This window comes from Pipistrellus hanaki (assembly GCF_964339955.1).
Source record: "Pipistrellus hanaki genome assembly, chromosome: 6".
Classification (NCBI taxonomy): domain Eukaryota; kingdom Metazoa; phylum Chordata; class Mammalia; order Chiroptera; family Vespertilionidae; genus Pipistrellus; species Pipistrellus hanaki.
The window spans coordinates 6,755,410-6,899,588 of NC_140508.1; the positions used below are offsets into that span (position 1 = coordinate 6,755,410).

The 144,179-nt window shown below is 49.9% G+C and overlaps 1 protein-coding gene across 1 annotated transcript; it reads right to left on the reverse strand.

The window, feature by feature from the left end:
- Positions 1-23,743: 23,743 nt before the first annotated feature.
- On the reverse strand, positions 23,744-80,022 carry ZNF831 (zinc finger protein 831; the record flags this gene model as incomplete). Its single annotated transcript, XM_084887245.1, has 5 exons — positions 23,744-28,807; positions 29,173-29,324; positions 64,235-64,386; positions 75,411-75,538; positions 76,513-80,022. The coding sequence occupies 5 exons, from the start codon at positions 80,020-80,022 to the stop codon at positions 27,932-27,934; spliced, it is 4,818 nt and encodes a 1,605-aa protein (XP_084743371.1). The 3' UTR covers positions 23,744-27,931.
- Positions 80,023-144,179: the final 64,157 nt, after the last annotated feature.

The window sequence follows — 144,179 nt, forward strand, 5'->3', positions numbered from 1 at the left end:
GACATCTGCTCTGAAGTAGCCCCGGGACTGATTTGCATACAAAATTGAAAACTTTGATGTGTCGTGGCTGCGTGAAGGAGACGTAGGGGCCTTGCAGGAGACAGTGGGGAGACAGCTCCAGAGACAGGCCATCTTAAAGCCATGAACTGAACACTGCTTGTTCCTCCAGGGCCTCTCTGGAGCAGCCGCTCCTCCCCCTTCCTCTCTCCCCCACCTCCAACAGCCATACTGATCAGGAGCACAAAAGAGCAGTGCTGTCCACCCTCCAAATGGTCACATACAAAACCTGGGAGGCGGGAGGAGAGTGGAAAAGACTCAGTGCCTTCTAGGATTTGAGCCTGGCACTTGGTACGGACATGGAAGTGTTTTGAAACATATGATGAAGTTCTGTCTGAGTAAAGGGAACCCTTCACACCCTTTCAGCAGCCAAAACTAGAGGGTGAGCAGCCCCCAGTTTCACTCCCAAAATTAGAAGGTCATGTCCCAAAGACCTCACCTCTCACCCAAAACCAGTTTTTCTCTCCTATTCCAACTCTCACCTCTACTTTAAACTCAATGCATGTTTTTCATGGAGAAGTGCTGGGTTGAAAATGTAGAAAACACAGGGGGAAAGCTTCATGACTGTGGGTGGTCTTGACTTCTTGGATAATGACATCAAAGTCATAGGCAACAAAAGAAAAAGGGCTATTAGGATTTCATCAAAATTAAAAACTTTGTGCCAAAACCAGTTTGGCTCAGTGGATAGAGCGTCGGCCTGCGGACTGAAGGGTCCCAGGTTCAATTCTGGTCAAGGGCATGTACCTTGGTTGCGGGCACATCCCCAGTAGGGGGTGTGCAAGAGGCAGCTGATCGATGATTCTCTCTCATTGATGTTTCTAACTCTCTAACCCTCTCTCTTCCTCTCTGTAAAAAATCAATAAAATATATATTTTTTTAATTAAAAATTTTGTGTGTCAAAGTACATGAACAAAAGAGTAAAAAGGCAACATGTAATGTGAGTAATACTTGCAAATTATACATCTGATAAGAGATTAATATTCAAATTATATACAGAATCCTAATCACAACAAAAAGACAAACACTCAGAGTGGCTAAGGACTTAAATAGACATTTCTCCAAAGAAAATATACAAATGATCAATAAGTCCATTAAAAAAATGCTCAACACTGATCATTAAGAAAGTACAAATCAAAATCATGAGATATCAAATCACACCCAGTAGGATGGCTACTAAACAAACAAACAAGCAAACAACAACAACAAAAAACAAAAACAGAAAATAAGAATTGAAAGCAGGGCCTTGAAGAGATATTTGCACACTCTCGTTCATAGCAGCACTACGCACAATACCATAGCCAATAGGTAGAAGCCACCCAACGAGCATGGATGAATGGATGGACGGATGGATGGATGGATGGATGGATGAATGGATGGATGGATAAGTAACATGGTCCATCCATACAGTACTCAGCCTCAAAAAGGAGAGAAATTCTGATACCTGCTACAACATGCATGAACCTGGAGGACACTGTGCTAGTGAAATCAGCCAGCCACAGAAGGACAAACCACTGCATGATTCCATTCATACGAAGTACTTAGAGCAGCTAAGTTCCTAGAGTAAAAAGTAAAATAGTGGCTGCCATGGGTTAGGGCAGAGGAATGGCAAAGTAGTATTTATGGGGACAGAGTTTCAGTTTTGAAAGATGAAAAAAGTTCCAGAGATGGATGGTGGTGATGGCCACACAGCAGTGAGAATGCACTTCACACCACTGAACTATAAACTTAAAAATGGTTACAATGGCCCTGACTGGTTTGGCTCAGTGGATAGAACATAGGGCTGTGGACTAAAAGGTCCCAGGTTCAATTCCGGTCAAGGATATGTACCTTGGTTGAGGGCACATCCCCAGTAGGAGGCGTGAAGGAGGCAGCTGATCAATGTTTCTCATCGATGTTTCTGACTCTCTGACCCTCTCCCTTCCTCTTTGTAAAAAATTAATAAAATATATTTTAAAAAACGGTTACAATAGTACAGTTTATGTTATTTTACCACAGTTTTAAAAAATAAATTAAAATAAAAAACACAGGAAAAATAAGTCCCTATCTCTCCCCCCCCTCCCCCCCCCCCCCCCCCCCACGCCACAGAAAAAGTAACTATGGCAATAGTGGCCAGTGAGCTGGCTTTTCAGAACACTTCAATCCCAGGTCCAACGGGAAGAGGAGGAAACAAGAGCCTTTGCAAAAGTCAGTGCGACAAGTCTCTCCTTCTGTTAGCTCCTCTCAGAGCAGAGCTGTCCTGCAGGGACCACTCTGGGTCCTTCTCCCACCCACTCCTGAAGCGGGGGCAGGGGGAGCCAAGCATGTGCCCCACAAGGGGCCCCTGATGTGTGGTCCTTGTCCTCCGGCCCCTGTAGTGCTGCCGCGTGATGCCCAGGACAGAGCGAGGCCCCTGGACTGTGCTCAGGAAGTGCTGGTTAGCTGCTGTTTTCCAAAACTGTTCTGGGGGGGGCAGAAGTAGGAGTTTTAAAGATAATAAAAGTTTCAAGTGGAAAAAAAAAAAAAAGTGGTCCCCCTCCCTTATTGAAAAAAAAATGTCAGGAGAAAGAAAAGGGAAGAAAGGTCATGTGGTAACCAAGGGGAGGGCGAGAACCCGGTATGGCTGTGGTGTCTCGGCTAGCCCAGCACTGGTAGCCAGCAAGGCTCTCTGGACCAGCAGAGGCGGCCCCAACTGTGCCATGTGGCTGCAGACAAACTCCTTCTCCCGACGGGACAGTGAAAACCTGGGTCATGTGGTTTCAGCAGAGGCGTGGAGGCTTGTCCCCTGGGGGACATGGTCTCTTCACCCCACCCCCGGCCTGCAGGAGGAGGACGGCTATGCCTGGTTGGGACTGAGGCCCCCAGATGGTCTCACCTCCTTCGTATTGACATCACCCGACTTGTAACCTTTAAGGTTGCCGGGCCTTTGTCCGTAGCCAAGCTCTCTTTGCCAAGTTCCTCTCTCCTAAGGGGAATTTTAATGAGAAATACCAATGGGTAGAGAAGCAAAGGCTCCCATTCTAGCTTGGGCTTTGTTTGGGAAAAGATCCGTTATTGAATGACATCTGGGGGAATATTTCACATTGAGTGATTCTTTTGATGTTCAGACAAATTAAAGGGTAAATTGTTCCATGGAGTTGTCAGAAATAGGAAACAAGATGATTTGCTATTTGCAGTGGGGTTTTTTTGTGTTTGCCTTAAATATTTATCCTGTGTAAGTCTCTTAGATTTCCCTGAAAAATCAGCTTTTAAATATATGTTTACACAGATCCACCCAGGCGGGACCACTAGATCACCCATCCATTTCGCCAAACCAGTTTAAAAACTTGGCATATAACTAGTCTTGCTGTTTTTGTGTCTTCCTGCACTGAATAATTCGATTTGTTTCAATTCAGCCTCTAATGTGTCACTGAGGAATACTCTCTCCCTGCCTGACATTGTCTCTTGACCACTGTCTTCTCGGAAGTCTGTGTGTTCAGAATGGGAAGGAGGTCGGGGCATCGCTGGAAATACGTCTCAAGGGATTAAAAAACACACAAAATCCCACAAATTCTGGGTGAAGCGGGGTAAAGGAAGTAAAAGCTAAATCGAGGAAGAGCCGTCTGCTCTGAGACTTGTGGGTCCGGTCTCGCCTAGGCCCCTTTCCACAGAGGCAGGAACTCGGACGCCGCTGCGGGAAAGTGGGCGGCATGGTGCAGACCATGGGATGTGGGCAGCCCTGCTCTTCACCTCTGAGGAGGGGGTGCCGATGTGGCGCCTCTGTTCTGTCTCTCACAAATAGAATTATGGGCGAGATTTCATGGTTCTATGTAGCCCGGGATGCCCGGGGAGGCCATGCTCGGTCTCATGAGAAAATACTTACGTAAGCTGAGAGGGAGGCCAGAGGTTGTCTAAATAAGCTTTGAGAACTCATAATTTTGAAGTAAGCCGAGACCAATTTTGTGGGGTAATGAATGTTCAGCACTGTCCAGACTCAACAGAGAAGATGGCTGTTTGCAAGAGAATATCTGCCCAACATCAAAGGCCAATTAAAAGGGAAGGTGCGGGAGGGCCAGCCTGCACGCCAGCCCCTCCGGCTGAGGCGCAGACACGGCCCCTGGCAGGGCCATCTCTGAGATTTCACACCTGCCAGCCGAAGGAAGGGAAGCATGTTCTAGTGACAGAATCCAATTAATTGTAGGCTTCGTTATAAACATTCAGCCACACAACTTGGGCAGAAAGTGAATTTGTCATCTCGAGAGGAATTCGACATTCTAAATAAATAAGTGCGATCAGGATGATAAGCAAACTCCTACCTACTACAAACCCTTTCCTCATGCAGAAAGAGAGGCAGGGACGGTGCAAATGTGAGCAAGACCGGAAGTGTTCAGCAAGAAATGGAATGACCAAAGCAGACCAGCAGGTGAGCGGTGACTGGCACACCCAGGGGGATGAAACCAGTTTGCTTCCCAGAAGCTCCTGGATGGTCAGGGGGCGGGACCAGCTCCAGGGTTGACCTCTGAAATGGTGCACCTCTTGCAAAGCCAGAGTGACACAAAAGCAAGGGCTGGGCTTCCGCCTGATCTTGTTCCGGGCGTTCTCGTCCGACCCACGTGTTTCTTTTCTTTTTTTTTCTTTCTTTCTTTTTTTTTTTTTTTTTTTTAATATTTTATCATTTTTTCAGAGAGGAAGGGAGAGGGATAGAGAGCTAGAAACATCGATGAGAGTAACATCGACCAGTTGCCTCTTGCACACCCCCTACAGGGGATGTGCCCGCAACCAAGGTACATGCCCTTGACCGAATCGAACCTGGGACCTTTCAGTCCTCAGACCGATGCTCTACCACTGAGCCAAACTGGTTTCGGCCCACATGCTTCTTTTCATAGGAGTTGGTCAACCCCTCCTTCCAAATGAGCTATTGCAGTTTTGCTTTGTCAGCGGTTCTCAGCCGGGTGATCTGCTCCCCAGGGGACACTTGGCATTTCTGGGGACATTTTTTAGTCACAGCTTTCGGGAGGGATGTTGGCTACATCATCCAGGGCCACCCTACAGCACACAAGGACAGCCCTGGAAAGGAGCGCAGATGTCACTGGGCCGAAGCGGGAATCCTGGTCCTCTGAGAGGGCATTGGAAGCGTCCGTGGCTCAGACAACACCCCTGAGCAGAGTGGTCCTTCTGCTCTGTGAGCGGAAACCAGAGAGGGCTCCTTCGAGGAGACAAAATCCAACTCTCACAAGTTCAGGTGGAACAGGGAACTCACTGGCTGCAGTAGCTACATCTACGGCTGGAACCTTGGAGGACCTCAGAATAGTTGGTGCCCTCACCCCAACGTTGTTTGGATGGAACAAATGTCCGAAGATGAAAATTCAGGCCCGCACCCCCTGCCCCGAGCTTCGTCCTCCTGGGGCATCGCCGATCCCCACAGAGCCCTGCTTGCCAAGGGAGGTGGGAGAAGAGGCTCCCTGGGCCCTCTGATTTCCCGTTGTCTCCTAGGCTCACTCAAGGGTGGTTGATAGTCTGTGACATGTGGCCTTGGCCCTGGAAAGCAGGGGTGGGAATAAATGCAACTTACACACAGCAACATTTGGAACTCCCGGAGCTGCGGCACATACACATGTGGTCCGAGGCCAGTGTGAGGTTTCGTGCGGGCTTGCCCATCAGCGCTGCTGGGAGGTGTCTGGGAAGCACTGGAGCCTGGGGAAATCCTCAGAGACTGGGCAGAGCACCGTGCAAATAATTGGATTTCCTTTGGTGTCCGTCTTTCTCCCGTGATCCTAAGTGTGCTGTGAGCTCTTTACTGATGAAAATATGATTAAAATGTTCCAATCATTGCAACGAACAAAAAACAGATCCCACACAGACCCATCACCGCGTCTACCTCAGCCAAAGAACTTCTTGGTAAATGCTCATTTGGGCTCAATTGGACAATTGCTGCCACAGAAGAACCCAAGGAAAGCGGCTCTGGACATCAGCAGATGCTGGCTGCTCAGGAAGGCCTGGGCTGGGGAAGGCCGGGGAAGAAAGCAGAGCTGGGGGGCTGTGTCTGAGCTGAGCGGGGCGCGAGGAGGCCTGAGCTTCCCGATCACTCACTCACCTTGCTGTGTCTCCGGGGAAAGACGGCCGTTTTAAATTCCTGTTTTCCTCATTCTGCGGGGCCGGCCAGGCAAAGCCTCCCACAGCCCCATCTTGTACATTCCGAGATGGAACTGCGGTGGGATTGCCATGCTGGTGAGAAAAGGTGACAGGAAGGACAGAGCTGCCCGTTTGGCCTTTTATTCAGAAGTCACACGTTCACATCGTGTTCCCCATTGTAAAGAGCCTTGAACATGTTTGGGCCGTTGGAGTCTCAGGAAATGATAAAGCTGGGACTCTTTCTGTCTTTGTACAATAGCTACGTGTACCCAAAGCTAATCAACTTAAGCTAAAGAGAACCTGGTGACAAAGGCCAACCGACCATTGCTGTCCCCACAGGACGCACAAGGAGACCAGCCCCGCAGCTGGAGGGTTCTCCGAGCCCCACAGGAAGCTGGTGGAGGAGCCTCTTCGGGGGTTCCTCCTGGCCACGCAGTTCCCTGAGGGGTCCTCCCGTCCACCCCACGTCCTGCTGAGCGGTCCCTCTGTGAGCCCCTGCTCCGCAGTCTCCCAGCTGCTCACCTGTGGCCAGGAATGGCTGTTGGCTCGAGTTCTGCTTTCCCGCACAGCCAGGAGGCCCGCAGCTGCCGTCCTAACTCAGAAGCCGCTGAACAAAGCCAAGTGCGGTAGGGGGAGGTGGCTGTCCACACCTGTGTCCGGAAGGGCGGGCATTAAGGCTACTTCTCTGTCTGAAATGGACACACACCTGACAAAGTGAGAATTCCTGTGACCACGGACTCCATGAGCCCATCTGTCCAATCGCCACAGACAGGGGGGCCAGGAGCTCATCCAAGCATCTCGTAAGCATGATGTCATTGAATTCTCAAAATGACCCGTGTGATCAAGGTCAATGACCACATGGACCCTCCACATGATGTGATGAGAAGGCAAAACCTCCCCAAACCCACCCCCAGCTGATCCTAAGGAAGACATCGGACAAATCCAATCGGAGGGACATGCGCATAGCACCTGACCAGTCCTTCTCCAAACCTGCAAGGTCATGAGGGCCAGGAGAAGTCTGAGGAACCCCTGGGCCCTGAGGAGCCCAAGGGACAGGACGGCCCAGTGCGAGGTGGTGTCAGGATGGGTCTGGGGCCTGAAAAGAGACTTGGGTTGAGAACTGTGGAATCAGAATAAACTGTGCCGTTCGCTTACCAGGAATGCACCGTGTTGGTGCGGAGCGAGAGTGGTGACCAACATGGCACAAAAAAGGGAGATGCTGCCTGCCGGCTGGCATGGCTCCGTGGTTGAGCATCAACCTGTGAACCAGAAAGAAAAGGAAGATGTGTAAAAGGTTCATAGAAACTTTCTGTCTATCTTTGCAACTTCTCTGTACATCAAAAACTACTTTAAAATAAAAATGTATTTAAATTTAAAAACTGGTTAAAAATGTAACCCTCTAAGGTAAACACTATTAATTGCCCCAATTTGATGGGTGAAGAGAGTTAAGAACCATGGTCTCCTAACCTGATTATCATTCTAGCAACTTCTCTGACCCTGCTCTATGGCTGCCATTGACTCCGCAGAAACCCTCTCAGGGCTCCAGAGAGTCAGATCCTGAGAGATCGCAAAGGGGTAGTTTCTCTGCTTGGAAGCAAAGCTGGGGAGAGACGACAGGGAGAGTCTACGGGTCATTTTGAGGGTTCCATGTGGGTGCTGGGAGCTCGCTCAGTAATTCCATTGCTTGAGCCCTCCCAGGGGGAGACATCGCAGGATTGATTGAGATGGATGCCTGGAGACCCCTCAGACCCCTAGGAGCCTTGGATGTCTGAGGAGGTTGAGAAATGGTTCCAATTCGGTGAGGCCTGGGTGGCAGGAAGCCCTCTGGAGTCACCTCTCACACCAACAACACACCAGACTCCCTCTCTCTAGGAGCCAAAGGCCACAGCTGCTTCCAATCAGGGGGGCCACCTTTCCGCTCCCAGCGTCTCAGCACCGAGCACTGCACTCTCGCACACCCACCCACCGCTGCTCTTCCAGAACAGCTCCTCCCCTGGTGCAAGGAACAAAGCACAGGCCTGGCAAGATGCAGGACTTATGTTCCCTTTTTCCTCTCCACACCAACCTGCTGCTTTTCTGGGTCCTCGGCCACCCCAGCATCCCCCACAGGGCTTTCTCCCACCGGACCCTTTCTCCCGTACTTAGAGCTGTCCCCACACGCCCCACCCCCTTCTATGGCCTTCGGGGTCATAAACCTCCAGGGCCGCACAAATGCTCAGCGCAGCCTGTGGTTCTGCTCCCTCCCTCCCATGCAGGTGGGCAATGCTGTGCCCCACGGGGCAGCTGGAGTCCCCAGGACCCTCCTGCCTTGTCCAGGCCTGGCTGAGTCCCAGTCCCGGGAATATTGGGCTCTGGGCAAGAGACTAAGAACCAAGAGCGTTTGACTGGAATTCTGTTACCAGCCAAGGAGAGTTCCACATCCTCTTGGTCAAAAAGAAAAGCCCCCTGGGAAATGCCTGGAGGCTCGAGTGGCTTCAGATCAGTACCTGCTGGGCAGGTCTGGCTCTGCCTCTTTTACTCTCAAGGGGCCCGTTGTTGGCCAGTTAATTGTGTAACCACATTACCTATGACACCACTTTCCCGTGAGGAGGTCATCATCAACTCTTCACACACAATCTTCTCAGTGCTTTCCTAGACTCGACTCCCAACCATTATTCTTCTTGCTTATGTTTACAAAAATGCAGGCATTGTCGCATACTTTCTTTTAGGACGAGGCCTCCCTTCCCATCCATGTGTCCACCCGCTCGCTCTTCTGGATGCTGCAGGAACCCATGAGGGCACTGCAGTCCATCTCCCATTGGCTGCTGATGGGTGTGTAGATTGCTCCCCTGTGTCATGGGGCTGGGTCGCAAAGGGTGCTCATCCCCAGGAAAATGTCAGCTGCCCGTGAGAAAACGTGTCCTTGTAGAACGAATGTCTGGAGGAGGACAGGTGACTGGAAAGAGAAAATGAGCCCTGGCCACACATGGCTAGACCTCAGGGGCTCACAACAGCTGCCTTTGACCGAGGCTCCCTGGGGCTGCCATCCCGAGGGAACCTTGTGGCTGGAAAACTGAGACGAGCTCACACTGAGAGCACCTCCAGTGTTGCTCTCAGACAGGCCTCTTCGCCTTTCTAACTCCAAAGGCATGGAGTCCTGGGACTCAGGAATTGTTACTACCCATCTTACAGATGAGAAAACCGAGTCTCAGGAAAAAAGGGGTTTTTCCCAAATCATCCTATATAATAAAAGCCTAATATGCTAATATCCAATTGTTGGATCCTTCAGCCAGTTACTATGATGCACACTGACCACCAGGGGGTAGACACGCTGACCAGTAGGCTGGGGTCCGAGCCGATCAAACTGGTAAGATGGGCTAGACACACCCTGGAGCCCTCCCATGGTTCCTCTCCAGCCACGATCATGCACCAGTGGGGTCCCCTGGCCTGGCCTGTGCCCTCTCACAATCCAGGACCCCTCAGGGGATGTTGGAGAGCCGGTTTTGGCCTAATCCCCACAGACCAGGCCGAGGAACCCCACTGGTGCATGAATCCGTGCACTGGGCCTCTAGTATACTATAAGACACAAAACCAGATATGTGCTTGGCTGCAGTCCTGACTGACCCTGGGGGTGCCATCCCCATCTCTCACTCCCAGTGGCTGCATGCTTGGAGCTGGGTACATGTCACTGCCTACCTGCCTCCTGGAATCTGTGAATGCCCTTTCCATAGCCATCGATCAGAAATCAGAGCACTTGGTGAGGGCATGGGCCTGAAGCCCTCTCCATCTGGTCTGAATTATTATGAAGTGGGGATTATGCTGGTATTTTTCATGCTACAGCCCAGAGGACAGTGATTATTTTCCTTTATTCGTTTATTTTCTTGTTCTGTCCGCTCCGGCTACTAAATCCCCCTGTATAACTTCCCAGATCGCCCTGAAATTGCACAGGATGAGGGGCTTTACTGCAGTCTGCGCCAGTCAGCTCCACCGGGTGGGTCTGGCGGCCTCACAGGCAGAAGGGCACGTACAAGGTCTTTGCCTTTTGGGCTGTTCTGTCCATAAACTTTTGTCTTCTGCAGGGGAAAAAATGCGTTTCCTCCACATCCCCCTCCACAATCCTCCATGAACAACTTCACAAACAGGAGTTGTGAGTCCAAACAGAAGAGTGTGTCCTCCAGGGCAGTGGCCGCCATGCCCCCGGTGCTCACGGGCAATGAGAGGCTTCATGGACCAACACGTACTGTTCTCTCACTCGTGCTTCCCTCCCTGGGCTCCCGCCAAAGACTTGTCTTGGAATTTCTGGGCTGCTGAGTGGCAGGCACGTTGTGAGCCTTATGGGAGTGATGGTGTGAGCTCACCACACTCACAGTGTCATCTGCGCATAGCCCAGAGGCAGGAGGTGGCGGGCTCTTGTGAGGGGTGAGGAGAGGAGGGTTCCACACCCAGAAACGATGCCCACATCCCCCAACAAATCCTTGTCCAGAGGGAGGCGCTAACTAATTTAGCAAAAGCATCAAGGACATAACATATATAGGAGGTTCACTTGGTAAACCTCCGCCCCCAACCCAGGGTTAAAACTTGACTTTCTGTCAACAAACTGAGAAATGCAGCAGATTTCCCGTGTACGGACTCTGGAGACAGTCCCAGCTGCATCACAGAGCTGAGCACCCTGGATCGGGCAGGTGTAAGCAGCCAGGGCCAGCACATGAGTGAGTTAGCAGTGATAGGTGCGAGGAACACCTAACAACACAATGGATCTTAACAACACAGGACTTCATGACAACATTGAGAAACAGGACAAGATACGTGAGGCCATTTATGTAAGTTGAAAATACATGCCCCAAATTTATCTATAGTGACAGAAGTCAGGAGAGTGGTTACTTTGGGGGAGAAGGTACAGTAATTGACTGAGAAGGGCTTGCTGGGCCCTGAAGGTCTTCTGATCTGGGTGGTGGCTATGAGTATAGATATAGGTGAGGTCCATTGAGCAATACACTTAAAATTTGTATGAAAATGTGTACATGGATATAATGCAACAAAACATATTTTCCAAAAGTACAAACAAAATGATTAATACATTAGTATGGGGCTTGGAGAGAGGGAGTGGATGGAGTAGGCTGACTGGCTGGCTGATGGATGAATGGATGATGGATGGAAGAATGAATAGGAAGATCAAGAGATAGTTAGGTGGATGAATGGATAAATTGAGAGATAAAGCTAGTAGGTGGGGAGGATAATGTGACAATTCTTGACCCCCACCATTGTAGAGACCATCTACTATTATGTTGCAGGCATCAGAAGCTGACTCGGCTAGCTTAAGCATGGAAGGAATTAATCAGAAGGGACATTTGTTATCTCACGGAACTTACAACAAAGTTGGGGAATTTGGCTCGGAAAGTAGGTCAGTGCTAAGGGAGCTGGGAAGGTCTTGCTTCAGGAATCATGATCTGGATCCTACAGCTGGCCCTGCTCTGGGAACACAGAACTCACTGCCAGGTCCAGAGTGGGCGCTGGTGGTCCCAAAGTCTCCACGTGTCTCCCTGAAGATTCAGAGCCCGAGGGGAGGGCGTGCGGTTGGCCAAGGGAGGACGCGTGCTTGAGCTGAGTCCCAGGGGTGAGGAGAAGGAACCGGCACCTGCACAGTTGGTTGGCTCCTGCAGTGATGGAGGACCACACCAAGGGGGTTTCCCCCCAAGGACAATGGGAGTCCTGATGCCCACAGACAGAGGTGGAGTGTGGGGTTCGGGCTGCGAGGCCAGCCCTTGCCAGCAGCCCAAATGCATTTTGGAAACATGAAGCTCCAGGCCAGCAGCAGCCAGGAGCAAAACTTCAGATGATGGAAAGAGCGGTGGTGGGTTCAGAGTGTGTGGTATAATCAGGGATTGTCAACTGTAGGGTGACCAACCTTTCCTGTTTCTCAGGACTGAGTGGAATCCTGGAGACTGGACTCCCAGGGCTGACCCTGGGGAAGTCCCAGGTGAAGAGGGACAAGCTGTTCAGCTGGCAAATGGCTCCATCCAGTTAAGGATGGGAGACCCCACCCAGGCTCAGGCTGGACCACTCCCCAAAGCGAGCTGGTACCTCTTGATTCTCAAAGGCAAGTTCTGTAAAAGTTTGAGTTTGGAAATGCAATAAAAAATGTTAAATATTGATGACTTTTCCCCAGCCACCTCTGACTGAAACTAGGGTGTTTATCCATGACCTGGGCATGGCGATACTAGGGTCAAGTCCCAGGCCAGCCACTGGTCCAAGCCAGGGCCGAAGCACCATGCATGCACCTCTGAGTCCAGCCTTCAGAGCGTATGTGAAGACCTTGTGCAAGTTGAAAGGCATTATGTAAATGTAAGTGAGATATCATTACCATCCTGGTTTGTGATGGTCCCTGTTGGTATAGATGATTTCTTATATGACAGAGATCTGCGCTTTTTCTGTGCTGAACTAATAATTTAGTTATGCTCATAAAACAACAACATTCAGTTGCCAGTGTCTCAAAAACAATCTCATTTCATCACACAAATTCCTCCCCCCCCCCCCTTGTTTATTGAATTTATTGTCCTGACACTGGTTAACAAAATCATGCAGGTTTCAGGCACATCATTCCACATCTTATCATGAATTTGAATGTGTCTGGGTTTTTTCTCTTCTTTTTTCCTTTTAACTGGCAAATGGAAGAGTTGAGTTGTAAAGTCCGTGGAGAATTTTAGGGTAAAAAAGAGTAAATTATCCATGAGTTAAAAGATATATATATATATTCCTCTGCTCTTGGAAGAACGCAGGCTGTCCCCTCGGCTGCAGGTCATTTGAATCAAGGACCCACCTTTTTGGTGAAAGTGTGAGACACCAGCTGGTGTGACTCTTTTCTTCCTGTCCCTTGTGTCCTGTTTCCTTCTTCTGCATGAAGGTGAAAACCAGCCCTGGGGGCTGGGAGCTTCTCTGATGGCCAGGAAATGTCCCGAGCTTTCCAGCATCAGACAGACAGACAGACTGACTCTCGAGAGCATCTTCCAATCCCTGGATCCCTGGAGAGGTTCCAGGATGATTTGGGTGATTAAAGAATGTTCAGATTCTTAGTGACTATTTCCAAACCCTCAAATCTCAATCCCATTGGGTTCTCCCCTGTCACACCTCCCTCCATCTACTTCTCTGCGCCAGGAAATGTCCCGAGCTTTCCAGCATCAGACAGACAGACAGACTGACTCTCGAGAGCATCTTCCAATCCCTGGATCCCTGGAGAGGTTCCAGGATGATTTGGGTGATTAAAGAATGTTCAGATTCTTAGTGACTATTTCCAAACCCTCAAATCTCAATCCCATTGGGTTCTCCCCTGTCACACCTCCCTCCATCTACTTCTCTGCACCAGGAAATGTCCCGAGCTTTCCAGCATCAGACAGACAGACAGACTGACTCTCGAGAGCATCTTCCAATCCCTGGATCCCTGGAGAGGTTCCAGGATGATTTGGGTGATTAAAGAATGTTCAGATTCTTAGTGACTATTTCCAAACCCTCAAATCTCAATCCCATTGGGTTCTCCCCTGTCACACCTCCCTCCATCTACTTCTCTGCACCAGGAAATGTCCCGAGCTTTCCAGCATCAGACAGACAGACAGACTGACTCTCGAGAGCATCTTCCAATCCCTGGATCCCTGGAGAGGTTCCAGGATGATTTGGGTGATTAAAGAATGTTCAGATTCTTAGTGACTATTTCCAAACCCTCAAATCTCAATCCCATTGGGTTCTCCCCTGTCACACCTCCCTCCATCTACTTCTCTGTGCTGATGAACTGGCCCTGGGAGGGCGGGAGAGGATGTCCTGGCCCTTCATGCTGTGCCAGCTGCTCCCATCCCCCACGAGCATTCTTTGGCAGGCGTAGCTCAGCTTTCTCCCAGGACAGGTCTTAGTGGGGAGAACACAGCCCTGGGCAGACTGCTGGGTTGCAGTGCCCGGTCTGCTGCTCTTTGTGTTGCCTCAGGCAAAATCCTTAACCTGTCTGGGCCTCACTGCCCTGACCTGGAAAGTAAAGTGACCAGACGTCCCGCTTTTGGCGGGACAGCCCCGATTTTTAACAATTTGTCTTAAGTCCTGATTTTTGGAAAGAATGCACGGCAGGCTAGGGAACGGCAGGAGAATGGGAAAGGAATATACGATTTTCGGCGGCCATGTGGCTATTTAGCCAGGATATGAGTTTTATATTATTTTTGTTAATTTTATAATGTTAAACTTTAATAATAACAAATAATTATTGAGAACTGATTATTGAGAACTGCTTATCACAGTTTGCAATGACAAAAACATTTTGTAACTGTCTCTCAGACAATACACATCTTACTGCATGCTAGTAAGCTAGTTAAACAAGTGATGTCATTACAAATCGGCTATTCAGATAATTTAGGTAAGTAATTTATTTATTTATTTTATAAATACATAAATTTTCTTGAATTTAGCAGACAGTACTCATATTATTTATATTTTATAGTGGCGGCAAAAAGTCTAGCACCAGCCTTGAAAGTGAGACTTACGACTTATGTTACAATTAAGTGTTGAGACTTTGAAAGCCATTTTATGTGTGAAATATAATTTAACAAACTCTTGTGAAAGATTTCATGATCTTTTAAACAACGGCAGCAATCTACTAAAAAAAATTCACTCAAATGAGAAATATGCCAAAGAATAAAATAATACTCTACATAATTTTTTATTTACTATATTTGTAAATTGTACTTATGTTGAAATTAAAAAATATATATGAAAATAATATTTTTGCATTCTATGAAAATGTTTGTTGCTCCATATAGACCAAATTTTTAATCAAGAAATTAAATGGTGTCCCGCTTTACCATTTGTTAAAATCTGGTCACCTTACTGTAAAGTGGGAATGAAAACAGCACCTGCCCTGAAGGGTTGTAGTGAAGACTGAATGACTTACCCTAGGGGTGTCGAACTCAATCAGAGAAGGGGCCAAAATCTAAAATCCAGCCTAAATCGCGGGCCGAATGGTTTACTGAACAGTCATAAACTGACAATGTCATAAACTGACAGCGGAGTGCAGTGATGACAGCGCGGTGCGGGCCACATTGCAAGGCCTGGCAGGCTGGATTTGGCCCGCGGGCCTTGTGTTTGACACATGTGATTACCCAGTGGAGCTGAGGTGGGGCTGGGACCTCCCCCAGCCTCTTTCAGGGGTTGACACTGTTTTCCCAAAGACAGGAAGATGCCGCTGGCTTTTCCCAACACCCAGCTCTTCTTAGGAGCATGCCCAGCGGCGTTCCCAAAGGCCACACAAAGGGGACAGAGCAACAGGCCTTAAAGAGGGGCCAGCGGAAAACAAGCCCTTCTTCTCACTAAACGCTTGGTCTGGAAAATATTGCTGCTTTTTGTAAAAAAAATATATGCAGTGGGTTTATTATTGCTATTTTTAAACGAATTACTAAGTATCGTGAAGTGTTTTCAGTGTTAGTTTCCATCACGGTAAGCATTGATCACTATTTTGTACTAGGGACTCAGCAACAAGAGCTCTCTATTATTTTTAGAGTAACAAGGTGTCCTGAGACCCGAGCTGCTGACCAATCGATGTGCGGCACTGCTGAATGCAGTAAACCTGAGAGGTGGCTCTTCCTAGCCCCACTGCACAGAAGGGGAAACTGAGGCACAGGCAAACTCAAAGCCAGACAGCCATTCAGAGCAGAGGCAGACACAAGCCCAGGTGTATCTGGATCCAAAGCCTGTTTGCTTAGCCAGACATTGAACTTCCTCTCACTTGATCCTTCATTCAGCTTACACAGGATCCCTTACACAACTGGTTTGGAGCCTGGGCTAAGGTACGCCTCCCCAGAACGGGACCAAGCCTGTTTTGACCTCTGAGTCTGGTGCCCTGAGAAGACCTAGTTCATATTAGCTACTCAATAGGCAAATCAGCAAGCCTATTTGTGTGTGTTCGGGGTGGGGGGTGGGGGAGGGGGCGTGACACGGGGGTTATCTCTTCTCCATGAAAACAAAGGATTTTCTTAATAAAGGAGACCTGCTTATAAATCAACCTCATCACAAAATCGTAGTCTTCCAGAAAACTCTGGAAGGCTGACAGAATCTTCCAAACTTGGATGCTAAAGCATTCATATTCAGAAAAGCTTTCCTGGGGGCCCCTCAGCTGCCCTCCACGTTAAGTGAGCTCCTGAGATCCGAGGCAAAACGGGGCTGACCGCACCCAGAGGCCTTTTCTATCGAGCGGATCTGAAACCTCTCCAGGCCGGGCTGTGCGGGCTGTGCCTCCCGCTGCCAAGGTGGTTGCCCTTAGGCTAGGGTCTTCCCTCCCTGCTGTGTCCCCAGGACTCCCTAGCTGCATGTTTGGTGGGGTGACGCGCCTCCACCTAAATGCGTCCACACAGAGGTGACAGTGCCCCATCACACCAATTCCCTCCGATAACCAGGTAGTCATTGGAAATTCCTACGGATGTAACTGCAAGTTCCATTTGCACCGGCCCCGATGGTGATGGAGGGTCTAGCTTCCCCACCCCCAGCTCCCAGGTTCAGGGGAGAAGTCAGTTAGGTTTCCACCTTCACGTCCCTTGCTGCTCCAATGCAGAGTATTTTACTCAATCTGTCAGTCACTCCCAACAGTCTGCTCATACAATCACATACAATCTGTGGTTTTCCCTCCGCCCTCCCTCAGGCTCCTTCTCCCCAGATGAAATAGTGATGAAATGTGCACAATGAGGCTCTGGTCCTTTGTTGGAGGCCGTCCTTGCATGTTCCCATGTCCACGCTTTCTCCTGGGAAAGAACTGCTACCTCCCAGCTCTCTGCTCATGTTGGTGGCAGACGTGTCCCACGGGAGGGGACCAAGCTTGACTCTCGTGGCCGCTTGTGACAGCTCAGGGAGTGGGCAATTATTTCTAATCTCCCTCCTTCCCCACCACTGGGAAGCACTGAGCTTTGGATCAGCGGCACAGGACACAGCGGGTACCAGGACAGTGGGGACGACAAGCCGTCTTCACCACCGTGGGCTTCAGGCCACCCGCCAGTCAGCCACCGCCATTTAAGACGTTAAATGTCCCCACTCCCAACCGCGGCCTTCGTTGGAGGCCAACACGCATCTTCTGTCCCGGCTCCCAGCCCACACATGTGTGAAGCCAGCACATGAGGAAGTGTTTTTTCTGATGTCACGTGTGGGCCATTTTTACAAATACCAAATAAAGACAACAGGTTTGCGCTGCCCGGAGTTGGTTTTATAATTGGATGGTCTCTGTGGAGGAGAGCTCAGCTACCAATGGAAAAGGTTAAGTTTCTCAAAACTCTGAGCTCCATAAGGGCTGAGATTTCAGAAGGAAGGAAAGCGCTGGGTTGGGGAGGTGTTCCAAGCGAATCCTGAGTGGTTGGGGCCTCCCGCCAAAAATCGGCTAGTTTTTCCAATGCTTCTCCACCATTCTCTTTGAGTGAAGAGAGAATGAAGGAGGGGGTTATCTGAATCTGAATCTAACCTTCTGGAATTTTCTCAGATCTCAATTCATCTCAACTCTGTTCTTACATAAGTCAAAAGGGAAACTTCTTATTCCCTGAGTCCCACAAGACACAACACTGACATCAGGCATCTGGAATCTTCTGGGTGTTACAGTGACTCTTTTCTTTCATCTTTTCTTCCAGATGAAAGGCGATTCGCGCTGTCCCTCCTTCATCAGAGGGTTTATGGACTGCACTTCTCCAAGCTTGTGGCTGACTGCCCCTTTAAGTATTGCATGGTATCATCGCTTCAATTATCCCATGTGGATGAGCACCTGTGAAAACAATGGTTACATTACTTGTGATGCTGAGACAAGACACTGCTCATGTCTGTATGGAATTTGTAGTAGCTCCGAACGGCTCCCCCCTGAGCCACATTGACCAAAGCTGTTTTAATCTTAGGCACTGCCCATTCTCCAGAACAGTACAAACCTTGCAGTCAGGGGTATGCATTTAAATTTTAAGCCAGTCCGGCTGGCGTAGCTCAGAGGTGGAGCATTGACCTATGAACCAGGAGATCACAGTTTGATTCCCAGTCAGGGCACATGCCCAGGTTGTGGGCTCGATCCCCAGTGTAGGGCATGCAGGAGGCAGCCAATTAATGATTCTCTCTCATCATTGATGTTTCTTATGTCTCTCCCTCTACCTCCCTCTATGAAATCAATAAATATATAAAATAATAAAAATGTTTTTAAGCCAGTTTCCAGTTTTCTGGGCCCAAGAGAACCTTCTTCTTGGATCTCCAAGCATGGTGTGGATTTCTTGGTCACGGTGTTTGGGATAAAAACGTTCTCCTTAACTCTGCCCACAAATCCTTCAGATCCGGCCATTGCCTGCTGCAAACAGTCCACACCTGGGGCCGCACCATAGTCCTTCCCTTTCCTTCAGTCCAAGCTCCATCCACTGGGAATCCCTCTTTCTCTCTGGTCCTAATTCACCATTTGGACTAAAGATTCCCTATTCTATTGGTTCCCCCAATTATATTCTTTTTTCTACCTTGCATGGTCCTTTTTCACCATTTATCCATTTGTAAGTAGATAATGTGTAATAGGTGGCAGATGACAGATGCTCAATAAATATTGGTTGGATGGAGGAAGGAGAAAAGAGGGAGAGAGGATGGATGTGCCCAGAGCAGAGAGAACCTTGTTGAGTGGATTCTGTGACGTGCTTCCCAGCTCCCCCTAGTGGAGGTTGTGCCCCAGTTGTTGGGAGTGCTGTTGGCAGGCAGGCTTTAACCACTGGTCTCTTCAGAAAGTGCCTCAGCTGCAGAGCTGCCTCCTCCAAGGTCAACCCCTACTCCAGTGTATCACCTGGGTTGGCCAAAGTTGTCATTGTCTGTATTAGGGCTCAACCTCTCCCTCTCCCTTTTCTGCTTCCCTATCCTCCGCACAGGTGTGAACCCCAAGCACCTTCCAAATAAACCTCTGGCCCACTGCCCTGCATTCCAGAGTCAGCTCCCAAAAAGCCAGCCAGAAAGTCTCATCGACCCAGGTCACCCAAGGTCCTCTGTTTGCAAATGGATGCTCCCACAAAGCGGAGGATGAACCAGCCCCTAAAACTCTGGTTCCCGGACGGGGGAGAGAGGGACACCAAGTGATATTCCCAGCTACACTTCTAAGTTTTGGCCAAAACATTAGAAGAAATGGCCTTTCTGGAACCACTGTTGGAATCAGCAATGAGACATCTAGAAGTTTATTTCTTATGATGGAAATTAGTTTTTAAAGTAGGAAAAGTCACAGAAAGTCTAGCCTGGTGCTTGGCAACAAACTCAATGCCCAATAAATGTTTGTTGAAATATAAAAGCTTCTGTTTTGTTTTGTTTTGTTTTCCTTGTTCTCTCTTTCTCCCCTTACGAATTTAAAACCAGAAAAGATAATAATACTAACATATTCAGCCCATGCGATTTCCTCCAAATCACTTGTTTTTTAACACAAAAGGGACAACTGCTTGTGATGTATTTTTCCATTACTTCCTTTGTGCAGGAGGTTTAAAATTAATGTATTCTCTGCCTGTATCAGGTTGTCTTATAATTGAAGATGTGAAGTGTTTATCTTCTAAAGGCTTTCTGGTGATGTCTTCTTTGCTGTTAACATCTTCTTTGTCTACGCTGTAATCCCTACCAAATTGCCCACGGAACAGAGCTCAAGTGCATAAATTATGAGACCACATAGATGCTGCTCACATCTATTTGAGTTTAAATGTCTTAGGAGAGAAGTTTTCTTTTTGCAAAACAAACACAATTAAATCTTGATTAACTAGAACATTGAGGGAATGGTATAGTCTAGATAATTTCATTTTCTGGGTAACTTTCAGGTAATCAGAAATCCATTGATTATTTCAAACCCTGATGCAGAAAATCCTTATACAACGTATTGTTCCCTTTTATACTCTTAGCAAGAATAGCAGAACATAATGGACAATTTCAGCAACAGAACATGGTCATGTCATGGCAAGAATGTTGGACATTAGGACTAAAACCCTGGTATTAGTCACAGCTGTGTCCCTGACTCAAGCCAGGGCAAAATCCTCTGGTTCTCAGATTCCCTTAAAAGAAAAAGAAAAAAAAAAAGAAAAATTAGGTACAAACCAACAAACTAGATCATCCAATGAAATCTGAAAGTTTTCTGGTGCCCAGCTCCTATGTTCACCATCATTTGTTCCATTTGGCTCTGGAGGTCAAAGGAATCAGTTTCTGACCTATAAATAAGTCTTGAATGTCTACTGGATATTTATACATCTGTGCACATAAACTTACCTTCTCGTGCCCATGTTCTTTCTTTTCAATGTGAATTAAAGAGTGAAAAAATGAGATTTGGAGTTCATTGAACCATAATCAATAGGTGGTCCATTATGTGAAGACTCTAGATTCTAGAGTCTAGAAGCATGCTCTCACATGAAAGTTCAGGTGTTACACTGTGCAGAGGAAATAGGCCTTGGATATGGAGCCTGGACCTACTTCTGGTCCTGCCATGGACAAGTCTTTCTCTCCACTCCACTCCCATCATCAGTCGGAGGACTGAGCTGTTCTAAGGTCTCTAATAAATGGTAACCTCATCTCCTTAGTCCAGAGTTTCTCCACCTCAGCACTGTTGGCATTGTGAACTGGATGTTTCTTTGGGGGCCATCCTGTGTGTTGTAGGATGTTGAGCAACATCTCTGGTCTCTACCTACAATAGCATCTTTCACCCAAGTTGTGAAATCAAGACTGTCTTCAGACCTTGGCAAAGGTCCCTGGGAGGTAACATTGTTCCTTTATGAGAACTGCTGCCTTGAAGGGTGACCTCAAGCTTTCCTGAGAAAAAGAATTCAGAATTGAAAGCATCAAGGTATCAAATATTGGATGGCTTCTCTCCAGGAAATTAGGTCTAAAATAATGCCCACCTAGGTTTCTTTGCTACTGTGGATCCAGGAGGCACTCATTCTCTACATGCTGAGGTGCTGGAAATCAGCAATGTTAGTGCAGTCGACACAGTCATCATGCTCAGGTGGAGGAAATTCTTATGGATGCTCACCAAAGCTACCAAGAGAATAAGAAAATCTATAAGCCGAGGGGTAGTGAGACATCACCCTGAAACGCTCTCTGCTCTGTGTGAAAGGAACCAGGTTGTTGGATGAAATGGAGGAGATGGATCTTAATACATAGGATGATTTCTCCTTCTCTACTGATGCCAGCTAAAGAAAAATGCTTGTTTTCATTCAATGTTTTGAATTACGGTATCGTTCTAATATGCCCTCAGCTTTCTTAGCTCTTAATACCATCTGATATTATATATATTCTTTATATATTTGTTGGCTTGGTTGGTCCATGAATTGACACTCCCTCCCCCCTAGTAAAAGCCCCATGAATCCTGTATGTCTTTTTTACTCCTATATCATCCTGTGTATGCTATATGCTTCTCTAGATGTCTTTGCTCATTTCTGATAATGAAGTAGACCTCTATGAGAACAGGAAGTGGGCCATACTCCTCATCTGAGAATCTCTCTTTCCTCTCCTTGACTCACAGTGGGCCATTTCCATTCACTTATTTAGCAAATGTGCAACTCATACCTTCTGTGAGCCAGGCACTGTTCCTGCTGCCAAGAATAAGATGAAGACACTTTGAGCCCTGCCTCCAAGAGATCTCTTTTGTGTCATATATGGCTGTCTCATATCCTAGATCAGTGACCCCATTCCACCCAAGTTCTTTTAACAAGAACTTTCTGAGTAGTTCTTTGATGAATGGTGTGTGTGTGTGTGTGTGTGTGTGTGTGTGCGTGTGTGCGTGTGTGTGTGTGTGTGTGTGTGTGTGCGTATGTGTGGAGGGGGAACAGTCCTTAGAGTAAACATGTCTGACTGGAACACTTCTATATAGAGAAAAAAAGCCTGCCTATTAGGCCTTCCATTTGTAATGAAGTAATGAGGCTCATTTCTACTGAATCAATTATACCCCATTTCACACAATGTACACACAGAAGACAACCAGATCTTCAGTATGGCCAGTGGCAGGGCTGGGCCACTCTTTTCCTGATACTGGACATACAAAACCACCAATTTCCTGTAGGAATCCATTCACTTATTCATTTATGCCAAAAAAAACAATCAACGTACTTCTGGACAAAAATTGTATGCCAGGATGCTCAATGATAAAGGGTGTTGAATTTGTCTCTGAAAGAAGCTGAAGGAAACTGAAAGCAGATGTTGTCACAGCTGGAAACAAAGATCTTGCCCCACAGAGAAAGTCCTTCTGTGTTCACAGTCCAAAGACCAAGAGGCTGTCACGACTAAGCAAAATGGACAGTCACTCTCTGTGGTTGTTAGTAAAGCCAAATCCATTTGCTGTGTATTCAAAAGTATGAAGCAGGTCTTTCAGTAGAATTAATGGCACTGCTTGTGATTGAGTGTGAATCCCTAATGATGCTTTCCTGTACATCATTTTGTTCTTACCAACTAGCCAACAAAACACCAAAACAAAAATGTAGATACTTATGCAACAAGACATTATATGATTAATCATTTGAGACCAAAACATGCAATAATCCTTTGATTTGAAATATTATTAACTCAACTGTGCTGTTTGGCTGAAGAAAGTTATCTGATAAACCTACAATTCTACTTGTAGAGTTACTAGTTCTATTGCTTCAGAGGGAAATGAGGAGAGAGCTGTGCTTAACAGAAATTAGACTAACTAGAGAAACTAACAAGGTATGTACCTTTCAAATTCACTCAATGTTTCCCAAGTGTGGGGATGTACAACTGGCAGTATAAAGACGATGTTTGGTACATGGATAAATGAGTCTTAATCATTTTATTTTACTTTAATGCATATCAGAAAATATACATAACTATTAAATTAAGACTTTATTATTGCCCTAAATAAATTAAGATTTTATTTAGCACAATAGTAGCTTCTTTAAGACAGTGATGATTTGAATTAAAGTATTAAGCAAATAATAGACCCAAAAGTGGACACATATGGAAAAAAAAAAAAAAAAAAAAAAAACACAGACATTAAAATGGTTCTCAAATGGCTGAAGTTTGGAAATAATGGATTAATTTATTACTATTAGAGTTTGATGAGTTGGCAAAAATGCTATTAGATCCATGAATTAGTATATCTGTTTCTTCCATGTTATCACCCCCACTTTTTCTCCCTATGTTGTGTCTCCATTGACTTCAAGAGGTATAGACAAAGAATAGTATTCTACTGCTATGTAAAATAAGTCTACTTATCCTTACAAAGACTGCAGGAGTTCTCTTCATAGGAGATATTGTTTTGAATTAGGATGTTTTTCTCTGTTAATGAATAATATTAAATATCAAGAGACATCAACTCTAAGGGGGTAAGTTTTGGAATAATGCACTGTGGATAGTGCCCTCATGTGGCTTCAAAGTTTAGCTACATTCCCAAGTTATGGAATCTAAAATATGGCAGACAATGACAAATAAGAAAAGGAAACAGCACAAGAAAGTGTGATTTTTTTGCCACTACCAAATCCTTTGGTTGAGTGGAATGGGTCACCAATATGGCAGACAGAATGGCAAGTTCTTGGGAATAATCAGACATCCAGTTCATACAAGATATTGTCTGTGGTGTGTTTGGTTAGGATGTTCACAAATCACACAAGACGTTTTCATTTTAGTTTTATTTTTATCAAAACAAAATAATTTAACCATATAAAGAAACAATCAGTAGAGTAGCAAGTTATGAACAGTTGAATGCACTCAAGATGTTGAGTCATCCTCTATGGCTCCAAGTGACAGAGACTATTTTCCCTGGTTCCTTCTCTCCCCAAGGTGAAGTGTTATACTAGAATGTTCCTTTACCTCTCCAGAATAGATCATGGATATTCCTACATAAGTACAAAGCATGGGTACAAAGAATGGTACAAACCTAGCACACAGGATTTGCTGGGACCTGATACCTAAACATAATGAGTCCTGAAATATCAGGATAAGCAATTGTGCTCAAGATGGAGAAATATAGTGTTTCAAAAGCCAAAGAGCTCCTTCACAAGAGCTATAGGAATCACAACTGATGTGAGCAAAAATACCCACACCCTCTTTGCTACAGTAGTAGGAATGTGATTGCTAGGGCCAGGCAGACCAGGGGAGATGAGCAGCCGCACATGTCATTGATTGTGACATTTTCCCTAACTACAAGAATCTGCTGCACCAGGCAAATTTTGTGTAAAATGCAAATTTCTATGCTGGGGGCTGAGGGGGAGGGGGAGAATGTGATCATTTTAAGTGAGGAATGTAAAGTCAAGAGGAAACTATGTGGTATGAGGCTGCAAATCCTGTGTCTTGCATATCCAAGACCTGGGGTCTTCATGTATTTTATTTCTGCAAGGTTGCTCCTCATCAGAGCATCATAGGAAAGAGTTTTGGAAGGAATGTTTACCTTGTCCTCAGATACTCACCATGCTGGGCAGGGTTATTTGGTTGTTTTTAAATATGTTTTTATTGATTTCAGAGAGGAATGGAGAGGGAGAGAAAGACAGAAACACAACCTGGGCATGTGTCCCAACTGGGAATCAAACCTGGTTCATGGGTTTGACATTCAACCACTGAGCCATGCCAGCCAGATTGAGCAGAGTTTTTATTCAAATTCAGAGGCACCCCTGCCCCATCTTTGTTTTTACCTCTTGGCAAATGAACCATAGGTTCTGCTTGATTGTGGACTAAAGGGATATTAGCTTATCCAGAATCTCAAAGATTCTATCTAACAGGACAGATGAGTTGTACTCCATCATGCCTTCCAACAGGAGGATTCAGGCTGTCCACCACAAACCACCTGACTATAAGAGTTCCTTAAGAGTATAGGTTGCCAAGAGTATAGGTTGCCAAACACATAAAATCTTTTTCTTCCACACCTCTAACAAGTGAGATCTGTCCATGTGTAGGTACAGTGGCAGCAATAAACCTGATGGTGAGTCTTGAACATCTTGGCTCATGGTACTTGTATACTTTGCCCCATGAAAATTGCAAAGGATTCTAAGTGTTTCTTGCCTTAGCTTGTGTCAGCATTCTTGGATTCCTTCTCTGTGGAAGAAGCTGAGGAACCAGTGGTTAAAACATTTACCTGAGGGTACAATAAAATTAATAGCACTCAGGAGAGTAGGGGCCTTGATCTTTAAAGTATGGTTGGCCCTGTTATGAAATAGATTCGTTTTTCTCTTAACCAGTACATAGCACTGGGTATAAAACTGTAGAAATGATAAATTGAGAATATTGAAATTTTATTTTCAGTAACCCAAACTGGGTTATAGGGTATTCATGTTATCCTTAAAGGTGTATTCCTAGAATTGAATTCTGCTTTAAATAAAAACAACCATAGGAAACTAAGATTTATAAAAATCAGACACTGTTGGTTGCTTTATAAAAGGATCCTTCACTAACAACAACAAAAAATCTTTACCTTAGGATGATTTTCAATAGCTAAGTCCTCTAGGGTCATTCAAAATACATTTTTAAGACATTGAAATATATCTTTGCAAAATTCATGTTGATAAAAGTAAGGTACACTTTACTTTATATCAGCCACCAGCAAAATGAGCAGCTGTGACAAAGGGTTTGTCAACCTGCTCGCCTTTATAAGAGAGACATAGGGAGTTTGAGGCTGGGATGCTGCAGCCAAAAGTGGTGGCTTGAAGAGGACAGAGCTCCCACCACCATGAGGTGCTGAGTTGGGTGCAGTCAACTAGCTAACAGCTTGGCAGCTCCCAGGAGCAGAGGATCTGGAAGGTTTTCTCACCCTGACCAGGCCTCCGGAGACAAGGTGACCAGTTCAGCCTGCAGACATGCTGTCCCCATTCACACAGTAGGGTTACGGTTTTGCTTTTCATTTCTGAATGGTGAACCAACGCTGATCAACTAGATGACTGTATCCCCAAATCTAGAACTCTGGGGCGGGGGTGGGGGGAGGGAGGGAACAGGAATAGGTGGGACATCTCTGAGCTCACATTCTCCATGGAATTGGCGGAAGGTGTTTTGGCTTTGGGCCCCCTCCCAAATATATTGGGTGAAAGACCCCTCCCCAGGGGGATCGCACCCACCCCACCAAGACCTCCTACGTGAAGACGAGGGCAGGCAGTGCGTGCATTTTCACAGGATCGGAACTCAGAGACACGTCAGCTCACCTTGTCCAACTCTCTCACTCTCGTTTGGAGAAACTTAGGCTCAGGGAGGGTATGTGCCTTCACCAAGATTTCCCAGGTGGTTAAGGGCAAAGTCAGGCCTTTGTCCTTCCTTCCTTGGCACTCAGGCCACTTTTCCAGACAGCATCGCTCATCAAGGTAGTGCAGGTAGCTCAAAGGGTAGCCATCACCACATCACTTTTGTTTGGTTCAGAAAGCACAGAAGGTAAATACCTAACCTTCTTTTCACCTCCCTCCTCATGTTTTTCTCGGATGGGCTTGACAACGCTTGAGTATTTATGAGCTCATATGAGATGACCTCGGACACGTGCTAATGTTTTCTATCAATCACCCTGAAATTGGAAAATTCACATGAAGTTCCTTGCAATGTGACCATCCTTAGTGACAGGCAAGGCCATGTTAAAGTATGCGGTAGGTGTGAGATGTCATCACACCATCTGAACTATGAGAGGGCATAGAACGTTCTTACATCAAAGTTAACACAAAAGAGCTGAGCTATAAATTTCAGATTGTACAAAATCTACCAAAAACAAGTATAAAATGTTACTGAGATGCAGCAGTGTAAGTCTCTCTAAGTTTTTTCTCTCCCATTTAAGGAGAAGAGGAAGCAGGAGTTCCGAGGCTGCGCGCTGCTATTTTGTTCTGCACTGGGGCACGTTGACTTGGAATATTGGGCAATTTTTTTCTGTGCTGTTCTGACTTGTACAATATAGAGGCTGATTTAATTTGACAGCAAAGTAACACTAAGCCCCCAAAATAAAATTACTGAGATGTACAACAGCATCAAAACTCCAATTAGTTTTGTATCCTTGAAGCCTCGGGAGGAAACGAAAAGGCTCCGTCACGATGAGCAGGCAGGGGCGAAGCGCAGAGATCACGAAATGTAACCCTCTGATTGAAAGGGCTCAGCGCACAATATGACACAGAGAACCGGAGGAAAATAAGTGGGTTTTCTCCCTCAAAATAATTAGTCAATACAACGTTCCTTTGCAAGAGTTGGAAAAACCAAGGTTTCAGAGGTCTCGACAGAAAAGGCACCAGGCACCAGACAGTACATGCTTGTGTCGCTGACTCATACATAAACATTAGCCATTGAGCGACATTGAAGAATAATCAGCATTTCACCGGATCACAAGTTTTAAAATATATTTACAACTTCCGAGGAAGAGGAGGAGAATTATTCTGACCAAACTTCAGTATTTTAATGAATCTGAATTTTGTCTCCAGAACGAACAGAAGTAATTTGGTGCCAAATTCATCCCCTAGTTAACAGCTCAGGTGCTTACCCTCAGTTACTAATAAGGACATTGTTGCCTTGACTCTGTGGGGTGTACTCGTTGATACTCATGGCTTTCGTGGTCAATGCCATTTTACGGAGGAGCAGTGAGGACTGAGGCAGAGAGTACCTGGGAGTCCAGCCACAGTCGCCGTGTGCCAAGCGGTCACAGCCACCTTTGGCTTTCCTGGCACCTGTGGATACCGGCGGGGCGTGCCCAGGGGGTCTGGGAAGGCTGAGGCTGAGTCAGGGGTTTGGAGTTGGTTGGGGATGACTTGGAAAGAACCCAAAATGGCTTTCCCAATCTTTAGGTGCTTCTAGACAAGGGTCCAGGAGCCGGCCAGCTCGACAGCATTCACAGGAAGCAGGGCCAGTGTCCGACCGCAGACGCCCTCTGCCCGGGCCTTCAGATCTCTATCACCAGCCGGTCTTCATCGTCGCTGCTGGTGTCGCTGAACTCCACGCGCGTCTGCTTCCTCATTCCTCCCAAACTCCTCTTCTTGATGGTTTTCAAAGAGGCTTCCTGGACGCCCATAGGCTGCCCTGGCGTCGAGGGAACCACATCAGCCTTCAGAGCCACTAATCCCGATTCCCGAATTTCCTCAGTGTCCTTTCCTCCCGGAGGGCGGGGGCCCAGCACTGTCCCGCTCTCTGACGCACGTCCCGGAGGGCACGTTCCTTCCTCCTGCCCCTCAGGGGGCAGGTGTGCCTCGGGCCTCCCTTCCTCTTGGTGTGAACTGGTTGGTGCTGGCCCTGAAGCTGGTGTGGCAGGATGAGCTTTTCCAGGTGGCCTCGATGGAACCAAACCTGAAAGTCTTGGCGCAGGGGAAGGCTTCCCTGGCCAGAGGGACAGAGACGTGCGGGGGGCGATAGATTTGCTGTCCAGGGAGCTCTGTGTCCGAGGCTCCCCTGCAGCTTGGCCATGGCCTTGTGGCTCTGCACTGGGAGCTCCCGGGGTGGTGTGACCTCCTTCGGACCCCAGAGAAGTACCAACGGCAGCCACAGAGGTAGCAGTGTCATGGCGGGGAGAGCTTCCTTTGGACTCAATGGATAAAGGCTCTTGAGCATCCAAGAAAGCGGGCAGTCTGGGACCTGCCGAGATCTGGTCCTGGGAAGACAGCAGCTGAGCCTCAAGCAGCCCCAGAGGGAGATCTTCGCCGTAGGAGGGAAGGCTGTGGTCACCCACGTGCATGCGGGAGTCGGGTGGTAGGACCAGTGCTGACCCCGCCACGGCGTTCTGAGGACAGCGGTCACCACACTCACCGGCAGAGGTTATAACATCCTGAACGGTGCAAAGGGAAGCAGATGGGGGAAAAGGTTAATTGGTACAAGAAACGTGTGGTCAGAAACATGGTCCTCAATGAAACAAGGGCTTGAGTCCTTAATGATTCTTTACTGAGCACGAACTTCAATATCATATCTTCAATTGGTTTCCATTAATAACTAATTGGGGCATTAAGTTGAGTCAAGTTCCCTGTTGACACAAAATCGCCTGACGAGACTGCCCCGTGTTTCTGTCTGGCTTTGTGAAAATGTAAACCCCTCAACTACCCCACCAGTCCTGAGCCCACTGAGCCCCAACAAAGACAGGAGAGCCATAACCACAGACAACGTACAGACAGCAACAGCCGAAGTCGGAATTCCCACCTGCACGGTCCAGGTGTCTCTGTCCCTCACAGCCCTCGGACTTGTGCTGGGAGAGCTGCCTCCTGAGGTTGGTCTCCAGTCCTTCTCTCTGTTCCCACAACCAAGAGGCGATGCTGAGGTGGCACAAGATGACTCCCCTTGCAGGCTTAGCCCTAAACGTGGAAGGCACATGTACATACACCTGAAATTATTAAGTCAGCAGGTGGTCATTTCCTAGTTTGCCTGTGCCTTCAAGACCAGCTCTGAGCTCAGAAGCCCTCATCTCACACTGGGAAAGTGATGTCCCTTGAACCAATTCCCGCCATCTATTAAAGTGTCTCCTGTTCTGCTAAGGTGAGCGGGAAGGGGGCAAACCAATTCCCAAAGACAGGACAATCCCTAAACCTTCCGTGTGGCTTTGCACCAGAGTCCTCTTCCATCTGTGCGTCTCAGATTGAGTTCTCTGGCCCTAGAGCCAAAGCGGAGAGTAGGAAACTCCTCCTGTCACTTGTGAGGCCTCAGAGCACGGGGCAGCTGGGGTGAGGCTGGTCTTGTGTTGCTGTTGCTTTGTGGGGGTGACTGATTTAGGGGTTTGAGGGGGGACAAAGTACGACCTTCACAACATCCACAAAACAGCCTCCCCAGGAATGCAGGCCCAGATCTCAGGGAAGGCAGAGCCCGTCTTGAGTTAAGATGAGAAAAACATTCTAGAATTGCTGTGTCACAGAGAAAGCATTAGGCCCTATTTAAAAGTTGCTTTTATGTTGATGAAAGCTGCAAATGCACAGACTTTTAAAAAGTCAAACCTTTCTACTTATTAAGAAAAACAACAGCACCTGTCCACCCACTCCTCTTCACCTACCAGATCCTGTTAATGTGTCTCCTGTCCTCCCACAAACACTCAGAGCACCATTTCTCGGTTTGTTTTTTGTTGTTTTTATTTTATTCCCAGTGTGTGACTTCTGTGAGGGACTAGGAAGAGCACACCTTCTCCACAGCCCTCATCGCCCGCAGGCATGCACAGACCCACCGCTCTCTCCTCAGCAGTGCCATCACCGCTGTGGCCATCTGGCTAGAAAGTGGACAGTCTCCATGCTGTGCTGGGGACTTCGCTGTCCGCACCAGAGCCTTGCGTGTGCTGGGAGCAACTGCCTTTATTACCCACAGGGTGTTCCCTGGAGTCAGTTTTTTTCTTTTGCTGAGTTTTCTATAAACTTTTTACTAAAATCACCCTCCAACCTCCTTCCCAATGGTCTAAAGTTTCATTTTCTTAGATCTCTCATGAGACTTTTCTCCTTTTTTTAAGCTTTTTTTTTTTTTTTTTTTAATGTATTGAATGTATTGGGTTGACACTGGTTAATAAGATTATATATTCCAAGTGTTAATTCTCTAATACATCATCTGTGTATTGTGTGTTCAGCACCCAAGGTCACATGACCTTCTATCACCACTTGTCCCCTCTCCCCTCTTCCACCTCCACCGCCTCCCTGTCCCGCTGGTCATCGCTGTGCAGGCAGGAAGGTCACGAGTGGCGTTCTCCAGGTTGATACGGACCAGCACCACTCAGGAAACCTTCTGACCTGCGCCTGGGCTGCAGCTCCAGGCCCCACTCGAGGCTGTGCCCCGGACCTCCCTCTACCCCCATCTTTGGATCCCAGGCCCCGGCAGTTCTTTTGGTTTACTTTCTTGCTTCCCTAACCCAAAACTCCAGGTAGCTTCCTGAGGAAGGGTGAGTGAGAGGAAATGGTGACACCTTCCCCGGCTGCTTGTGGGAGGAGAACATTCGAACTGGGATGCATTCTCCTTCCAGCGGGCGCCGGGCTGGCTCCGTCCCGGACTGAGAAGTCTGCAGTTCGGTTCGGGACCCTGTGGGTGAGGCTTTTGTTGTTTTCTCTCTGAGAAGGCCTGGCTTCTTCCTTTTCTGGGTATCACTCCGTCCTGTCTACTTTCCTGCATTGTCTGGGCACTCGGTGCAGCCTTTTGATCTGAATCACATCCTTCAGTCTCAGAAACACACATTGTGTTTGATTTTCCCCTCATGTCTTCCTTTCACGCTCTGTATAAGGCTATTGGGCCTCTTGATCTAAGCCTCAATTTTTCTTATCTTTTCTCTTCTATTTCCTATTCTTTTCTTTCATTTTACTTTTGGAGAATTCTTTTGATTTTCTATCCCAACTCATACTGTCTATTTCTGCTATCATGCTTTTCATTCCTAAGAGCCACTATTAGTACTAACCATTATCATTCCTCCTTTGTGGCATTCTGCTATTATTTCGTGGCTCCAACATCTTCTCTTACTGGCTCTGTTATATGAATAATGGTTTGTTGATGTTGGTGAAGTTTGTCTCTCCTTACATACACTCCCTTTCTTCCAAACTCCTTTGCTTCTGTTTGCTTTGTCTGTGTTGTGTGTGTGTGTGTGTGTATGTGTGTGTGTGTGTTTTCCATAGTTAAAGATTTGGCTGGAATATCAGCAATTGTAACGATCCATCCATGTTCACCAAGTAGGCATGTGCAAGATGATTGGACACTCCTTACGAGTGCAGTCCGTCCCCAGGGCCTCCCTGCGTGGTACTGACTGCCCGGTGGAAGCGGCAAAGCCTGGCATCATTCTCTGGTCCCCACAGGCCTGGTCGGCACACACGGACTCAGCCTCCTGCTGGGAGGCACAGCCAGGCTGTCCGCACTGGAGCCCAAACTGGGACTGAGAGTCTGGGGACCGGCAGGCAGGGTCAGCCCTTTGGTTGAACCCTCTGTTTTCAATGTGGCACCCCACTCCCCGCTCCAATGACTGTGCCCCGTGCCCCCGCCATGTCAGACCCGCTTCAGGACTGAGCCCCAGCACTCTGCCGAGCAGAGCGAGGGGGACTGTGCTGTGGGAAGGGGGGTGGAGATTTGGGGAGGGGGCTCCTGGACTGTGGATTTTGGAGTTTTGAGGTGTGTCTGGCTCCCTCGGGACTGCTGTCCCGCTGAGTCCGTGGCCTGGCCCCGCCCTGGGGCTGCCTCCTCTGTCACTTTGTCCTCAGAGGTGGTGCCACAGACACAGTCCTTCCTGACCCCCCGGGTTGTCGGGAAAGTGGAGCCAAATGAAGGTGTTCTGTCCCCATCTTATACCAACAGGACAGACTGACTTCTTCCATCTCAGGGGCTTGTCGCCAGGTCCCTGCTGCCCTAATCCCGAACAAAGCAGCTTGAAGGTCAGTGAAAAGGACAACAGTTTGGGGACGGACGCCATGGCCTCTCCTGGAGCACAACCTCACGTGGGCTCCTGTGCATGGGGTGTCCGATGGCACAGACAGGCCTTCGTCATGCCACCCATTTTCTCAACACCCACCTCCCTGTCCCTCCCACGCCTGCTGTCCCCTCCTTCCTGGGGAGTCCGAGAGCTGGCCCAGGGGCCTGGCCTTGGAGCCTCTGACCCAACGGGGAGAAACCAAGGGAGCGAAGTGGAGGATGAGATCGCTTCCGGTTGGCAGGGTCGTGAAGAACATAAGCCCCAGAGCCTCCTGCGGTGAGCAGGAGGCTGGCGGGAGCCGCTGAGTGTGAACAGGGAGGCAGGGGCCTGGCTATGGTGGGAGGAAGGGAGCACCTCCCATGCCTAAAGCTGCAGAGAGGTGGTGCCTGCCATGGAAATGAGGGTGAGGGGGACCCCCAGAGGCCGCTCCAGACCTGGAGGAGCAAACCAGGCAGGGCCTGATGGGCAGCCAGGTGGAAGGAGGGTGCTGAGTGAGGCGGGGCCCAGGTAAGGGGGGAGCCCAGGGGCGCAAGTCTTGTGGGTGCGGGCAGGTGCTGGGGAGGGGCCGGGTCTGTTACGGTGAAGAAGTAGCTTGGCAGCAGGATGCCACAGCTTCTAAGATGCAGGCGGCTCCTGTTCAGAGACTACTTTTCCGGGAGAGGAGAGCAGAGCGGGAAAACCATTTTCAGGGTTACCGGTGGGATGGAGTCAGATGGGAAGGCTTGGTTGGGGCAGAAGTCAAACAGATGGAAGTGGATGATGGAAGACAGTTTCATTGCCACCCAGGAAAAGTCACCAAAAGATAATAACGATGATAAATGTTTCACTAGCCCCACGGTTTACCAAGCGCCTCCTCTCCTTCTAAGTGGATTAAGCTGTGTCTCCACATTGACAAAACAACAGACAATTCATTCGATTCAATGAAGTAAAACCAATTAGCGAGAGGAAATAATCAGATTGGTCAAATGTCTCCTCGGCTGCGTGTGTGGGCCTTTCGGCCGGACGGAAAGGCCAAGTGCGCGTCTGACCAATCACTTCTGACTCACCTGGGCGCGAGGGGGACAGAGCCGTTGATTTAATTTGCTTCTGACCTACAGTCTGGGGAGAAAAGTGAGTTATCGCTAATAATTGTGGGGGGAAAGGCCTAGATAATGTCACCGAAGTGTGGTAAACAGATTTGGGCTCTTGAAGCAGGACGCTAACTGGCTCTGAAAGGAACGGCTCTTTCCAGGAGGGACGGGCCCGGGTAAGGCACGTGGGTTTCCACATCACTCAGGAGCCTGTCCTCCATGTGAAGAAATTTCGGATTCTTTCATCCCCATGAAGTTTCAGAAACTCCAACACGCTCACACAGTTATGTGAATCTTATTAGAAAGCCATCGCTCATCACAGCTCCTCTGCCCTCCTGCCCTCCCCCTGATTAAAGCTGCGTTTTTAATAATTTTCCTCAGAAATAATTGCCCAACCATGTTTGGAGAGGCAGAGACCGCGAAGAGCATCATAGCACACTTAAACTTAGCCTCCTGAAAAGGCTTCCAAGAAACTGCACAACAATGAGAAAGAAAACAGAGTAAAGAAACAACAGGACAGAGCTTCCAACATGGCTTAGACATCTCTCACGACCAATCTGCTCCCGCTGTCTAACCTTAGGCCTAATGAAAATGCTAATAGACACATTACTCTAACATCGTTCTCTGAAAACTAGAGGCCCGGTGCATGAAATTTGTGCACTGGACGGGGGTTGGGTGTGAGGGAAAGGGGGAAATATCCCTCAGCCTGGCCTGCACCCTCTCACAGTCCAGGACCCCTCGCTCCTCACTGCCCACCTGCTTGCTGCTCCTTAGAGCTACCACAGAAGCAAGAGAGGCTCCAGCCACCACCACTGCGCTCACCATCCATGAGCCTGGCTTCTGACTGAGCGGTGCTCCCCTGTTGGAGCCCACAGACCACCAGGGCCCGCTCCTGCATTGAGCATCAGCTCCAGCGTTGAGTGTCTACCCCCTGGGGGTTAGTGTGCATCATAGCGACCAATTGTTTTGGTCATTCTGTCGTAACAAACTTCGGCTTTTATTATATATTATAGATGGAAGTAATTGGATGCAGTTCTTCTGGTTGCCCCAGTGCACCAAGAGCTCCATTGACTGGGAGTCCAAAATACTGCAGTCTAAGGAAGGGATAGAAATGAGCCCACCATGTCGGCCTTCAAAGCAAACTCTAAGCAGAAACAAGAATGTGACATAATCGCCGGTTAACTGATCTCAGATGAAACGGTCTCGCAGTGTCCCTGACATTGGATGCACAGGCTGCTGGCAAATATAATTTGCAATTACTTAAGGAGAGCTGAGCAGAACTCTCAAAGTCATCATTGTGTGGGCTGTGACTTCCTCATTTATTCAAAAGTTTGTTAGACCCATTTTTTTTAATCCATATTTTTGGAGCCCGTACTATTGTCTCTAAATATATCTTGAGCCCATGTTTATTGAGTATTGAGCACAGCGAATATTCTGTGCTAAGAATGATACTGAGGGCAGGTGATGTGTCCAGGGGCAAATGCGACAGTCACCCACATGGAAATTACAGTCAAATGGAAGAGAAATTCAGTCATCACATAATTACACAAAAATTTCACCAAGCATGCCCTGGCCATGTGTCTCAGTTAGTGGAGTGGCGACCTGTGCATTGACAGGTTGATTCCCAGTGTGGGGCATGAAGGATGCAGCCTATCAGTTGTTCTGCTGGCACATCAATGTCTCTCTCTCTCTTTCTCTCTCTCTCTAAATTAATAAAAATATATTTTTAAAAAACCTTTCACCAAGCAAATGCAGTAAATGCTTATGAGAGGTGACCTGTATGATGGGCATGAGTAAAATCCCACATTCTGACATTGTCCTTGCTTGGGCAGGTTTTCTCTCTAATTAGTTGATATAATTAATTCATGTAATTATTTAAGCAATATATATTTTTAAGTTTCTGTTGCATCCAAACATTGCACTAAACTGTTTTGGAAGTAAATTCATTTGTTTCTTCAACCCTATTACAATTTTTGTTTACAAGTTTCTATGGGGGGAAATAAATATTTGGCTGAAAAGGACGGAGGAGAGAGTCTCCATTCCTCTCCGGCAGGGCCTGGGGTCCTCCATCGCCATCAGAGAAGGGTCTGAAGTCAGCAGGGCCTGGACAGAGGGGGCTGGGAGAGAACAGAAACCCTGCTTATCCAGTGCTGTTCAGGTCCTTGGCACCGCCCTCCTGCAATCTGCTGAAAGTTTGCCTCCACGGAATCACGCATGCACGGGCCTTTTAGTTCAGAAACTGCTTTTCTTGGTGGTTTCCATCTCTTTTCTATTTCTTTGGTGAAAGGCACCGGACAAGAACCCTTCCCACACAGGAGTCCTCCGCTAACCACACGGAAGGTGAATGGGAGCTCCAGACCTCGCTCTAAGTTAAAGCTGCCATTGTGCTCAGACAACACGCGTGTGACGTTAGTACACGGAGCAGAAGCAGGACGGTGGGGTCTCGGGAGGAAAAAGAAGGGGACAAAAGAGACACACAAGGCCGGGTCTGCCCAGCCGTCTGCCTCTGGTTCCGGGATCTGACGTTTCTGCTGCTAAATGAGAAGCCTGTCTGTGGGGCTCTTCCTGGGGATGTAATTGATACACCCCAACAGTGTCTCATCTTTCCTCAAGATTTACACCTCAAAATGAAGGAGAAATTATTCTGTTTCGGCAATTTCAGCGCACTATGACTCAACTAATAGCTTTGGGAAGAGAATTAATACTTCTCCATTAATTCTAATGAGAGCAGAGGTAGGACAGCCATTAGCTCCTGTCAGAGGAGAGAGAAGGCCGAGGGGGGAAGCCGGAGAGACCCCTGGGCACCCCTGACCCAGGAGTCTGGAGAGAACAGGGGGCGGAGCCGAGCTCCCTAAACACAAAGAAAACCCCTGGAGGGAATGCTGGGAAAGGCCACCCACTGACCCAGGCTGCCTGGGGATGTGAGACAGCACCTTTCAGCTGGAACAGGGCACCAGGAGCGCCTCCACTTCCTGTTCCCCAGGTGAAACGGTTTGATCACTGTCTCCTCTCAGAGGTTCCCCCAAACTCAGCGGCTAGACCATCCAGCCATTTATACTCGGGCCTGTCACATGCAAGGTGCATGAAGGAGAAAGGAGCTGTAGGTTACCATAGATGGGATGACCTATTTGTGCAAAAATATAAACTAAAAAGACATCTGCAAGGCAAATGATGAACAGCATAGACTGATGAACAAGAACAGACCCAGAGACAAGGAGGCATGGGTCAGGCTGTCGGAGCTCAGAGGGAGGTTAGGGAGGGTGGGGATAAAAGGGAGAGATCAACCAAAGGACTTGTGTGCACGCATATGAGCCTAACCAGTGGCCAAGGACAATATCGGGGTGGGGGCATGAGTGGGGAGGGGTGTGGGATTGGAATGGGGGGTTGAGGACAAATATGTGATACCTTAATAAATAAAGAAAATTTTTAAAAAGGCATCTGTTCACATCTGCATGTCCATGTGGGAAGCTGTGAGAGACACGGCCTCCCCCGCCTGAGGCCGGAGGCCCGGCTGCCGCTCGGCTTGGACAGGCCAGGTGGCACCGAGCATGGCGCTGTGGTGATGGTTCGGAAGAGAAACAAGAGCAGAGCAACAGCACGGGCGCCAGGATCGCCAGGTAGGGCTCCCGGCACCCGCAGCCGCATCCCCCCGCCCGCCCGGGAGCCCGCTCCTGGGAGGGGAGTCGTGTCTGTAACAAAAGTTTAGTTTCTCAGGAAGAGAAAAGTTGAGTCACAAACACAAGAGGAAAATGTATTTTTCCATCTTTAACCAAAGCTGAAGTACTTCTGTACCATCCTGATTTTTTTTTCGTGAGCTTTTGCCTCTTCCGAGTAATCATGTCCCATCTCTTTTCTCAGAAACCACTTTTCCCCGTGGTTCGAGTCCCTCTGCATTTCCCTAATGAAGGCAATCAGCCTGAGAACACTCCACTTACCACTCTCCCCAAAAACACACTTAGTGGGAGAGCAGGCTGAAACCTTTCAGTAAGCCGAGCCTCTAATCACGCTCTGACAATAAGAGCATGCCCTGGAAAAGGACAGATTGCGGGGAAGCAGGAGCACTGCAGAAAAACACAAAAAACAGCCCCAAAAGCTGCTCATGTTCCTTGAATTATTTAGTGCCAAAGCTGAATAGAGAACTTACTTTATGGATCATTACTTTCAAACTTTCTTAACTCTAAATGAAAATGATGGAGAGAAGAAGTTCAGGCTTTGGAATATAATTGATGTGTTTAAGCAATTGCCTCATCATTTCTGAAGATTTACATCCAGAGAAGGAGGTGTTATCCCATTTCAGCAATCCTGTAAGCAATATTACCGAACTAATGGCTTCGCGAGGAGAAGCTCCCATTAATTCTGACAGGGAGATTGCGAGCAGAGCCATTACCGCGAGGCAGAGGCGTGGAGGGCGTTGGTGGCGGAGGGGACTCTGGAGTTCAGGCTGCCGCTCCTCTTTCTCTGCCAAAGACATCGCGGGTGATTTGTGACAGAGAAGGGGGCGAGAGAAATACCAAGGGACCCTCCCCAGCACCTGTCCCAGCTCACTGGTGACAGACTAACAGCTTGATCTCCAAAGAAAGGGAGAAACTCCCATCTACTGAGTTTCAGAGAATTACATCCACGCCCTCACGTGGTATTTACCTCGTCAACATGATCTGTGAACCTTTCATCTCAGAGACAACCTGTCAGAAGCTCTGTTCAGCTTGCCATGTCTTCCCTGGGCGTGTGTGATCCCCAGGGGCCTTCCCTGAGCTGGGTTGGGGGCGGGGGCTCCAGGTAACGCATTTCAGTCACTTAAAAGTTGAGTTTTGTACAGAACTTAGAAGGAGAGCTGCTGGAGGGGAAGGGAGGAAATGAGACCAGGAGAGAGGAGAGGGGCCGCCCTCGCCCTGGAAAGAGCGTGGGCTTATTGATGATGAGCGGCTCAGAGCTACCTCGCTGATGGTGTGTACGCGGAGCTGAAGAGACAGAAATTAGGACATAATTGCACGGTGATTAGCATTGTGGTAAATGCCACCAAGGAGATGAGCTGTGACTCACGCCTCAGGTAATCTGGCTCGAGAGTCGGATGTGACCTGCCTGAGTAATCCCTAAATGTCACCTCTCGGAGCCGGCGGAGGAGGGTGACTCAGAGGCCCCGCCTGGCTCTTCGGAGAAAAGGTAGCTGAACGAGCCATCAGAGGGACAGCAAATGGCACTGATCACAGTCTAACTGCAGAGCAGAGCCTTGCTCCCCCCCCCCCCCCCCCCCCCCGGCGCAATTTCTGGAAGTTTGTCTCTTCTGAGTAATCACGGTTTATGTCAAAAATGACTTTCTTCCCGGTACCTCGTGTCTTTTCTGCCTCTCTGATGAAAGGCAATCAATCTGAGATTTCACTCCCAGAGAGTTCTTTGTCCCTGAAAAACATTTCGTGGAAAACCATGTTTGAAAATCAATCTCCACTTAAAAGTTTCCTCCCAGAGCACGCACCTGAGGTTTAGAGAGCAGAGCAGGCAGGGGGCAAAGGGGAAGGAGACACAGTTATTGAAAATACCATTTGAAGCCCAGAATGCCAGGATGGAAACCAAGAGCCTCTGCCTTGTGAACGACCCTTTTCCCTGCTCCTCCTTATTAAAGGGGTCTGCACAACGGAGGCCTCGGAGAGGGCTCGTTTCCCCTCCGGATTTGCATCCTTAAAAAATAAGGAATTGGTCCATTTCGATGATACTAGCTGGAAAGAAAGATCTTCCCTTCTCTCCGTCATTGATCCTGAGAAGGGAAACAAACTCATTTCAGACAAAGACTGAGGAAGACAGCAAAGGAGGAGGTGGCCTCATCGATTCTGATCCCCGTCACCCCGGGACCCCAGTCCTGGTCTTCCCTCAGGCCCCAGGGGCAGGCGGCCCGGCCTGATGGGACCAGAAGCCCAGGAAAAGGCTGAGGGAACAATCTGACTTCACTGCATGTCCAATCTCCGTGCGGCACTTAGTTTTCTTACTTCTCTTCGCTTTTTTTTTTTTTTAAGGAAAGGCAAGTGTTTGGCAAGCTGAACCTCTCTCCCACTCAGATACTTCTTCTAAACCACACCGAAGACCAGTGCTAAACATTCCCTGAACAGGCACGGCATCCAATAGCGTTTCTTAAAAACTATTCAGGAGCCGGGGGCTGATGCAAAAAGGGGGAGAATAAAAGCAGCCTCAACTTCGCTATAGAAACGTTTTGTACCCACATTTACTCAGGAATGCATGCTTTCGGGCTGGTTTTAGAAACGTGGCTTTTTCTTAATAATGAAAGAAACTGGTCGGGCAGGCCATGCTGACGTTGAAATACTTTCAACCTGGTTCATCGCAGCTGAAGGTTTCCATCTCACAAGAACGAGAGAGTACTTCGCGCCCACACCCCGGCGCAATGAGACTCAGTGCTTCTGAGCAAAAGCCTCCCTCTGGCTCCTCGGGGTCCTGACAGGACATGGAGGGGCGGTCATGACCACGGCGGGCAGGGCCGAGCTCCAGGGTGAAGGTGCAGGAAGGCTTGCACTCGGCTGCCTGTGCCTGCCCCTGGGAGCAGAAGGAAGGGGAAGAGGAGCAGTAAGAAGAGATGAGCCGGCTCCTGAGGACCATGCAGACACGCCCTGTCCTCCCAGCTTTAGAGCTCCCACCTTTAAGCTGTGAGACTTCAGTGCCGGGCTTTCTGCCCTCCAGAAACCACCTTCCAGCCTAAGAGCAGCAAGCTGACCTTCTAAATGTGAGCAGGTTGCTTACTGCCCCAGAAGTCATTTTGATCTTCCCACACTAATTAAGAAATCTTATTTCTGCTGAAACCGGTTTGGCTCAGTAGATAGAGAGTCAGCCTGCAGACTGAGAGGTCCCAGGTTCGATTCCGGTCGAGGGCATGTACCTTTGTTGCAGGCACATCCCCAATAGAGGGTGTGCAGGAGGCAGCTGATCGATGATTCTCTCTCATCGATGTTTCTAGCTCTCTATCCCTCTCTTCCTCTCTATAAAAAATCAATTATATATATATATATATATATATATATATATATATATATATATATAAATCTTATTTCTAAAAACAAAAAGGGCAGTCACGGAGATACTAGGATCCTTCAGAAAGCCATGCTGTGTGGCACTTCACAAACCCCCCTCGCCCCTGGAGACTTCTGGTTCACCGCATACATGGAGCTGCTTTGCCATCCTAAAGCACGGGGAACAGGAAACCTGTGGCCTAGCAGGAAAGGGAAGGTGCCCCTCAGGTCTCATCTGGAAAAGGCTATACTCAATGCCAGGCCCTCTGAAAATTGCCCCTGGGGTGGGGCAGAGGTGGAGTGGGGGATGAGGCTGGAGGTAGTCATACCATCCCTCATGGCCATCCCACCTGGTCATTTCCCAAGTGAAAGGCAGCGCGGTCCATACATTTCCCTGTCTGGCCTCAGTGCCAGTAGAAAGAAACGACAACTCCATCAAGTATGGAAAACTAAGGTCCAATAAAAAGAGATTACAGAGAAAGAAGAAGAAAAAAAAAAAAAAAACCTTAAACAATGTATTTGGGAACTTTTCTTGATTTCTGTTTAAAAATATGTTATTTACTAAATTCGGATCAGAAAGAAAAAAAAAAGTACCCAGCTCAAATGATCATGCAGTAAACTAGCATAATGGCTTTAAAACAACGTCGTTTATACTGCTTCTGAGGATGCTGGCGGGAAAATGGCGAGACGGTTGCGAGGGCGTCCATTGGAGTGAGGCCTGCACACAGGGGAGGGGGTCCTAGGAGGTTCCCCTCGCGGAGCTTCCAGAACACGGAGGGGAGTCAGTGTGCAAGGCGGGGGGGGGGGGGGGGAAGCGGGGTGACCTGAGCCCCCGAGGACGGGGTGGTGCACCGCTGCGGCCCGCCAGGGAGACAAAGGGCTCTGATTACAGCATCGCCAGGCTTTCTCTCCTCAGGGGGCCTCAGCTTCTGTCTACGCAAAAGTAACCTTCACACTGTCTTTTGAGAGTGATGAGTCTGTATTCCATCCAACTTTTCTCTCGGATAGGAAAGCCAGGCTCTCCCTTTTTCTTGCCAAATGCCCCCGCCCTGTGCCAACTGAGCGACCACCAGCTTCTTCTCCGTCATTGCCATCCGGGGAGGCGCCGTCCAGCTGGGCTGGAGAGGGCGAGGGCAGGACCAGCACGAGGGCAGCAGTGAGCTCTGAGCCAGGACAGCAGCACCAGGTGCGATGCCTACGGGACACTCTGCACTACGTCATGACCTCTCTGTAAATCTAAAGCTGTTTTAGAATAAAGTTTGTTTAAACCAGGGATGTGGAACCGTTTTTTCTGCCGAGGGCCATTTGGATATTTATAACATCGCTAGAGGCCCGGTGCAGCACATTCATGAGGGGGTTCTCGGGAGGGGGGTCTCACAGTCTGGGAGCCCTCAGGGGAGGTCCAACTGATGGCAGGAGCGGGCCTGGGCCACAGTGGGACATCCTTAGCGCTGTGCTCTCCAGCAGTCAGCCTGGCTTGTAGCTGAGTGGCATCCCCTCTGTGGGAGCACACTGACCACCAGGGGGCAGCTCCTGTGTTGAGCATCTTCCCCCTGGTGGTCAGTGCATGTCATCGCAACTGGTAGTTCAGTCAATTTGCATATTAGCCTTTTATTATATAGGATTCGTGGGCCATACATAGTTATCAACTTAAAAATTAGCCTGCTGCATTTAGTCAAAAATTTAATGAACTCACCCCTCCTAATGCCTTGGCAGGGCCAGACTGATGGTTCCATGGCCCTATCTGGCCAGGCGGAGGTCCCCACCCTAGTAAACAAAGAGAAGCCATGTGCGAGGGGCTCTTTGGAAGGCTGTGCACACTTCAGCCTCCTGGGCAGCACTCTGTGGGAAAGGCGGTGGTCTTTCACTCCCATTGCTGCGAGTGTCTCTAAAATTATACGAAATCTGAAAACCTTCTGAAGCCCACACTCTCTCCCTTACACCCTCATTGTGCAGCTCCTCTAAGGCATGCCGGTGAGCCTGTCTTCCCTGCCTCAGTGAGTTCTGTGCCTCCGAGTGGTAAAGAAATCATCCAGTCTCACTTCCATACAGAGGCCATGTGACCTGCGGAGGTCTGCCCTCCCCGGGCCTCAGTGTCCTCATCTGTGCAATGGGAGGAATCTGCTAGTGCTGCCTTATCATCATCGTGACATGCTCTTGTCTTCATCACATATATGTGAGCTGTGCCTGTCTTCCTTCAGCTAGAACAGCAGCTCCATAAGGGAGGAGACCTGCTCAGTCTTGAGCATCATAATTTTTCTGGAGCCTCAAACACTCTAGGTAGCACATAATAGATGCTCAAGAAAGACCCGCTGTATGAACTCATGACTGAAACTAGTATGACTCCAAAACTCATACATCTGCTGCTTGCCCACTTCATTCCTCAAAATCTTAAGTAGGACCCTCCACAGAGATGATCCGCCGACATGGTTGCAGGTCTTGGCTTGTCAAAGGGTTAACTAAGTGTCTGGCAGGTCTGGGCCCCAGGGTGGAGCGGGCCCCCGGGAGGGCTCTGGATGGGCTGTGCAGAAAATTCTCTGATTAATTCACAGCAGTGACTCCCTCCCACCCCCACAAGGGAGATCAATAAAGATTTGACTCTGATCCGCTGTTCTCACTGATTATAATCATATTCAAAACCCTGATCATTTTTTTAAGCTCCATTTAATGTCAATTTGCATTCATCAAGGTTTGTGGGGGTTTTTTCTTTAAAGGCGTAGTTCTCCTTAAATGCTAACTATGAGTTTTGAAAGGCATAGGCCCTGAATGGGAAGAAGATGGAAGGTGTCCATGGTTGTCAGCCTGGTTTCTGCCTCGAGCCTGACCCTGAGGGCAGTCACCAGCCAGTGTGTGTTCGCATGCCCCATGGACTCCGTCTGCTCTCTGTGACACAGGATGCTAATGTTCTGTTACGGGGTCATATATAGGTACCTCCAGGAGCTCTCTGTGGGCGAGTACCGGTAAGGAACAATGCGATACCCATATATCAACATATGGTATATTGTACCCATACACCATATGACGGCTCATGCCTTGTTCCATGTAAATAATAGCAGGGTACTGTTACTGCTGCATTGCCACAGCTCACCACACAATCCGACTTCCTCCAAGTGGGCAAGGACTGAAAGGAAGTGGCCAGGATGAAACCAAACCTGCAGGGGCAGCACCTGAAATAGTGCGAACAAAGCAGGAAACCTCATTCCTCACATTGCAATGGGGAGGGGGGGCCGAGAGGAGGGGGAACCACAGGGGTTTGTTCAAGGCAGAGCCTTTGGAGGAGGAGGAGGAGGAACTTGGAGAGAAGGGCACAACCCCAACCAGAAAGCATCCACTGCGTGTCAGTGACCAGGTTCCTGAGATGCTACCACATAGCTCTCTAAATATCAACAAACACAATTTTTCTCTAACTAGAACTTCCAGATTCTATCTATAATTTATCAGTGGTAACAACTTTTTACTGTCATGGGGAGCTCAATAAGGAATAAGAGTGTAGCCCTGGCTGGGTAGCTGAGTTGGTTAGAGCACATGTGTCAAACACAAGGCCCGCGGGCCAAATCCAGCCCGCCAGGCCTTGCAATGTGGCCCGCACCGCGCTGTCATCACTGCACTCCGCTGTCAGTTTATGACATTGTCAGTTTATGACTGTTCAGTAAACCATTTGGCCCGCGATTTAGGCTGGATTTTAGATTTTGGCCCCTTCTCTGATTGAGTTCGACACCCCTAGGTTAGAGTGTCATCCAGATATGCCAAGGTTGTGGGTTCGATTCCCGGTCAGGGCACATACAAGAAACAACTGAATGAATGTGTAAGTAAGTGGAGTAACAAGTCGATGTTTCTCTCTCTCTCTCTCTCTCTCTCTCTCTCTCAAATCAATAAATAAAACTTTAAAGAGAAATATGATTTTAGTGCCACTTATAGAGCCTGATGGTCCAGGCACAGAGGGACGTCTTAGCATGTGAATAGTCCTTGAAACAATGACATTGCTGGTATGATGATGAGCAGAAAGTTTTCTATTTAAGGGAGAATGGCGGACTTCACCCTGTCTCTACCTCCAGCCCCCATGCAGACATGTCAATTGTTTCCCCGGTTCTGATGCTCTTTCTTCATGATGAGAACCGGCTCTCCAGCTGGGCATATTGCTGGGCTGCTGAGAGCTTTTTCTGCAACCAAGGAAAAGTCATTTTCCCACCATGAATCTGAGCAGGTCTCGGACTCTCCTGGGCCAGCTGGGAGACATCTACTTCATCACCCCCCTTCCCTGCTGGCAGCCAACGCTCATGTGGGTAAGGCCATCTTAGACCAGCCAGATCCACCAACCTGCCAGCTGACCCTAGACACAAGAGCAAACCAGCAAACCAGCAACTGGCAAAATGCCCAGCTGACCCAGACTCATGGGCAATAAAAAACCCTTATTGTTATAAACCACTGAGTTTTGGGGTGTTTTGTTACATAGCAGTAACTGACTTACATCACAGGTAAATATATGTTTGATGTCCTATATAATAAAAGCCTAATATGCTAAGTTTCCAGTTGACTGGTCGGCCATTCAACCAATCAAAGCATAAAATGCTAAGGTTGCTCAATGACTTGCTATGACATGCCCTGACCACCAGGGGGCAGATAGTTGACTGGTCAACCAGTCACTATAACATGCACTGACCACAAGGGGGGGGGGGGGGGGGGGGCTGGCAATGCTTCAACTAGTAAGTTAGCTTGCTGCTGGGGTCCAGATGATCAGGACTGTGAGATGGGCTGGACAGCTCTCCCACCATCCCTCCCTAGCTGGCCAACCTCCCATGTCCCTCTCTGACCTGACTGTGCACTGGTGGGGTCCCTTGGCCTGGCCTGAACCCTCTCACAATCCAGAACCCCTAGGGGGATATTGGAGAGCGGGTTTTGGCCAATCCTGCAGGCCAGGCCGAGGGACCCCACTGGTACATGAATTCGTGCATCGGGCCTCTAGTAAGTTAGATAATGCTGTAGAGTAAGTACATATATAGATATCCTTGACATAAGACATATGAATATATAGATATGCATTTGTAATTATTAATATGCATATTATAATTTAAATTTTTCAGATTACTTGTTCACAGATCACAGAGGTAAACATCCTATACTTTGGGGCTTCCAATTGTGACTAGCCAGGTTACAATTCTGGAATGAGAAGCATAACCTGTGATAGCCTGGGTCCGGGGTTAGGCCGCCTAGATGCATAGCGCTTGCTTGTGCACAGCCTCCAGTCACACTCCGCCCTTCCCTGAATCTGCAAGGCAAGCGTAATGACAGCACTTGCACTGCTGCCGAAGTCTCAAGGAGATGATAAAAGCCTCAGATAGTGACTAGGCCGTGGTAAGTGCCCATTGATATTAGCTAAGATGATTCCTGCTATTATTCTTATTAGGTACTATAAGATATTATAAACAAATTATAATATGGCTGAGCAAGTGAAGTTTGAGAGCAAAATGTCCATAATAAAGAAGGTTAGAGTGAATGACTAGTTAAAATAGTGCATGAAAAAATATAGTGGCTCTCAAATAGCTCCCTATGATTGGATCATCTTTTAGGTTTTCTTCCTCTGTTTATACCAACATGAAGAAAGCATTCCTTCTTCATGTCCTCCCAAGTTTTATTTCACTTTTGAAATCAAGCAAGGTCAGTGGTCCCCCTTCAGCTCCTTTTCTGATCAGCCGGAAAAGATGTCATGCTAAGGACCACGTATGCCTAAGTATGAGAGAGGTTTTACCCTCAACATGGATTCTTCAGAGAAGAAGCAGTTATCTTACAATAAAATCCTTACAAACTTTGAATCCATCGGAAGCTCTCCCAGTTACTGCATCGCAGATTACCAAGTACTGTTTGGAGAGACTCATTAGCCTGAAATGCCAATCAATGCCCGTTTGGGTCAGTCCTGCTATCACCTGACAAAATGGATTTTCAGAAGCTGATGGGAAAGAGACCTTTGAAACAAATTTAGTCATCCTTCCTGGGCATTCGGGACACAATTATAAGCACCGAATGTTGTAAACAAGTCTCTTGAAGTCTGCTTTTAAAAGCAAAATAGGACATGTTTATTTGGTGGAAATTGCGAACAGGCTTCTACCAGAGAAATAAAAGCCACTGTCCTGACGTTATCTAAATGGGTCCTTGTGGCCATGGGTAGATTTCTATGATGGCATTGTACTCGGCTTTTTAAAGCCCTAGCTCTCAAAGCACAGGGAATGAAGTGAAGATGCAGTGTTCTGAAAGCCCTATTAGATGACTCAACCAGTGGCTCGGGCGATGACAAAGGCCACATCAAAGACACATGCTACAAGTTCACCTAGAATGGCTTCATGAAATGTGAGCAGAAAATGCAGCATCACCCAACTAACAGCTTATATAACATGTGAGTTAAAGGGGTAGCTGCACCTCGATGAAGCAACTAAATATTGTTAAGTAGAAACTTGCCTACCTCATCTATAGCTTTGTGTGTTATATTTCACGTTGACTCCCAAATCCCTTTCCATCTTTGAGCTGAGAAAATGGGAATAGTCTTATATATGTGATCAGTAGCTGCATTTCATGATTTACAGCTAACTGGTGCCTGGGGGGCATAAGGGAGATGCTTCTGGAAGAAGCCTAGAGACGGTGAGGGAAGCAGGAGGAAGACAGATACAAATGATTTACAGAGACCCTTCAGGGAGCTCTGGAGTAGGAATTGCATCACAGAATTTGCCCCACCTGGAGGGACTGGGTGGGCTCACCCCATCAATGGGTCAGTGATTATGGCCACCACCCCTCCACCTGCCCCCCACCACCACCACCACCTCGTGTCTGTGTGTATGTTAGGAGCAAGTTGGTTCCATTTGGGGCAATCTTTTGGGGGGTGGGGGGACAGATATAAGCATAAGCAGCTATCAGCCTTGACAGCTAGGGTGTGGGCACAGGTGGGTCCTCAGCCTGAGCAGAGACCCAGGCAGGGCACAGCAGAATCTAGCCGGGCACTTGCAGCACACGGGGTGCACCACCTCTGTGACCTGTGCCTGGAAAGCAGAGGAGACTGTGATGCGCACCTGTGGTTCTGTAACCTCAGCACCTGCTCCTCCTCTGGGAGCAGGCTGCTCAGTGCAAGTTGGCTGGCTTATCCTCGCCACCTCCACCTCCAGGGATTGGGGGGTGGAGGGGGTACATTCTATACATGGGGCCAAACGGAAGGTTCAAGGCTAGGCATGTGAGCCAAACCTCACTAAATGACAGTCAGCACTGGACTTCTACCCCCAACACCGAGTGGGTGGGCCCTGGGACCACTGCACACCTGGGGCTGCAGGCCATCAGAGGAAAGCCAGCTCAGAGAGGAAGAGAGGTAAACAGAGCCCAGTGACATCATTGGAGCCCGCAGATCCGGCTTTCGCTTCTCATTACGAATTCCCTATTGTGCTTAAACCTTTTTGAGTTGGATTTTGGTTCCTTTCTACCAAGAATTGTGAGTCATACCAAAACATTCTCCTGACTCTCACAGACATGACTCACCCTCCTTGTGCCCGGGAGAGTGAGATGGCTGGGTACCATGGATACCTGCTGACCCCCACCACCCTCCTAACCGTCTCAAAGGTGGGATTAAGGACTTATCTCACTTCGCCTGAAGACACATTTAAAATTCAGACCTTGATTGTCTGCTTCAAGGCCCTAGCAAATCATCTCCGGCATTTGCCTATGAGACACAATCATGACTTGGATGAAAGAAGCCAGTCTTTTCTATAAAGAAGCATTTCCAAAAGACATTGATTAATCTAGCTTCCCATTCTTCTAAGCAAAACACTAGAGAACTCATCATTTTCCTCCTTATCTAACTACCCAGATGACTGCTTCGTGACTCCTCAAATTTATTGAGTGGCAAAACCGGAAGCAGAGGAGAAATAGGACTGTGTCCTCAGAAGCACCGAGAGCTCAGGCTGCCAGGACCGAAGCAAGGCCTGCTCAGCCAGCTGTGCAAAACCCTCGGAGAGATGGGGAGAAGTAAACACAGAGCCAAACAAATTAAAAAGAACCTCTTCCTCTTCGGGGAGGCTTCTAGAACAGGCCAGGTTAAGTGGGGTTTCTCAGCACGAATAAAGAATTACCAAAAACCCATTAAAATTGTTCCCCTCTTCTTAATTAAAAAAAATAATAACATGTATGCCTTGAATCTATAATGAAATGCTGCTTTAATGAACCCAAATTAATTGAAATTAAACACGACAGAACACAACCCAGGATTTAAAGGGTAAAGCGGTCAGGGATTCATAAGTCAGAAATGGCGTGGCCCCTCTCCCCAGCAGTACCCCCTGCAGGGTGGGGAGGGGGCGGGAGGAAGATCCTGCAGACCCAGAACGAGGAAAATAATTGCTTTCATATTAAAACATTCAAACCCAATTTCTTTTGAACCACTAACGTGTGGATCTTTAAAAATCAATAGCATATTGTGTTTAATGCGCGCGAATGAAGATGGATGACGCTGCACTTCCTGAGCGCCGCAGTCTCCACTGTGATGCCTTTGGAATCGCTGTAGCATGTAATTTCTGTTCTTGTTTTCTCTGAACTCCGAGGAGCTTTAGAGGTTTGAGCAGACAGTGGGGACGCAGTGAGACGTGCTCGGTCTGCCCTTCAAAGGGCACGGGCAGCTGCACAGTAGGTGCTCAGCAAGCAGCCCTGGAGGGCGGGGCTGGCCACCTGGGGGAGCACAGGAGAAGCCCGGGCCCACGGCCGCCCCCCACAGCCCCTCACAGCCCCTCACAGCCCCCCGTAGCCCGGCAGGCTGCCAAGAGCAGTCAGATTCATCAAAGCAACGGGCAATGAGAGGGGTCTCATCTGACTCTTGCCTGGGGTCTAGACTGTGTGTGTGTGTGTGTGTGTTTCCATGGGCCTTAATTACTCTCATGCAAAAATTGAGAGATTTTTCTTAATGGAAAATTCTAGCTCTCTGGCTCCTCTGCTGAGATGAATAACAATGAGCTGTGAGGCTCACTATGCAGTCGGATGCTAAGCCTGCTTTAAACTTTTATATAAAATGAAAATGAATACTGTTACGACCACCCTCATGTCACAGAGGGGGAAACTGAGGAATAGAGGAGCTAAGACTCCACTCAGGACTCCGGGGGGTGGCAGGAGACCCCGGGGCCATACCCGGGGAGGCTGCCTCAGCCTCTCCCTCTGGCATCTGCAGTTCTCAGCTAACTTTTAGGATTTCTGCGGGGTCCTTTCAAACACAGGGGCAGGTCTGAGAGAACCGGCCTGTCCCAAGCCTGGAGCATGGAAACAGCCCGGGGCTAGGCACAGGAGGGTTACCAGTCCAGTGCCCAGGGCAGAGACTGTGGGGCCCATGGGCCTGGAACCAGGGACCTGCCTCACCTGCCTCGGGACTGGGAGCCCCGAAGGCCCCTCCACCCCATTTGGTCCTTTCTTTCTCCCCTTCCTCCTGTTATCAGCTGGGGCCCCTTAGCAAGATTTCATCTGGGCACATCGGGGGGGGGGGCATTCGTGAGAGATCAATTAAACTACTTGAAAAGCCTGTCGCCTGCCTGCTGGGAGGTGGAGTGGCTTTGTCGGTGGGGGTCCGCCTGGTTGAAAAAGCCCCCAGACTGAGGTCAAACCCTGCTCTCCCTCTGGCTGCAGCCGGGCATCTTAGTCCAGCAGCCCAAGCTCCTGGGGACGGCGACCAAACCCGTGCACAGGGGTCCCTGGTACTCAGAGAGGGTCTCCCGAGTGCCCAGGTGCCCCCCCGCATTGCAGCAAGGCCCTGGCACCCCTGGGCGCCGCAGGACCCCCGGGCAGGACCGGGAGAGAGCGGGGCTGGGGACGGCGCTGCTGCTCGCAGACGGGCGCTAGGGGGAGCCCTTGAAGTGTGGAAGCGATTTCTCTGCAAAATAAAAGACGTGCTTGGTTTCTCTCGGTAATAAATTCACAAGGCTTGTTTTTTAACCCCCGCCAGAGGTTAGAATAGTTTGAGAAAAAGTTTTTTGATAAATTCATGGCTAACTTTTGAGGTTATGTGAGGCTGTTGTTAGAAAAAATAAAAAGAGAAGAAGAAAGGCAAAGAGAAAAACAGCCCTTTTTCTCTGCTGCAGAATCACGGAGCCGAGGGCGGAGGGGAGGGGGGCTTTGGGCTCTGGTTTTTTTCCAGAAGGGTCCATGCAAAGAGGGGCTTGTGCAGACCCCCCAGTCCCTGCGGGCGGGGCGGGCGGGGGCCGGGGCGGGGGAGCTCGCTCTGCACCGGGCTCAGCTGCTCCAGACTGCCCCCCGCTCCCCGCTCCCCCGCCTCCCGGCGCTGCGGCGGCTGGATTTTTCCATCGCTCCCGCCGCAGCCCCTCCCTCCTCCTGGCGGGGAGTCAGGGAGCGAGCAAAAGTCCCAGCCCCCCGAGTGGGGGGCTAGAGAGCCCCAGAACTTTCTGGAATTGATCAGCAGAGCAGGGGGAGGAAGCGGGAGCAAAACAGAGCAGTTAAGGGAGGGGGCGTCGCGCATTAACTATGATTCAGAGACTCAAATGCGCCGGGTTCATTTTTCAATCTGCCTTTAGCTAGGGGGAGGAAAAAAATAAGGAAATTATAGAAAATTGAGAAACAAACATCTCCGAGAGTGCTCTGCACCCGGGGTGCTTAATGAACACTTAATAATTTCAAATGCTGGTACTGAGAAAAATGGCTTTTGTCCATTCCCGGAACACCAGGTGCCTCGCAGCGAAGGCGGAACGCTGAAAATAATCATTAATGTCGGTGCGGAGGGGCACAGAATTACTTTGTCATGTCCCCGGAAGTTAAGAAAATAAGCAAGCTGAGATTTTAAAGGGGCTTAGCAAAGGAGGAACCTTGGAATTAAACCTGCCTGTCTCCCCCTCCCTGTCTGAGCTCGGACAAGGCTAAGGCAGGAGGAGCGCGGCCCCCACGCCCCCCTGACCTTGCAGGGCCGTGAGGAGCATCAGATGAGGAAAACATTCGGAGGAAGCTGCCCAGAGGCTCACGCAGGAAGCCATGCTGTCAGAGCAGGCTCTCCAGGGTCCAGCCAGCACTCAGGGGTGGGGTCAAGGCCAATGGGAACGGCTTGATGGAGAGGAAGGCAGCACCCAGAAGCAGAGCCACCATTGCCAGGAGGCCTGGGGAGGGGGAGGGCAGGAGCACCGAGGACTGTTCTGGTCCCTGGTCTTCTCTCCCTTCTCCTCGGCAGGGAAAGCAACATAAGCATCCATGTGGCAGAAGTTCAAGTACCCCCAAATTCATGGCTATTTGGGGGTACTTGAACTTCTGCCACATGGATGCTAGCTCCCCTTCTGAAGTTCACCCTTCCTTACTCCTTCCTCTGGCTTGCTCATGTCTTCTCAAGACCTGGGCTGGACTCTCAGCCAGCCGTCCCCTGCTGGGAGCCATGCTAACCACCCTACCTCAACCTCATGTTGCTCGCTCGGCTCTTCCCAAGGTCATGAGCACACGCTCAGGCTCCATGGGGTTTCCCAGGGCCAGGTTGAAGGTCAGTGTAGGTCCATGCTTCTGAAGCCCATGGGCTTAGGAGTGGAACCCCCATTCTGCAGGTGGGGCTCTGAGGCAGAGAAGAGATGGCCTGTCTGAGTAAGGGGAAAGGTCAGGCCTTACCGGAGTCCTTCTGAGCCCAAAGCCAAACTCCCTTCCCCTGCACCACTCTGGACCCTACGGGAGGCCGAAAAGGATGGGAGGGAGGGCGTGGGGGGGGGGGGCGCGGGCTGAGTTTGCAGTCTATTGTGAGAGGCAGCTGGAAGGTGAGGTCCCTGGCATTAGGAGACCCCTGAGAAAGTAAATGCCATGAAAACAGACCTCTGCTCTCCAGCTCTAGCTGGATGCTGAAACCTAACCTCTCTGTATTTAAAGGGAGATTAGAAAAGAGTCCGTTGAGCAGATGCTAGAGACGTATTAGCAGTGAAACGAGACTCTCCCCATGATGCAGGCCAGAGGCTTAGCAGGGACGTGTGAAGCGAACTGCTTTCTCATCCTGAGTCCATGCATCCTCGCGTTGTCTATATGTCCCTCCTCAAGGCTCACCAGCAGGGCCCCTACCGGCCTCCCCTTGCCACAGCACCTCCGTTAGCATCACTCCCAAAGGCTCACCATCTCCAAAACCACAAGGCCTCGCCCCTCCTGAAGGTCAGGGGCCAGGGGCCAGGTGGGGGGCCAGGGCAACGGCCCAAGGGGGTGAGCCCTGAGCCGCTCATGACTTAGTGTCCCAGGTGGAGGTCTGTGGACCAAGCCTGAGGTTATCATGTGTCATCCCACCCCATTCTCTGGTTCCATGTGGACCCTGGCTCCAGCACTTCACTTAGAAGGTTCTAGAACAGGATTCGGACTTCCTTGTGGGCTGTACTGGGAGGGGGTGAGAAGGGTTTTCAGGAAGTCCTTCATGAGCAGCACAGTCTCCTTTTCAGGTTTGGGACTGAACCTGAACTTCCCAGGGTTGAACCCAAACCCACCCGAAACGAGGTGTTTTGTTTTTTTTTTAACGTTGACCATGACCATGCATTTATCTTTCAAATGCCCATACTTCCGCTTCTCTTTCATTATGGCCCTGCCCTCCCATCCCCACCTGGGCCGGCCCCTGGTGCCCAGCCAGGTGGCCTTCCCACCCTCTGTCTGCCCAGAAGTCAGACCTCAGCGTGTCATTCCATCTCGACGGGAATCTCTTAGTGATCACCACGGGAGACACTTAGCACTTAGATAAGTGATAGTAGCTAAGTGCTGTGTGCCTCGGTTTCCAGCGTTTTAGTGTGTGTGTGTGTGTGGCAAACAACCACGGTCCACGGACAGGAAGAAAAGGTACGATAAAGGACAGCCACGGCGGCATCGCTCCCCCTGCAGGGACCGGAGGGGGGGCTTTGGGGATCGGGACGGAGGGGCCTTGAGGATGGGGATGGAGGGGCCTGGGATGGCCCCTCCCGCGTCGCTGTTTGTGCGAGCCCCCCTCCCTCCCCCTCGGCCTTGTCAGGAGCCCTCATTTGGGAGCTTAATCACATCAGCAAGCTCACCGCATTGCATTTGTAATGACTTGTTTACCAGTCTGTGCCGGCTCCTCTGCCAGACTGGGCTCTCCCTAAGGACAAGGGCCATGTCATGTTCTTATTTGCCTCGCTTCCTGCTCCCACACACTGCCTGGCACAGCACGGCCTCCGGTAATTGCGTGGGCACCTCGGGCTGTGGGACTCTAATCTGTTTCTCAAAGGTGTCTCGGTTCACCACCCTGTCCAAGCTCTGTGAGAAGAGGCTCAGACCACCTCCCACTCCTCCCCGCTCCGGGGCCTGAGGGGCTCTGCTGCTCGCAGATGCAGGAACATCATTAAAGCATGAGTCAGCGGCATCCGCTGTTTACCTGCCTGCCTGCCCTGCTTCCTGTGGGAGCCAGCTCTCCCTCCGGGGCGGAACAGAGACCCCGGCCCCCGCCCTGCGGGGTGCTTGGCCCACCCCTCGTCACTCACCACACCTCCTCCCCCCGCTGGGTCCAGGAGAGACCCAGGCCCAGCCCGGGCCAATGAGAAGCCAGCCTGAGTGTGGGCAGCTGGGCAGGGACCAGTGGAGCCGGAGATGATACCCAGAGGAAAGACCAGCCAAGAGATGGAGAAACTGAGTCCGGGGAACATCACTGGCACCTCTCGGGTCCAGCCAGCCTGCGGCCATGGCCTGCCACAGGAGATAATGAATGTGGTGGTGTTGTTCAGGCCAATTAGAACCGAGTTTCTTTTCCTCACAGCCCAAAGTCCTTCTCAACGCAGGGTGCAGAGTTCAAATCCCACCTCCAACAGCACACTTCGGGGTGTCTGTCGGGGATAATGAGAGCTTACGGAGGGCGACATTGCTCACATACTGTGGCTTCGGCCCTGGGAGCCTCTCACTGCATCCTGGGAACCTGGACTGAGGCACAAAGCCCGCCCTGAACGAGAAGGGCCCAGAAGTCCCCCTTGGGCCCCTGTTTCCGCCGAGGGGTGAGGACCCTGCTCACCCTCTGACTGAAGCCTCCGCCCTGGGTGGTTGCTCCCCTGAGCTCCCAGGAGACCGGGGCCCTCTGGGATTTAGCTGAGTAGCACTTTGGGCTCAGAAGCCTGCAAATCAATTAATCTCCCCTGCCAGTTGCCAGGCGGATCTAATGAATTGGCCAGGCACAGAGCAAGCCCTGCGTGGCCTGTCCTCCCCAGTGGCGGGCTCTCTGGGAGCAGCTGAGACACCGTGCCTCGGCCGAGGAACAAACCCATTAATATTTGGAGAGAACATCAACTGTCCCCAATGGACTTAAAGTTTGGTCAAGAGAAACTCACTTCTCTGGGATTAAAAAATATGGTCTTATCATCCCTCTGTGGGGGGCAAGGTCGGGTAAAAAGGCCCTGCCGCCCGGGGTTTAGGGTTGATGAGATAGGAAAGAAGTCCTCTATATGCTACGGATGGGAAGGTAAACCGGGAAGCGTGCATTTTTAAAAAACAGCCCAAGACTCAAAGACCCAGCAATTCCTGCCCCTGGGTCTTCCCTGGAGAGATCCACGGTGCGGGCCATGGAGTTAGGGACGGTGTTCCAAGGAGCAGGATGCCACAGTGAAATGTGGAGATGACACACTACCCTCGTCAGGAGAACGGCCACACAAATCAGAGCATCTTCCCCAGAAAGGCCCTGTTACAGGGTGAGGAAGGTCATCTGTGTCGACGGGGAAAGCCATGTGCTGCTGTGGAGTGAAAAAACAATTGTACAGTGACGTGTGCAGTGTGGTCCATTCGTGTTATACACACGCGCGCGCGCACACGCACACACGTGCAGAGATAATGATCTGGCAGGTGCCTTCCAAACTCCAAACTGTCCTTTTATCTGCCCAGGGCACTGGGACGAGTGGATGCATCGGGGTATTGGGATGGGGTGGTGGTCAGAGCCAACAGGGGCCTGTTCACCTGTCCCTGTGCTGAGGGAAGCAGCTCATGGCTGCAGTGAATGACTCAGCGTCTTTGTTCCTCTAGATGGAGCCTGACTTTTTCCAAGTCCGCGTGAAGCACAGAGGCTGGGCCTGTTTCAGAGCTTTCTAGTCAGTCTCCCAGGTCCCGCTGCACCGGCCCCATCCACCGCCATCCTCACCCACCCTGCGCCCGGAGGGACCTTTCTGAAGCCCACATTGAATGGCCGCTCCTGCCCTCCTCCCCGACACCCAAATCCTTCACGGTCTCCCCACAGTTCTCAGGAGAAAGATGAGCCTGCCCACCCACCAAGGTCTGCTAAGCCTGCAAATACCCAATCCCCCCACACACACACTCCCCCACAGCACACCCACAGCAGACCCGGGCTCATCAACCTCTCAGAGTCTCAGAAATGCAGAGTTTGGCCCTGGCCAGTTTTGCTCAGTGGTTAGAGTGTCAGCTGGAACACTGAAGGGTTGTGGGTTCAATTCCCAGTCAAGGGCATGAACCTCAGTTGCAAGTTTGATCCCCACCCCTCCCTTTTTTGTGCAGGAGGCAACCAGTTGATAACTCTCTCTCTCTCTCTCTCTCTCTCTCTCTCTCTCTCTCTCTCTCTCTCTCTCTCTCTCTCATAGATGTTTCTTTCTCTCTCCCCTTTTCTCTTCTCCCTTTTTCTCTCTCTAAAAATCAGTGGGAAAAACTAACCTCAGGTGAGGATTAAAAAGCAAACAAAAAGAAAGGCAGAGTTTGAAGCTGTCTGAGAGCCCCATTCGGCACCCCCACCCAGAGAGGAAGAGAAGGCAGGGTCTGGGGGGGGGGGATTTTTGCAGAATGGCCTCACCACCTGCTGGAATGGAGTCTAAATCCACTCATGTCTGGATTAGACAATGCAAGCAGCCGGGTCCTGCTGACAGAGAGGTGGTCCCAGGGAGGGGCTTAACGGGGGGGGGGGGGGGGGGGCCCTGATTCTCAAGAAAGGCGCTGAGTAACACAGTGAGAAAGCTGTTCCTGTAATCTCCGCCCTCCCACTCCCGTCTCCTTCTGCACAGGGAGTGGACCCAGGCCATGCCTTTCCCCACGGCAGATCCTAGCTAGACTTATTTACTGAAAAGCACTCTGCCCAGTGTTTGTTATTCTGTCACATGTTCTTAATGGCTCACTATATTGGTTTTCTGCTCTCCGTGGCAATAAGCAGTTTCTCTTTAAAAAATAGATGTACTTATGTTTTTTGTAAAAAACAAACAAACAAACAAAAACCCAAAACTTTAAACAAAGTAAAATAAATGATATTTGCATTTCCTGTACAGGAGCCCGAAGGGTAACGTAAGCCCACAATCGTGCAGGGGCCGCAGAGGCGACATGGCTGACAGTGCAGGGACGGACTTGACCTTGGGGAGCCGGTTGACCACCCTCTGTGGTCCCCAGCAAGTTGCTCTGAATCTTGGTTCCTCTGGGAGCAAAATGGAAATGAGGTCCCTCGTCACAAGTTTGTTGGGGGGAGTCAAAAAAGGATGAACTTCCTAAAAGGAAGGTACCCTCCTAGTTCAGTCATTGAGAATTTTCTAGAATCTCACTGTGAGATGGAGCCCCCACCTTCGCCGTGTTTACTGCTCCGAGCCCTGGCAGCTGCAGGAAATCACAAAGCCATAACCTCGGTGTCATTCTTATCACTCAACAAAGCATCGCCCTCGATCAATATGACTTCGGATGTGTCATCCGGGCCCAGGGCCACTCTTCTCTTCCGTGTTCCAATTTTAGCCTGTGTTCCAGCCGACGCAGAGTGTCCCAATGTGCCCAGCAAAAGCCAAATAATTAACCTCCACCACATCAATGTTCCCCATTCAGATCGGCAAATGCGTTTCTACGGAAACAGAGAAGGAAACGTATGACGGGATGTTTCAGCGCATCCCAGCCCTGGAGTAGCTAGAACACGTCCCAGTTAATGGAGCGGGTCCCTTTAACACAAAGTATTTCAATAATAGAAAATAAGTAAAGGCCCACATATCATCGGCCGGAGAGAAAGAAATGTGCTATAAACACAGAACAGAACAAATCTAATTAGGAAGTTCTTTTCTGCAGCCCCGGGTCAATAACTGTGATATTAGGAGGCCGGCGCCAGGCCTGTGTGCTGATGAGTTCTGAGCTCCCAGAGGCCAGAGAGGCCCACTTGAAACGCGAGCAGAATTCGGTGATATTGTGTTCGTCGCCCACTGTGCCCCGCGCTGAAAAGAAAAGTACATATTCATTTCGGTGCGGTGACCTCATCAGAGAGATTCATTAGGGATTGTGTAACCACAACAAAAGGGAGGCGGCAGAGGCTCTCGCTGGGTGTATGGATGAGCCACCCACTTTGAATGAGTGTGTGGGCTTCTGATTACTTTTCCTAATGGAAAAATAACACTTGAACGCAAACACGTGTGCAATGGGCATGCACACACACCTGCAAAGCTTCTCTTCTTAAGTGAGACGCTGACTTGGGAAGTAAGCATCACAGAGACCATTTTAATGACCAGACTCGGTGGACTTCCCTTAAGCTAGAAGCCGTGGTCTTTGGCTGACCCACACTAGCTGGCTCACGTTGGCATGGAGTAGTTGCCAAGCGGAGACCTGTCCTCCCCTCACCCCGCCCCCCAGTTCCTAAGTGATCGTGAGAAAGACAGGTGTTCATGTGAGAGGAGAAGACATCCCAGCAGGGTCCCCTCACATGTTTAACCTAAGCCCTGACTTTTGAAACATATTGGCCCCAATGCGACCTGGAAGACACACTTCAATATCTTGGTTAATCCCCATGGTAACAAACCAATCCATTAAGTCTCCACACAAGTTTTAGAGATTTAGCGCTAAAAAAACACTGCATGGAAAGTTGGGGGCACGTGAGAGTGAGATTTCCTCACTCCCCTGCTCCATAGGAGACTTGCTGTTTATCTTCAAAGCATTTCCAGGGATGGTCTTTTTTCCTCTTGTACCACAGTGGTTCTTAAACATATTGTGCATGGAAATTTCCACTGAGTTGTAGACACCAACTATACTCTTAGGATTGCATTTGTAGATTTTTCAAAGATAATTTTCACTGCAAGTGGTTTTGATTAAAAGGCTAGTTTTAGAAATGAATCCCAGTAGAGGGTAAGAGAGGATCCAGATTAAAAGGCATCAAAATGAACATCTTCAGGTTCAAAGTCACTGTCTACAACTATCTTTACCTGTACCACTGAGGTGGTAACTCACATGCCATGTGCCTGCCTCCACACCCTCACCTGCATTTGGTGCTGTCACTGCTTTGGTGTTTGCCACCTGAGAGGTGTGGGCATACCTCATGTGGTTTAATTTGCACTTCTCTTGTGGCTGATGACATTGAGCATCTGTCCACGTACTTGAATGTCTTCTTGAGGCTGGTTTTGTTGTCCTTTCAATTGAACCTGACCTTCACGGAAGCTCAAGGTAGGAGGCTTACTTCTGCCTATTTGGCTGTTCATTAAAACAACATCCACCGAGGTCCTGCTATAGTGCCGGGACCCGGTACAAAAGTGGACATGCCTGTCAGCTAGGTAAATACAGTCCTTGTTAACTGAAAACTTTTGCCACTGAGAAAGGCCACCAAGAATGAATTCATTCACAATGGGGACAAAAAATGTTATGGTAAGTAGTGAAGAATTGAGGACTTTGAGAAGAATTTATCTTGAAAAATAAAGAAACCAAAGGTTATTCTCATCAGTTTTCACTAGTTCATTTGTCACCTGGTCTGATTCTGCCAATGAGTATGAATCAACCCAGAAGTCACTTCCATCAGCTTCATGAAATTCTATGTTTTGAGCATGATTTGTCACTTGGCAGTCAATGTATATTATATGTGAAAATTACCCTGAAGGGTAGGAATGGATGCTAATAGGGAAAGGAGAGTGGGAGGGGGGAGAGAGGGAGGGAGGGAGGGAGGGAGGGAGGGAGGGAGGGAGGGAGGGAGAGAGAGAGAGAGAGAGAGAGAGAGAGAGAGAGAGAGAGAGAGAGATTAAGGAAGACATGGAGAAAGACATGGAGAGAGAGAGATTCTAAATTTATCTATCAGCAATTTATTTGGGAAGGTCTTTATCCTGTGACAATCATTGTGTCCCCAGCCAACCTCTGACTGGGGTGCCCCATAAAGAATGCTTGGATTATAAGGTTTTTCCTCAAGTGGATGGTTGCTGTCCTTGGAACAGTCAGTATTTGATATCTAAGAACCTTCTCTTACCAATTCCTTCAACGAGGCAGCTTGCACTTCTGGGATTAAATCCACCTAACTCCATACCTCAGCCCTGATCCCAAAGTAAGCGTGGGTGAGAAAAGATGTTCTCTGAAATATCAATACTCTCCTGTCTATCCACTTTCATATTTATCCTGAGGTGTCTGGTAAGTCAACTCTATTTGACATCTGCAAAGAAACTTCCAGTTTCCCCCACCCCCTTGCTGGAAACTTGGATGGGATAGACAACTGAATTTAGATTTTAAAAAAGAAAAAGATAGTTCTCAGGATAATCTCAAAGACCCCAACCACTATAAAACATTGTGCATCAGATCTTTATCCTTCATAACTCCTCTGGCCTTCTGCTTGCTTATGACTTCACTGCCAAGCCATCTGTTGTTCGAATGATTAGTACCAAGCTATCAGAGTAGTTTAAAAGAGAGGGAAATTAAGCATCCTTTTAAAAATATTTTTCAATAACACCCCCTCTCTCTCATCCTCCTAAATTATTGACAGAAAGGTTCTACAAAAATAAAGAGGACAGAGAATCAGTTATAACATCTTCTTGCAGCCCCTGGACACAAGAATTCCTGACTACTTATTTTTTTTTAATGTTTTACTGATTCTATTTGACCTATGAGGACCACAGCAAAAGGTTTTTCCTGCTTTTTGATTGAAAAATCCCTCTCCCCATCCCACAAATCACTCTCAATTTCTCTGCTGGATTTCATTACATTCCCCCAAGTTACATCCTCTCAGGTCACCCCAAACAGATCACCTATCACTGTCCTGCCAAAAAAATATACGCACTTGAAAGCACATTCATGGACACACACACACATACACACACACACACACACACACACACACACACACACACTGAGAAGCCAGCTTTGATTTCTCTACCCACTACCTGCCAGGTCAAAGGAGACGAGAACATTTATTGTAAATGGTGGACAACCAAGGCCCACCTTTCAATACCTTTGAAGTTACAGCATTTTGTCTTGGAATACCAACACTCTCAGAGTGCCGGTCCCTCCACTGTAAAATATTGGCATTGCATGGTGTTGACAATAAAATCCCCAAGTCCCTTTGATTTCTAGGCGGTATTGATTTTAAGGGACTCTGCCACCCTCCAAAGTGATGGTGTCCACTCATGACCTGTCCACAGGGCTTGCTGGTTTATTAACCAGCTGTCCCAGTTCCCTTGACACTTAATGAGGAGCAGGAGTGATGACTGTTCCCTGGGACAATGCTTGGGCCACATCCCGCAGACCCACACCTGCCATAGTGTTTTCCCAAACTGTGTCCAAGGGAACCGCTTGAAAACAGTCACTAGTGACCCAACCCTCTGCTGAAATAATCAACATAAAGTACTAGTGGAGACATCTATCATCCCTCTAGCCAGTGCTGTGACAGAGTCACCTACACTGGGACTACGTTTCCAGAGAGGATTTGAACTACTGAGGGCCTCTTGTTTCTTAGCTCCACATTCAGACTTTGTTTCTGATTTTTTTTTTTCTGTTTGGGTCCAGTTTTATCCTTTGGCACCCCGTTTGTGCTTAGGATTTGGGGATGACAGCCAATGTGGGGCTAGGAGTGCACAAAAGTGGAGTTTCTCCCAGGGTATAAGGAGTCTGCAGATCTCCACTGGAGACTCCACATGAGGGAGGGGCAGGACAGTCCCACAGGTTGACAAGAGCTTTTAAAGAGAAGAAGGGGTGAAAAGGACAATGACATTCAGAGGCTTTCTCAGGAGTCTCTCTGGGTGTCCCTGAGCACACAGGGTGCACTGGGAAGGATGTGTGAAGAGTGCCCCCTGAGGGAGGAGGGCAGAGGAGCTGGTGTCCTCATCTTGGGCCGACACAGCCCCATACCCAAAGCACAAGGCCAGAGGAACTGGGTGGTGCCTAGACGTCAGCCCCTACAGGCACAATCCACTGAGCCACACAAGGAGGCTCTGCTCACCCTATGCAGCCTGTCTCAGGGTCTTCTTCCGGAAAGGAAGCCGATGTATCCCATGGTCCAACACACCCTCTTCAGGATGGACGCTGCCTTTACCACTTGGACAAGTCTTCTTGAGTGGTTCCATTTCCATGATTGTATCCTGATTTAGGTTTAAAAACACAACTTTCCTAATCAAACTGCATACATAAGAGCACAGACAAGGTGCATCATTGTCCACTGAATGTACGTGGGTGCCGTGGCCCTTCTCCCTTAGAAACACATGTTGGGTCACTTCTGTTAGGTTGCAAGTGGGGGAAAGTTGTAACAATGCTATAGTGGTTGAGCGGAAGCCCCCACAAAAAGATAAGTCCAGGATAAAAGTTATAACCCATGGAATATGTGCCTGTGGCCTTGGGGAAGGGGTCTTAGCAAATGGAATTAAATGAAGATTCTCAAGATAAGATGATCCTGGATTTAGGGTGGGCCTTAAATCCCATGACAAATGGCCTTAGAAAGACAGAAGGAGATACAATCCACAGAGACACAGGGGAGAAGGCCCTGGGAAGACAGAAGCAGAGACTGGAGTGATGCCGGGAGCTGAAGCTGGAAGAGGCAGGAAGTTTCCTCTCCTAGCATCTTTGGAAGGAGTGCAAGATTCCCGACCTGTGGAACTGTAAGAGAATAGATTCTTGCTCTAAGCCACCAAGTTTCCGGCAATTTCTTCAGCAACCCTAGGAACAGTGGCTTCAATGACTCCCAGGTCTTCTATGGATAGCAGCGCACACCAGGCTGAACTCAATCCACCCTCCCCAGATTCCCTGTTCCCACCCCAGCGCCTTTACTCCCCACTCCCCACTTCATAAAACCTCTGTCCTATTCTCTCCGCATATGAACTTGCAGAGGAAGCCCTGTCTCTCCCAAGAAAATTTCCCTTTTGGGTTCCTCTCTTAACACTGCCCTTCTCCTTCACTAGACGATGGAGACCATTATTACCACGTGTGTCTCCCCTTCCCCCTTTTCCCCCCATTCATCTGGCACTCATCAGGCATAGGCCAGGCTTTATGCTTGCATGCTCATTATGCTCAGGAGATAGGAACAGCCAACACCCATCTGCTTTAGAGTCTGCAAAGCACTTACTACACACAAGAGCTTCCTTGGCCCTGACACTGAGCTGTTGGGTAGGTATGACCTACATTGACAGCCCAGCCTAACAGACAGATCATTCTGAGGAGGAAGCTAACTGACTGCCAATGTCATTCCTAAAGAGATCTGTGCAAAGGGTGGCTGTCTTCATCCTGTATTATCGAGAGCATGGTGCTTCTTTTTCTCCCCTTTGGTACATAGCATGGACCTTAAGAATGTAAATATGGAGGCTGAGGCGAGTTTGCAGGGGCAGATTGACTTGGCCCTATTAAGGTACTTGGGAGAGAGCTAGTGGGAAAGCTCTGGCATTTGGGACAATTGTTGGGTTGGTTGGGGTCTAGGTTCACCCAAGCACACCCCGATGGGCAATTCCATTGGCCGTATCTATTTGAGGAGGAGGAACGGAATGGAGTTAAGGATGAGGGACACAGATTATGAAGAAAGGGCAGATGGGTTCCCTGATGGTACTTTTCCCGCCCACCTCATCCCAGCCTTGCCCACGTGATTCTAACCCTCCACATGCCACAAACACAGTGCTTTCCCATCCACAATTGGCCATCCAGTTGAGCAAATATCTATCTTGATTTCAGTTCTCACTGAGAAACCAATCTTTGTCCTTGCCTGCTGGAACAGGCTTTGGGGGTTGAGGGATGGGGGTTGGGAGTGGAGGGGGAGCAGGAAAGTAGCTCCAGTGTCTGTAGGGGGCACTTGAGCTACACAAAGGTGGAAGAGGGGATGTCTGCAGGGGGCAAAACTTTAGCCACCAGACAGAGCCCATGGTCAGCCCTTGAGCCAAACAGACAACAATCAGCCACAAAAGGATGGTAATTCAGTTACTACTGGCCAGTTGGGACCCTGCAGCCTTTTCACAGATGGTCTTCATTTTTCCCAGTCAACACCCTGCAAGCAAGGCTAAGATGGGGCTCATTACTGCTGGGGAGAGGGGAGAAAGGGAGGGAAAATTGAGGTCCAGAGAAGTTAAGTAACTTGTGCTGGTTGCCCAGTGAGTGCAACCTAAAATAGCCAATGTTCCAGGAAGCAGTCTCCATTAGTTCATCCTCTATTTATTTCCGAGCATGAAGGGTGGCCCTCTTACCGCTTCATATGTAATAGTGTTCCTGCAGCTCTTAACACATAATAACTACTCACTCTCCCATTTCACATGGACAGGCAAGCCCATCCACTGACCTATTTCAGCCTCACAATGGTCCGGTGGAAAGAACCGAGTAGACTTTTTTTTTAAATGTGGGAAGGTAGACACACCAAGAGTTCTGACTCTCGTTTCCTAGGTCCTGTGGGAAAGCTGTGTCTAGTACACGTGCCCAGTGCTCATGGGTGTCTGTCAACTTCTCAGTATTGGATTCTCAACCAATCTCTCTGGTACCCTGTCCACTAGTTTAGGGTCATGTTAACTGTCCCACAAACGTCACACCTTTGTGACATCATCTGTACCTCTGCTGGACTTTGGACTCCTGAGGGCAAGGGTGTCTGTCTCCTGCTCACCCTGCATCCCCAGCAGCCTGGTGCCTTTTCTCACCCAACATGGATTCCAGGAGAGCATTACCTGCCATTTCAGAAGAAGCCTGCCCTAGGGTCCTGCGTGGGTCCAGCCCCTCGAGTGGGGGAGGGTGGTAGTCTCTTCTCAGCACCCGGAGTGGCTTGCGTAGTCTGCTCGCTCTGAGTCGAACTCGACCCTGCAAGAAACTCCCTCTGCACCTGTGGACGGAGAAGCACACACTCAGTGACCAGCCTTGGGAGCGTATATCCAGAAACTCATACACACAACGTCCCCAAACAGTGGTGCTCAGACAATAAAACCCAAGTCCCTGGGAGAACAGAGTTTGTCAGCTCAGAAACTCATCTCTCCTCCCTCGTTTTTCCTCCATGTGATGGGCACAATAATAGGACCTAATTCATGAGGTTGTTTTAGGGACTAAATGAGAGTGTTTATGAAATGCTCCCGTGCTGTGTAGCACGTAACATGTGCTGTAATTAAAGACTGGGGCAAATCGTCTTGACTCTTTAATAAACAGGCTATCAAATAGAAATTTCTGCAATGCTGGAAATGTCCTGTAATCTGCATTGACCCAGGCAGTAGTAGTCACTAACCACAAAACTACTGTTTGAAATATAGTTAGTGTCTGAGAAACTGAGTTTTACATTTTATGTCACTGATAAATTTAAATAGCCACACATGGCTCATGGCTCATGGCTACCATACTGGACGGTGTGGGTCTAAAGGCTCTCCTTTGGGGGAAAAAATGAGTATAACAGACATTCCATCTAGAGAAGCCTTCCATATCACCTAGCTAACCTCCAAAACAAAGAGGGCCAAGGAACTGCAAGGAAAGAGAATTCTAGAGCTTCTGTTTATAGTTCTTTTCGTCTAGACATTCTGACGTCTATTGTTGCACGTCCTCTGTAATGTGCGTCATGCATGTTCTGCTCTCTCTGTGCTGGGAGACCGCACCGAGCTAGCCTCCTGGAGGATGAGAGAGCCCTGGAGCCAAGACAGGCCATCGCAGGGGTGGCCCTCCAGCCCATCCAGTCCCTGGCAGCCCCGGCTGCTGCCCACGGACACATATGGCAGCCCAGCCAACATCAGAAAAACCACTCAGCTGGGCCCAGCCCGAAACACCTCCCCATAGAATCGCAAGCAAAATAAATGGCATCACTTTAATCCTCTATTTTGGGTTGTTAGAGAGCAAGAGCTAACTGAACAAACAGTATGACTTCAGCATGGTGCCTAACTAAACAATTTTAAAGGTAATTTTGACCAGTGGTGATTTTTGCCTGGCCACATATGTAGCATTTGTAAATTGATAGTTACTAGTATGCATGTATTAGGATGCAGGCTTACAACTTGTCACTACTAGGAACGTGCAAGTAAGAGCAGACCAGCAAGTTAGTCTAGTGCCTCGGTGTTGCAGGGGGAAGAACTGAGATGCTGAGCAGCTCCCAGGTGCCTTGAGACTCACAGGCCACTTGGGAGCTAGACTCTTCATCCAGGGCTCTGGATCACTTTGCAGAGGCCCCCGTAAGTGGTCAGCTCATTAAAGGTCTCTACCCTGCTCTAACTGCCTGGTCAAGGCACAAGGACTCGCTCCATTATAAATCCTCAGTTCACAGGAATCCTTCTCCCAGGATACTCCTCAGAACCACCTGGCTGGGGGGCGCAACCTGCTTGGCCATTTTGATTTCTCATTTGTCTGAGCCTCTGCCAACATCCAGCCACAGTCCCCTGAGCGCCAGGGCGCTGGCAGAATCTTAAATCAGGTCTGCAGAATGAATGCAGTGTCCTCGGGCACTGACTTTGACTGCAGCAGCAATGAGAAAGGGACTTCCTGTTCATCTTTCCTGGTGTCTGGGGTTAGGAGAGGTGCCACTTACAGGGCACAGTTGCCTTCCTGGCCTTGGGCAGGAGCTATCGTTTCCAGGGGTCCCTGCTTGCCAAGATCACAGCTTCCTGAAACCGCGATCTGAGCCCGGGTGGGAAGCAACAGGGCTGCATCATCACAAAGCCTGAGCCAGGGGGGCTCTTGCTGAGGGAGGGGGGAGGAGAAGAGGGGCACAACAGTGATCTCAAAGTGCAGAGACAAAGGAAGGAAGGAAGGTGCAGGGTCACGCGGAGAATTCTTCACGCTGTAGTCACCTCTGCCCCCACAGCCGTGGGTGGCTGCCAGGTGCTTGCAGGTGTTGAGAATTGCACAGCTTGAGCTGCGGGGAGGTTTTGCTTTTGGAAAATGTAGGATCGAGGCACTCCACTCAGTGAAATAGCTAGAAGCCTGCTCTGCTGGAAGAGGCCAGAGCTGAACTCGGAGTTTGTTAGGGTGAGATTTGGACCCTTTTCCCTTAAGGGGAGTCCAAGTAGGTCTTGGCATTGTCTCCAAAGCACTCTTTTGCTTAGTCATGGGCAGGGTCTGTCTCCTTCTCTCCTGGCTTCTTCCAGAACCTTCTCGTGCAGCCCCTCCTGGAGCAGCATGGCCCTGGGCTTGAGCAGCCAGGGTGAGGCAGGGGCTGCAAGCTGGCCCTCACCAATCACACAGCCGCTGGCAGCCTCACCTCCACCAGGCTGCTCACCCAGGCCCGGCTGCTGGCGTGTTGGCTACTAGTGACTCACTCACTCCCTTCCCTAGGGAATTGCCCTTGGCAGATGGGAGCATCTTGCCTGGAGAGGCCTGAGGGAATTTGCGCGTGCGTACACACACACACACACACACACACACACACACACGGGAAAGGCCAACTGCTTAGTCCCTTGGCTTCCAAGCAGGACGGTCTTACTCTGCATTCCCCACTCCAGCGCTCCCCATGGGGTCGGGCAGGACTGGGCACCAGCAACACATCTTCACCAACATCTGCCCTCGCCCTGGCCTGTGATCTCTCACCAGCCTCCTGAGAGCCCTCCCTCCATCAGCCATTCGTACAAGAGCCTCCCCTCGGGCTCTGCTGCCAGGGAGCCCAATCTCAGACACCATCCAAGTATTTTCCCCTTTTTCCTTCTGATTCCCACCCTGGGGTGTGGGACAAGCACCCTTCAATAGCACTCGTGCTTCTAAATGTGTGCAATGCCTGTGCGGGACATGACCACAGAGACGTCTTTTTCTCAAGTTGTTTTTACTCACGGCCGTGTTTCTGAGGTCAATCTGGATTTCCGTATTTGTGTCTAACTTGCTACTTGTAGCTGGCCTGAATGGTGGTTTACTTAAAAACAACACAAAACACATAAGCTGCCATTTGAAGTCCAGGTTTTAAAGATGACTCATCCGCTCAGCACAGCTTCCAGTCTCGGTCCCTCTCCGTAGGACTTCCAAGAAAAGCCTGTATCACAGACTTAGATGTAAGACCAGCAAGGAACCTCTGTCTATAAACTCACAGGAGGACGTTCAGGAAAAAGCCTTCTTACCCCACTGCAGCTTCAGCAGGGACCCCAACTGCTCATTGGCCAAGGCCAAGAGCGCAGGGAGCACCATGTGACCTGGAGTCCGGTGGGAAGCTCGCAGAAGGAGCAGGCGAGGCGTTTGTCACGTACCTTGACACCGGCTGAAAGCCACTGACCACCCTACCTCCTCAAGCCCGCCCTGGCCTCCTCCAAGGAGAGGGTCCCACAGGTGTGCGCCCTGCTTCTCACAGGCTAATCGGGGAAAGAATATGTTCGTAGGATTCCTCTCACCCTCCTCTCTTGACCCCACGGGGAATAATGAGGGTCCTCTGGCTCCCACAGAGGAGGGCCGGGATCGTGGTGAAAGCTTCCGGTGCCTGTACTACTGGCCGCCACCTCCAGGTGTGTGTCTCCGTCTCACTTGGGAAGCGGTGCTCTCGTTACTAAGCGTGCCACCCCGTCAAACAAGAACGTGCTTCATGGCCAAGTGAGCAGGCACTCCTCCCCCCAGAGGCCTCAAGCTGTAAGGCTGACACCAGCATCCAGGAGAACGCTGTGCACGGCACCCAGGCTTCTCTCTGCTGCTCTCCCCCATCACCTCTGTGCTCCCGGACTTCACCACTCATTGGTCCCTTTGCCAGGAGTTCCCCGGATCAAGGCTCAGGTGTTTCATGCTCCATAGGGCACGGCCCACAGTCTCAAGTTAATCAATGAAATCCGATTCCACGGTCCAGCGCGTCTCTGGGACAGGGAGGTGCACTCGTGAGCTCTGCGTTCCTGTGCCTCTAGTTACCGTTGGGCAAGGAGGCACGGAGTCCGAACCGCCCCATTTCCCCAGTTCCACTCCGAGGACGGAGCCTGCCGGCTCACGTCCTTCCATGATGGAAACAGCCATTGTCATGAGTGTGGTATTTGGAGTTGACAACAAGCAAAGAGATGGATGAGACAGAATAGAGGGCCCCCCAAAACTCCAGGTACAAGTGGAGAGTTAAAATATAGCAAATAAGTGAGGAAAAAAGTGATTAATCCGTGAGTCTGCACGCTTTTTGTATAAAGGTCCAGATAATGAGTATAATAAATATTTTAGACTTTGCAGGTGACACACAATCTCTGACACATATTCTTCACGTGCACATGAGTGACGCATGGCTTCTACATTGTTGAAAAGATACATATAAATATACACGGGCATACTCACATATCTTTTCAACAACGTAAAAGCCATGAGTCACTCACAAAGGCATACAAAAACTGGTCAAGAGCCCAATTTGACCCATGCATAGTTTTTCATAGGGACAAAAATAGGTCCTTCCTTACGTTACACAGAGAATGCGTTTTTGTATTTATGATTGAGAGTAAGAGAAGATTTCTTAAACAAGACCAAAAGTTATCATTATAAAGGAAAAGGTAGCTCCACTTGCCTACATCAAAATTACCACTTCTTGATGACAAGAGAATCATAAACAAGGTTAGAAAATAAGAACCATTTCCCACAGCAGCTCCCCTGATTGACGGCGGCCACACCCACCCAGCACTGAGCACAACTCAGATGTATTAAACAGGAAAATGTTTAACACCATGAAAGGCATTGGTGTTCTGATTAGAAGGTAAGATACACTTAAAAGACAAAAACCCAGTGGAAACAGAAACCTGGAAAGGTAAGCGAACTTTGTCATTCTGCAGGCATTTGAGGTGAGTTGGGTCCTTCATTTGCATGGTCTGCTGGGGTGTAGGGTGCAGGATTGAAACCCAGACTCTATCCCAGGTGAGAGTCCACTCCTACACAGAGTGGAAACCTCAGAGGGTCATACCCTCAACAGGTGGGCGATAACACACCCTACCTGCTGGAAGCCAGTCCCAGCATGTCATAATTGCAAGAGTTTCATCAAAAGGTTGATGGAACTTGAGACTCAACAAGGGCCGAGTCACATTTATTATAGCCTTTTGGGAATGGCTAAAAGGCATTTCCCCAAACCTGATAAGGATACATAAATTGATGGTTTACTTCCAGACAGCTCAGTGCATCTTAATCTATATGTTATTGCCTCCTACTGGCCCAACACCTGAATAGCCAAAGGCAGTTTCTCCCAAACCTGACAATGGACTCTGTATAGGAAACACTACCCTTTGATGTGTATATCTACCTCACCTCCGGACAAATTATGCTAATAAAAAACAAGGGGTCCTGAGACAAGGAGAACTTCATTTCTTTAGCCAAGCTCCTCTGGCCTCCTATAATGCCTTCCAAAGATCATGTTTCACCTCTGGACTCATTTAATTTACGCACAGCACCTTCTCCAGATTGCTGAACCCTTCTAAATGCTGGATCAAGACCACTGGCATTACCTACCCCCACCACCTGCTCAAAGGACATAAAAACTCCAACCTTCTCACAGAGCAGAGGGGGCAAAAGCCTCTTCTGTTGATTTCATAACAAGAAGACAGTCTTCTCATGGGCTTGCCATTTGAATTCACTGCCCAGTGGCATGAAGAAGCCTAAAACCAAGACTTTTCTTTAAAGCAAGTGACTAGAGGCACCCAGCAAAGGTAAAGCATGTCACCATTGAAGACACCCACCTCCAAGCCAAGTCTCAAAGTCCCAAAGATGTCAGTTCACGGCCAAAACTCTGAGTACAAACCAGGAAACCAGGCACCATTAGTGAGAGCTAGCACAGGAAATAGTCAGATAGGCTGAGACTTCCCATGTGGGTGCTGTCAGGCGAAAACTGGCAAGTGTGTTTTTTTTAAAAAAGATTGAAAATACAAGTAAAGATGAAAAAGAATGGCCACACTGAGTGTTGGTAAGGATGTGGACAAGCTGGCACTCCCCACACTGCTGGTAGGGACGAAAATGATACAATCACCTTGGAAAATAGTTTGGCAGATTTTTAAATAATAAATTATACCTCTACCATATATTCTATCCATTCTACTTCTATGTACTCAAGAAAATTAAGAGCATAACCCACACAAAGATATCTAGAGGAATAGTCATTCTATTTTAACAGCCCCAAACTGAAACAAGCCAAATGTCTACCAAGTGACTATATAACCAAATTCTGACATATCTACCCTATTTAGCAATGAAAGGAATGAATTATTCATACACACAATACCATGAATGGACCTGAAAATCCAATGTCCCCTCCCCCAAGAAACAGACCACATATTGTACAACTTTATTTCTATAAGGTTCTAGAAGAAGTAAACTAAGCTATCGTGACAGCAGGTGTATCAGTGGTTACCTGGGGATGGGAGGGTGCCAGGTGGGCAGGAGGCAAGAATCACAAAGGGACTCCTGGGAACTTTGGGGATATGGGCACATTCATTATCCTGATGGTGTTATTGGTTCCACAGGTGTGCACATATATCAAAACTTATTAAATTGTATACTTTAATTATGCATAATATTGAAATTCAATATATTTCAACAGAGTTTTTCAAAAATAAGTCAGTGGATTAAGAAAAGTAGTAAAATTTTAATGATGGATCTGAACAAAGCATGGAGGTTATAGCACAGAGAGACAAAGTTGTTAAAAGCCCCAGCTGGTTTGGCTCAGTGGATAGAGCATTGGCCTATGGACCAAAAGATCTTGGGTTTGGTTCTAGTCAAGGGCTCAAATCTCAGATGCAGGCTTCTCCCCAGCCCAGACACTGGTTAGGGCACATACAGGAGGCAACCAATTGATATGTTTCTCTCACATTGATATTTCTCTCTATCTTTCTCTCTCTCTTCCATTCTCTAAAGATCAGTGAATAATGTCCTTGAATTAGGATTTAAAAGAAAATAAAAAGGTGTGGAAGACTGAGGACACCTACATTATTTTAGTGTTCCAGAAGGAGAGGAGAGAGAACAGGGCAAGGGCAGTGTTTGAGGAATGAGGCCTGATAAATTTCTAGGTAGACATCAATCCATAAATCATAAAAGCCCAATGGATTCCTAATCCTATATAATAAAAAGATAATATGCAAATTTAACCCTCATGTCCTCGCATCACAAGATGGCTGCCCTCCTGTTTTCACAAGATGGCCACCCCCACATTGTCACAAGATGGCTGGGAGGGGAGGGCAGTTGGGGGCAACCAGGCCTGCAGGGAGGGCAGTTGGGGGTGACCAGGTCTGCAGGGGAGGGCATTGGGGATGATCAGGCTGGCAGGGGAGCAGTTAGTAGGCAATCAGGCTGGCAGGCAGAGTGATTAGGGGCAATCAGGCAGCCAGACAGGTGAGTGGTTAGGAGCCAGCAGTCCCGGATTGAGAGAGGGATGTCTGACTCCCCTGAGGGGTCCCAGATTGGAGGGGGTACAGGCTGGGCTGAGGGACACCACCACCACCACCACCCCCACCCCCGCCAGGGCACAAATTTCATGCACCAGGCCTCTAGTGGAATAAATAAAAGTAACACAGACCTCTCTACAGATTACCTAATAATAGTCACACATGTAAATTGACCATACCTCTGCTACACCCAGAGCCATTCAGGAGTGAGTATGCAAACTAACCCAGAAAAGAGGGTGGGTTAGTTTGCATGTGCAGGCATGAAGTGGCTGACAGGGGTGGGACACCTCCTATAAGGAGGAGGGGGGGCATTAGGGGAAACTATAGGAGTGGTGCTCTGGCAGGGAGTGGAGATGTGCAGGCTCCTGGGAAGCTGGGAGCAAAGCCAGGGGAAGGAAGGCCTCTTCTTGCATGAATATCATGCAACAGGCCTCTAATATGTATATAACAGGCAAATAATATAGACAGATCTAAAATAGGTACAGAATATGTATACAAATGTATATAACAGATCTATATGTACAGACAGATCTAAAATGGGTACAGAATCCTACAATTCTGGATGGGCAAAGCCCTTAAACATCTGCTAATAACAGACCTCAGTAAGAAAGTGGGCGTAGGGCTGCTGCTTGCTCTCAGAGGAGGAAAATGCACAGCCATTGTGGAGGGACTTGGTAACAACTTGTAAAGTTGAAAATGTGATTACTTTATCATCTAGCAATTCCACTTTTAAGTATGTTTCTTAGAACACCTAAGGAGGCATGCATACACATGCTCATTGCAAAGTAAGTCAAACATTTTGGAAATAAATGAAATGCTGTACTCATGGGATGAGTACTCTATAGCAATGAAGGGAATGAATTGGAGCTGTATGTAGCAGGATGGCTATATCTTCAGAAACACAATGTTTAAAATCAGGCAGAACAATAAATATAGCATATTTTAAAGACCGAAATCAACATTATTATATGCAAGTAGTAGATATCTCAATTTTCCAAGTATGAGAACATGGATTGAAACAATTAGTGCCTAATACATAAAACTACAGCATTAGCTTCTGTGTTTTATTTCTTTTATTTTGCATAACATTTAATGTATAAAGTAATAGTTTATGTGGTATTTTTTTAAAGTCTCAGAAGCAAATATAACAAAATGTTAACATTTGTTCACACTGGATCATTACCCAGGAGTCATATATTTTCTGAGCTTTCTTGTATTTTATTTTGTTTTATTTTCCAAAACAAGGAGAAAAAAAAAAGGACAGATATTCTGATACAGAAAGCTCATCATTCTCTATGAGCAAAGGCCTGGAGGGGGATCTCAAGTGCAATATTTCTTTTTCTTTCTTTTTTCTTTTTTTAATTAAAAAAATATATATATGTTATTGATTTTTACAGAGAGGAAGGAAGAGGGATAGAGAGTTAGAAACATCAACTATCTCCTGTGCATCCCCTACTGGGGATGTGCTGGCAACCAAGGTACATGCCCTTGACTGAAATCGAACCTGAGACCCTTCAGGCCGCAGGCTGATGCCCTGTCCACTGAGCCAAACTGGTTAGGGTAATATTTTATTTTCTATAGAACATTAAGACAACTGAAGTAAAATGGGAAATTGAATTAAAAATATAGGCTTCTTTCTTGAGGAGATAACACACAAGTTGATGATGGTAGAGATGGATATATAAGTTGAGACATACAGGGTGTCCCCAAAATGTATATGCACTTTGAATGATTATAAAGTCAGTGTTTACAAACATTCAGTTCATTTTGAAGACTTAAAAGAATCTACAGAAACCATATATATATATATATATATATATATATATATATATATAATCATTTCCATGTTTTTGAACTGATGACCATTCTGGTCCAGGCATTGCTGATAGTGCGATGCAATAGAATCATAAACATCAAGAATAAATTTGTTTGGTATTTATGTGCCCTCAATTCATTGACTGTTGCCAGTTTTGTGCTATAAACTTTATCTTTTATGCGTCCCCCATAAAAAAAAAATAGTCTAGTGGCACTTTACGATAAATTTTCTTTGTTCAAAGCTTAGTCTGGCTTCACCTACTATTTCAAATCAGATAAGCCCGAAAAGGAGTGAAAATTAAGTGAGTTATCAGCTGTCAAAGTATATACATTTTTGGAACATCCTATCTATATGCATACATACAGTCACATGTGTGGGGATGGATGGATGGATGGATGGACAGATGAATGGTTGGCGTGGCAAGCAGAAGAATGTTTCCCAGTCCTTAATCCCCAGGTCCTGTGAATATGTTACCTTCCATGGCAAAAAGGCCTTTGCAGGAGTAATTGTGGGCACAGTAAGATGATGAGATTATTGGGGTGAGCCCCATTTACCACCCCAGTCTTTAAAAAGGAGAAAGCAGCAGGAGATTGGGTCAGAGAGATGGCGGGCGCTGGGAAGGACAGGATGTGGTTTGGGCAGAAGCGTGGCTCCTCAGGATGCTGCAAGTCAGCAAACCAACTTCACCAGGGATGTCAGGAAAGCAGACCCTCAACCCCAACCCCAGACCCACTGAGCTCCACCCAACAGCACAGGAAACTGCAGGCAACTCTGCTGCCCATTGCGGGCAGGGACCCTGGGGCAGGCCGCCGGGAGGTCACCTGACTTCTGTGTGTCTCAGTTTCCCCTTGAGAAAAGTGGGGTGTCATGGTGCAGTGCCCTGTAACGAACAGCCCTCGGCGATGGCCACTCTGGACGCCCGGTCCTGGCAGACACTCAGAGCAGGGCCAGGGCCTCAGAAGCGGTGCCTGCAGCCACAGGGGCTGAGCCGCTGCAGGGCAGAGTCAGGAGTGGGCGTTGCCTCTTGAAGCACAGCTAGGCTTCGGATCAAAGACTGACAGTCGTGGGGTGCAGAGGCTGAGCGTGCCTGGAAGGGGAGGCTGCTGGGGGCCAGAGGGTCTTAGGGACATGGGTCAGAGTCCTATTAGAGAATGGGAGAGGGCCAGCGACACCGCACCAGGTCACCGAGTGGGAGAGGAGGAGATGGGGCGGAAAGGAGACCGGAAGTTTGGTGGCAGCACAGCGGGTTATGCACAAAGGAGCAAGACCATCAGAGAATGGTATTACAACCCATATGCCACGCACTGCCTGTGCACTGTGTGTGTGCACGTGGCAGAGAACAGTCTGCAAGGGCGTGTGATGCTGGCACTGACTGTCTCCGGTGGAGAGGTCATTGTTTTCTCTTGGTTCATCTGTATCTTCTAATTTCCTGCAGAAGACCTGCACCGCTTGCATAATTAAAAAGCAGTAAAAGCTGTGACAATTAACACGCTTTCTCGTCAGGACTTCACCTGGGGGGGTGTGGTCCCAGCCAGCTATTTCAAATGTGCGCTGGGGCCCTGGCCTTGGGAAGGTGCCGTTGAATCCGCACAGCCAGAGGGCTGTGGGGACCAGCCGAGTCCTGTCCCCCCAACCCCAGCCCCGGGCAGGCACCCTTCCCCTGGAGCAGAGGCCCCGTGTGGTGTTCTCCTGGGCTCAGTGAGACCCGGGTCTGCCGTTACCAACAGGACAGGCACACGCGCAGGACAGCGGGGGCCACACACCTACCTCCTCGCTGCTCTCTGCTTGCTGCTCCCCCGGCAGGTCCTCGCCCTCCTCCGAGGCGGTCCCCTCCTCCGTCCCGGCTCGGACCCCGGGCCTCCGGCTGTCATCCCGGAGGCTGCTGGGCAGGAGAGCTGAAAGGACCAGGCACGTTGGCATCATATTGCTCAGAGCCCTTCTGGTGCGGACGACCCTAAGGGCTCTGTCTCCTCTCTGGGGGAGTCACGGCGGGGAGTGCTGCCTCGCCAAACAGGGTGAGCGCTCCTGGGCGGAGCCTTCGGAGTGCTGCTGGGTCCCCAGAGGAAAGCCCAGAGGCCTGTGTTCCTGAGGCCTGGGGAGCCTAATGGCCGGCTGCTCTCCACCCCCCAGTTCTCCCTCCCCAGGAATCCCTGCAACCAACACCGCATTGTCTCGGAGAAGGAAGGCTAGCCAGGCCTGGAATGCCCTGTCTGGTGCCAGTCTCAGGAGGAAGAAGCTCTGCCCGCCCACCTGGGAGACCAGCCTGCCAGGCTCTGGGCCCGGCCTGTCATCGTCCCCACAGCGACATTGGCACTGAGGTCCCCGCACCCTCGTCTGCTGCCCCGTCTGAGACTCCAGATAGGACAACACCCCCACTGTAAAAGCCAGAGGCGAGGGGTCCCTCCCACTGGGCCTGTGACTGTGGACTGACTGTTCGGTCACCAGTGGGGACTTCCCCATCCCCTGTCTGGAGTCCATCTCGCAATAAGAGTTTCTGGCTTAAAGTCAGATAATCTTAGACGACCAGAGAGCGTCCTTAGGCAGTGCTCATGTCACATGTTGCCTCTGTCGCCAGGAAGCCCAGAGTTAACGTTTGTGTCTAGTTAGGGAAACTCTCTCACCCAGAGTCTTGGGTACAATTAATTCCTCCTTTGAAATTTTTTTCCCATGGTTTTCTTTGGTTTGGCATTTGGGGCCTTTGTTCTGCCCTGCCCCCACCCCGGCGTGGCAGCCCACGTCCCTCGAGAACAGGCTGCGAGGACGTTCTAACGGAGGCAGGTGCCACGGGACTGCTCCCACTTCTCCACCATGGCATGTCCTACGTGCTGGCAGCGCCCTCTGCCCGGGGCCCGGGGCAAAGCTGTGTTACCTTCCACGGCTGCGTCTCCCCTCCTTCTGCAGGGTTGGTCCCCGTCCTTCGTCCTGACTCCGCCTCGCTCACCAGCCCGGCCTCTGCACCCGGGGCCGGGGCACTGCTCCCAGGGCGGTACAGCGCCCAGGATGCAGACACGGCCTTCTCCTTCCGCTCCTCGGGCAGGGGCAGGCTGCCGCCCAGGCAGCACCAGGTGAGCCGGGGCTCGGGCCGCAGCGAGGGGAAGGGGCCCTGGGGCCCGCAGAGGCTGGAGCTCTCGGAGGTCCTGCTCCGGGCCAGCGCAGGCCAGCCCGCGGGCAGGGGGGCCAGGACGACGGAGCTGGGATCGAGGGGGCAGCAGGGGCTGTGCCCCGTCGCCACCTCCCTGCCGAGCGTCCATGGACTGTGCAGACTGGCCCGCGTGCTGCCCACACAGAGCTGTCCGGCGTCTCGGGCCTCACTCCTCCCGGAGCCACAAGGCGGGGTGGGCAGGGCAGAGGCCGTCTCCTGGGGGGGCCCGACACTGGAGCACGGAGATGCCCCAGCCGCGGCGGTGCTGGTGTCCAAATCTCCTTTCTCTTCTCCTGGTACCCGCTTTCTCCTGCCCCACAGCCTGGGCCAGCTGGAATCCTCCCCGCAGTTGTTGGTTCCACTCGGGGCCAGGCCTGGGGCAGGGTGGGTTCCCAGCCCTCGCCCAGCAGCGGAGGCCGGGTCCTGGGGCAGCCCGTTCCCGCAGAGGGGGTCCCGGCTGCCCTCCGGCCCCAGGGCGCCCGGCGGCTGCTGCGGTGTCTCTCTCTGCGGTAACCGGAGCAGGTACTTTGGGGGGAAGGTGGTGTCCCGAGGCTGAGCCGCCAGGGGGGCGGCCCCCCCGGGGGCTCCAGCTGCAGGACCATGCACAGGCGCCTCGTGCCTGGGCCCCGCCGGTCGCGGGGCCACGGTGGGCACAGAGAACGATGCGCCAGAGGTCCTGTTGCCATCCCCAGAGTCACTGTCCCGGTTCAAGGAGGGTGGGGAGCTGTCCTGCGCTGGGCCCCTGAGGGCCTGGTCTCTCCCTCCCAGAGACCCCAGCTGCTCCGGGCAGCTCAGCTGCTCCACCCGCAGCTTCTTCCTCTCTGAGGGCAGCTTGTCCCCAGCAGGCGGGGGCTCCCCGGAGCTCCAGCTGGGCCGTCTCTGGACCACAGGGGCCTGCTGCCAGGGCCCCTCGGCGTCCCCGCCACTCCCGGGGCAGCCTTCCAGCTTGGGGTCTGGCAAAACCAGCCTGGGAGCCTCCAGGTCCCCACCTCTGAGGGGACCAGGGACTGGGGGCAGCTGACACCCCAGCTCCGGACCCCGGGGTTCTCTGCTGCTGAGGGCAGGAGGTGCTGGGACCCCGCCCGCCCCAGGCTCTTCACAGCCTCTGGCTCTGGCCACCGGCTCCCCCTGCTCGGCGGGCTTGGTCCCCAAGAAGCCTTCTGCGGCTGGTGGGCCTTCCCAAGGCTCTGGCCTGGCCCCCACAGAGGTGTCCGCACAAGCGGGGGTCCTCCTGTCCTGGGACCGGGCTGCGCCCTCGCCTCCCACTGCCTCCTCCAGCACCGGTAGGTCCGGCTCTGCGCCCCAGCCCGCGCCCGCCCCCCGGGCCCCCCTGCCCCGCTGGCGGCTCCCCCGCTGGTAGAGCCGCTGGAAGGTCTCGCAGCCGTACACCTGCCACTTCTCCTGGGAGAACGGCCGGGCCTTCCTCGGGCCGGGCCTCCTCGCGGCCGCCCTGCCCCTGCCCGCCGGCCCCTCCCCAGCGGCAGCTCGCGTTCCGTCCCGGCGCTCTGCGGGGGCCTCGGCCTCCCCGGGGGCGGGACCCGGCAGGTCCTCCACCGCCGCCTGTCTGACCAGGGCCCGGGGGTGACTGCTGGGGGCCTCCCCGGGTCGGGCAGGGACAGGCCTGGGGCTCAGAGGCCTCCGCCTCCCGCGACGGGCGTCCAGCGGCTCCCGCCACGGCCCGGTGCCCTCCACGAAGGGCAGCGAGTTGCTCCTGGTGACGGGCACGCACTCCACGGCGGCGGAGAGCTGCGTGGGGACGGAGTGGAAGAGCAGGGGCCGCGCCGTGTCCGCGGCCGCGCAGGGGGAGCGGGCGGGGCCGGGCGCCCCGGGCCTCCTGCGTCCCGGCTCCAGGGCCCGGATCTCGAAATGGAAGGAGTCCTTGTAGGTGTAGGGCACGGGCAGGTCGATGCTGCCCTGCTTGGACAGCACCGTCTTGCGGGGCCGCACATGGTCCAGCTGCGGGTCGTCCACCACGGCCTGGTTGTGGGAGATGAGCCGGGCGATGCGCTCCTCCAGCCGCCGCTTCTCCAGCTCCAGGCGGGGCTCCTGCCCTCCGGGCTCAGCCCCGGGCCCCCCGGGCCGTGGGGCGCCCTCCCTCGGGGCCTCCACACCGGGATCCGACAGGCCGTGCGGGGGGCTGCCGGGGGCCGGCGGCTGCTCCGAGCTGTCGGAGCGGGACAGGTAGCCCGAGTCGGTGCTCTCACACTTCCTCAGCCGGCTCTCCGCGGCCCGGGCGTCCGGGGGCTTCTCGGCGGCCGGGGCCGCTGGCTGCAGGGACGCCCTGCCCGCGGCGGGAGACCTCTGCTCCCGCGGCCTAGGCCCGCGCTGAGGGCTGGCCAGGGGGGGCCCAGCGGGAGCCGCGGGGGGAGAGTCCAGAGGGGCTTCTCTGCCGTCCGGTGCAGACCCTGGACAGAAAAGGGCTTCCGACTTCAGATCCAGGCTCGTGGCAGTCGGGGACAAGTGCGTGGCGGGCCGCAGGCAGTGCCCAGAACCCTGGACACCCGGAGAAAGGGGTCTCCCTGATCCAGCCCCGTCACCCCCACCGAGGCTCCCGCTGTCTCCGCTGCCGGCTGCCCCGGGGGTCTCCGCAGCCTTGTCCCCCTCCTCCAGGAGGCTGCCCCCCGCGCCGTCGGAGCCCACGGACTGCCGGGCGTTGTTGAGGTGCGTCTGGGTGCGCCGGTGCTTGTACAGGTTGCTCTGGGTCTTGAAGGCGATGCCGCAGGTGGCGCAGGGGAAGGGCCTCTCGCCGGTGTGGGAGCGGATGTGCTTCTCCAGCACGCTGGGCTTCAGGCAGTCCCGGCCGCAGTGTGGGCACACGTACTTGCCGGCTGTGCGCGCCTTCCCCGGACTGCCCAGCGCGGGCCCCGGCGACAGGACGGGCAGCGTGCCCACGATGTTCACAGTGACCGTCGGGGTCACTGGCTTCCCGGCCTGGGCGGGGCCAGGGCCTTCAGGCTGCAGCAGGGGGCTGAGGAGGAAGGGCACGCTGCCCCCATCTATGCCCGTCACCAGGGGAGCACGCGGCTGCAGACCCCCGGGCGGCACTGTGTGGTACAGTGGGATGGGCAGCGCCTTCAGGAACACGGTGGGCGCCAGGCTCTGCTCTGGCGGCAAAATGATGGGTCCCAGAGTCAGGTGTGGCGAGGCCTGCCGCCCTGGGGTCCCAGGGGTGCCAGGGGCAAGAGCTGGCTGATCCCTGGCAGGTGAGGCCGGGCGGTTGAGTTCTGGCACCTCCATCCCACATGGTCTGTGTGGCCCAGGATGCGAGGTAACCTGCGGGCAAAACCAGACTTTACCGTGGGCACTGTCTCTCCTCACACGCACACTCCCCCTGTCGCCCACCAGGCATTCACACCCACTGCAGCCTGACACCAATCCCCCAAGAAAAGAACTCTCATCCCCACACCAGGAAAGGGGAAAGTGAGGCTCTGAGAATGGAGGTGACCTGCCGGGCAGCTCACATGGCAAAGGCAGTGGCATGCAGGAGCCAGCTCAGACCGGTTCACACTGGCTCATGAGAGCTGATGGTTAAGTTTTCAGGAATTTTGCAAGCCAATTGTTAAGCATGGCCATAATTAAAAGTTATATTATATAAACTTACAATTAAATAACATATTAAAAAGGTCCTACCACTGAATGTCACCTGCAGAAGAATGAAGTGAAACCTCTACCTCACACCATATACGAAAATGAACTCAAACTGTATAACAGACCTAAATGTAAGAGCTAAAACTATAAAACTCTTAGAAGAAGACAAAGGAGTAAATATTCATGAATTTGGATTTTGCAGCCAATTCTTAGATATGACACCAAAAGAATGAGCAATTCACAAACAAATAAAAGAGATAAATTGGACTTCGTCAAAATTAAAAACTTTGAGCATCAAAGGACACATCAAGGAGATGAAAAGACAAAGGACTCTTACAACTCAACAACAAAAAGATAACGCGATTTAAAACTGAGCAAAGGACTTGAGTAGACATTTCTCCAAGGAAAATACACAAATGGCCCAAGTACATGCAAAGAGGCTCAGTATCACGAGTCATTAGAAAAATGGGAGACAAAATGCCATGAGATGTGACTCCTCACCGGCCAGCATGGCTGGGGGAATCATAATGACGGCCTGGAAATCACAAGTGCTGCCGAGGACGGGGAGGAATCGGAGCCCTTCTTCACTGCCAGCGGGAATGTAAAACGGTGCCGCCCCATGGAGAACAATGTGGCAGCTCCCTAAAAAGGTAAAGATAGAACTACTCCTTGACCCGCAATCCCGCTTTTGGGGATATACTCAAATACAAACCTGCCTTCTCTCATAACTCAAAATAGCCCAAAGTTGAAATCAACCCGGATATCCATCCACTGATGGATAAATAAGCAAAATGCATTATATTCATATGTTGGGATATTATTCAGCCATAAAAAGAGAAAAAAAACCTTAAAAACATGCCACAACATGGATGAACCTTAAAAACATGATGCTGAGTTCGAAAAGCCAGACTCCAAAGGTCACATATATATAGTTCCATTTATCTGAAAAACCCAGAATAGGCAAATATATAGACACACAGAAAGCAGGTTATGGTGATTGCCAGGGGTGGGAAGAATGAGGAATGGCTGTTCTCTGAGCACAGGGCTTCCTTGGGGTGACAGAATGCTCTGGAGCCAGATAGAGGTGGTGGCGGCACGCTGTAAGTGTACTGCCCCTGATTGTACACTTCACAGAGCTAAAATGTCATATTTAATGTTATGTAAATTTTACCACAGGAATAGGTTACTAAACACTCAAAGCTCATCACTTACTAATTATTTCATTACAACTTGCCATTCTCAATGCTCTTGAGGTTATTTACATTGATTGTATCATTATAGTGGAAATACCATCTAATGGTGTGGTACCTCTCCCCAACTTTGGATGCTGTAATGTTATGTTGATAGCCTGGAACTGGCCACATGGGGAGTATTTACACCGCAGTGATTGACAGGTGCACATGAATATTCTTTTATCCTGGGACCATCTCTCCCATTCTCTGTTCCTCACAAACTCATCTAACATTATAGATCTCACAGTAACATGCCACCTGCCGAGAGAGAGAGAGGGGCGGAGAGAGAGAGAGAGATATCTTTACTTTTCAAAGGAAAGACTTGAAGACACATCTTTAGAGATTAGTAGGTGGCTACTAGAATTCTTCAGCGCTGACATAGTGGAAGACTGTCTGACACCACAGAGCTGCATCCTTCCTACGATGCTCCCCAAGACCACCAGACCTGAGTTCCTGACCCTCATTGCCCACTGGCTGGGAGTCCCTGGACCCAGTTCCCTTGGCTCTGAGAGCAGGTCACTTGGCTCTGGAAGGACCAGGTGGAATAATGCCTGTGACAACACAGAACGCAGTGCCAGGCATGGAGCAAAAGCCTGAGTCGCCCGAGTTTTCAAAGATCCTCCATAATATTTTGAACGATTAATGCGCGATTGCTCCCACACACACACACACATCCTGCCTCCGACCCCCTTGCTTTTCCCCCAGAAGTCAGTGCAGCAGGCTCCCCTAGGGCTCTGACAAGGGGTGCTGTCTCAGGTGGGGTCCCAAGTAAAGGATGTCATTGCCAGGACCTTGTTTGGGAGGTGAACCCAGGAAGCAGCTGCAAAGGGGTGGGAAAGTGGGGTGACAGAGCTGTGAAGCCAGTCCCACCAGGACAGCTGGAGCTTCGTGGGGGTTCACACTGAGATTGTGCAGACACACCTCTCAGTTCGGGGGGAGCCGTCACGCTCTGAGGGCCACTGCTCGCAGGTCCAGCTGGACACACCAAGCCAGTCTGATGGCCCCAGAAAGCCGCATGGCCCGTAGTGGGCTCTAGCTGGACCTTGCGGAGATAGATCGATGGTCAGGGCTTCTGCCGCAGCTGCTGTGGCAGAAACAGGACAGAGCCTTCTGGAGACCAGAGCCTAAACCTTGGGAGGAAACCAGAGGGCGAGCAGTTCTCCCGTCCTCAGGAGCAGGTGGGAGGTGAACAGTCAGGATGGAAGGGAGAGGACCCGCAACTTCTGCTACAGTGGGGAGTTGGGTACAGGGATGACCCCAGGGAAGGCCCCAGGCCACAGAGCAGCAACATCTACAGCATGTGTCCTGCTGGGAGGAATGGATGGTCTTAGCACCCGGAGCCAGGCAGCCCAGTTGCCCTCCACAGCCCCCGTGAGCAGCCAGGGACAGGGAACAGGTGGGACTGAGGGCGATGAGCTCGAGGGGGTCTCAGTGCAGGCCTGCTTGGGTGCTGAGGCCTGAGCCCACGTGCCCTGAATGAACCCAGCTTTGGGGAGAGGTAGGGGGAGAGTAAGAAACCCAGACTGACTGCCTTGTGGGGGGAGGGCTTGAAAATAGGCATTGCAGGAAAGACGTGGTGCTGACACACCTGTCGCTGTTGCTTTGTTCTCTGCAGCCTGCTCTGGGAGCACAGCAAAAGCCATGTCTCTTTGTTGCAGCTGATTGCTGCTGGCAGGGTAATGCACGAGCTATAACCTCCTCCTGCGAGAGGGCATGTGCCAGCTAGACTCACTGTCCAGTGCTCCCCCTTGCCATCCTGAGGGGCCAGAGTGTGGGGACTCTGCCAGGAATCAATTCTAGCATGTAATAATTACAAGAGTTTCATCAAAAGGTTGGAGAAGCTTGGGCGGCTCAACAAGGGTGAGCCAATATGTAGTTCACCTGTTGGAAAAGGCTAAATGGCACTTCCCCAAAACCTGAATAGGATAATCACTTGCTGCCAGACAGCTCAGGGCATTGTATTGCCTCCTGTTGGCCAAACACTGACAATGCTTCTGTACCCTTTGAAGCCCTACCCTTCTGAAGTGTATACCTCCACCTTGCCTTAGGACAAATTGTGTTAAATAAATATCATGGGTTCCTTAGACAAGGAGTCTTCAGTTCCTTTACCTGAAGATCCTCTGACCCCCAATAGCTTTCAAAATTATCTTTCATCTTTGGACTCCTTCTTAATCTATGCATCAGCCCCTTTGTAATGGTGGGACCAAGAACTCAAGCATATGGTGCCCAACCTGGGGCTTAACCCTGGAAATACAAACATTAATGGAACACTTCTGGAGAAAGAAGGATTCGCCTGAGTGAAAAAACCGGAATGGTGGTAAAATTAACTGTGCATAGAGCCCATGTCAGCTTCGGAACCCCACAGATCCGTAAGTGCGTGAGTGATACTTTGTGTTTAAGTCATATTATAATGGGGAAAAATTTGGCCAAAAGGCAAAATTATAAAGAAATTGGAATATCTAATGGTACTTTTGAAAATCAGGCTGAAAAAAAGAGTGCCGTGGTCATCTTTAATGTAGTTTCTTGTTCAAATTAAAATCTTAATTTGTATTTGGAATCTAAAATCTGTAATAAGAAATGAATCCCCACTGCTGAAATCACCTCTGGTGCAGACAGATTCAAAGGTGGCAGGAGAGGGCAGAGCTATACACTCTCCCAAAGAAAGTCTATTTAAAGTTTTGTTTAAAAATTACCAGAGAACATCTTATTATAACCAAATTTTGGCTAAGATAAGCTTAAGTGCTAGTTATTACTTTGGAAAGCGAAAAAAAAAATTTAAGATCTGTCTTAATCTGTTAAGCATGAAAAGATATTCGGCCAGGTCTGTTACTGAAAGCTTCCCCCAAAGCAAGCAGGGTGTCGGGGAAGGGAGACGCATGGCAAGCCAATATGGAAGCCCACTCTCCCAGTGTGCTAATTTAAAGTCTCCTTTTTCACCATGAAAATTTAGAAATGTGTCTCGGATTTCTGTGCTCATGAGGAGAGAACCTAGCCTAAAACAGAATATGCATGGTCCAATTTTGGATCTTAGGTAGTTTTTAGCTGGAATCTCTTTACAAAAGCTACAGAAATGAAAAAACCCAAGACTGCTTTTTTCTCAGAAAGGTGGTGTAAAGAAACCAAAAGGAAAAAATATTAAAACTGGTTCCAGCAACAGGATTGGAATTTCCATAATAAAGAGTAGTTTTTAAAATGATAATGAAGTGTGTTAAAACAACTTTAAGGCCTTCAAAAAATCACTAAATTGTCTGTTAAAAAATTTTGACAAAGAAAATGCTTTAAAATAATTATAATTTACTCTAGAATCTCAAAAATTGTTGGAAAATATATTATAAAGATCTGAAGTAGCCCAGGTAGAGACTGGCTACACCCCTGGTTAATGGAGGAAGGGCTGGTTGCCCTTCCCCCAGCAGACAGGTAGGCCAGTTTCCCTCCAGTAGCCATCTTTAAGGAAAATTTTTGCATTTGAATGGCTGCAAGTTTGCTTCTCAACTTCCCTGGGCAGAAAAAATATGGTAGGTTTAAAGTTAATTATTGTATCTTTGAAACGTATTTTTAAAAATGTGTTATTAATCAAAGAACTGCTAAATATTTGACTTGCCAGCTCTAAAAGTTCAAAGTTCAAATTAAATTGGGAAAAATTATATAGTTGTGGCAATTAAATGTCTAAAATATAAAAACTTATTTTTGAGAAAATAAAATGTTGTGTTTTTTCTGAAATAATTAGGATTTCAAAATATGTTGTTCGTTGGTCTAATTTAATAAGAGGGATTAATTCTGTGGTTTGAACCAAAAATTTTAATATAAAGACTAGTTTAAATTTAATTGATATCTTAAGATAATTAGAAAAAGTATATAATCTTTAAGTGTATATATATATATATATATATATATATATATATATATACACATACATACATATACATATGTATATATGTTTTCCAAGTTAAAATTTCAAGGCTATAACCTAGGGATAATTTTAAGACATTTCACAGGTCCTGAAATGTTTTCAAGAAATTATGCTCTCTTCTTAAAGAAATATTTTAAATGTAACTGATTTGATATACTTGAAATCACATGGAAAACTTTATCAAATAAAAAATAATGACTATATTTTACTTATGAATGTTATAAAGGTTTTGACCTCTATGGAGGTCAAAGTATTTCTTAAAATCTAACAGCAGAATTTTAAGACAAAATAAGAAAGACAAAAAGCCTCTAGCTGCCTGCATTTTTAATTAGGATGGAGATGGGGCAATTTTTGTGCCTTGTGAATTAGACATAAGCATTTACTAAATTTGCCTTGCTTTGCTTTTTAATTAAAGATACCTACTTAAAATACTTTATAAATTAGTTTTTAAAATATAATCAAGGATTCATATAATTTCAGCTAAATGTAAAGCCAATATTTTTATAAATAATGAAATTCTAATAAAGCCACCAGAAAGAGCTAGTGAGATTTGTCTGCAATATAATTTTGACTGTTTACCTTTTAAAAAAAAATACATATTTTATTGATATTTTACAGAGAGTAAGGGAGAGGGATAAAAAGCTAGAAACATCAATGAGAGAGAAACATTGATCAGCTGCCTCCTGCATACTCCCCACTGGGGATGTGCCCACAACCAACGTACATGCCCTTGACCAAAATTGAACCTGGTTCCCTTCAGTCTGCAGGCCAATGCTCTATCCACTGAGCCAAACCGGTCTATCTTTTAGGAATTTTGGTTTGCTCTTCCCTGTTTATTGTGAGAATTAACAAACCATCTTTTCTGTCAAAGAACAGTTTAGACAGCCGCCATTCTGGACAGCTTGACTTGGCAGCTGCTATATTGGCCACATGGCTTGCTGTTCCCCTGAGAGCTGCCATCTTGAAATAGCAAAGGCCAACCCCTCCCTTTGAATTAGTCAATGTTTTTGTAAGCAATTTGACTAAGTCTTCAAAGAAAGTTAATGAGACCTCCCATGACCCCTCTGTATATGCAAATAAGCAAAAGGGGATACTCTTAAAAACATAATTCCAAATTTAATAAAAAGGGGAAATTTGAAACTTTTGAAATCTCTTCCACTAATATTTACAGTGTAAGCTGAATATTGTTAAAATATTAAATCTGACAGTAAAATAGTAGTCAACTTTATTGTAATGTTGCTTGTAATATGGCTATTCAGACATATGATCCAGTCCTTATCAAGCAGCAACCCTATAGATTGTTTGGTATAAAGGAAGACAGATTTTTAAGTGAAACTCTGTAGTATGAAAATTATTCTTGAAGGAAATAAGAAGTTTTCTTCAGACATGTTAAGGACTATAATGGGTAATCAATATATTTGGCTCCATAAAGAAAAGTCAATAATTTGTGTTTTTGCCTTTCTGACAAAGTTTGTGTAGTTACTCAAAGACTAATTTATAGAAACTTAGTTAATGTCATTTATTTTCCATAACCTAGGACAAATAAAGTTTAAAAATATACCTTATCTCAAATAATTTAAGTTGGCTAATTGAAATAAGTGAATATTCATAAAAACCTAATTGTACTGGACAAAAAACTGTTCCTGAAATATTAACTAAATTTTTTATTGATGGTTCATCTCATAGTAAAATTGCTTTCCATGCAATGAATCCAAAGCAGTCATATTTCTATACAAAAAATTAAAACTAAAAGTTATCAAGATTGCATTGTAAATTTTCCAAAGCCTCCTAATATTTAAATAAAAAGGGGGGAATAGTAGAATAATATCCTGTAAGAAAAAATACATTGTAAGTAAATTACATCAAGAAAATTTTTTACTTTGAAAATTAATTTTCATCTATAAGGCTAATAGCTAGACACCCATGAAAACATACATGGTGTCAAAATAATCCAAAGGAAAATTGTAAAAAATAAAAAAGATCCCAAGTCTAATTTATAGGAAAGATTCCTTTATTAACCTTTGGTCAATAATATGTATGTTTCCAGAAAACTCCAAGCCCCTGTGGATTCCTGCAACGACAAATTCCAGAGAGGAATTAACAGGACTGCTCCAGCCACAGAATAAGCAGTGGCCCCTGAGAACAGAGGAGAAACAGTCCAGAAATGAAGATGGTGAAAACGCCTTGCCACGCAAGCAGTCAGCAGCTGTGCATCGCAGCAGGTTGCCCAAGACCTAACCCAGTGTTTCCCAAACTTCTCTCATGATGAGAATCACCTGGTGGAGTTGTTAAAACACAGATTCCTGAATCCCAACTAAGAAGTGCTAAACTAGAATTTTTGAGAACATATAGGTAAAATTGCATACCTAACTTAGTGCTCTGTATATAAAATCTGTCTTAGAGCACTAGTTAAGTATACAATTTTACCTATATGTTCCCAAAAATTCTAGTTTAGCACTTCTTAGTTGGGATTCAGGAATCTGTGTTTTAACAACTCCACCAGGTGATTCTCATCATGAGAGAAGTTTGGGAAACACTGACCTAACCAGAGAGGGTCAGACCTGCATTGTCACTGATTGTCTACAATCCAGAACTGAACTATCATTGCTGACATCGACACATAAGGAACTGTTGAACATTGAAATTGGAATTCAAAGAACTGTTGGCCCAGAAAGAAACTGATTGCAGGCTAATTCCTTTAATGCCTGACAGCAATTTAAAGGGACTTGATAGAACTCTATCCTTTCCATTGAATTTTAAAATCTTAAAACATTCATTCTTGTTAAATTTAAAAAATCAAAAAAGGGTGAGATGCCAGGAACCAATTCTAGCATGTAATAATTACAAGAGTTTCATCAAAAGGTTGGTTAAGCTTGGGCGGCTCAACAAGAGTGAGCCACATATGTAGTTTACCCATTGGAAATGGCAAAACAGCACTTCCCCAAAACCTGAATAGGACTGTTAACGGCCAGACAGCTCAGGGCATTTTATTGCCTCCGGTTGGTCAAACACCTGAACAGCTGTAGACTATTCCCCAAACTGGCAATGCTTCAGTACCCTTTGAAGCCCTACCTTTTGAAGTGTATATCTCCACCTTGCCTTAGGACACATTTGTTAAATTAATAGCAAGGGGTCCTTAAGACAAGGAGGAGTCTTCAGTTCCTTTAGCTGAAGATCCTTTGACCCCCAATGCCTTTCAAAATTATTTTTCATCTTTGGACTCCTTAATCTACACATCAGCCCCTTTCTCCAGAATGCTGAACCCTTTGTAACGCTGGGACCAAGAACCCTGGCAGAACTCCATGGGTCCCTCGCTGCCTCCATGTTCCCTCCTCGCCCCACGCCAGGAATCTTCATTGCACGAGTGCATGGTGTCTCACAGAGAAACAGGAGAAACCTAAGGGACAGAAGTGAGCCTTTCCAAGGCCCCATTTTAAAAAACAAATCAAGAGGCCTGGGCCATGAAATAGGTTTCAAAAATTCACTTTCTGGGTCCAGAGGCAGGTGGCCACTGAGAAGTGCTATAAATATGTTAAACAGCCAGAATTTCTCCGGAAGAGCATGGGGGCAAAAATGCTTCAGAGACAAGTCCCCAAACATCAGCCCACCCTGCACACCGGTGCCTCACACGCCTGGGGCTGGGCTGTCTTGCTGACACACTGTCACTCCAGAAGCCTGAGCACAGCTGTTTGCGTGTGCTCAGGTCCACTCACTGCTCATTTAAACACGGCTAAAATGGCACATGTTATGTTAGGTATATTTCACAACTTCTAAAAAGAAAAAAGAGCCCTGACCAGTTTTGCCCAGTGGATAGAGTGTCAGCCTGCAAACTGAAGGGTCCCAGGTTTGATTCCGGGTATGTAACTTGGTTTCAGGCAGATCCCCAGTGGGGAGTGTGCAGGAGGCAGCTGATTGATGTTTCTCTCTCATCAATGTTTCTAACTCTCTATCCCTCTCCCTTCATCTCTGTAAAAAAATCAATAAAATATATTTTTTAAATAAATAAATAAAATAAAAAGTGAAAAGATACCCTGGCCAGTGCTGCTAAGTGGTTAGTGTCAGCCCACACACCACAGGTTCTTGGGTTCAATTTCTGGTCAAGGGCATGTACCTGGGTTGGGAGTTTACTCCCAGGCCTGGTCAGGGTGTGGGAGGCAACCAATCTATGTGATCTCTGACATCGATGTTTCTTCCTCTCCTCTCTCCTCCCCACTTCTCTTTCACTCTCTAAAAAAGCATCTCCTGAGGATTTAAAAAGAAAAAAAGATATCATTACCCAATGAGCCGAAAACTTACATTCAGGAAAACAAACAAACAAACAACAACAACAACAAAACCTGCACAAATGTTTACAGCAGCTTTGTTTATGATTGCTAAAACCTGGGAGCCACCAGACCTCCTTCCATAGGTGATGGATAAACTGTGTTCCATCCAGACAATGGAATATTACTCAGAAATGAGCTATCCAGCCATGGAAAAGCATGGAGGAGACTTAAATGCATGTCACTAAGTGAAAAAGTCACCCTGAAAGGCTAATACTGTGTGCTTCCAATCCTATGACATTCTGGAAAAGACAGAACTGTGGAGACAGTGAAAGAACTGTCCAGGGTCAGAGGGGAGAGGGGTACACAGGAGGAGCACAGCGGATGCTCAGGACGTGAACTGCTGTGTGGGGTCTGTAACGAGGGGCCCGGAGGATATGCAGCACCAAGCTGAACCCTGTGCAAACGATGCGCCTCAGTTGATACTAATGTGGAATAGTGGCTCATCCATGGCAATGGAAGCACTACACGAATGCAGCACGTTAATAATAGGGGAAACTGTACGGGGGAGAGGGTATTTGGGAGTTCTACCTTCCCCTCATTTTTCTATAAACCTAAAACTGCTCTAAAAAATTAGGTCTATTAATTTAAAAAAAATTTAATCAAAACAATTTTTAAAAGACATTTGAAAAGATGTTTATCCTCACTAGCCAAGAAATGCAAGGCACATGCCTCAATGTGATAACTGGGGAAGAAAGGGAGAGGACCATATCATTACCAAAAAGAGAAGGCTGTCATTTTTTCCAAGAATCCTTGCAATCAATATAAAACTATTAATCTTTTAAAATGTGTATCTGTGAAGCCCTCATATGCTCTTGCACACTGAGTGCCATGGCTCCATATTTGAGGGTCTGCACCTCTCATTTAAGCTCTTGCTCTGAGAGATCTAGCTAGCCCCGCCAGAGGGATCTGACCTTCCCTCCTCCTGGGCCCCCGAGGTTGCAGCCACGGGTTCCCCAGTCCTCTGGTGTCCATTCCGGCCAGTCAGAGAGGGAAGGAAAGATGGTCGGCCAGGCCTGGCTCACCTCTGAAGGCCCCGCTTTTACCAGGTGGCATCCAGGTCCTGCCCTGGCCTCTGGGGCAGCCCTGCCAGTCTCCACACCTCATTAACCTCCAACTGCCTGCTCACCCATGCACCTGGGCCCACCAGGACCCAAAGGAAAGCACAACTTAAATTATGTGTATGGGTGAGTCTCCCCCGAGAGCAAGGGCAGATCTGAGTTCTGTCAGGTCCTAGAGTGATCTGGAAGGGTGATTGGATGGGGTTGCCTGGGCAGATGGAGCATCCCCTCCCCCAAACCTAGACCCCTTCCCCAAGCTGCTCCAGACATGCAATGGCTACCGCCATGACTTCACCCAATTCCATCCTGCTGGTGGCAAAGCGCACTCTGCTTGAACACATTGAGGTAAGTGGGCCAGGAGAGTTCATCCTCCAACACTCGGGGCTCAGGGTGGGTAGTGGGGAGGCTTGTCCAGAAATGTGTCCCTTCAGCTGCCTGATTTTCATAAAGAATGACATGGTTTCCCTGTGGATGGCCGAGGAGGTTCAGATGTTTGCAGGGAAAAGGCTGATGTCAGGGAGGCCTTGGTGGGACAGGGTAGCCCCAGCCGTCCTGCAGACCTGGGGGTGCCTTGAGGAAGACCCCAGGGTTCCAGTCTTAGTTTGCCACTAACCCCACTGAGTGGCTTCTGCAAGTCCCTCTAACGTCAGGACTCTCCTCTGTGAAGGGAGGATGAAGGCAGAAGATTAAGGAGATACCATCTAGCAGCACTTACCGCAGCTCTGTGCAGGATGGGAGCAATTGCTGAGAAAGATAAATCACTTTTCTCTCTCCCTTTTCTGAGTCAATCACTTATCTTAAACAGCCGAGGTGTCAATCTGCCGAAAGGGAGTTGAGGACTTTTACAGATTTTAGCAGACATAGCTGAGCCTTCTATGGCGCCTGCTCTATGCTGGCTACTGGCTCAAGAATTTTAGCTGTCCCTGGTCACCTGACCCGCATAACAGCCCATCAGGAAGCGCTGAGGGGTCCCAGGGAGGGGAACGAGGCACAGACAGGTGAAGAGATTTGCCCAAAGTCAAGTGGTTGGGATGTGCAGTCCCTCAAGAAGAAGGAAGACAGACAGAGCAAGGTGAGACTTGGCCCCAGCCTGTAAATGAGGATTTCTGGTCAGACAAGCATCTTGAGAATAGACACTGATATTGAGAGAAAGGTTTTCCAAAATGATCTTCTCACTTGGTTTTATTGTTTTGAGCTCCAAGGCAGGAGGATATGTATCTGGAGTCAGGTGGCCCTGACCCAGTGACTGGTGTCCTTGTAAGAAGACAGAGGATTCAGAGGGCACCATGGAGGCAGGGACTGCGGCGACACAGCCACAAGCCGCGGAATAGCTGGAGCGACCAGAAGCTGGAGAGGAAGGAGGGCTCCTCCCTGGGGCCTTCAAAGGGCGACCGCCCGGCCCACACTTGACTTTGGACTTCTGGCTCCAGACTTACATCCCTTGACCTGTAGTCTGAAGACATTCCCCCTTGCATGGACCACATGCTCCTGTCTTTGATGCCTGAGATACTCCCGAAGGCCCATACAATGGGTTGCTCCACATGCAATGAGCTTGAACTCAGCTTCACCGTTTGGGCAAAAAAGAAACTAATGCCAACTACTTGGCACTGCCCTAGCCGTCAAGTCAATAAGCAAGTGCCCAGCAAACAGGGGACCCGAGGTTCTGGAGGCTGAGCCCCCTGGGCCTCCCCGCCAGGAGCCTCTCACTGGTGAGCATGGTGTCAGGGTTTGGGGTGTAAGGTGCACCGAACATCCAAGCCCCCTCCCGCATTGTTGATTAAACAAGGCAATAAGACAAGTTTCCACAACTAAGGGAAGACTAGCTGAGTGGGAGGTGCTGAAACACACGGTTAGAGGCTGCAAAAAATGGCCTCGACTGTCTACAGCCCCGTCTCCACAGCCTGTGCAGGGGACTTGGCTCCTCTTTCCATCAAGAGATTGAGACTTGGTCTCCATCCCCTTACTCTGGGGAGTGGGTGCCACTGGTGATGGTCAGCTGGTTCCAAGACTAGGGCTGGAGAACCTGCATGTTCTGCTCTGTCTGTGCTGGGAGACCGCACCGAGCTAGCCTCCTGGAGGATGAGAGACCCGTGGAGCTGAGACAGGCCATCCCAGGGGGTGGCCCTTCAGCCCATCCAGTCCCCGGCAGACCCGGCTGCTGCCCACAGACACATATGGCAGCCCAGCCAACATCAGAAAACCACTCAGCTGGGCACAGCCCGAAACACCTCCCCATAGAATTACAAGCTAAATAAATGGCATCATTTTAATCCTTTGTTTTGGGTTGTTAGAGAGCAAGAGCTAACTGAACAAACAGTATGACTTCAGCATGGTGCCTAACTAAACAATTTTAAGGGTAATTTTGACCAGTGGCGATTTTTGCCCAGCCACATCCCTCAGCACTGTGAATCCGCTAATAACCCACTTTTCTCAGGGGACAGAGCTGGGACAGATAAATGCAATAGCATTGAAGGGGTCATTATTGGTTAACCCCCCCATACATGGCATTGTACTCGGCATTTTCTTCAAATAGCACAGGGCCCTGGCACACCGTGGACCGAAGTTTCCTCAGCTTCCCTTCAGCACCGGTCACCCTTCCAGACTAGCTCAGTGCTGATATGATACCACTTCTGTGTCTGCCCACCTTTACCCTTTCCTCACCCATTTGTTTAACCTGTTAATCGGGGAGTTCCCTTTTTAATGACGCAACCTGTAACGGGCACGTACTCTTTCACTAGGACGTGTCAGTACGTCACGCCCGGAGGACGTAATTTCATATTATTATTATTTTTATTTATTTATACTTCATTAAAATAAATGATATATATATTTTTTCGTTTATTAATATATATAAAGCACAAAGGAAAATACAAAATTACAAACAAAAATAGAAAAGAATACCAACAAAAAAAAATGGAAACATCGAACTAAAAAATTATAATTTGCCAAAACCGGTTTGGCTCAGTGGATAGAGCGTCGGTCTGCAGACTGAGGGGTCCCAGGTTTGGTTCCGGTCAAGGGCAGGTACCTTGGTTGCGGGCACATCCCTGATGGGGGATGTGCAGGAGGCAGCTGGTCGATGTTTCTAACTCTCTATCCCTCTCTCTTCCTCTCTGTAAAAAAATCAATAATATTAAAAAAAATTATAAATTTTACAAACAATTATAAAAATTACAAAAAATATATACCGTCCCTCTCAGGGCGCAACATATATTTCCAGGATGTAGTCATATGTCCTACCCGTTCCCGATATTGTTTACGTTTGACGTATTTATAGGTCCCGCTCGGTTAACAGGTTAAAGAGCCTGGGCTGCCCATAAATTTGCATTTAGCGAGGTAACATGTAGCAAGATTATCTTCCTCCATTTCTTGGGGCACTCCAGCTCAAGCACTTGCAGATATTTTGACATTCATTTTAGATCCAAAATATTTTCTGGAATGCAAACTAACTACCATAGCTGGGGGAGAGGTGACAGGTCACACAGCAGAGCTGTTACCTTGGCTCCAAGGGCATGGAGTGGCCGCCATGTGCCTCCCTGGCTGGATTTGGAGAGAAGAGTGGGGACGGACACTCACGTTAACAAACACTAGGTTATGGAGTCAAATATTTCAAACAGAAAGTGCTGGGATGAATTCTCCTCTCCAGTATGACATTGAATGGAGCGCATGACAGACTCCAGGTTAGTGTGCACTGTTGGAAACTGACCTTTGCACCCATTCAGAGGTTCAGGGAGCCCCGCCCCAGGGCCAAGTGCTATGTTCTGTGTTTGTCTCCTGCAGGTGGACCAGGAACCAAAGCTTATGGACCTTATACTCTAGTTAGGAAGACAGATAAAGTTTTTGTGGGTGTGGTTTTTTTTAAGTCAGTTATATAATGTATCAGAGAATGGTGTTGTGGGGGAAAGAGAGCATGGTAAGGAAGGATAGAAGTGTGGGGGGAGGGGCAGTAGGGAAGGCAGTTGCCATGGTAAACAGGATGGGCAGGCAAACCTCACTGCGAAGGTGATGTCTGACCACACACAGAGGCTAGTGATGGAGTGGTGCAGGGAACAGCAGGGATGTGCCCGGAGTGCTGTGGGCAGGGCGCACTAAATGTAGCAGATGCTTCACAGGTCCAGCTGCCCAACAGTGCTTTGTGATTATTTCTGGGAAAATCTTCATTTCCCTCAGCCTTTCCTTCTTCAACTGCACAATGGGGGCATTGGGGCAGGTCTGGGTACAAAAAGACCTACGATTATAGGTACAGAGGCGCCATTCTTAGTTAAGTGACAAGGAAGAGGCCTGTCTTGAGCCCCGCTGTGACTATCACTCTCCCCCATGGCATATGAGAAAGCACAGCACATGGCTTTTTTGTTGGCTGGAAGACAAGGCCAACACAAATGTGAGAACGATCACCCAGGACCACCGCTTTCTCCAGAGAACACGGCTTTGAAGGTGACCTTTGCTCACCATGATGCATCCCAAGAACAGTTCTTTTCCACTCCGGGTCTGACCACACAGGTTTAGTAGAACCCCTTGTAGCTCAGAACACGTGAAATATAATGGCACGCAACACCACAACTCGTGGCTTGGCAGGTGCTAAACAGATTCGTTTGTTTATGAAGCGAAATCACATAATTCAGAATATTGTGTTGGTCATGGTTATTGTTTTCTATAATTACACTAATTAGCCAGGAAAATAGCAAACAGATGCCAAGCAGAATTCAAGGGTCCCAAGCACTGATGGGATTCTGAAGGTTGCAAGAGTAAGCCCTGCAGGAGAGAACCAAGATGATGACATAGGTAAACACCTATACTTGCTGCCTCTCACAACCACATCAAAATTACAACTACAAGGCAGAAGAACTACCACCCAGAACCACGGGAAAGCTGGCTGAGTGGAAGTTCCACAACTAGAGAGGTAAAGAAAACGCAGTGAGACTGGTAAGAGGTGTGGAGGCATGGGAAGTGCTGGCACCTGGATGTGCTGCTCTTTTAATTGGGAGGGAAATACAAGCTCCCACTTGCTCTGAACTCCAGTTCCGTGCAAGACTCTGGGTGTCCTACACACATATGGGAGAAACTGGACTGTCTGGCATCAGGACAGGAATGGGAGAGCGGCTTTCTCTCAGAGGTGCTCGCAGCAATCATTGTTTCTGCACGGGGGCACAGGATAGTTCAGGGCTGACTGGCGACCATTGCTGTTTGCTCTGCCCTGGTGATTCCTAGAGACCCCACCCCACCCAATTTACAACCCCACCCAAGCTGTGTGCATTGACTTTTGCATATGAATGGTCTGTTCTTTCTTTGCCTAAAACACGTCAAACTGCAGCTGGGTCAGAGAGCCCCAAAGCTTCCAAAAGAAGACCCAAACCCGGCAGCAGAAGCCTGCCTTGCTTCACAGCTGGGCCTTGTCTGGGCACTTCCAAACCCCATACAAAGAGAAGGAATCTTCAGATCTCTCTGTAGCTCCTGCTGGGTGGCTCTAGACAGTGGCTGACCTTACACCTCCTTGGAGACCCAAGAGCCAGTGTACCTCACCAGGTGAGATCATACTGGATTACAACTCTTCACATCCATAAGAAACACACTCAAGGGGCAGACTCAGTGATCACCAAAGCCCCACTGAAGCAAGTCCTGCCTCATAAGGGTGTCTCCTGCACAAGAGATCTTCCAGTGTAGACACAGCTGGTCATCACAGCCAATTGGCCTGGAGGTCAATTTTTCCCAGTGATACCAACAGCAATCAAGGTTAACTACAACAAGACTGTGCACACAGCCCACAAAGGGGTGCACCAAGAGCATCCACCTCAGGTGACTGGGGAGGCTGAGCCACTGGGCCCTGTAGGACACCTACCACACAAGGCCACTCTATCAACTAAAGGAGACTTAGCAGCTATCCAGTACATAGAAACAAACACAGGGAAGCAGCCAAAATGTGGAGACAAAGAAACAAGTCACAAATGAAAGAAATGGATGAAAGCAAAATACTGGAATATAGAGTTCAAAACCACAGTTATAAGGTTACTCAAGAATCTTCCAGAAACCTCAAAGAAATTTAATGAGACCCTCAAGGATATGAAAGAGGACTATTCATAAATTAAGCATATACTGACTAAAATAAAGAATAATATTCAGAGATTGAACAGGAGAATAGAGGATCCAAAGAATCAAGTCAAAGATTTGAAATACAAAGAAACAAAAAACACCCGACTGGAAAAACAAAAAGAAAAAATAATCCAAAAATATGAAGATAGTGTAAAGAGCCTCCGAGACAACTTCAAGCATACCAACATCTGAATTATGAGGGTGCCAGAAGAAGAATGAGAGAAAGATATTGAAAACCTATTTGAAGAAATAATGACAGAAAACTTCCCCTACCTGGTGAAAGAAATAGACTTACAAGTCCAGGAAGCATAGAGAGCCCCAAACAAAAGGACTCTAAAGAGGACCACACCAAAACACATCATAATTAAAATGCCAGGGGCAAAAGACAAAGAGAGAATCTTAAAAGCTTCAAGAGAAAAACAGTTAGTTACCTACAAGGGAGTACCCATATGGCTGTCACCTGATTTCTAAACAGAAACTATGCAGACCAGAAGGAGTGGAAAGAAATATACAAAATGATGAATAGCAAGAACCTACAACCAAGATTAGTCTACCCAGCAAAGCTATCATTTAGAATTGAAGGTCATATAAAGAGCTTCACAGATAAGAAAAAGCTAATGGAGTTCATCACCACCAAACCAGTAGTATACGAAATGCTGAACAGTATTCTCTAAGAAGAGAAAGAAGAAGAAAAAGGTAAAGATAAAAAATTATGAACAACAAAGTGACAACAAATACATGTTTATCAACAAGTGAACCTAAAATCAAATGAATAAAAAACCTGATGAACAGAACAGACTGGTGAATGTAACAGAATCCAGGGGATGGAAAGGGAGCAGAGTGACAATTCTCAGGGGGAAGGGGTTGGTTGTGGAGGGTGCAGGAAGAGATTGGACAAAGAGCTTACACTTATGGAAGAGGTCAGTGTCGGGGGCAGGAAGTGTGGAGTGGGGTGGAAACCAGGTGGAAGGGAGCTATTGGAGGGGGGGGGGGGGAGAGGAACATCTGTAATAATTTGAACAATAAAGGATTTTTTTTTTTTTAAAGAGCAAGCTCTGCAGGTTGAACTGTGCACTTGGAAACACAGCACATGGACAGGAATTGTGCATGCTCACATAGAGCACTCACCACACACATGGCCCAGGTTCACCTTAGAGGGGCCTCTAGGTTTTACCACTAAAGGGTTTTACTCCTGTGTGTTGTTCTGTTGTTTTTAATATTTTTTATTTAATTCTCAATTACCATGGACATATGGTAACTAGGGCCTGAAAAGATGATCTTTTGACTGCAGAGACTTACCAAGAGATCACCCTCATGGAACTTCTCCAGTGTCAGCAGTACCATCCTGCCCAGAGTTTTGTGTTTTTAATTAAGGAACAGCCCATATACCATACTATACACCCTTTTTAGTGTATAGTTATAAGACTTTTGATACACAGGCACAGCTGTATAACCACCAACAGAATCTAGCTGCAGAAGGACCTCCATGTATTGCCCATGGTGCCCCTTCCCTCTTTTGGTCAGCCCCTTCCTCTACCCAAGCCTCTGGCAACCACAGATCCATTCTGTGCCTATTCATTTGCCTTTTCCAGAATACCATGTAAATGGAGCCATCGCCTGAATTGCTTTTTAAGTCTGGCTTCTTTTGCTTATCATGATGCTTTTGAAATCCATCCACATCATTGTGTTTCAGCAGTTCCTTCCTTTTTCCTGCTGAGCAGTATTCCAGTGTGTGAGTGAGCCAATAGTGAGCTGCTGGGTAGTATCTGAGGCCTGGCAGGGAGTCAGGACAGTCACCAGCATCCAACAGCAGTGAAACCTCTCTTGCCCATGGTGGATAAGCCATATGGGAACAATACCAAGTCATCCTATGTCTCCCAGGCACTCCTTTCTCCCAGGGAGAGACCAGTGATGGCCTCAGGGGAGCCAGAACTACCATCTTCACCCAGCAGTAATGAGGAGCTCTCCTGGGGGATTAACAAAGACTAGGCGGGTGACCTTGACTTCTATCTACCCTCCTCTCCTGCTGAGTAGCATCAAAGAAAGCCAGTTAAATCATAAGGTTTAATAATCCAGACTCTCATAACATAGTACCCGAAATGTCCCAGTTGTTATCAAAACTCACTTATACCAAAAGCTGGAAAGAACTCAAACTGAATGGAAAAAAAAACCCATAGATGCCAACACTAAGATGCAAGGGATTGGATTTATCTGACAAAGATTTTAGAGCAGAGATCATAAAAATGTTTCAAGAGACCCTTACACATATGCAAATAAAAACTAGAAAGTCTCAGCAAAAACGTAGAAAATAAAAAAGCAACCATGTGCAAATTTTAGAACTGAAAAATATTACAACCAAATTTTTGAAAACTCAATGGATGGTCTCAAAAGCAGAATGGCTGAAACCAGTTTTGCTCAATGGATAGAGCGCCGGCCTGCTGACTAAAAGGTCCAGGGTTCGATTCTGGAAAAGGGCATGTACCTTGTTTGCAGACGTATCCCCAGTGGGGGGGTGAGCAGGGGGCAGCTGATCGATGATTCTCTCTCATCAATGTTTCTAACTCTCTATCCCTCTCTCTTCCTCTCTGTAAAAAAGTCAATAAAATATATTAAATAATAATAATAATAATAATAATAATAATAATAATAATAAATATATTTTTTTAAAAAGCAGAATGGAGATAGTGAGGGTAGCAAATTAGCAAATTTGAAGACAGAACTATAGAAATTTTCCAGTCTGAATAACTGAATGGAAATAGGTTGAAAAAATAAACAGAGCCTCAGAGACCTGTGGGACTAACAAAAGGTATCACATTCATGAAATTTAGAGTCCCTGAAGGAGAAGAGAAAGAAGATTCAGTCAAAGAAATCAAGAGTGAAAACCAGTTTGACAAAAGTCATAAATCTATGGAATTGGGAGGCTAGTGAACCCCAAATAGAATAAACCCAAAGAAATCCTCACCAAAACACCTCAGAGCCAAGTTTCTGAACTATGAAGATCAAAAAGAAAAAGAAAAATTCTTGAAAGCAGTGAGAAAGAAATGACACCTTACCTATAAGGAGAAAACAAATTCCAGTGAAAGCAGGCTTCTCATCAGAAACTCAGAGGCCAGAAGGAAGTTGCAAAACATTTTTAAAGGGATGAAAGAAAAGAATTGTCAACTCCAGATTCCATATCCCACAAAAAGATCCTTCTTGAACAAGGGGGACATCCAGACATTCTCAATAACAAAACTAAGAGAATGTGTCACCAGTAGGAACCACTGAAGGGATTTCTCTAAACATAAAGAAATGAATAAAGGAAGGACAGATGGAACAACAAATAAGAAAAAGGAACAGTGGGAAAAGTAAAATATAGGCAAATGCAATATTTTGTTTGAAGTTTCCTAAATGACATTTGATGGTTGAGACAAAACAACTCTCTGATATGGTTCTTTATGTATTTAGAAGAAATACTTCAGACAATTATATTTGGGGAAGGGTAAAAGGAGATAAATTTTCTACATTTCACTCCACCTGGTATATAGTGATACCAACAGACTGTGACGAAAGCAGCCACATTATCAACATGAGGCTATTTGACAGAGCCTGCCCAAACCACAGGCCACAGATGTGATTTCTGCAACCTCCCAGCCTCAGATTGGAGATGCTGAGTCTGCAGCCTTCTTGACAGTGAAACTAGGGCCCTGTGCAGCCACCTGTTACTGGAGTCTACACAGAGGAACCCTCCCTCGGCAAGCCCTACTTCCTCTGCACAGCCCGTGAGCTCTAAAAGTCTCTGTCCCCACCAGTGCCCAGACTCCCAATGCACACCCACATCTCCTGTTGTTCATCACCTGCTTCCTGCCCTCACTCCAGAGGGTCACCTATTGTTTGCTCAGCAGTTCCAGACAAAGTTCCAGGCTGGCTCATGGAGCTAACTTCTCTGTTGTTCGAGGGCCAACCCACAACTTCTCCAGTGAGGTCTGAACTGCTTTCAAGTTTCTCCTTCCTCAATATTCACTCTCAATCCTAGGGTACTACATAGAGTTTCCTTCTATCTTTTTTTTTTTTTAATATATTTTATTGATTTTGTACAGAGAGGAAGGGAGAGAGATAGAGAGTTAGAAACATCTATGAGAGAGTCATTGATCAGCTGCCTCTTGCACACCCCCTACTGGGGATCTGCCCGCAACCAAGGTACATGCCCTTGACCGGAATCGAACCCGGGACCCTTCAGTCCCCAAGCCGACGCTCTATCCATTGAGCCAAGCCAGTCCCGGCAATTTCCTTCTATCTTGTGGTTACCCTGTTATTACAGTGAATTACTGGTGATTCCTATCTCCTAAGTAGATAAAGACTACAACAGGATTGGTACTGGGAGAGGTCTCAAGAGACAGATCCCCAAACATGGGACCTGGAGATCCAATTGGTCATGCTCTTGAACTGGAGTGCAATTTTGAGCTCTTTGCTAGTGTAGTGGCATCACAGATCAGCAAGCTATCGCCTGTGCTTGATTGTGATAAGGTGCCAATAGGAGCACATGCCTTAGGAGCTCAAGTAGCTCCCACTCTTGCCACCTAGCAGGGACAATGATTGTAAGGACTATACTATGGGATGGATTTTTTTAGTGCTCTGGAGCACTTACAGAGAGAAAATGACAAGCTCAGGTTCATTAACTCCCACCTTGAGTCACAGTCAGAAAGTCAGGTAGTCTAAATGAATCTCTTATTCCTTAAAGCCACGGGACTGGCATTGCTGAAAATCAAACATGTAACTTAATGGTGCAGGTAACTGGGTTCAAATAGCCATTGAATTCAGTCTCACCATGTTTCCTGTGTGTTGATTAGGGTCTTAATTGGGCAAGAAAAAGATCCTAAAACATGGAATAAGGACATCTTATTGGACCTAGCCACACTGGCAGTGTTGACCTCAAAGTCATTCTGGGCCTCTCTTTCTAGCAGTAACAACTTTCTCTCTGTCTGAGAAGAGTGGTCTTCCTCAGCTTGGAAAACATATGACACCCTCAGCTTTGAAAGGGTTTGTTCAGAACCAAGATGATGGCAGAGGTAAACACCAGTATTTGCTGCCTCCCACAACCACATCAAAATCACATCTAAAATACAGAACCACCACCACTGAGAACTGCCTGAAATCTGGCTGAATGGAAGTCCTACAACTAGATAAGTAAAGAAAAAAGCACATTGAGACTGGTGGGAGAGGTGGAAATGAAGGGTGGGCTAGTCTGACAACCATGTGTGGCATTTTTTAATCAGGAGGTTTATCTCATTGGGGAGCCCTTCCATGAGGAGCAAAGGGTCCCAGATATACACCAGATCCCTAGCCCAGAGCTAGGAAGAAAAGTCCCCATAACTTCGGGCTATACATACCAGTGAGCATTGTGGCTGAGTGACATGGAGGCTGAGCCACTGGGCCCCACAGGACACCTACTACACAAGGTCACTCTACTAATTCCAGCTCTACCTAAACAAACACAGGAAAGCAGCCAAAATGTAAAGAAACATGTGAGAAGTGGAAGAACATGAGAAATCTCCAGAAAAAGAACTAAATGAAATGGAAGCAAGCAAACTACCAATATAGAGTTCAAAATAATAGTTATAAGGTTGCTCAAGGATCTTAATGAAAGCTTCAAGGAACTCAGTGAGACTTTCAAAGATCTTAGTGAGAATTTCAAGAACCTTAGTGAGAACATCGAAGACATTAAAAATGACCAGCCAGAAATTAAGCATACACTAACTGAAATAAAGAATCATTTATAAGGATTCAACAGTAGAGTAGAGGATGCCAGGAATCAAATCAATGATTTGAAATATAAGGAAGCAAAAATCACCCATCAGAAAAGAAAAAAGAATAAAAAAATAGGACAAAAGTGTAAGGAGCCTCTGGGACATCAAGCATACCAACATTCACATTATGGGGGTATCAGATGTTAAAACCTGTTTGAATAAATCATGACAGAAAACTTCCCTACCTGAAAGAGATAAACTTACAAGTCCAGGAAGTGCAGAGAGTCCCAAACAAGAAAAGCCCAAAGAGTCCCACACCAAGACATATCATAATTAAGATGTCAAAGGTTAAAGACAAAGAGAGAATCTTGAAAGCAGCAAGAGAAAAGCAGTTAGTTACCTATAAGTATTACTCTCTTTACCGCGACCAGGACACTAGAGAGTGGACATGAGTCCTGAGTAGGGGCTATGGAGGATTGAGAAAAAGAAAGACACAGACACAGACACAGACACAGACACAGACAGTAGGATCGCTGGAACCAGGTGGTGATGGAGAGACAGTGACCCAGAGCCAGTACAGCATGTTTATTTTACATGGTATAATTCCAGGAAGTTTTACTAGAGTTTAAGACAAAGAAAATTATGTGAAATCATGGTTAAAGAACAAACTGTAATTCCTCATTCTTGTGGCTTCTATGTAGCTGTCACTCTTGGCTGAGCTCAGATAATTGCATTCGTTCCTTGCACCTGGCTGAACTTAAAAAACAAAATCCACCCCCTGGCACCTGAGCTAAGGGTCAGGCTGACAACATATCAGCCTCTGGCATGGTATGTTTCTAGGACGTGGCTCTGCCAACCAATGCCACTGGACTCAGCTGACAATAATCAAAGAAATGCTCATGTGCCTTCCCAGGTTCTCTCTTTATTACCTACAAGGGAGCACCCATATGACTGTCAACTGATTTCTCAACAGAAACTTTGTAGACCAGAAGGGAGTGGCAAGGAATATTCAAAATAATTAATAGCAAAAACCTACAAGCAAGATTACTTTGCCCAGAAATGCTAACATTCAGATATGAAGGTCAGATAAAGAGCTTCACAGACAAAAAAAAAAAAAAAAAAAAAAAAAAAAGTTATTCTTTAAGAAGATGAAAAGGGGGAGGAGGAGAATGAGGAGGAGGAGGAGAACAACAGCGATCTAGACAAATTCACTGATAGCACCGTACTGACTAGAGATTCTCAGTTTAATGTCTTAGTTGTGGAGCTGAATGTTGCTATTACAGCTTACTTGGCTGGCTGGCTGGCTGGCTGGATCATGGACACAACAGCCACCTACATTTAGTGAAGCTGAGATGCCAGGCATGATGCAGATGACGGAGTCAGGTAAAGAGGAGCACTGGACAGGAAGTATTGTGTGCAATCATCAAACCCACTGTGCCCCCAACTCCAATCCTCAAAAACAACCCAGAAGTCTCTCTTGTCACAGGACACTGAGCAATACATTAGGAGCGTCCTCAATTCCTGAACACCTGTGTGGCTGCTCTTTCTCACTATGACTATTGGGATGCCACCCTGATTCCGACAGAAAAATGGAATTCCAGAATAGCAGAGGCCGCAGGCTTGCACTTAGTTGTCGAAGGAGGAGTGGGCAATAGGGACGTGCCTGCAGTTGGCGTTCTTAGGGGCTCAGAGCCTTTATTAGGCACTGAAGGATCAAGGTGTTCCTCGCAGTGAAATAGGGGATCAGCCTGCTAGAATGTCACTTGATCTGCATTACAAGAAACACTGTAAGTGTGGTTGCCAGAGACCTGACAGTCACCAGGTTTCAGACCTGTCAGTCCGCAGGCCCATAGGGACAAAGACACTGTAACCCTCCTCCTCGCCTTCTCCGAAGGCATCTATGGCCACGCATCCAAACTTTCCAGGGATAACTAGACACTCCACGAGGTAACGAACCCAGAGCCGCTGAGGTTCTGCTCAGAGGGCAAGCAAAGGATGGAATGGGAAGGTCATATGTCAACCCATGACCAAGTACAGCAGGGAGGACAGGAGGAGCATGGGGTACGACTTCTATGCACATGAACGAGTTTATTTACATTTACTAATAGCTCTCTACATCTTTCAACTTCATCCTTTAAAATTTTAAACATGAGTTATTGTAGGTTAATTTTACAGTTTAGTCTTAAGGAAACAGAAGATGTTGGAAGGACATTCCAGGAGGGAAGGACATTCCAGGAGGGAGAGGCTTCCTGTCATTTCCATCAGGGGCCAGGGAGAGGGTCAAGAGGTATGGGTGTGAGGATATCTGCAGGAGCCAGCCTTGCCAAGAGCCCCAGAGGCACGCCCCGTGCAAACTTGCAGCCTCAGCCTGGCGCTAACTTGTCTGCAGACCCCTCACATGGAAACCACAGCTCCTGCTCAGCCTGCACGCAGCCTGTCTGTGGCCCAGAGGGTCCACGTGGATGTGTGGCTCCTTCTGCAACCACATGCAGCCTGCGCACAGCCCACCTGTGGCCAGGTGTGCACAGAAAACCACTCCTCCCCACGTGCAGCCAGGGAGCTCTGAGGCCTTTGTCCCCACAGTGTGCAGACTCCCGATGCACACCCACATCTCTTGCTGCTATCATGCTTCCTGCCCGCACTCCAGAGTCCACACTATATGCCAGACGCACTCTAGTCTTCAGCCAACTCCTCTGCTAGCCGGTGGCCAGACCACAGCTTCCCCAATGGGGTCTGAACCCCTTCCAAGTGCCTCTCAATCCTAGGAGCATATATAGAAATACAGAGTGTCCTTGTGTCTTACAGTCACTCTTCGTAGAGTTCATAATTCCTATGTTCAACACTTCTTATTGAATCTATTATGTAGCTTCAACTTCCCGAATGGACATAGATCAACTGCAATACCAAAATATGTCACATTTTGGGTCATAAGACAAAATATGTCACATAAATTATAAAAATCATATAGCGTGTGTTCTCTGGTCACAATGGAATCCATCGGAAATCAGCAACAGAAAGATAACAGGAAAATCTCCAAACACCGGCCACTAAGCAGCACTCTGTTAAGTAACCCCGGGGTCAGAGAGGAAACGTCCATTGTGATCAGAATGTACATTGAATGGATGAAAGTGAAAACACAGCTAAGCTGGTGCTTCCAGGGGAACTTCCTGACACCAAATGTTTACATTAGAAAAGTGAGAGTCTCCAATAAATCATCTAAGCTCCAACCTCAACAATCTAGTTAAAAAAAAAAAAACTTAAAAAACCCAAAGCAAGCAGAAAGAAGAAAATAATAAAGAAAAAAAAAAGAAATCCATGAAATTAGGACAGAAAGATAATAGTCCATTTTTTAAAAAGCACATTCTTTACTAAGATTAAAAAAAATTGATTTTTAGAACCTCCACAAAGATTGAAAAGGGAAAATGAGAAAAGATATAAATGTTCATATCAGGATATAACTGCAGACCCTGCCGACTTCAGAAGGACATGGCAGGAATCCTGTGACTAACTCCATTCACATAAATTCATTAACTTAAACAGCACAACCCTTGGAAGAACGCAAACTACCACACTCACCAAATATGAAGTAGGTCATTTGAATAACACATAACTATTAAGTGCACAGAATGTGTCATTTTAAAACTCCTAAAAAAGAAGTCTCCGGGTCCCGGTGGTCTCGTTAAAGAATTCTACCTAATGTTTTCAGAAGAATTAAGGCCAGTGTTACACAACCTTTTCCAGGAAATAGTAGAGGTGGGAAAACTTCCCAGTTAATTTTATGAAGTATTATCCTGATAGCAAAACCAGACAAAGACAATACAGAAACAAACAAAAACTTCACAGCAATATTCCTCATGAATGTAAATGTGAGACCCTTCACAAAAGATGAGCATGTACATTCTGCAACATTAAAATAATTAGGCACCTTAACCCAAGGCCCCAGTGAGGCATGAATTCGATCTATTGTATGAATAGAATAAATAAGAAAAGTCACAGGATTCTATCAATTGATGTAGAAAAGCCTTTACCAAAGTCCACATATATTCATGATAAAATCTCTCAGAAAACAGAAAAGGAGAGAAAGCTTCTCAACTTAGTGAAAAGCCTCTATACAACACCCACAACCAACACCATGCTTAATGATGAGAAATGAATCCTCCTCCCGAAGATGGGGAGCGAGGCAAAGATGTCACTCTTATTCAACATCAACCCGAAAATTCCAGACAGCGAAATAAAGCAAGAATGTAGGAAAATAAAGCCTACATGTAGGAAAGAAAGAAGTGAAAGTGTCCCTGTTTCCAGATGGCATGATCATCTGCTTAGAAAATCCCAAGAAATTGACAACAAAACTTTCTAGAATTCATGAGGGAGCTCAGCAAAGTCATCGGATACCAGAGCAACACGGACACACCAGTTCTCCTCTATGAACTGGCAATGAACAGTTGGAAAACAAAATTAAAAATGCAATGACATCTTGGCTGGTGTTCCTAGGAAGTTAGAATGTTGGCCCATGCGCCGAAGGGCCTCGGGTTAGGTTCCTGGTCAAGAGCACATACTTCAGTTGCAGGTTTGATCCCCAGGCCCTGGTCAGGGTGTGTGTGCAAGGCAACCAATAATGTGTCTCTCTCACATCAATGTTTCTCTCTCTCTTTCTCTCTCCCCCACTCAATCCTCCCTGCCTTCCACTCTCTCTAAAAAATAAAATCAATGGAAAAAATATCTTCAGGTGAGGATTAAATAAACGAAGTTTCTCTGCCCTGCTGGGGTAGCTCAGTGGTTGAGCATAGACCCATGAACCAGGAGATCACAGTTCAATTCCCGGTCAGCGCTCATGCCTGGGTTTTGGGCTTGAGCCCCAGCATAAGGCATGAATGAGGCAGCCGATTGATAATTCTCTCTCATCATTAGTGTTTCTATCTCTCTCTTCCTCTCCCTTCCCTCTCCCTGAAATTAATAAAAACATATTTTAAAAATATATATATTCAAAACAAAATTAAACTAAAAAACAGACCCACACAAATATGCCCAGCTGATTTTAAACAAAGGTACAAAAGCAAATGAGTAAGGAGAATACAAACTTTTTAACAAATAGTGTTGGAGTAATTGACATCCATGGACCAAAAAAAAAAAAGAAAAGAAAAGAAAAATTGCTCTCAACCTGAACCTCATACGTTACTTCTACAAAAATTCACTCCAAATGTAAAACATGCTCACATGTAAAATGTAAAATGATAAAACTCTAGAACAATGTAGGAGAAAATCTTCAGAATGTAGGACACAGGAAAGAGGTCTTAACGCCAAAAGCATGATTCATGTGGGGAAACTGGGTAAATTGGACCTCAGCAAAACTAAAGTATTTGTTCTATGAAAGTGCTGGCTCTTAGGAGGATGTAAACACCAGCCACAGACCAGGAAAAAGAATTTGCAAACCTCACATCTGACAAAGGACTCATACCCAGGATACATAAAGAACTATGTAAACGTAACATTGAAAAACGTCAGCAACAATCCAATCAGAAAATGAGCCAAAGACACGGAGAGACCTGCTGCCAAGAAGACCTGCCAGCGCCTGGACAGAGCTCAGTGTCACAGCCACCAGGCAAAGCCCAGGAGCAGGAGGGGAGGCCGCAGCCCTCTCCGATGGCCAACGCCCTGCAGGGAGGGAGCGGGCGCAGGCACACGGCGGGCGAGCGCCGAGGGACGCAGACAGCCATTCCGCAGAGGACCCGGGCGGCTTCTTTCCAAAGCGATTCATGCAGCTCCCCCTCCGCCGGGAACGGCACTCCGGCATTCGCCCGCAGAAATGAAAACGTCCGTCCACACAGCGGCCCAGACACGAGTGCCCGGCGCAGCTTTATGTGTGGCCGCAACTGGCCCCGCAGAGGACGGCTTCAACCGCGGCCAGGCATCCGTTTCAGAGAATGTCACTGAGCAATACACAGGGCCCTCCCACAAGTTGGGTGACTCTCCATAGAACTGTGCTGAGTAAAAAAAACCAGTCCCAAAAGCCACAGGTTCCTGTGTGGCTCCATTTGCATACATTCTCTTTTGAAATGTTTACTTTTCCATTACAGCTCACGTTCCATTTCAGGTGTGCTGCATGGTGATGAGACCATTGGATCCTTGCAAAGTGCCCCCCAGATGTGTCCAGTGCCCGCCTGGTGCTGCACATGGTAATCACGGTGTTACTATGTTCCTAGGCCCATGGTTGCCAACCTTTCGGATTCACAGACCGAAAGGGAAGAGGAAGGAAGCAGAGGGAAGTGGGCGTGGCTGTGAGGGATCCTGTGGTGACAGAAATGCTCTGTGCCTCAACTGTATCCATGCCCATCTCCTGGCTGTGGTTTTTAGAATGCCACGATGGGGGGGGGGGGGGGGGGGGGCTGGGTCAAAGGCAGATGGGACCTCCCTGTATTTCTTACAACTGCATGGGAATCTACCATGACCTCAAAACCCACAGCTCTTTTACAAAAATAACGATAGTAAATAAATAACCAAGGAGAGAACTGGAATGGGAGCGCGCTCCCCACGTGTGAGTCCTGTGAGTCGATGTCACTTGCTGGAGCATCTATTGTTTCCCTAACGCACGTCCCCAGCCCTGAGCACTACAAGGTGACCCCTGAGAAACAGACTCGACGTGCGGCATCTGCCTTGGCTTCATTTCCTGTGTATCCACTCGCTCCTCCTCGTGGGCCTCTGTATTCAAAGGGCATTCTCCATCGCTGCCATACAAGAGAAGCCCCATTGCTGACGACTCGGAGGTCAGTCATAACGAAACTACAACTGAAGCCGTGCAGGCCTGCCAAGGCCTCTCGCTCGGTTACAAGACAAAGCAGAAAGAAGACTTCTGCCGGGCTCTGCAGAAATCCCTGCCCACGGCCGCTCCGGGAGCTCGGTCGTCATCTAGACCCTTGGGGGTGACCCTGCTCCTCTATGCCCACCCTTCACCCGCAGCTTCCCAGGCAAAAGGCAACCTTCATCCGTTAGCTTTCTCTGAGTCTTCCCACAGCCCCGGGACTCCTGCTGAACCCGAGCACGTGCTCTAATGTGAATCTGGGCCTTGTGATCCTACATGATTGATCTTTCCCGGGGCCATAGCATGAGGGTGGCTGAAAGGCACGTTATTTTAAACCAGCCCTGACGCTGGCTCTGCAGTTCCCAGTCGCCGATGTTATCGCTTTCCTAAGTTGCATCCTGTTCCCTGTGGCACGGGGGCCGATAGCATCTCTGCTTTCCTTCTCACAGGAAGATTTGCTGCGGGGACGGAGACCCGTGTCACCTCCCAGAGCACGGGCTCCAGGGCTTATCTGACAGACCTCCAGCTCTCAGCTATTTTGGAGGCTGGGAAACCAAATACGTGTATAAATACATGGTCCCAAGTCTGTGGGCCCTTGTAAATCTCATTGAAGAATGCTCCCCCTGGAACTGCTATAAATAACGTTGCTATCAAAGACCTTGATAGTTAGAGTCTACTGTACGGCTTGTTTTCCAAGCCCGTGGCCTGACGTGGCTGATGCTTCTCATCCATTCACACCTTTGGTTGAGCAGGTCCATCAGCGCCAAGGGAAACGCTGCTGACAGAGCGCCAGACTGTCTTTCCGCTCGCCTCTATGTCCTACAACTGGATGGCGGGCCTGGCTCCTGACAGCCGTTATGGATCACAGTCAATATTTTGACAAAAGCAACAGTGGGGTTAAGCACACAGAGAATCACTAAACTCGGTCAGACCCAGTTTTCCGTGGCCTTTTCTTTGTAACTGCATGCGTGAAGATAAATATCTCATTGAGAATACAGGGTAAGAAACAAAACAAAACAAAACAAAACAAAAAATACTTTTTTCCTTAACTGACATCTCTGCACACCTATCGTGCACAGCACATTACATACCTTCATGGAGAGGGGTGCATCTCCAGCCAGGGAGGCTCAGCTTCAGACACAGATGGCCTGGCCCCAAACCGAGGCGACGTGAGCAGGTGGCCGGCCGCCCCTGTGCAGCGCCCTCGCGCCTCTCCGCGGAGGAGGTGGGGAGGCACCCTCCGCGGTCCCTGTCTGCAGGCGGTGTCTCCGAGGACAGAGGGGCAGGCCGGTGTCTGACAAGATCAAAGGAAAGAGCTGGGCCTCCCATTGCTCTGCCTTTGAGTCAACTGGTGTCTAACCGAGAAAGAGCACCTTCGGAGCAGCCTGGGGGAGACTCAGAGGAGGTGAAACTTGAACTGACTCAGAAATAGGAAGTAAATGATGGTCTGTGCATGTCTTAGTGTCACAATAGCAACCCGTCGAAAACAGGAGGAGACAGGCACAAAGAGGGAAAGCACTAGAGCTACAGCTCAGGACCGTAGTGACTGCCGGTCAGACAGCCCTAAAGACAGACGGCCGCCTGGGACAGGTGCAGCCGCCCTTGCACCCCAGAGAGGGCTGGTGCAGGCCGGTGAGGATCGGGGCCAGCGGGGTCACCTCCTGGCTGTGGGGTTGGAAGATGCATGTGCCTGGAGCTTCTGGAGCCCAGAAGGGGCATCAAACTCGCTGCAGGTGCTGATGGTGGAGGCCTCGCAGGGACCTCTGGGATGTCGCCTCTACTCGAAGTTTTGATATTTGGTTAACTATGGAATCATTTGCATTCGTTTTTATTGTGAAGATATTGCACTAAAAAATGATCTAATGACTGCGTTTCGAGTGCCCCTTGAGTTCTGCACCCACGGTGGCTTCCTCTCTCTCCCCCTGAGTGCTGGCCCTGCTCCCTGCGACTTTAGAGGGAGCCAGCACAGGGTGGTGGAGGGAGAGAAATGCAGTGATCCTATGTGGTGGAAGCTGAGAGGCAAACGGATCTCTAACTCAGAACAGGAGCCAATCGCAGGAAGCACATTTGGGTCAAGAGGGCCAGCCAGACGGAAGCCAGCCGCGTGGAGTGGCTGTGTCAGCTCCTCCGAGTCCCTCCCGGGGCTCTAAAATGGGCTGCTTTGTGATTTTTTTCCACTGGGAGAGGCATCCTCACCCCACTGTGCTGCCCATAATTCCCAGCTGGCCATGTACCTAAGCCTCATGTTAGCTGGATTGGGTTTGCCGGGGGTGGGGGGGGTGGGGGGGGTTTCAGGTGGCCTGGTGAGCTGGACTTTGAACCAAATTATGCAGATTCCCGTGGCTTCAACTCCTGGTACCTCCACATCTGTGTGCGGGCACCTTGCTGGCGTGCCAGAAGCCGCAGGGGGCGTGCAACTGAGAATGGGAAGACAGGCGTACAGCCAGCTGCTGTCAACTCCAGCATCCCTCCCCTCCCCAGGACCCCAAAACCCACGGCCAAGGAGGAATGCCTGCCGGGCCCTGACCCCAGCCTCCAAGGATTGATACTTGTGCCTCTACTGACACTAAGTGTTGTAAGACCCCTCCCCTCACCACAAGACACATGAACACACATCTGGAAGCCCCAGGAGAGAGGGTTTGGGGAGCCTTCCCGGAGGAAATGATGGATGAGCTAGGCCTTGTGGGATGCGTAAGAGTTGGATGGGCAGACGCAGCGAGAGCCCCGGCCTGGTGGCTCGGCAGGTTGGAGCGTCGTCCCATACCCCAAAAGGCTGTGGATTCCATTCCTGATCAGGGCACATACCTAAGCTCCACGTGGGCCCATCTCTCTCTCCGCCTTCCTCTTTAAAACCAAGTTAGAAAAAGAAAGAAAGAGGGAAGGTAGGGAAGCCTGGACATGCACAAAAGCCGAAGCCTTGCAAGTGCCCCTCCCCCCCACCTCCCAAAGGGGGAGGCCTGGGCTGTGAGGAGGGGCGGGCTGGCCACGTGGGCTGGGGCAGGCCCACAGCACACACGCTCATGCTGAGGAGACGGAGAACCAGGTGCTCCAGAGCAGGAAGCTGCGAGCAGGGAGCGGCAGGGAGGGTGACACGGCTCCCCCGGGGCTGCGGGCGGTTCCAGGCTTCCCGGGAAGTCCTCGGAACAGATCCGTTCTTGTCCCCGAAAAAGACCTGCAATTTGCCTTTTGTCTCCCAGTGACGGTCTGAATGCCCTTCATTAAGATAAACCAACGAAAGAGTTTCCTGCACAAGAACTTTTTAAAAATACCTTTGGTGTGGATTAAAATAAATACATGCACAAACGAGCAAATGGATAAATTGGCCACATGTGTGCACAGGAAGAGCACTCGCAGCTGCCGCGGGAGGTCCTGAGCAGCATGGCGAGCCGGGCCACGAGCTCAGGGACGCAGCCAGAGCTGATCCCCCGGAAGGGTCCAGAGCGGCCACCAGAGGGGAGGCCCCGGGGCTGCCTGGGCCTGCGGGAGGGAGGGTGAGTGCTAATGGGCACAGAGTTTATTTGGGGGGAGCAGAGAATGTTCTGGAATTACGAACTAGTGAGGACTGCACAACTTTGTGACTAGACTAAGAACCACGAAGTTGCACACTTTAGAAGGATGAGTGTTACAGTGTGTGAGTTACAGCTCAGCCTCAGAAAGGACAAGTGCTCCCTTTTCGATTGTTCTCGGTACCATGATGCAATGCACCTCTCCAGGAGCCGCAGAGAACATCCAGCTACGCCTGTGGCAGCAGTCACCAAAGAAAGAGAAATTTCCAAAGAATGGGGAACTTGCTTTCTCAGGCTTTTTTATTCCCAAGGAAACAAACAAAAAAGATATTATCACCCCCTTGCCAAAAGCCAGGCTCATTCGGCAAAATTGCTGCCTGAAATGGCTATTTCTCCAAACAAAGCTATCTCCATCGGAGACAAAGCAGCACACACAGGAGCAGCTGGGCCCCTGGGCTGAGAGAGGCAGGAAGGAGGAAGGAGGAAGGAGGGAGGAGGGAGGGGGAGCAGGGGCCATGCACACCCACCTCCCCCAAGGCCACACTCCTGTGGAGGTAACACAATGATCCTGCCTTTGGGGTTCAGCCCCTGGGACCTCCCAAGCCCCAGAGTTCGTTGGTCACATGGCAGGAAGCCAGGCAGAGGGGGGCCTGGCAGCACTGGTGGGTCCCCCAGGCTGAGCCTGAGCGGGAAGCCGGGGCCCAGGCCAGCTCACCAACGAGCTGGGCTCCGAGAAGCACTGCTCACGGCCTCGGTGAGTCGAATCGATAGTGACCACAGGTGAGTCTCCCCAGACGGTCCCCACCTCCTGCCGCTGCCTCTCTCCCCTCCCCGCCTCCACTGGCCCCTTCAAAGCACCCAACGGAGCCAGGCATGGTGTCATGGTCCCAACAGGGCGACAAACAAGCGAATGACAATGGGGATCCACTTGCTGGTTTGCTCGCGGCGACACTCTCGTGCACACCGTGCAGCACAGTGAAGACCAAAGTACTGCAGAGCCAGGGGCAGCCGTCCCTCCCCCCTGACCGCCGACCCACACCCCCAACCCGGGGCCCTCAGAGGCCGCAGCACGTCTCCCCAGTGTCACACGCTCAGCCCTCCTCTGTCCCCGCCAGGCCTCCGGCGCATCCGACCACATGCCCTCACAGTGCTGGGCACAGGGTTAGCCTCCTGTCAGCGTCTGCTGAGGGGCCTCGCTCTCTGAGCTGCCCCAGACCCTCTCTGAGACCCCCACCCTGACACCATGGGCACCTACTCGGCCTCAAGCCAAGCGCGGGCTTCTGGGGGGACAGGCAGTGGGCCCGCCCCTCCACCCCTGGAGCGACGCTCAGGTCTTCACACAAGCCTGTCCTCCCTTCGGGTACGGCTCCCTCCTCTGCGCTGTCCCTGTAGTCAGAGAGGGGCAGTCACAGCCCCGGAGAAAGGGGCCTCCGCAGCTGTGCGACCTCGCCATGGCTGTGGTCACTCGGGGCGGGCGGCACCGCGCCCTGCAGTGTGGTTCCCACCGGCAGCCCCCCGCCCCGGCCTCCAGGCCACGTAAGCCATGTTTTCGTTACGGCTGACGCCTGGCCAGGTTCTGATTACCCCTGGCGATGGGGTCAGGGGTCAGCTGAGTAATGGAAATGGAAACTTGCCTTCCACCCAGACTTCCTCCGCCTCCTGCAGCCGGAGCGACCGGGCCCGCAGAGGGCTGGCTGGATGGCCCCGGGCCCCTGGGCCTGGCCAGCACTTTGTCCCTGGCTTTCTGGGGGGGAGGAGCACCCCCTTCCCTTCGGGGGGCTGGGCAGACACAGCGCCTCGCTCCTCAGCGGCCTGCGTGTCAGCGCCATTGAAGTCACAGCACACTCCTTCCGGTGTGCCCCGGCTGGAATAGTAGCTGATGCATTCATTCATAACGCATTTCTGTAAGAGCCTTGAAAGGCCTCCCTCAGTGTTAACTGTCTAAAGGTGTGTGAGAGGATACCCTGGACCCCCACGGGGATCCCATTGCAGGACAACATTCACGAAACACTGTTCAATCCAAAATGTCCAGAGTCCATCACAGTCAGGCCAGTGTCCTCCGTGTGAGCCCCCAGCGCCAGGCCTGAGGGAAGGAGGGTCGACGGGAGGGCAGCTCCCTGCGCTCACTCCAAAGCTTTCCTGAACACCTACAAGGAGGAGAAGGAGGAGGAGGAGGAGGAGGAGGAGGAGGAGGAGGAGGAGGAGAAGGAGGAGGGGAAGGAAAAGAACCAGGACGATGAGGAGGGGGAGGAGGAGAATCGGGGTCAGCACTGTGGCTTCTGGTCCAGGGGCAGCCTGGGCTGGCAGGTGTGCCTGGCCCAGTGATGTGCCAAGTGAGAAAGCAGGAAGACGCCGTTGCTATTGACACAAATGGCTTGGTGGGCAGAGGACAGAAATCCACCTAGATAATGTCCCTCTGACTCAAAAGACAGTTTTCCCCAAACTGCCTCTGTCCCTCTCGCTGTGCAGCCAATGCTGTTTGGGATATAACTGCCCCTCAGCCCGTGGTGGGCGGCCGCTCCCAGACCACCCCCAGGGGCCTCGGCCCCGGCACTGCCTCCGCGTCCATGGCCGGGCCCCCCCCCCCGCCCCCCGCAGTCACACACAGAGCACGGGCCTGAGTGACTGACGGGAAAGGATGGGAAGGGGCGCCACTCTCCCTGCAAGCCGGGCCGCGGAGGAAGGCCTGGCGTGGCTGAGCGCGGGGCTCGCAGACTTCCACACGCAGGGCCCGTGGCAGAGCCACGGAGGGCACCGGGAGAGGCTTTGCTGGCGTCGCCCGCTGGTTCTGTAAATTAATTTTTAAGCCAGAAAGAAAAAGCCTTACATTTCAACAATAACGAGAAAAACGGGACTCCCCCTCCTCCCGTCCTCAAAAGTTTCTTCTCTGGAGAGTTTGTTTTTAAGGGGAAGAGTTTACCCACCTGGATGGGGAGCAAAATGGCTAAGACCTCCCCACCCACCGCCCGGAAGCCAGGCCAGCCGGCATCTCTGGGCGGTATTCCCAAAAATGGTGTGTTTCCGCCATTTCAATCAGCAGGTAAAGCACAGATCCGTCTGGCAGTCCTGCCAGCTGCTCCTCCAGCCAAGAAGCCTTTGTCCTTGTGAAACCAACGGGGACTGTGTGTGCGGCCAGCCTGGCCGAGACCCTTCCTCCCCAAGCTTCGTCAGCTCTTTCTCTGCGGCCTCGATCGCACACTGCGCTGTTTCCCACCGTCTAGTCTCTGCTTGTGTTCTTGCTGTGTGTCCCCCAAACCTTTGTTGGGCGAAGCAGAACTCAAATCATAAGCAACCCGGTTTCCCTCGCCCCTGCGTCACCGCGATGGGGAAGAGGCCACTGGCCCGAGAAGCCCACCAGACCGCGGGCCCCCCCGAGGGTGCACACACACACAGCGGCCCTCTGCCGCCCTCCCCTCCGGGCTGGGGAGCCAGGGGGCAGCCTCAGCCCCGCGGGGAGAAGAGCTGCCTGGGGCTTTCCCTCCCCGGCATGCAGCAGCCGGGCGGAAGTGCCCTCTCTGAGGCCAGCTTGGCCAAAGCACCCCAGGCCCCTGTCCCTCCAGCTGAGCCCGGTAGGGACCCCCGCCTCTGACAGGCCCTTCTTGGGGTGTGCCGGTGAGCCCTGGGGAGTCACACATGTCCATCCTGCCCCCAATCAGGGCCTGGCCGCCGGGAGACCAGGGCAGCGGCCAGAACAATTAAGCGCTTCGCCTTGTGGGCCCGGGAGCGCAGGCGGTGAAGCAATCGCGGCTCCTGCCAAGCCCGCTCCCCGGGAAGCCCAGCCCAGGAAGACGCCCGCCCAGGGCGCAGGGCCAAGCAGAAACCAGGCCCTGACCTTCTCAGCGCTCAGGCAGTGGGTCTGGAGCACGCTTCCTATCTCGCCGACCCTTTCCTGTCCCCCAGTTGTGCAGAACTTGGCCCGGAGAGGAAGCGCTCAGAGAGTGTGGGCTCTGAGCCCAAGCACGTGTCCTGCAGAGGGGGTGGGGGCAGTGGCGCGGGGACTCAGGTGCAGGCTCTGCTGAGGCCCTGTAGCCGCTAGGTAACCACTGAGCCTGCTGGCCAGGGATGGCAGAGGCAGCCAAGCAAGATTTTGAGCAACTTGTCAGAGCCACTGAAGCCGGTCACTCCCTGCACTCCTGTCCTCCACAAGTCCATTCTGCAGCCGTAACAAATGACACCTGCCATCCCCACCCAGTGACAACACTGTCAGTGGTCCACTGCCCTCGGGATTCGGTGACCTTCCTACCTGCAAGCTCCCCTGGGTACGGGCTCTGCCCACCTCCCCTTCCCAAACCCCGTTCTTGCCTCTGCTTCCCAGGAGGCCAGACCCTGGCCTTTCGGCTCCGTGTCAGGGCCCGCAGCCACACACCGTGGCCTGCAGTTCCCACTAACCTTTTCTGCCTCAGCTCAGTCTCAGGCCCTCACTAGCCTTCCCAGACCCCACTCCCTGACCAGTCTGAGCACTTGTCCGCACCACAGGTATAACGAAGCATCGCTTGCTTAATGCTGCAACCCCAGAGGTCAGGGGCCTCCCTGCCGTGTCGCTGACTCTGAGCCCATTGCCTGGCCCAGGTGGTGCGAGAGGACCCCCCCCCTCCAATGCTGCTGCTGTGCTCCTGCCACCCCCTCAGCCGCACTTCCCTTCCCGCCCAGGCCCACTCTCTGCCAGGCGGGTCAGAGCCCTGCCTCCGCAGCAGCCTCGGGGTGTCCCCCCGGAGTGACCCCGGCCTGACCCTCAGCAGCACACTGCCTGCAGCACTTCGGGGCGTGTCTTTAAGAACCTCACACAGTAATGGACTTAGCTTGGTTTCCAGGGTTCTCAGAGCCCCCAAGGTGAGAGCCACAGGTTGAAAACTGCTAGCAGGGTCGCCTAAGACCATCGGAAACACAGATATTTACATTAAGATTCATTAATAGAGCAAAATCACAGTAGCAACGAAAATAATTTTATGGTTGGGGGTCACCACAACGTAAGGAACTGTATTAAAGGGTCAGCATTAGAAAGGTTGAGGACCACTGATCTAGAACTTTCCAAAGGAGTGCTCTGTCTTTCTGAAGCTCATGCCACGACCCAGCTTTTACTCAGGGGGCAGTGATTCACCTGGCCAGTCCCAGCGTGGGGTAAGGGCACCTGGGGCTGAACCTGGGCGGGTGTCTCACTAGCAGTGGGCAGGGCACTGCATCTTTCAAAGCCTCAGGGACTCGCCGGTCAGCAGGGACGGTAATGACCCAGGCCCTGCCGAGAAGGAAGGACAGGTGCTCCCCGCAGTGGCCCGGGCCCTGGAGAGGTGGGCCGCGTGTGGCTAAGATGGTCTCATCACAGTTTCTGAGCCCAGAACTCAGCAGAGGCCACCCACAGAGAGGGGTTGCCTCTTCCTCCGGAGAGAGATGCCAGGAGCCAGGGAGAGGTTATCCCGGGAGACAGGAGCCATGTGGCTTGCTGGGGGCGCTCAGATCAAGGTGGCAAGTCACGCACACATCAACACGCTCCCTCATGCATCCACCTCCACACCAGCCCCCTCGCACCCTCATCCAGCCAAGAGAACACGTGTGTTTGCTCACTGACACACACACACGCCTCCCGCCCCAGCCCACGTGCACCCCAGGAACGTGGACCCCTCACAGGCCCGGCGTGCTCAGCCAGGTACACCGCTCCTGCCCGAAACCCTGGCATGGGAACCGTGCTCACAGGTCTCCCATCCAGGTTGGGCAGCCTGCAGGTGGCCAGATATATTTGCATATAATTTGCATTCGTTGATACAACCATTCCCAAGCTAACCTATTATTACTGCTCCTCCGAGCCTGCTTTCCCCAGCTCACAGACTGCTTACCCACCCACTGCCAGAAAGTTCTATTCAGGGAGACAGGCCACAGCTTTCCAAGCGCCCCTGAGTCACACCAGTTCCCGAGCCTCAGTTTCCCCTGAGACACGAATGACAACAGGCCTCCACTGGGCAGACCCCTCCCGTACGTGACCTGTAGCCAGTGACCCGAGTTGAGGACCCGCTGGTTGATTATGACAAGGCTGCTTTATCATTCATGTCAGGGGCCGGAAGCAAGGCCTGAGAGAGATGTTGGGCCCAACACTAGACAAGATGAAACGGCTGAGGCTCGCCTGAGTGGCCGGCACTGGTTGTAGCAAATATGTAAAAATACAGGATGCCTGGTTAAATGTGAATTTCACAGAAACAAGGGTTGCTACGCTAGTATAACCCTGCTGGGATATGCTAATGCTAAAAAGTTTCTGCTGCACACGTGGAATCCAGATGTTCGCGGGCATCCTGTGTTTGATCTGACAGCCCTACCTGGGGCCTAGCTCCTGGGCTCCCAGCATCGCTGATATCCTGTTTTCTCACAGCCGCTCCCTGAGCCCAGAGGAGCGAGGACTCTGTTTCCTAAATGTCCCGCTCCCCGAGGTGGGAGAGGAAGGGAGGGCAGAGGGCACGTGTGAGGCAAACCGAGAGCTGCCGCGGGGAGAGGGGGGGGGGGGGGGGGAGAACAGGTGTTTCCTAATTTAGTTAAAAATCTGAAATCTGTTCCTCTCTGGTTTCTGTGAGGGGCCCGGTGGTTGCTGCTGCGAACGTGAGGCCGCGCTTCCTGTGCTGATGGGTACGTGTGTTTTCATCAACACGGCCCGTTTCTAGGGCTCCTCTCAGGATGTGAGGCCCGTGGCGGGTCACCGAGCAGGAGGGAGGCGGCAGGGAGGGTCCTGAGCCTCCCTGGCTCCCTGCCAGGCTTCCCCGCTGCACACCAGTCTACCGGGACCTTTGCAGAATGCCAAGGTGGCCATGTGCCCCATTCCTCACTCGTGCTGAAGGGAGCCTGCGAGGGGGGGGGGGGGGGGGGACGAGGTCCGGGGACACTGCCCTACCTGGGAGTCACCCTCAAATGCAGAGGCTCCACAGGAGGTGGGCACAGAGAGCACCTGCTCTGGTCTCAGCTTTCTGGCCAGGACACAGGCTTCAGAGCTGGGCTGGGCGCCTCGGGTGCCACCGACTTGGCAGCACAGGTAGACGGGCACCTCGCCCAGGAATGACACTTCTCCTTCATGGTTTTATTCAGGGACAAGTGTCCTTTTATAGTGAGATCAATGGCTAGAGCCAGGGGTCCTCAAACTTTTTAAAGTGGGGGCCAGATCACGGTCCCTCAGAGAGCTGGAGGGCCGGACTATATGAACTACTAATTCCTACTGTAACACCTCGGCTGCGCTCACTGCCCAAAAAACCTGGCGGGCCGGATCAGACTCCTCTGCGGGCCACATGTGGCCCGCGGGCCGTAGTTTGAAGACCCCTGGGCTAGACCATGGAGTGCAAATAAAATCTATACGGCTCCATTTCCTCCTCCTCCGTGAAGTAGTGATGGGGCAGCACCAACCTCGCAGGGCCTCCAAGGGTTCGAATAAGAAAGGCAGGCCAGCCCTCCGGGCACAGCCTCACGGCCTTCTCCAATCCGCCTTGGAGGTCGGGCCCTAGGACGAAGGCCGCTCCTGGTCTTGCAGGTCAGAACTCCAGGTGCAAGAAGAAACCGCGAAGCGGCCAAGGACTCTAGATTGTGGGCACCGAGGAAGTGCTCACCGGGCTTCCAATGGCTCCTCTGGCGGGTCTCACACAGAACAGCAGGGGCCAGAGATGCCATCTCAATGGAGACGCCAGGCCCTGGCTCCCTCTCCCAGCCCCTTGCCGTGGCTGACAGGCGTCGCCAGCCCGGTGGCCTGGGGAAGGATGCGGTGGGCGTCCTCAAGGAACAAGGCATGTCAGGAGAACAGGCCTCAGCAGACAGGCAGCCGAGAGGGGCGGGCTCAGGTCCCAGCCAGCCATGGGGTGAAAGAACGGGACCAAGCTGGTGGCGGAACACCCAAGGTCAGGGCCGCGTGGTCACACCCTCGGGGCGGCTCCGGCCCTTCTCTAGAAGTCAGAAATGCAGTGCTGCTTCGGAGGACCTGGAAATGGACTTTGCCGATGGTCCCCGGTGGCCATCTACACATCTGGTATTTCTCCACTCAGCAGAGGCCAGCCAAGTGCCGGGAACTCTCCCGGCCTCCTCAGGAGGCTGTCCGTGCCCTTGTTTTGGATGGACCAACCGTAAGTGACTTCTGAAGTAAATGAGGACCACACCAGGCCTTGACGAGTGGCGCGGGGCGGTAGTCAGTGACGCGGTCTGGCTCTGGGAGCGAGGGGGCCGTGCTGAGTGAGAGAGGATCAGGGGTGTCTCTTCTAATTAGGGCCTGCTGAGCCGCACTTTCTTACTGACCTAATCATCGTTGCAAATGCACAAAACATTGTCCCAACAGTGTGACTACCACTTGGCCTTCTGTCGCTCACTCCTGCCCATTACTCAACCGACGGCCACCCTGTGCCCCTGCAGCGAGCCAGCGCACACTCCTGTCCTGTGTGTAAGCTCTCTGGGGTGACGGCCTCCGCTCTGACACACCAACAGGCTTCTGCCCGGGGAATTAGCCTGACGCATAATTGCAGCCAACATCCAATCAACCCCAACCCAACACTGGGCTCCTGGTAACATATACTTTATCCAAACTACGTTGGAAAATGTTCCCCACTTATGAAATCGATTTTGTCAAAACCAGTCTTGTTTGGGGATTAGTGGGCCTCCTTCCTCTTTGCGATGATTGAGTTGCCCCCAATATCATTTTATTTATTCCAAACCACGATCCAGCATCTCTCTCTCTCTCTCTCTCTCTCTCTCTCTCTCTCTCTCTCTCTCTCTCTCTCTCGTCAATTTCAGCCTTTCCTTTTTTAAAAACAAAGCATGACAATCACGACTCTCCCTTGGCCACCGGCCAGGCCCCCAAGGGCCGGAGCCAGGAGATTAGCGGATACACCCGGAGAGGGCAAGGCCAGAGCGGAACATTCTGCCCCGTGTTTGTGTTGGAGCCCAGACCCCTCAGACCCCGAGGGCAACCGCCACTCGGGCGGACGCCCCCTCCCGCCCCGTGTGAGTGACAGACGTGCTGAGGCCCTTCCGAACCTGCGGATGTTACATGCCTGTGACATTAATTAATGCCAGGCAAATGTAACAGCAGATCTTAGAGACTAAAAATAGACCTGCTGACTGATTCATCCCTGACTGCACAGAACTCGGGGCTTTCATCTGCTTTTCTCCTACGTGCACCTTCCAGCGGGTCCTCCTCGCCCTCCGTCCCCCCGCGCTCCCTCAGGTCGCTCCTCCCACCAATGGGTTTAAGCCCTCCGGGAGCGAGGTCCCCACTCAGCTACCCTCCGCCCCACAAACATGCTTCAGAAGCAAGGAAACCTAGTCTTCTCCTGGCTCGTGTGGCCATGAGCCCTGTCATTTGGGCTTAATATTTTCCAGGCAAGTGGCCCTGCCTGTTGCACCGCAGAGAGCTCTGCAGCTCTGTTTCCGATGACAGCCCTTCTATTTTAAACTTTGTTGATTTCTACTGGGAAGGAAGCCTATTTCGTACAGATTAGCTGGACAGCTGAGTCTGATTGCTTCTGATTACTGGGTTTGGGGTCACTGGGGAAACAGGTTTCCCAAAGCCCCTTGGACGGAGAACCGTTCCATATGGCCCCAAAGGAATCGGTCTGTGCTCACTCCAGGGGAGGGGAGACCACGGGGAGGTCAGCAGCCCCAGGTGGAAATCAGCAGGTCAGGCCAGAGGCAGGATTAGACCTGAATGCACATCCCAGGCTGTGCTGGAGGGTGGCAGACAGGGGGTCAGACCCTCCTTGGTCACAGCACTCGGGGGGGCCCTGGGTGGGGCTGTGTCAGAAATGACTGCGTGTGCCTGGCAGGGAGCGTCCATCATGCTTGCCTGATAGAATCACTCGGGAGGCAGCAGACAGGCTCAATGCTTAAGTCCCTTCATCTGGCCTGGCCTCCCAGACCTCGGGGTGCACAAAGAAATCACAAAGACCTCTCTCACCTTGCAGTCAGGCCACAGGCAGGCGGGGGCTGGCGCGCTCTCCCGAGGGCTGGTGGCTCCGGTGCGGCAGGAGCCTTCTCCCTGCTCGTCCCATCCTGCCTTTGCTTCTCTCTATGCCTCCTCTAGAGAAACCGGGGGCTGCAGGTTTTTTTTAATTGTGTGTGTGGAGGGTGGCGGTGCCAGGGTGCCGGGCGGTGTGCGTGCTGAGGGGCGCCGGGGACGCGTGCAGCCAGCCCCGGGGTGGCTTCGGTTAATGGCCGATGCCAGGGCGACAGTTTGCCGGGGAAGCTGGTGCCACGGCAGCTTTGTGTGTGGGTGGCGGCAGCTCCACGGCTGGTTTCAAACCATTACACTGAACATTTGCAAACAGATAAAAAACAAACCCATGCAGCACAAGTGGAAACTTCTTCTTTCCTTTCTCTTTCTGCGCATCTGCCCTTTCACCCTCCCCGGGGTTCAGAGGGGGAGGGGGAGGGTGGACATGGGTGCCCAGCTCCATCTCTTGCAGCCACAGACATGCACAGGTAGGGCAGATGGTGCAGGCTCACCCCCCAGCTTGGGAGCACCCAGACCAATGAGAAGTCCTTTCTCTTCTCCAGGGTCCGGCTCTGAACCCAGACACTCAGCACCATCACACCCCAGAGGCTTCCCCGTCTGGCCGCTCTCGTCCCTCCTGGTTTTAAAGCTTCCTTAGAACTGCCCGCAAGGGCCACACGGTGCACATTCATTGCCGGGCGCTGCTTTCCCACGGATATCCCATGAGTGGGGGCTGAGACCCTCCGTGAAAGGGAAGAGGGCTGTGGTCGCGTTCCTTTGGGCACTGTTGCAGCCTGGACAGCTGTGGCCACCTCAGAGCACGTGAGCAGGTAAAAGCTCTGGAGGTCCTGCAAGAGAGAACCCTGTTTAGCTTATTTGATCCCACATTTCCTGGGCGGGACCCATTCTCCCGCCAGAAAGCAAGAGAGGGCGGGAGGCACAATAGGTACTGGGGACCGGAGGCTCCCAGCTTGGCATCAGCACAGGTGCCCCAAATGGTTACCAAAGAACTTGGTCTCTGATTCCGGCAGGACAGGGACGTGAGGGATACCAACGATCCCTCACTCCGTCTTCTCCTCCACCCCAGGCCAAGGGTGCCCTCCTTGCTTCCATGGCCTGGGGAGCTGAGCTGAGCTCCTGGGGTCGCTGTGGGGCAGCTTCCCCGGATGGGACGTGGGAGTGTTATGCCTCCGTGGGACACAAAAACAAGATGAGATGCCTGAGCCTGCCCCTCGAGGGCAGGAAACTCGAGGGCAGACCCATGAGCAACACACACACTTGGGATACCCGCTTGCTGGAGAGAGGCATTCGCGCTGGAAAGGACCATGACCGAGGACAGACTGGCAGTTGAACTGGAGACAGAGAGGATGAGACGGCCCCCTCGGCTGAATTGGGGCTCCTGTGAGCTGGTGGTGCCAACAGACCTGGGCTAGAGCTCCCCACTGGGGCCATGGGCAAGCCCTCAGTGCCTCACTCGGCTTCCCCAATTGGAAACTGTCTCAACCAAGGAGGATTTACTCTCAGTAGAGGACATTCTTGGTTATCACAACTAGAGGGCAGTACTGGCATTGGATGGGCAGAGTCCAGGGGCGCTGCCAACAGCTTACAATGCACAGGACAGTCCCCACAGAGAAAGGCCCAGCCCCACGGTCAACAGTCAACAGTCAACAGAAGCTGAGACCCAGTCTAGGTGAGCCCTGCAGTCCCTCTCAATGGAGCTCAGATGAGACAAGGCGGGAGGGTATTCGGAAGCCAATTCGTTGTCCTGGCTAAGAAAGCGACTTCCATAGCTTGTGGATAGCATTTCATGCCTCACTGGTGACAGTGGGAACAGCTGGGAAGCAGAGTAAAGCTCTGCCTCAGACCAAGGGGAGAGAAAGTCCACCCGCCTGGTCAACACTCCAAATGACACAATTAAGAAACTAAGAAAAGGGGAGAACAGCAAGCCATGTGGCCAATATAGCAGCTGCCAAGTCAAGCTGTCCAGAATGGCGGCTGTCTAAACTGTTCTTTGACAGAAAAGATGGTGTGTTAATTCTCACAATAAACAAGGGAATAGCAAACCAAAATTTCTAAAAGATAGACCAGTTTGGCTCAGTGGATAGAGCATCGGCCTGTGGACTGAAAGGTCCCAGGTTCGATTCCGGTCAAGGGCATGTACCTTGGTTGCGGGCACATCCCCAGTAGGGGGTGTGCAGGAGGCAGCTGGTCGATGTTTCTCTCTCATCGATGTTTCTAACTCTCTATCCCTCTCTCTTTCTCTCTGTAAAAACTCAATAAAAAATATATTTTTAAATCTTCGGCGGGCTTGCAGTACAATCCTCAGCACACAGCGAGCTGAGTTAATAGAGGAGGCCAACAATTCTAGCTCAGACTCAGAAGGTCCCTCACAGAAGGAGGCTGGCCATGCCTCGCTCTGGGCCCCACTCTGGTAGGAACCCCACGGGGGGAGCAGAGATCGGCGTCTCCTGGCTGGCGGGAAGAGCCAGGTAGGAGTGAGCTCAGGACAGGCGGGGAGGGCCAGGCCTCTGGGACTGCAGCGAGGGGAAGGCCCATCCCAGGAGGAAAGCAAGAGAGGATGTGTGTGGGATAAGTGCACAGAGCAGCCCCTGCTGAGCTTTCAAGGAAGCAGTGATGAGCCAAGTTCCAGGCGTGGACACTGATCTGGGCCCACGCAAGCCAGTTCCCTTGGCTTCCCCCCAGGGTTCAATCAGAGAGCAAGGCTCTCTTCAGTCTTGACCTCTCAAGCCCTCCTCACCCACCCCTCTGCTCAGCCACCAGGACAAGCCATGGTCATGTCTCTGAGAACCTCCTGTGCCAGCACGTTGCTTACCTCTCAGAACGAATCAGTGAAAGGAAAACAAAAGCATAGTCCTGGCCTCCATGGGTTCCGCAGTCAGCTGGGGTAAAAAGATGAAAATCAAGGAATAATGAAAAAACATCCAATTCATCTAATCACTTATTGGCTGAGAATTTCAACCTCTACTATGTACTAGGCATTATTCTAAGATGAGGGATGGGAAAATGTGTAAGCAAATTACTATCAAAAACCACAATGGGCTGGCCAGCATGGCTCAGTGGTTGAGCATTGACCTATGAACCAAGAGATGACATTTTGATTTCCAGTCAGGGCACATGCCCAGGTTACAGGCTTCATCGCGAGTGTGGGGCATGCAGGAGGCAGCCAATCAATGATTCTCTCTCATCATTGATGTTTCTATCTCTCTCTCTTCCTTTCTTTCTGAAATCAATATATATATATATATATATATATATATATATATATATATATATATATATATATATATAAAAACTGCAATGGCCTTGGCTAGTTTGCAAGGGCATGTACATCAGTTGCAGGTTCCCCAGCTCCCCAGCCCTGGTGGGGGCAAGTACAGGAGGCAACCAATTAATGTGTCTCTCACTTCAATGCCTCTCTGCCCCCCCCCCTTCTCTCTTTCTCTCTCTTTCTCTCTCCTCACTCATTCTTCCTCCCTTTCACTTTCTCTGGAAATCAATGGAAAAAATATCCTCAGATGAAGTTTTTTTTAAAAAAAATACACCACACAATGAAAACAGAACAATATTGTAAGGCTTCATCTGGAGAGTATTACTTCTCCAAAACCCTGAAGCCAGAGCCACCACTCTTTCCTAAAAGGTGCTGAGGGCCCAGGTGAAGGACCTGCTGACAGAGGCCGAGATGGCTAGAAGGGAGCCGCTTGCCATTCAGTGGCACATGGTTGTTCGATGCTGGGTTTCATCCACCTGAAGTTTTCTCACGCTCCACCACTGCTGCAAACCCCAAGCTTGGAAGCTCTACATTAAACACAGAGGAAGAGTTGAAGAAGAACCATGCTGCTCACTTCAGGTCTTGCAGATGGAAGAAGGCTGTTTGGGACCTAGGACAGCTCTCGAGTGCCTGGTGGTCGAATTCCCCACCCTTCCAGGCACTGCCGGGCCACAGGACTGCCCCACCCGGGAGACCCGCTGCCTTCTGTGTGCCTCACCCCCTCGAGTGCCTGCTTCTTCGTGGCTCCACCCTATTCTCACTAACAATGCCTGACTCTTTCCGCCTAATTGGTTCCTGTATAGGGAAGCTTACTCGTCCTGTAGATGACTTCTGTGGGGTCAGCCAGCTGACACTGAGCCAGCCCTAGACAAGGGACAGAATCACATGAATTTCCCCAAGGACTACAGCCAGCATTCTATGGAAACCTCCTCCTAATATATAGCTGTAGGGGATAAGGATCTGGGCCAGTTTAGTGGTTTATGAGATCATTTCACATGGTTTACAATGAATTTTTTAATTGTAGTAGTTATATTTTTATTTAGGTCACATCCAATTCTAACTAATTTTTCTTTTAAATACATTTTAATTGCTAATTTAAATAAAAATTAATTTTATTTTAAGATTTATATGGAAATCCAAACCAACTAGAATAACTAAAGTGATTTTGAAAAAGAAAAATAAAGTTGGAGAACTCACACTATCTCATTTAAGACTTGCTATATAGCTACAATAATCAAGGCAGTATGGTATTGACGGAGAAAAACACATAGATCAATAGAACAAAATGAATAACTCAGAAATAGGCCCACACAAAAAATGCTTGAGTGATTTTGACAACAGCGCAAAAGCAAAAAGCTTTGGGAACTAAAGTTAAGATGAAGAGTTCTTAGACATGGCACCAAAAATGTTATCATTAAAGAAGAAATCAGTAAGTTAGACTTTATTCAAGTTGAATACTTTGCTCTGCAAAAGACCCTGTTAAGAGGATAGAAAACAAGCTCTATTGAACATTGAATGTCCACATGCAAAAAAAAAAGAAAAAGAAAAGAAAAAAGAATGGACACTGACCTAAATGCAAAATACAAAACTATACCACTTTTAGAAGATGGATTAGGAGAAGGCCGAGGTGGCTTTGGTGTGCTAATGGCTTAGCCTAACATGCTCCCAATATATGGTCCAGCAACCGTGCTCCTGGGTCATAATCCAAAGAAGTTGAAAACTTAGCTTGCACATGGATGATTATAGCAGCTTTGCTCAGAATTGACAGAACTTGAAAGCAATCAAGACATCCTTCAGACAATGAATCCTATCCAGTAAAGAAGGAATATACTAATTGACCATCACACCCTCCCAAGATGGCAGTGCCCACAGCCAATAAAGAGGGAATATGCTAATTGACTGCCACTCCCTCACAAGATGGCAGCACCCACGGCCACAAAATGGCAGTGCCCAGTTCCCTCAGCCTGTTGAGGGCAACAGGTGCTGTGCACCTCATCCAGCTAGAGTCCCCCAGTCCTCTCAACTCCGCTTCATCCAGCCTCAGTCCCCCAGTCCCCACTGCATCCAGCCTCATCCAGCCAGAGTTCCCCAGTCACCTCAACCTTGTAGGGGAAGGCAGTTGGGGACCATAAGGCCAGCAGGGGAGAGCAGTTGGAGGCAATCAGGTAGGCTGAGGAGTAGTTAGGTGTCAATCAGGCTGGTAGGGGAGCAGTTAAGGGGCAATCAGGCAGGCAGGCAGGCAAGTGGTTAGAAGCCAGCATTCCCAAATTGTGAGATGGATGTCCCATATTGGAGAGGGTGTGGGCTGACCTGAGGGACACGCTCCCTTCCTACCCTCCATCCCCCCTCCCACATGAATTTTGTGTACTGGGTCTCTAGTGAATTAATAAACTATGGTCCATACAGAAAATGAAATATTATTCAGCAATAGCAAGAAATGAGCCACCAAATCATGAAAAGACATAGAGGAGATTTAAATGCATAATACTAAGTCAAAGAATCCAATCTGAAAGGTTACAAACTGTATGATTCCAACAATGTGACATTCTGGAAAAGCCAAAACTATGGAGAGAGTGTAAAGATCCAAGTTTGGTTGCCAAGAATTTGAGGGAAGGTATGAATAGGCAGAGCACAGAGAAGTTTTAGGGCAGAGAAAATACTGTGGGTGATACTATAATAATGGATACCAATCATTACACATTTTTCTAAACCAATAGAATGTACCACATCAAGAGTGAACTCCAATATAACCTGTAGGCTTTGAATGATAATGGCATGTCAATGTCGGTTCGCCAGTAGCAGCAAATGCACCGCTGCCTTAGGGGGTGGTCCTGGGCACAAGCTGTGCATGAGGACCACAGGGGGCACAGGAGCTCTGTGCTTTCTGCCAACTGTGCTGTGAGCCTAAAACTGCTCTCGAAAGGTGTCTTTATAAGAAAGTTTGGAAGGAATACCTGACAAAAGACTCATATCCAGAACATCTGAAGAACTTCCACCACTCAACAGTGAAAAAGCAATCCCGTCAGAAAATGCGCAGCAAACGGGAACAAACACACCGAGAGGACAAGCAGATGGCCAGCAAGCACATGGGGAGGCCCGGCCAGCTGAGCTCAGCAGTTGGAGTGTCGGCCCTAGAACCAAAGGGTCTCCGGTTTGATTCCAGATCAAGGGCACGCCCCTCAGCTGTAGGTTTGTCCTCTGCCCCAGTCAGAACATGTACAGGAGGAACCAATCAAAGTGTCTCTCTCACATTGATGTTTCTCTCTCTCCCCCTCCTCTACTTCCCTTCCACTCTCTCTAAAAAATCAATGGAAAAAATATTATTGGGTGAGGAGTAACAACAGCAGCAAAAAAGAGCACACGGGAAGACCCTCAGCATCATGGGCAATGGAAACTGAAACCACTGCACACCCATCAGAGCCCGAGATTAAAATTACCGGCCCTACCAACCACTGGCACAGACACAGAGAACCTGGGTCTCCCACACGTAGTGGGAGCCAGAAGTGGGCAGTCACTCTGAAACTCAGCCTGGCGGCTTCTCATGAAATTAAACATACTTATTAAACAACCCAGCAACCGCACTTGGGGCATTCCTTGTAATTGACATGCCATTATCATTCAAAGCATACAAGTTACAGGTGTGTGTTTACAGGTGCTTCATTTGCAATAGCTAAGAACTTGAAACAACCCAAATGTCCTTCAACAGGTAGGTGATGACAGCTGGTGTGTCTATAATGTGGAACACTATCAAACAATAAAATAATAACAATACCCTCAGCAACTTGTATCACTCTTAGGACCTCATGCTAAATAAAAAGGAAGATAACCACACATCCTATGGGAGCCCATTCACATACTGCTCTCTGAGGGCAACATCATCGAGATGGAGAGCAGGTCAGTGGTTGCCAGGTTAGAGACAGAGAGTGGGTGAGACCACGTGGGGCAGCACAGGGCCCTCCTCCATGGTGGCAGACATCTCTGTGTCTCAATAGTGTCTACACGTCATAAAATGGCCTAGACCCACACAGACGGAGATGAGTGCACGGGAAAACGGGCGCCACCTGAGCTGTGGTCCCCTTCTGACCCTGCAGCAGTGACTAAGTTGAATTTGATCATGGAAATTGGGTGAAGTGCCCATAGGACCTCGCTGAGTCTATAATTAATGAAAAATAAGTTTCAAAAAGAGAAAACTATTAATTAAATAATAGTACAAGTGATTCAAGAGTTCAGAAGGAAAGACTGTGAAGGTGACGAAAGAGTTGCCCAAGGTCATAGGAAGAACGTTCTTGTGGCGCCGTGGCCAGTCCCGCCCAGGGCAGCGCCGGGGCCCCCGAGCTGAGACCCTGGCAGCACCAGAGGCAGAGCCTGGCCCTTCGCCAGCTCAGAGCGGCCAGATTTAAAATCACAGAGGCCTCTGCATCCAAATGAACCAACTTTCGAAACGGCCAGAGACCTTGTTTAAACTCACCAGAATTGAACGGAATGACACAGCAGATGTCTTTGTGATAAGAGCAGCTCAGACAGAAATACCACATTTCATCAGTTCTGAGACACAATGGCAAGAAGCGGCATCATTTTTTGTTGCGCTGTGAAAGAAAAACACACTGCCAATTAATCCATGACACAATGCTTTCTTATCTCTCCGAATTTTTAATTTTACGTATTGAAAGAGCTCTTTGAGACTTAATTAGACAGATTTTTATCGCATATCACTATTGTGCATACATAAAAATGAAAATACAAGTGAAATAAATTGGTTGTTATTCCTCAAACTTTTCTATACAGAGTCCAGCTCCTCTGAATCACTTTTTGACTCAGACTCATCAATGTCTGGGTTTTTCCACGCTGTCTTATCCTTGTGCCTTCATCCCTAGCCCTAATGATGCTCTTTCTTTTTAAAAAAGCACCCACAAAATAACTAAAAGGCCTGAGTCCTGGGATCTTAAAAAGACATTAGAATTCTGTATATTTTTTCTGCTTTGGTTCCCACTTCAGCAACATCCCTAAATATGTCTGATTGGCTCCAGTCCTAAACTCCATCCCTACAACCATGACAACCATAGAGGTTAACAGAGGACTCCATGTCCATCCCAGTTTTCTTCCCGTGTGCTGAGACTGGTCAGTGGCATGTACATTACACGTGTTACCAGCAAAAGGGAAGTGGGGCTTGGATGCCAGACATTGGTGTTCACACATGCACAAGCCATTGGCTGTGTCACGGCCTATAACACACCATGCACTGTAAGATCCATCATGATTTCAGACACTCAAACACATGGAAAAGCATCTCTCTTAGGAGCGGTGAAATGCCGCAAATGGACAAATAAGCAAAACAGGGAGGGCCACGCGGAAAATAAAGCTGGGCAGGACGGAGAGTGGCGGGGAGGAGGCAGACAGAGGGCACTTTCTGAGGGCAGGGTTTGAGAAGAGTCTGAGGAACAGGGAGGCGTGGGCAAAGGGAGACCGGAGGCAGCCGCCCGCAGAAGGCAGATGCTGCTGCAGGACAAGGCCTACAGGTCTCTGACCCTCAAGGTCTGTCTCTAAGTCAGGCTCCATGTCCATGGCAGGGAGGCTGAAGTGTGTTTCTCCCTTTAAGACCCGGCGTTGATGGAGAAGACACTGTCGAGAAAATCTCTGGTTGCCATGGCAAAGGGAAAGAACAGGGAAATTTCACATGGGTTCTGAAAGCTCCTGCCAAGAGGACACGAGGGTCCCTCCGCCCACATTATCACCCCAGAGGGGGAGCAGAGTGCGATCTCCCACGTGCTTGTGAGCGGCCATGGTGATGACCCACAGGCAGGGGAAGGTCAGGGTGACCGAGAGGGTGGAGGGAGAGCCAGTGGTGCCAAAGAAGGCAGCACCCAGCAAGTCCTGCCGCCCAGCCACGCGCCGGAAACCACAACACCCCCAACCAGGGCCTCAGACTCCTGTATTAAGCAGAATACAGGATTAAGCAGCTAATTGCATAATGAGGTGGTGGGATTACACCCAGTTCCTGCAAATGCTTTGGTTGAGCAGATGCTTGCATTGCCAGAATATGGTGTTCAGTCATTGACTCAGTCTTCCCCAAAGGCTTCAGAGTCCGTGTTAATCACGTTTAATGTATCCTTAAATACCGTATTTTAGCATTCATTCTACAATTAAATATGTTGAGTAATAGGTGCCCATTTAACACCTAGCATTTGGATGTTGGAAAAACGCATTTCTGAAAGAGGTTAGTCAACAGGTGAAGTCCAGCGGGGTTTGGAGGAATGGTCAGGGATGGAGAGCCTGGAGCTTGGGATGGGGGTGGGTGCAGGGACCAGGCTGGCACTATAACAAAGGGCTCGAGGTGGGTTACAGGTCAAAGAGCTGTGCCCAAGGTCACCCACGGGCATTGCCAGCTAGGCTGTGAGCTGCTGTAAAGGTTCCCTGCTGCCTGGAGACACCCCCGGGTGTGGCCATGTTGATGCTGCTGCTGAAAACCAAAGGTTTGAAACAGCAGTTGGACTTCATGATCTCTACTCAACAGGACACTCCCTGCCCTGCCAGCATTCAGCACCTGGAAACCAGCGAACACTCTGGGGCCAGAGAGCTGATAGGGAGCTGCTTTGTGTGCCCAGGAAGTTTGAGCCGGTAAGAGAACCTGAAACGGCTGAGTGTGACGCTGACGACCTCTTGGGATCCAGAGACGTACATTTCATCTCTGTGCTGCCAACTCTTCACCCCAACCTCACCAAGAACAGAAAGAGGGCTCCATCCCAGCTGTAGAAAACAGTGGAGAATGCAAGAAGTGTTTACCTTGTACACTAGGCTTCATTCACTGCAAGAAAAAGGTTTCGCTGGGAGCATATTAAAGACACATTAGAATATAGGGCATGCCTAAGGTGACCAGATGTCCCGCATTTGGAGGGACAGTCCCAGTTTTTAACAATTTGTCCCGCATCCCACAGCGTTTTAAAAAAGTCCCCATTTTTAGAAAGAATGCACGACAAGCTAGGGAACGGAGGGAGAACGGGAAAGGAATATACGGTTTTTGGCGGCCATGTGGCTATTTAGCCAGGATATGAGTTTTATATTGCTTTTGTTAATTTTATAATGCTAAACTTTAATAATAACAAATAATTGTTGAGAACTGATTATCGAGAATTGCTTATAAAGTTCGCATTGTTCATCAGTTGTTAGAATTCGACCACCATTGTCTGGACTTAATGAACAATGGCATTTTTTGGGATTGGCAATGATGAAAACATTGTGTAACTGTCCCTCAGATGATACACATCATTCTGCATGCTAGTATGCTAGTTAAACAAGTGACATAATTACAAATGAGCTATTCAGATAATTTAGGTAAGTAATTTATTTATTTATTTATTTCATAACTACATAAATTTTCTTGAATTTAGCAGACAGTACTTGTATTATTTATATTTTATAGTGGCGGCAAAAAGTCTAGGGCCGGCCTCGAAAGTGACCCAACTATACATAATAAGTCTAGGACCTCCTGCAATGGGACTCTGTTGGTGGTATTAGGATTGCTATCAGCAGTGGGTATTCTGGATGACCCCAGGGAGGCCACCATGTAAGTGTGTAAGTACCTAACGGCAGAAGAGGAAGGCAGAGAGGCGCAGGGGGAGGTCAAGACAGGAGATAGAGCAGAACGGGAGGGAAGAGAGTCAAAGCCTGAGGAGGACTCGGCTGTCAATGCTGGGGCCACGGGCTAGGGTACACCGTGGCCTCCAGCAGCTGAGAATGTCCCCAGCCCACACTGAGTAAAAAGGCAGGGGCTTCAGTCCTCCAGCCACACAGATCCACATTCTGTGACGGCCTGACTGAGCTGGAGCGGGGCCTTCCCCAAAACCTCCTGGATTTCGGTGTGAGACTTGATGCAGAGCCAGCCGAGCCCAACAGATGCCAAGGTAATAAATGGATTTAAGCCACTAAGTCTGTGGCAATTTGCAACAGCAGCCATAGAACACGAAGGCAGTGGCCTTGGGCAAGTTTCTGTGGTTTGTTTTCCTCATGGGTCAAGAGAAGAACTGCAGTGACCCCCCAGGTAGTTGCAAGGCTGGGGTACGGGACATGGCCAGCAGATGCTCCTGTGATAATGCAAATGCTTATCACTCCCACCTCAGAGACAGGGGACCATCAAGACACAAGTGGAGATGAGCACTCTCCATGCCTGCTCTTCCTGAATCCTGACCTTACCAGGCCAGTGGTTTTTTAGCCCCATTTGCAAAAGAGGCACAAAGAGATTAAATAATTTTCTCAAGGTTATACAGCTAACAAGAAGCACAACATCCCAAACCGTGAGGGTCTAGAGGAGAGAATGCATAGTCCCGCCCCATCCCATTGTACAGATGAACAAAGAGAGGCTGAGAACATAGGGCAGCACAGCCAGTCGAGGTGAACAGAGCTCCATGAGAACAGCAAGTCTTGGGTGGAGCCTCATTTTCCAAGCTCTAGAAAGATCGAGGGAAGTTAACCCCCCAAGTCTCCTCCAACTGCCAGGCTCCAACATGTGGTCTCCCTCACACCCCCACCAGCTCCTCTGCCTGCTCGCTGCGCCAGCCCTGCCTCCATAAACGCTGCTCCCAGCTCCCTCTTCTGCCTGGCGACCATCAACACCAGCCATGGGCAGAGCTCCACTTCTGCATGGAGGTGCCTCTGTGTGGATCTGCTTGCATACATGTTACTTTATTTTTATTTTTATTTTTAAATCTTCATTGCTGAAAGTATTACATATATCCCTCCTCTCCACCCCCATTTACCTTTTCTGGCTCCCCTCATCCCTGCCCCAGGCCTTCACCACCCTATTGTCTGTGTCCAAGGACTATGCATAAATGCATATGTGCTTTGGTTGATCTCTTCCCACCCAGCACCCTCCCGCCTTCCCTCTGAGATTCCAGTTTGTCAAAGCTGGCTCTGGGAGACACTGTGACAGGTGAGGTGTGCTTTGCTACTGGAACAGGCCGAGGTGACCGCACTGCGTTGCACGTGCCCAGAGGTTGGCTAGGCCTTAAGAGATCAATTGTACCCTAGCTGGTTTGGCTCAGTGGATAGAGTGTTGGCCTGCGGACCAAAGGGTCCCAGGTTCAATTCCAGTCAATGGCACATGCCTGGGTTGCGGGCTCGGTCCAACGTGCAGGAGGCAGCCAGTCAATGATTCCCTCTCATCATTGATGTGTCTATCTCTCCCTTCCTCTCCTTTCCTCTCTGAAATCAATAAAAATATATTAAAAAGAAAAGAGAGAGAGAGATCAGCTGCAATGCTTCCAGCGTGGTCAGCAGCAAGGGGCACCTCGCCAAGCAGGCCTCAGCCCGCGGGCATTGCTCCTGGCTCACCTTCTGCCGGTGGCAAGGCGTTTTTGAAAGGAAGAGGGCTGAGGTTAATCCATCGGTTTAGTGGTCAGTAGTTTACAAAGAGGAAGAAGAGAATAACGAGCCCCCAACGGACATGTGCTTCCAGAACACGTGCAAAGTGCGAGGTGCGCCTGGGAACGCTGCTCCCCCTGGTCTCCGAAGGAGCACGCAGGGGGCGGTCGTCGGGAGGGGGTGCTGCAGAGCCTGGAGCGCCGGGTCCTGGGAGACAGGCATCCTCCTGCCATCTGATGGCACAAATGGTCAACTTAAACAAATTAAAAATAAAATAATAATAAAATAAAATGGACAGCTGTTTGGAGTCCAACTTGGCACTATTAGTCCAGCGATTAATTATCTAGCAATTTTTTCCTGAACACATCATCAGACAAATTCATGCTATGAATGCACAGGTGGTTTGTTGAAGCCAGAAAATGCTTCCCCTTCCCCCCAAAACCCCTGAAGAAGAGCCTCGGCCGCCCCATCGGTGACGTCCAGGCGCCCGTTACCGGAGGCGGGAGCGGACGTTTCTCACCTCAGAAGGCGCCGCCATCACAGCGTTGGCGGCAAAGGAGCACGTGACAGAACGGCACAGGGCGGCGGCCTGTCTGCGGGAAACTGCCCCCCATGGGGTGTGCCAGGGCACCCGGCCTCCGTGCCCCCGCCTCGTGTTCCCACCGGGCCAGAGGGCGGACCTTTGGTCTGCGTGCCCTCCCGCGCGGTTTGAATTCTTTACAAATGACTGGGCATCGCATTTACAAGCAGGACGAAGTGTGCACTGGAAACTGTTTCCACTTGGAGAAGAGCACACTCAGTGAGGCACAAAGCTAGCAGGCGCTGGCCGCCCTCCTCGTGTCCGGCAGGGGCTGACGTGGCCCCTGGGAGAGCGGGGACCCCTGAGCAAGGCCACCTGCCCCGCTGGCCGGGCCCCCTGCTGCCCCCCGGCCCGCGCGCCCTCCCTCCAGCCAGGATGCAGGCCTCCCTCCCACTCAGAGCCCCAGGAGGACCGGATGTCCCGGGGCACATGCAGGAGGCTAGAAGGAGAGGATGAGGGGCAAGGGTCACCACGGGCCTTTTAGGGGCGCGGGCAGAGCGGGGAAGGCTTCTGGAGCCAGCCAAACTGGCCGGCGATGTGTCAGGGAACAAGGGACCCCGTGTCCCCTCTGCCCAGTCCATGCCATGGCAGCTGCCTGGCAGGGATCCCCTGACTGGCATGCATGGGGGGACTTCACAGCGGGGGACAGATGGTCATTGGAGGCATTATCATTGTTAAGATTGTGATGCCAGCCCTTCCAGGAAGCCGAGACTCTGGCTGGGGGTGGCCGTAAGCATCACGTGACTTCGGGTTGGAGGGCCAGGGACCTCAGATCCGGAAGCAGACGCAAGAGGCTGGCAGGTTCACGCTGGGACTGAGGTTTCCTCACCCACCTCATCCACAGGCCATTTCACGGGCTCTTCCAAAGCAGCTCACACTTGCTGGGCACCTACTACGTGCCAGCCACCCTCGCTGCTCTTTGGGCATCGGAACCACCTGCGATGGGCACAGCCAGCCCCGAGTGGCAGAGAAGGTCACAGTCGCAGTGAATGTCAGAGACGCCAGCTCAGCCCTGACCCCGGGGGCCTGAGCTCCAGAGTGTAACTTGGAGAACCACCCAGAAGTCCTGGACCCCCAGCCGAGGGGCCACTGACAGCCCCTGCTGCCCCCATGGCCCGCTCGCCCTCCCACGCCCACGCTGGCACCGTGGGGAGCTGCGCCATGTCACCCTTTCGGGGTTCGTCCTGTCAGCATTTCACAAGCGCTCTGTGACTTGGAGGAGCGTGGGCTCTTGAACGTCAGGCGCCTTCATAGCTCGTCTCATACGCCAGGCCGGAGGAAGCCCAGGGCCCCAAACCTGCTTTCTGACACCGGCCCGGCAAAGGGCAGACCGTGGGCTCCGAGCGCCCGCCAGGCAGGACTCGCAGTTCATTGGGCCTGCCAAGCCCCACGTCCCAGGTGATGCCAGGTGGGTCACGGGCGGCTGGAAACCCACAGCGAAGGGAATCCCGGTGCCCGCAGGCCATGCTCCCAGCCCCACCGGCTCGCCTCACAGACCCGCCACGAGAAGCCTCCCCCGGCACTCCAACGGCCCCCTCTCCAGTGACAAATTAAATGCTCCTAACTTCATTACAAATGTTGGTTGGTTCTTACCAGGTGCCAACGCCCTCCTGGCTCACACCTGCCCCCTCCCCCCACCCCCCCCACCCCCCCCCCGCCAAGCCTGGGTGGCAAACATTGTCTCTATGCCCACTTGACAGGAGAGAAAACTGAGGCTAGGAGGTTAGATTCCTTTCTCTCTCTCTAATCACCAGTGCCGTTGGCTCTACCTCCGAATGCCAGGAGAAGACAGCCATCTGCCAACCAAGGAGCCGCCCTCACCGGGCCAGCACCTGGATCTTGGGCTTCCAGCGGCTAGAGCTGTGGGAAGTACGTTTTGTTGTTTACGATGCCCAGTCCATGGCAATTTCTTACAGCTTCTAACATAGACGAGAACGCACGGCAGGAAGTACTACGCAGCCACGAAAAGGAGCGGGCTACGGAGACACCCAACAGCTGTTGGCACCACAATCGCGTCTCAGTGAGTGAGAAAGCCAGGCGGGCACACGCTGAGCTTCGGTGTAAATAACGTTCTCCAAACACAGAGCTGTGGAGGCGCGGGGCGCACGGTGGTGGCCAGGCATGAGGAATGAGGAGCAGGGGAGACCAGGAAGGGCACAGGGAGCTGCACAGGTCCGTGTCTCCGCACTGTGGGGCTGGCGGGAACCACGAAGCACATCCTGGAAACAGAGGACAGCGAGTGTGACAGCCTCCGGTGAGACCAGGTTTGGGACCACCGAGGCACAGCCAGGAGCCCCTGCTCTGTGGGACAAGATGTGGGGCCTGGAGGCCGCAATCGCATTTGGGGTTTTACTCTGAGTCGGAGGAAAGCCACAGGAAGAGTTCACCGGGGATGAGCGGCATGATCGATCAGACAGGTTTCACAGGTCCTGTGGGCCCCAGGTAAAGGACTGGCTGCAGGACACAAGGCCAAGGCAGGGGCTGCCGTGAGACGTGGAGGGTCAGCCCTTAGGGGCGAGGGGGGGAGAGGGGTTGGGGTGGAGCAGAAGACAGGAAGGAGAGGGCACAGATGAGAGGGGACACCCACACCCACAGCCGGGAAAGTGGGCCGAGGGCAGGAGCCCAGGCCTGGGAAGTACATGCGTCTCCTGGAGAAGCCCTCCCTCCCCGCCGGGGCGACGATGAGAAGTAGCTGAACAGGGTGTGCTCTGCCAGCCAGGCCGTGTGCTCAGGGACACTCAATAAAAATTTGTTGGCGGATTGATTTTCTAGCACAGCTCCTGCTCGACCTGAGCGGCCCGAGCGCATGTCTAATTGCGAGGCGCCCCTGGAGCCCCCGAGCGCCCACGGCCCCGCCCGGCTCCTCCTCGTCTGGGTCGCGCCCCAGCCAGCCCGCAGCCTGGCCCCAACCTAAATGATTGCTTCAGCATCCGACATCGGCGAGGCAAGAATTAATGAGATCTCCCTGCACTCGCAACTTTAGGTTAAAATCAATGCTGTACCCGAAGGCGGGTCGATGAACAACCGTTGGGAAAACCTGTAAGCAACACTGAGATTTGTGTGTGAGCCGCCGGCCGAGGCCTCCCTCCACCTCCCCAGCCTGATGGGCAGGTCTGAGCCTGTAGACCCAACACCCATTACTCTGTCTTGGGGGGAAGTTGAGCCCATTTCTGTCAAAACTAAACTTCCTTTCACAGGGCTGGTGAACGAAGGCCTGGCCGTCAGGGCGGGGCTCCATCCCAGAGCAGGGACAGAGTTGAAATCCTCCTGGCCCCAGAGTTGAAATCCTCCTGGCCTCGGTCGGAGCCCCTCGGAGGGAGCAGCAGCCAGCACCGACAGCCTGGGCCGGTGGGACTTCTCTGTTATCTCAGTAACCACAAGACCTACAAGGGGCAGAGCAGGGACCACAGATCCAGGGGCTCGGCCGTTCCTAACGGGGACCACAGTCCTTTCTTCTTGCTGGTCTGGCGCCCTGGAGTGCAAGCTCTGCCTGCATCTGTCCCTGTCACAGATGCCCGGTGCCACACCAGACCCCACGCCAGGCCCAACAACGTCTCCCCCAGAGAAAGTGCCTTCTAGGCTGCAGCTTGTTTTTAAGAGAAATGTTTCCCGAAGGCCGGCCCCCTGGGACAGCCTGGAGCCACTGCTCGCCCAAAGCCAGCCCTGGTCAGAGATGGCAGCGCCAGAGCCGCCAAAGGGTCAGAGTTTACCCCGGCGTGCTGAGCCCGAGGAGGCAGTGGTCTCGGGGCTTCTCAATCTGGCTCATGCTCTGTGAGCTGGAGGAGCTGCTCCTGAGGAAATGCCCAGTCAGGGACCCACTGGAGGGGGAGGGCTCCCTGAGGGTCCTGGCGGCCCACTCGCCCCCGGGTGGACTGTCACTGAACCCCTCCACACGGCAGCTCCCGACCCTCTGCCTCCTGCCCCTGTTTGTCCAACTCAAGGCTGCGGCTTTGACCTGTCCTCCTCCCTCTTCCTCCAGGCCCTGCTTTGATCCTGGCTCAGACTGACCTCCTCAGACGCTATGGGACCCTGCTCTCCTCATGGCCAGGCCGCGCACAAAGACCCTGACCCCTGCCCCTTACAAGAGTTTTTAGCTGGGACCATAGAGCAACGTTCAGGTCTGAGAAGTGCCTGTGAATATGCAAGTCATTCATTTGTTACTAGAGGCCCAGAGCATGAAATTCATGCACTGGCAAGGGCGGACGGTGTCCCCTAGCCCAACCTGTACCCCTTTCAATCTGGGACCCCTTGGGGCATGTCCTACTGCCTTTCACAATCCAGGACTGCTGGCTCCCCACTGCTCTCCTGCCAGCCTGATCACCCCCTAACCACTCCCCTGCCAGCCCAATCGTCCCCAACTGCCCTCCCCTGACCGCCGGTCACCCCCAAATGCCCTCCCCTGCATATTCCCTCTTTATTAGATAGGATTTTTTCTTTAACATATTGGACAGCCCTAAATGGTTTGGCCAGGTAGATGGAATATCAGCCTGCAGACTCAATGGTCCCAGGTTCAATTCCAGTCAAGGGCATGTACCTTGGTTGGAGGCACATACCCAGTGCGGAGTGTGCAGGAGGTAGCTGATCAATGTTTCTCTCTCATAGATGTTTCTAGCTCTCTATCCTTTTCCCTTCCTCTCTGTAGAAAATCAACTATATATATATATATATATATATATATATATATATATGTTTTTTTTGTTTGTTTTTTTGGTTTTTTTTTAAGAAACATTTAAGATTCCTTCATATCTGCCTGGCTGGTGTGACTCAGTGGCTGAGACCCCAGGCTGCCATCTCTGGGAGGGGATCGTGCTGTGGGGGTGCGCACCCCTCCCAGGCTGAGACCCCACGCTGCTGTCGCTGGGAGGGGATTGGGCTGTGGGGAGTGAATTTGTTTTTGTTTTTTATAAAGGGTCAGGAGGGCCTCTGGGCAGCATTCCGCCAGGCCGCTTACTCTGCAGACTCTCAGCAGCAGCCCTCCCTGAGGCTTGGGGACTCTGGCGGCACTGAGAGGACTGGATGCCGCCATCTTGTCTATGGGTGCCGCCATCTTGTCATGGAGTGATGGTTAATTTGCATATTATTCCTTTATTAGATAGAATGCGAAGATTTCCACCATGGCTGGTGATTTTCTCTCACCAACAGATGCCCCAGACTTCCTTCTCCTCGCTGTGAGTAAAACCCCATGGCTGGGCCATCTGCGGGGAGGTAACATTCTTGGGGGCAGCCATGCTCGGGGGAAGGAGATGTGGCCTGAGGCGCCGGCTCCAGCCCTCCAGCTGCGGAAACTCTCCAGGGCCTTTGGGCGAGCGCCTCCTTGACAACGTGAAAACAGTGGAAAATCATAGAAATATTAATTTTTTTAAAGGGAAGCTGTGTGACCCCTCCCGCCCAGCTGCCACAACTAGAAAATGAATGAAGTGACTGCTTTCGGGCTTATAACTACCACAGCCCCTGTAAGGGACAGGAAGTGACCGTGGCTATCTGAAAAGCCACTCTGAGAAAACGCAGCTCCTGATGGGCCTCCAGGTGTCACTTTGATGCCCGAGAGCAGAGGAGGTGGCACAATGACAGCGACAATAACAGCGAGCAATTTATTGCACCGCCTCGCAGGCCGGAAGCTGTGCTAAGTGCTTCTGTGCATTCGCTCACCGAGTTCTCACAGCCGTCCTGGCCCATCCGATCAACATGCCATCCCACAGGGAGAGTCCAAGGTCAGGGGCTTGCATCACCTCACCCAGCTAGTCAATGGTGTACTTGGACTTGCCCACTGCACTCGAGCCAAGTCCTGACGTCATGTCTGACCCGGAGTGGGCCCTGGTTTCCCTCTCAGCAGGAGGGAAAGCGTGAGGGCCCAGATGCTGTATGACCCCTTCCAGCTCGGGCAAGATGTAATTCTTGGAATGAAACTCGGGGGCGAGAAAATTGCAAACTCCTCGAGGCAGCAGCGGTGAATGAGCTTCCCGCTGCTCCCGGCTGAGAGATGTCTTCCTGTGGCGGAGATGGCCGTGGAGGAGAAGAGCTTCCTGTTGCTCACTTTATAGCCCTCAATTCGGGTGACGCTTGCTGCTAACAGACGGATGACTCCATGAGACAAGTTGCTGTTTGGGGGAAAGCTTTTTTAGGCTAATTTCCCCTCTCCTCCTGTTCTTCCTATTGTCTTTACAGGCCTTTGCCTTACTAGACTCGGATTCTCAAACCTGTTGTCAAGGCAACACTCAATATCTGTCCTTTCACTCTAATGTCTCAATGGGGGTATCCATAGCAACAAGAACACCTTCCATTTTCAAAGTCTGTGACCTCCCAAAGCTTTGAGGGACTTGAGGTGATAAATTATGCTCAGGCAACTTTTTGCCACAGCAACCAATTTAGATCCTAATGAACCTAACAGTTGATGTCTGTAATGGTTAGCTTTTTCTGTGTAACAAATAATCCCAAAACTTGGTGGCTTCAAGCAATAAGCATGTATAATTGCTCTAAATAGTTCTACGGGTCTCAGCTGGCCTTACCCACACATCTGCAGTCAGCTACTCATCTTGACTGAAGTCACCCATGTATTTGGGGGTCATCTGGCCATAGACCGGGTCAGGATGGCCTCAACAAGGACCCTCGGGTTCTCTCCTTTAGGGAGACAGCAGGCTTCTAAGGGACGGGGAGAGAGAGAGAGAGATCTTATGTTAGGAACTGACTAGAATCTCTTCCACCACATTCCATTGGCCAAAGCAAGCCACAGTCCAGGCCAAATTCAAGAAGTAAACAAATAGTCCCCACCTTTTGATGAAGGGACTGAAAAGTCACATCACAAAGAGTATGGGTTGGGGGAGGAGAGACGTGAAGAATTGAGGCTGTCTTGCAAACTGTCTACTCCACCAATCCCCCACATTTCTCGTGGGAAGACTTGGGGAGCATTTACATTCAGACCACATTTCAATAGCCAAGGAGTCATCTTAGCACAAAAGGACGGGACCCTCAGGATGCTCCCATCTTCCTGCATTCCTCTGCAAACACCTCTGGGTCCCTTCTTTGTCACAACCATTCAGATTCTGTCTGTAGCACCGGTTCCGGGCACACTGAGCCACGTGGGCTGAGGACACCTAGGTCTCCAGCAGAAAATGGCGACATGAGTGCCAGGCAGCCAAAATCTACAGGTGAATAAGAGAAATGAAGTGATTTCTAACCAGGTGAAACCTTCTTCTGCTGCGAACCTCTGCTGGATTTCAGAACTTTTTCAAAACTATTTAAAAACAAACAAACAAAAAAAAAAAACACAATTCCCAAAATCTCAGCTGGCCTACTCCTACATCAGCAAAACAGGAGTAACTTTTCCACTTGCTGCAGGAGTCTTCTTCTTTCCTAAGGCAGGTGAAAAATGCTGTGCTCCAGAATACTCCAGAATGTTCCAGAATGGAGGGTCATGGCACACATGGGTGTTACCGGCAGTCCAATACAGATGAACTAAGACACCCTCTAATGAATGCTCACCGTATGTCCCTGCATAGCAAATATTGGCTTCCTGTTCCTGGAGATATTTGGGGTGATGATAGAAGCCCAATTCAGACTGCCTTATGTCCAACAGAAATATGTTACTCAGGGAGTGAGGTCTAGCTCAAGCAGGGGATTCAGATGTGGCAGGTCAGGACTTGAGATGACATCATGGCCACATCTCTCTCTATCCCTCTGATCCGAACAAGGTCACTGCAAATGCAGATTCACCATGGATGCCCTGGCCCCACCACAGAAACCCCAACGCATACCATTGGGACCTAGTAGGTGCTCAGAGAAAGAACTACTGAACGAAAGATTGTGAAAAAGGAGTCTCTCACGAGTCAACACCTTAAAACCACCCTTTCTGTCTGTGCCTGCAGCAGGGAAGAACCAGGAGGGCCGGGCCCTGCTCGCACGGTCCCCGCAGAGGCCAGCACAGAGTTAACCTGCTTCCGGAGAGGAATCCGCTGCCTTGTCAGCCTGTAGCTGTCACTCTCCCCACTCCCTGTTCTCTGTGCAAGTAA